Raw genomic sequence first — 132583 nt, forward strand, 5'->3', positions numbered from 1 at the left:
CACCTCCCTGACCAAGGCCCTTCTCCCCCAATTGCTCAGTTTGGCCGGGCGGCCAGCTCTAGAAAGAGTGTTGGTGGTTCCAAACATCTTCCATTTAAGAATGATGGAGGCCACTGTGTTCTTGGGGACCTTCAATGCTACAGAAATGTTTTTGGTTACCCTTCCCCAGATCTGTGCCTCGACACAATCCTGTCTTGGAGCTCTATGGACAATTCCTTCGACCTCATGGCTTTGTTTCTGCTCTGACATGCACTGTCAGCTGTGGGACCTTATATAGATGGGTGTGTGCCTTTTCAAATCATGTCCAATTAATTGAATTTACCACAGGTGGACTCCAATCAAGTTGTAGAAATATCTCAAGGATGATCAATGGAAACAGGATGCATCTGACCTCAATTTTCGTGTCTCATAGCAAAAGGTCTTAATACTTATACGTAAATAAGGTATTTCTATTTTTTATTTCTAAAACATTTGCAAAAATGTCTAAACCTGTTTTTGCTTTGTCATTATGAGGTATTATGTGTAGATTTATTTATTACATTTTAGAATAATGGCTGTAATGTAACAAAATGTGAATACTTTCCGAAGGCACTGTGTGTGTGTGTGTGTGTGTGTGTGTGTGTATTGATATTAAAATAAAAAAGTGGGATGCTAAAACATTTTCAGTGTAAACTTTACTAAATCCAGACAATTTTTTTTTCTTCAATAACATAATAACACAACATAAGCCATGGGAATTGCAGGAAATTAGCTCTGAAACGGCAATTTTTCTCTCAGCCCCATGACAAAATGTGTAGAATTGCAGGAAATTTGCTTTAAAACAGCAAAATATCTCTGCAGCCAAGAGAGCCTCCAAAACTGTGCCATTGGCCACGTCTACTACCATCCTAGGCAAAACACTGTTCTGGGTATCTTGGTTAGCTATTTTAATCTCATTTTCAATGACCTATTTTGCCCCATTAATTTAATCTAGCCTATAGGCCTACTCATGGAATTGAAGGCCTACTTCCAAGAACCTATGCCAGTCCCAAGACGGACGAAAAGGAGATGGCCACGGGTCAACAACAAGAAACGTAGCTACTGTATGATTTTCAGACATTCATAACAAATGGAATGTACTGTACGTACCTACAGTAGAAGTCAGAAGTTTACATACACTTAGGTTAGAGTCATTAAAACTTGTTTTTCAACCACTTCACAAATTTCTTGTTAACAAACTATAGTTTTGGCAAGTCGGTTAGAACATCTACTTTGTGCATGACACAAGTAAATTTTCCAACAATTGTTTAGAGACAGATTATTTCACTTATAATTCACTGTATCACAATTCCAGTGGGTCAGAAGTTTACATACGGTAAATTGACTGTGCCTTTATTAAACAGCTTGGGCTTTAGAAGCTTCTGATAGGCTAATTAACATCATTTGAGTCAATTGGATGTGTACCTGTGGATGTATTTCAAGGCCTACCTTCAAACTCAGTGCCTCTTTGCTTGACATCATGGGAAAATCAAAAGAAATCAGCCAAGACCTCAGAAAAAAATTGTAGACCTCCACAAGTCTGGTTCATCCTTGGGAGCAATTTCCAAATGCCTGAAGGTACCATGTTCATCTGTACAAACAATAGTACACAAGTATAAACACCATGGGACCACGCAGCCATCATACCGCTCAGGAGGGAGACGGGTTCTGTCTCCTAGAGATTGACGTACTTTCGTGTGAAAAGTGCAAATCAATCCCAGAACAACAGCAAAGGACCTTCTGAATATTCTGGAGGAAACGGGTACAAAAGTAAAACGAGTCCTATATTGACATAACCTGAAAGGCCGCTCAGCAAGGAAGAAGCCAGTGCTCCGAAACTGCCATAGAAAAGCTAGACTACAGTTTGCAACTGCACATGGGGACAAAGATCGTTAGTTTTGGAGAAATGTCCTCTGGTCTGACAAAACAATAATAGAACTGTTTGGCCATAATGACCATCGTTATGTTTGGAGGAAAAAGGGGGATGCTTGCAAGCTGAAGAACACCATCCCAACCGTGAAGCAGGGGGGTGGCAGCATCATGTTGTGGGGCTGCTTTGCTGCAGGAGGGACTGGTGCAATTCACAAAATAGATGGCATCATGAGGATGGAAAATTATGTGGATATATTGAAGCAACATCTGAAGACATCATTCAGGAAGTTAAAGCTTGGTCGTAAATGGGTCTTCCAAATGGACAATGACCCTAAGCATACTTCCAAAGTTGTAGCAAAATGGCTTAAGGACAACAAAGTCAAGGTATTGGAGTGGCTGTCACAAAGCCCTGACCTCAATCCTATAGAACATTTGTGGGCAGAACTGTAGAAGCGTGTGTGAGCAAGGAGGCCTACAAACCTAACTCAGTTACACCAGCTCTGTCAGGAGGAATGGGCAAAAATTCACCCAACTTATTGTGGGAAGCTTGTGGAAGGCTACCTGACATGTTTGACCCAAGTTAAACAATTTAAAGGCAATGCTACCAAATACTAATTGAGTGTATGTAAACTTCTGACCCAGTGGGAATGTGATGAAAGAAATAAAAGCTGAAATAAATCATTCTCTCTACTATTATTCTGGAATTTCACATTCTTAAAATAAAGTGGTGATCCCAACTGACCTAAGACAGGGCATTTTTTACCAGGATTAAATGTCAGGAATTGTGAATCTGAGTTTAAATGTATTTGGCTAAGGTGTATGTAAACTTCCGACTTCAACTGTATATGGACTTAAAACAGTCTATACCAAAACTGTCTACCGATAATGACGATTGGTTGTATTTTGTCTATACTGTATACATAATCATCTCATCAACATCTACCCTCTTTAGATTGGAAGAGGAAGACGGCCTTGTAAGCCGTATAGCTACAGATAAGTATTCCACTCAGGTAAAACAGCATAGCATTGCTACACACTCACTCCTTTCTAAAACGTTAATGACAGTTGTTACAGTTACCTACCATGCATGGCTCTTCCTCATAGGACCGCTCGTCCAAGAGCGACGTTGATCGCCCTGTGACAAAGACCGCCAGCGCCTGTCCATTCAGGTAAAACAACATATCGATTGAAATTGCATGAACTTAGAAGGTAGACTGACACCATAAAACAGTGGGGAATTGGTAACAGAAAGGACTTGATCTCTCAACCTTTGTGGCAAAAGGTAACTGCAACGATCACTTAGCCATCCTAGAAATTGGCAGGTTTTTAGGTTAAATGGGAATGTAGTTCCTCAACAGGTTAGATATCTGGGGTTGGGGGGTGTTTAAAGTATCCACCGTACAATATATTTATTTCTGGGTGCCTATTTCTGGGTGCCTAATATGGTCACATTTTCAAAAAATGTGGTATGGCTTGGCCAAGATCGAACATCCAACCTTCTGACTTCAAAACAGAAACTCTTACCACAAAACTACAGGGTAGGCTCAATATATGGGAACAATACCAAAGTACAGGTTGGCTGTCTTCTCTGTTTCATTATTCACCTCCTGCATTTGTCTACTTTCTGTTCCACTGTCTGTTTCTTAGTGATCTGCTTGCCTTCATGTTAACACTAGGGCTATAAGCCTCCTTCTGATCTGGATATCTGTTGTGATCTGCCTTCATGTTAACACTACGGCTATAAGACTCATTCTGACCTGGGCATCTGTTGTGCTTACTGGGAGACAACGCAGCTGGAGACAACACAGATGGACAAGGCAGGGACATCAGAAATCAAGTCAGGGGACAAGGAGGGGGGGAGAAAAAAAGCTACATTTATCCAAATGCAAAAAAAAATGACTGAAGATGAGTCTCTGCTCTCAGTGCTCTGCTATGCTCTAAGACACACAGCCAATCTAGCTCTAAGTGATTTATTGGGCATTATACATCTCCATTGTCCAGAGGGGACAAAAGATGTTCCCAACAATCTTTTGACTGTAATGATATTTTTGAAATGCAGTACTTTTGTCCAACATGCCAGTATTTCTTTGGCAGTGAAGTGCCAGATCATTGCACATCATGTGGTTGCCTCCCTGGGGACATGCCATCTCTTGTCAAGAGTGGATCAGTGTTCATTAAATTATCAGTCAAAACTAAAGGAAAAGTTATCAGTCCCCAAATTCTGTGACGCATTAGAACATAAGTGCTCTAGGTCCAAGAGCAGCCCAGGTAGTACAAGGAACATTTATGATGGTGAACTATACAAGTCAATACATGGCCTTAATGGTACTGATTTAATGAACCTTTAACTCTCATGGAATGTTCAAGTTCCAATATTCAAGTCCTCTCCCTTACAAGTCACAGATAATGAACTTCCCCCGAACCTAAGAGTAAAGCACATCATTCCTGTGGGGCCAAAGAGCCCAGAAATTAATTATTTCCTTTGTGGATGATTGTGTTACACTTGAGGGTGAGGGCTTGACATGCCAGTTGAGAGGGACACCCACAAATGTACATGTTGTACAGTTTACTATGTATTTGGGATTCCCCTGCTCGCTGGAAAAGTACAGAATATCTGTCACGTTGGTATGAATGATTCGGGAGCCAGGCGCAGGAATGCATAATATTTTTTTTTATTACACCCAAATTACGGCGTGCCATGTAAAGGCACGGGGACGAAGACCAAACAAACACGTACACAAAACACAGGGTTGAAACACAAACAAAAGCGCGAGGAGTACCTTGAATAAGTACACACGTGCATAATGATTAACACATTGGACGAGACCCGTAATCATCTGCACAATCCACAAGGGAACGAAAGCCCAAACCACACAGCACAGGTACTCACACGCACCAACGGACATTGTAACAATAATCGACTGCCCAATGGAAACCAAAGGGCACACTTATACAAGTACTGATCAGTGGGAATAGGGGACAGGTGTGCGTAATGAAAGTTCCGGAATCCGTGACAATATCAAACAATGCAATGGTGAACAACTGGTGCTATCACAAAGGAGAAGTGGTAGAAAAGGGAAATATACACTCATTAGAGTGTATATGCTTGAGAGTGAGCCAGAGCCATGCACAAACACTGAACAGCGCAGACAGGTTGACCACGTGGTAGAGTGCACCCATCTCCATTAAATGTTCATTACTGTTTTCAACATGATTGCAGGGTTTGCTTTTGATTACATGCATGGTATCTTACTTGGCAAATGACTACACTGTGGTTTGAGTCCAAATATCACCCCGAGTCGTTCTACCTTGGAAGAGAAATCGAGTGCATAAACAAAAGGATGCTTGCTATAAAAACCATGATTAATGTGACAAGACCGCCATACTGAATTCATTTACAAAAATATTTGAAATATCTGACACTTCCTGCTGTTCTATAGCCTCCCCTGTTTAAATAGGATTTTACACAGGCAGTACTTCCACCATTTACTGCTACTGGTGCCTCGCCTGGTTCACCAACTACTTCTCAGATAGAGTTCTGTGTGTCAAATCGGAGGGCCTGTTGTCCGGCCTTCTGGCAGTCTCTATGGGGGTACCACAGGGTTCAATTCTCGGGCAGAGTCTTTTCTCTGTATATATCAACGATGTCGCTGTTTTTGCGGGTGATTCTTTGATCCACCTCTAGGCAGACAACACCATTCGGTATACATCTGGCCCTTCTTTGGACACTGTGTTAACAAACCTCCAAACGAGCTTCAATGCCATACAACACTCCTTCCGTGGCCTCCAACTGCTCTTTAGTAAAACTAAATGCATGCTCTTCAACCAATCGCTGCCTGCACCCGCCCGCCTGACTAGCATCACTACTGTGGACAGTTCTGACTTAGAATATGTGGACAATTACAAATACCTAGGTGTCTGGTTATAGACTGTAAACTCTCCTTTCAGACTCATATTAAGCATCTCCAATCCAAAATTAAATCTAGAATCGTCTTCATATTTTGCAACAAAGCCTCCTTCACTCACGCTGCCAAACATATCCTCGTAAAACTGACTATCCTACCGATCCTCGACTTCGGCGATGTAATTTACAAAATAGCCTCCAACACTACTCAGCAAACTGGATGCAGTCTATCACAGTGCCCTCCATTTTGTCACCAAAGCCCCATATACCACCCACCACTGCGACCTGTATGCTCTCATCGGCTGGCCCTCGCTACATATTCGTCGCCAGACCCACTGGCTCCAGGTCATCTATAAGTCTTTGCTTGGTAAAGCTCCGCCTTATCTCAGCTCACTGGTCCCCATAACAACACCCACCCGTAGCACGCGCTCCAGCAGGTATATCTCACTGGTCATCCACAAAGCCAACACCTCATTTGGCCGCCTTTCCTTCCAGTTCTCTGCTGCCAATGACTGGAACAAATTGCAAAAATGTAGTTGGAGACTTATATCTCCCTCACTAACTTTAAGCACCAGTGGTCAGAGCAGCTTACCGATCGCTGCAACTGTACACAGCCCATCTGTAAATAGCCCATCCAACTACCTACCTCATCCCCATATTGTTTTTATTTACTTTTTTGCTCTTTTCCACACCAGTATTTCTACTTTTACATCATCATCTGCACATCTATCACTCCAGTGTTAATTTGCTAAATAGTAATTACTTCGCTACTATGGCCTATTTATTGCCTTACCTCCTTACTCCATTTGCACACACTGTAAAAATCCCACTTGTGCTTTCTCCTCATCACTTTCCTTGTATTCCCACGGCTAGGATGGTCAAGTGGTTTAAGCGTTGGAATTGAAATCCAATGTAGTCTTCTCGTACAGTTTTTAACCCTGCATACAGCGCAATGATAAAATAGTCCTTTAAATATTTGAACTATGTCCTCTGAATTGAAATTGTCTTTATTTTATGGGCTCGTCCAATGATTGAAGTGCTTAGAAAAAGGTTTATTTTAGTTCGCTTGAAAATTATTTCAATTATGCTATTGAATTTGGATACTTTCGTTTTTGTGTGAGCTAATTCAGCAAGCTGTGATGGCTGAGTGATTAAGTCCAGTGGTGTCTCCCCGCGCCAATTCGAACCCTGTTTGCATCTTCCTTTACAAACAGTTCAAATAGGCTATGCAGTACAGATACTCTTGATTTTGTAGTAGTAAGATGGTCATGCTGAGATAGCCAACTGGTTAATAATACCTTAGACTTGAAATCCAATTAGGTCCCCCTGTGCATATTTGAATCTTACTCTCAGGACATAGCCCACTTTTACTTTCTCTGCACATTGTTTTTTGACTTGAACATTAAACTGGCCAACCTTCACAGCTTTGGAAAGGATCGAAATGATTTGGCACACTTGTCCCAATTGCAATGTCTCACCTGAGCCTCACCACAACTCTTATTATGTCTTGTCCATTTGTCAACATGAGAAGCTTTGGAACGGATCTCTCTCCATGCTCACTCCACGTGGACTTCTTTTGTACTCCTGAGAGAAAAGGCATGAGAGAATAGGCAGTTGATAGCTTCAACTAGATGCTCTACACCTGTTGCTGGCTTAGACTCAGGTCTCTCGATAGAAGTGATGCAGGCCATGTGAGTAATGTGTAAAAACAACACTGCAAATCTCATTTGAATTACTACCCTTAACTCCATAAAAATTGGACCCATAAGTTGATTCAAGAAATTAAAAAAAATAGACTAGAGACATTTCTATCCTTCTCGTGGTCCTATTAATTATACACTTCTCCGTAGTAGTATTACAAATTACCTTCAAATCATCATCCAACCATCTCCCGGCTTTCCAGTGAGGGCTATCAAACCACACTACAAATTCAGGCCAGAGGTCATTCAAACCTTTCAAAGAAATGTTTCTTTTTCTAAATGTATTTATTTGACCTTTATTTAACTAGGCAAGTCAGTTAAGAACAAATTCTTATTTACAATGACAACCTACCAAAAGGCAAAAGGCCTCCTGCGGGGACGGGGGCCTGGGATTAAAATAAATAAATAAAGACAATATAAATATAGGACAAAACACACAACACAACACTACATAAAGAGAGACCTAAGACAACAACATAGCAAGGCAGCAACACATGACCACACAGCATGGTAGCAACACAACATGGTACAAACATTATTGGGCACAGACAACAGCACAAAGGGCAAGAAAGTAGAGACAACAATACATCACACAAAGCAGCCACAACTGTCCGTAAGAGTGTCCATGATTGAGTCTTGGAATGAAAAGATTGAGATAAAACTGTCCAGTTTGAGTGTTTGTTGCAGCTCGTTCAAGTCGCTAGCTGCAGCGAACTGAAAAGAGGAGCGACCCAGGGATGTGTGTGCTTTGGGGACCTTTAACAGAATGTGACTGGCAGAAAGGATGTTGTATGTAGAGGATGAGGGCTTCAGTAGATATCTCAGATAGGGGGGAGTGAGGCCTAAGAACATTTTATAAATAAGCATCAACCAGTGGGTATAGAGTGCAGTGATGTGTCCTATAAGGAACATTGGTGGCAAATCTGATGACCGAATGGTAAAGAGCATCTAGCCGCTCGAGAGCACCCTTACCTACCGATCTATAATGTATGTCTCCGTAATCTAGCATGGGTCGGATGGTCATCTGAATCAGGGTTAGTTTGGCAGCTGGGGTGAAATAGGAGCGATTACGATAGAGGAAAGCAAGTCTAGATTTAACTTTATCCTGCAGCTTTGATATGTGCTGAGAGAAAGACAGCGCACCGTCTAGCCGTACTCCCAAGTACTTGTATGAGGTGACTACCTCAAGCTCTAAAACCTCAGAGGTAGTAATAACACCTTTGGGAGGAGGTGCATTCTTCTTACCAAATCACATGATCTTTGTTTTGGAGGTGTTCAGAACAAGGTTAAGGGTAGAGAAAGCTTGTTGGACACTAAGAAAGCTTTGTTGTAGAGCATTTAACACAAAATCCGGGGAAGGCCAGCTGAGTATAAGACTGTATCATCTGCATATAAATGGATGAGAGAGCTTCCTACTTCTGAGCTACGTTGTTGATGTAAATTGAGAAGAGTGTAGGGCCTAGGATCGAGCCTTGGGGTACTCCCTTGGTGAAAGGCAGTGGCTGAGACAGCAGATTTTCTGGCTTTATACACCGCGCTTTTTGAGAGAAGTAGTTAGCAAACCAGCCCAAAGACCCCTCAGAGACACCAATACTTCTTAGAAGAATGGAATGGTCTACCATATTAAAAGCTTTGGCCAAATCAATAAAAATAGCAGCGCAATATTGCTTAGAATCAAGGACAATGGTAACATTATTGAGGACCTTAAACTTCTTAGGGATCGGTGTCCCTTCCACTGGACGGTTGAGCTAACGTAGGCTAATGTGATTTGCATGAGGTTGTAAGTAACAAGAACATTTCCCAGGACATAGACATATCTGATATTGGCAGAAAGGTTAAATTATTTTTAATCTAAATGCACTGTCCAATTTACATTAGCTATTAAAGAGAAAGAATACCATGCTATTGTTTGAGGAGAGTGCACAATTTTGAACATGAAAAGTTATTAATAAACAAATTAGGCACATTTGGGCCGCCTTGATACAACATTTTGAACAGAAATGAAATGGTTCATTGGATCACTCTAAAACATTGCAAATACACTGCTGCCATCTACTGGCCAAAATCTAAATTGCACCTGGGCTGGAATAATACATTATGGCCTTTCTCTTGCATTTCAAAGATGATGGTACAAAAAAATACAAAACAACGGTTGGTTAAGGTTGCAGTTCTTTCTCTATTAGACAAATTATTTTAAAACAGTCCAAACATTTCATACATTAATACACTTACATTAAGTTTCTTCAGTACATTTCTTATCAAAATAATGAACGTGTTTAATTAAAACTCAGAAAATAAAAACTTCTGAAAATTCCATGCGTGTGCCCCTTTAAGATGCCTCACTAGTCTACATCTCTGTTTCCTTAAACTCAGAAATCCCTCAACAATCTCTACTATACTCTACCTCTATCTTTCCGCTACCTCTGTCTTTCCGTCTAACATTACTATACCAGATGATTTTTTTTTCTCTTCATTATAGTCAAAACAAACATAACTTCTGTTCACAGGAAGGCCACTTTAATTAGTATGTTCTCTCTTGTTTCGCTGGTTGTACTTTCCCATATTTAATTTGTTATTTATTTTTTATTTCACTTTTATTTAACCAGGTGGTCAAGTTGAGAACAAGTTCTCATTTACAATTGCAACCTGGCCAAGATTAAGCAAAGCAGTTTGACACATACAACAACACAGAGTTACACATGGAGTAAAACAAACATACAGTCAATAATACAGTAGAAAAATAAGTCTATATACAATGTGAGCAAATGAGGTGAGATAAGGGAGGTAAAGGCAAAAAAGGCCATGGTGGCAAAGTAAATACAATATAGCAAGTAAAACACTGGAATGCTAGATTTGTAGTGGAAGAAAGTGCAAAGTAGAAATAGAAATAATGGGGTGTAAAGGAGCAAAATAAAGAAATGAATGAATACAGTAGGGGAAGAGGTAGTTGTTTGGGCTAAATTATAGATGGGCTATGTACAGGTGCAGTGATCTGTGAGCTGCTCTGACAGCTGGTGCTTGAAGCTAGTGAGGGAGATGAGTGTTTCCAATTTCAGAGATTTTTGTAGTTCGTTCCAGTCATTGGCAGCAGAGAACTGGAAGGAGAGAAGGCCAAAGGAGGAAAGGTATGTATATGATGCCTTGTGACCCTGCTCTACCAAATAGTTTACTAATGTGGTGATGTTTGCCATATGAGTGAATGTGTCTCACTACATCATGTATCAACACAGAACCCTCAAATGTACGCCTTTAGCGATTGTTTAAATGTGGCGTGATACAAAGTTTGACTATTTGTAAACATAATTCCTGCTCTTGCCCATATATACTGCCAATTTTAATATTTTACCTAATATCCACTGTCCTTGATTCTGACAAAGATTATTCAACCCCAAAATCTGCCAAGGGGCAGGGTTGATCCAAGCTTTCTGATTCATAACGCATAATACTTTTCTTGCCTAACAAAGGCAGTCAAGCATTCAAGCTAACTGGCTAACGTTGGCTAGCTGACTGGCTAACGCTACTTCCAGACAAAAGAGACAGCAAAGCCATATCTTTACTCTCCATTCTACTCATCCAGCAGAGCTGGTTAGAATTTTTATCATGTTATTCAAAGTGTTGGTGACTAACTGTGCTGCTGGCAATAATTTATATTACATTATTTTCCCTAACGTTTACTGACACCGGCCATATTCAATGGGTGTTGAGCGTTGTTAAATTCATCAGTTATTCTGTACTCTGTTACATTCAGACGAGTACTCTGAAATTCGAACAAATAGCCAGAGCGAATTTACAAAGCACCCCATTTAACAATGTCGCACAACGACTATACCATTTAGCTAAGCTAAGAATGACGTGAATAGTCAAGTCGATATGAACGTTGGATAGCATATAGTTAATATATTATCAAGTTCGATGCAATGATATGCTATGCGGTTCATAAGGATAACGCAACCAAAAATATGTCATAATTAGTTAAAAAAGAATTTGTATCTACTGTACATACACAAATTACTTAACAAATAGTTAGTTAGTGAGATTTTATTTCACTTTATTTAACCAGGTAGGCAAGTTGAGAACAAGTTCTCATTTACAATTGCGACCTGGCCAAGATAAAGCAAAGCAGTTCGACAACATAGAACAACACAGACTTACACATGGAGTAAAACAAACATACAGTCAATAATACAGTAGAAAAATAAGTCTATATACAATGTGAGCAAATTAGGTGACATAAGGGAGGTAAAGGCAAAAAAAGCCATGGTGGAAAGTAAATGCAATATAGCAAGTAAAACACTGGAATGGTAGATTTGTAGTAGAAGAAAGTGCAAAGTAGAAAAAAATAATGGGGTTAGATAGATTACGCTGAGTACATCTACTAATCTTTATTTTATCGGTTTTATCTTTTATGTCATTGTGCAAAGTCACAATTACATCCCTGAATTCTCTATTAGATTGGAATTTTCCTATCAGCAAGGAGATGCTGCTGAAGTATATCCATGATTAGATTTGCTTTTCCCATATTCGAGCCAAATTGGTAGAATGCGCATGCGCTTCTTTTAGTATGCGCTTCTTTTAGTATGCGCTTCTATGGCTTTGCTGTAGTTTACCTCTTCTTGTAACATCTGCTTCCAACTCACACCCTCAAACACCTAGATCCCCTGAACGCAGCTCACTCTCCAAAATCCCAATCACCTGAATTCTAATCACCTGTTCACACACCTGTATTTCATTATCACACACTACTTAGTTCAGTTCTTTGCACCCCATCACTGTGAGGTATTGTTTGTTTTGTGACACATGTCTTTCGGAGTGCTGCGTTTCCCGTGATGTACTCCTGTGTATGATTGGTTTTTCCTGCCTCACTAATGATGCCTATTACCTGCCTGTACTTTAGGCTATCGGATTTCCTGTTATCTACCTATTGCTTGATCTCCCTGACTACGTTGCTAGCCTTTTCCCTGCCTGTACTGTTGCCCTTTTGGACCCCCTTGTTTATGACCTTCTGCCTGCCCCTGTGGTCCTTTGCAATAAACACCTGCAGCGCCCTGCGTTTTGAAACCAGCTCTCTGTCTCCCCTCGTGGTCATTATACTACTGTGATGGTTATTTATGTTCCTCTCTGCTTGTGGTTTTAATATATGCCAATCTTTTTTCTGAGACTATAACTCAGTCATATAATGCTTAACCTTAAGAAAATATCCATAAAGAGAGCATTCTGAACCATTCTGAATACTTTGTACACCCGTTTTGTACGCATGGGTGCGCAAGTTTATATATACTGCTCCAAAAAATGAAGGGAACACTTAAACAACACATCCTAGATCTGAATGAAATAAAAAAAAATATTAAATACTTTTTTCTTTACATAGTTGAATGTGCTGACAACAAAATCACACAAAAATAATCAATGGAAATATAATTTATCAACCCATGGAGCTCTGGATTTGGAGTCACACTCAAAATTAAAGTGGAAAACCACACTACAGGCTGATCCAACTTTGATGTAATGTCCTTAAAACAAGTCAAAATGAGGCTCAGTAGTGTGTGTGGCCTCCACGTGCCTGTATGACCTCCCTACAACGCCTGGGCATGCTCCTGATGAGGTGGCGGATGGTCTCCTGAGGGATCTCCTCCCAGACCTGGACTAAAGCATCCGCCAACTCCTGGACAGTCTGTGGTGCAACGTGGCATTGGTGGATGGAGCGAGACATGATGTCCCAGATGTGCTCAATTGGATTCAGGTCTGGGGAACGGGCGGGCCAGTCCATAGCATCAATGCCTTCCTCTTGCAGGAAATGCTGACACACTCCAGCCACATGAGGTCTAGCATTGTCTTGCATTAGGAGGAACCCAGGGCCAACCGCACCAGCATATGGTCTCACAAGAGGTCTGAGGATCTCATCTCGGTACCTAATGGCAGTCAGGCTACCTCTGGCGAGCACATGGAGGGCTGTGCGGCCCCCCAAAGAAATGCCACCCCACACCATGACTGACCCACCGCCAAACCGGTCATGCTGGAGGATGTTGCAGGCAGCAGAACGTTCTCCACGGCATCTCCAGACTCTGTCACGTCTGTCACATGTGCTCAGTGTGAACCTGCTTTCATCTGTGAAGAGCACAGGGCGCCAATGGCGAATTTGCCAATCTTGGTGTTCTCTGGCAAATGCCAAACGTCCTGCACGGTGTTGGGCTGTAAGCACAACCCCCACCTGTGGATGTCGGGCCCTCATACCACCCTCATGGAGTCTGTTTCTGACCGTTTGAGCAGACACATGCACATTTGTGGCCTGCTGGAGGTCATTTTGCAGGGCTCTGGCAGTGCTTCTTCTGCTCCTCCTTGCACAAAGGCAGAGGTAGCGGTCCTGCTGCTGGGTTGTTGCCCTCCTACGGCCTCCTCCACATCTCCTGATGTACTGGCCTGTCTCCTGGTAGCGCCTCCATGCTCTGGACACTACGCTGACAGACACAGCAAACCTTCTTGCCACAGCTCGCATTGATGTGCCATCCTGGATGAGCTGCACTAGCTGAGCCACTTGTGTGGGTTGTAGACTCCGTCTCATGCTACCACTAGAGTGAAAGCACCGCCATCATTCAAAAGTGACCAAAACATCAGCCAGGAAGCATTGGAACTGAGAAGTGGTCTGTGGTCCCCACCTGCAGAACCACTCCTATATTCGGGGTGTCTTGCTTATTGCCTATAATTTCCACCTGTTGTCTATTCCATTTGCACAACAGCATGTGAAATTTATTGTCAATCAGTGTTGCTTCCTAAGTGGACAGTTTGATTTCACAGAAGTGTGATTGACTTGGAGTTACATTGTGTTGTTTAAGTGTTCCCTTTATTTTTTTGAGCAGTGTATTATCACTATCAAATTTCTAATAAACGATTATACACATACCATTTATAAAAAAAAAAATGAATATCTTCACAGAATCCATGTATAACGTAGGAAATGTTAGGTACTCACATTAATGAATCACTCCATGTGCGTTTCCAACGACTCTCCGCCGCTACAAAGTGTCAGCTGTGCATCCATGCGCCAAACAGACACGCTGCCCCGCGGGTCATAGGAATAATGCTCCACATGTATCATCAATGCTTCTTTAGACTTCCAAAAATTATAGATTTGCCGCTACTTTCTAAAACAACATCCCGCTCTCAATACCACCCCCGTGATATTCTGATGGGCAGTGATGGACGGATAATGCGACATATCAAAACCTATTATCTGAATTTTAAATAATCTTATTGTACACATTTCTATATCTCATTATCCAAAAGTTCAGTTTAACCCTTATTTCCACACTCACACAACTCTCATTCACATTCACACAGTACTGTTCCCAAAACATATATGTTCCCAAAACAAAAAATTAATTGTTTTCTACATTTTTATAACCTGCAGGAATATTTTCTCATTTCTATCTCAAAGTTAGTTCCTGGCATAACACAACTCATACATTTACATCTTACAATACTAACCCATGGTACAGGATCTCCTAACCTTAAAACGGTAGTAACTTCACAATTTATTTCTAACATGGGGTTTGGTTTAAAACAATTACATGTGCACCTTACTATCTTATACTATATCATTATAATGCATTGTCTCCTATTTCTATAGCGCTTTTCTCAAACCACACAGGGCTTTTGCTTTAAGGTCTTAAAGTAGCTCACACAGATTTTAGTTTTAATCCAGTTCACAATGATTCTGGATGCTAATGTTAATTGATCTTAACCAGTTCACACAGATTTTAGTTTTAATCCAGATCACACAGATTTTAGCTTTAATCCAGTTCACACATATTCTGGATGTTAACGTCAGATGGCAGCTCCCTCGGAACTCCGTTTTCTCAACAACAAAAAAAGGAAAAAAAAGAATAATTGTTTCCAAGAAATGTCAGTCTCACTTATCTGTCTCTGTTCGGAACACCGTAACCACCCACATGACACCCTCCTTCAGATGTTAGGCAGGTCCCTGGCTTCTCCTTCAGTGGAGAGCGGGTTTCCCTTGAGCCAGTTGGTGTGGCCCCCGTGCACAGTTAAACCAAGGTCCTCAGGAGCAGTCAGTATATGGAGATTGGTGTCCAAATCTGGGTCGCCAAATATTGTTGTGGAATATTCTAATCAAGTGAGAGAGACTTTGTCATTTCTTCAAATAATCATTTTTACTCAATATGAAATTGTATTAGTCACATGCGCCGAATACAACAGGTGTAGACCTTACAGTGAAGTGCTTACTTACGAGCCCTTAACCAACAATGCAGTTTAAAAAATATGTATAAGAATAAGAAATAAAGTAACAAGTAATTAAAGAGCAGCAGTAAATTAACAATAGCGAGACTATATACGGGGGGGTACCGACACAGAGTCAATGTGAGGGGGCATTGCAAATAGTCTGGGTAGCCATTTGATTAGGTGTTCAGGAGTCTTATGGCTTGGGGGTAGAAGCTGTTTAGAAGCCTCTTGGACCTAGACTTGGTGCTCTGGTACTGCTTGCCGTGCAGTAGCAGAGAGAACAATCTATGAGTAGGGTGGCTGGTGTCTTTGACAATTTTTAGGGCCTTCCTCTAACACCGCCTTGTATAGAGGTCCTGGATGGCAGGCAGCTTGGCCCCAGTGATGTACTAGCCTCTGTTCACACTACCCTCTGTGGTGCCTTGCAGTCGGAGGCCGAGCAGTTGCCATACCAGGCAGTGATGCAACCAGTCAGGAGGCTCTCGATTGTGCAGCTGTAGATCCTTTTTGAGGATCTGAGGACCCATGCCAAATCTTTTCAGTCTCCTGAGCGGGAATAGGTTTTGTCGTACCCTCTTCACGACTGTCTTGGTGTGCTTGGTCCATGTTAGTTTGTTGGTGATGTGGACACCAAGGTTCTAGAAGCTCTCAACCTGGTCCACTGCAGCCCCGTCAATGAGAATGGGGGCGTAGTCCAACGCCTTAACCCCTCGGCCATCACAGCTTGCTCTATTATCTTCCACGCCCTAACCAGTCCGCTATATCGTTCTGACCATTTTAACTCTAACACGTCCAGATCATCGCTACTGAAGTACCGACTTGAAATGTTTGTCATGGAAGATACATTCTGAGCACTTGAATCAAAGGACAAGTGCACACATTATCCATATCAAGTCACCAAGTATATGTTAAAAAGAAAGAATCGTTTGCCATTGCGCTGCGAGCAGAGTTCGAAACTGCACAGGGAGACCCCATTGGATTTCAAGTCCAACACCTTAACCACTCGGCCATCGCAGCTCGCTATGTTAACTACCAGGCCTTAACCAGTCGGCTATCTCATTCTGTCCATTTTACTTCTGTAAAGACTAGACTATCTACTGAAGAGCCTATTTGAACTGTTTGTCAAGGAATATATATTCTGAGCACTTGAATCAATGGACAAGTCCATGCATTCAGCACATTATCCATATCAAGTCACATGTTACGAATATAGACTGGTTTGTCAATGCGCTGCGAGCAGCTTTAAAAACTGTACGGGGAGAAAACAATGCATTTCATTTCCAATGTTTAAAACACTTGGCCATTGCGGCTGTATGAATCAAAGGAAAGTGATGAGGAGAAAGCACAAGTGGGCTATATACGCCTCGAGCAAGGTTAAAACATGTGTGGGGAGACCCCATTGAAATTCAGGTCCAACGTCTGAAAAACTCGGCCGTTGCAGCTGTTGGAATTCAAGTAAAGTAATTGGGATTTGGAAACAGACATCATTGGTGCAAAATGGTAAACTTGATTGCACGACATATTGAACTTATTGTGCCAAATCACGCCTTAACCACTCGGCCATCACAGCTTTCTGAATAAGCTCACACAGAAGATTTCTGAGCACTTGAATCACTGGACAAGTCCATGCATTAAAGAGCCTATCCATATCAAGTCACCAAGTATATGTTAAAAAGAAAGAATCATTTGCCATTGCTCTGCGAGCAGGGTTCAAACATCCGCGGGGAGACCCCATTGGATTTCGAGTCCAACGCCTTAACCTCTCGGCTATCACAGCTTGCTCTATTACCTTCTACGCCCTAACCAGTCCGCTATCTCGTTCTGTCCATATTAACTCTAAAACGTCCAGATCATCGCTACTGAAGTACCGACTTGAAATGTTTGTCATGGAAGATACATTCTGAGCTCTTGAATCAAAGGACAAGTGCACACATTATCCATATCAAGTCACCAAGTATATGTTAAAAAGAAAGAATGGTTTGCCATTGCGCTGCGAGCAGGGTTCGAACCTGCGCAGGGAGACCCCATTGGATTTCAAGTCCAACGCCTTAACCACTCGGCCATCGCAGCTCGCTATATTAACCATCAGGCCTTAGCCAACTGGTTATCTCATTCTGTCCATTTTACTTCTGTAAAGACTAGACTATCTACTGAAGAGCCTATTTGAACTGTTTGTCAAGGAATATATATTCTGAGCACTTGAATCAATGGACAAGTCCATGCATTCAGCACATTATCCATATCAAGTCACATGTTACAAATATAGACTGGTTTGTCAATGCGCTTCGAGCAGCTTTAAAAACTGTACGGGGAGAAAAAAATTATTTTCATTTCCAACGCTTAAAACACTTTGCCATTGCGGCTGTGTGAATCAAAGGAAAGTGATGAGGAGAAAGCACAAGTGGGCTATATACGCTTCGAGCAAGGTTAAAACATGTGTGGGGAGACCCCATTGAAATTCAGGTCCAACGTCTGAAAAACTCGGCCGTTGCAGCTGTTGGAATTCAAGTAAAGTAATTGGGATTTGGAAACAGACATCATTGGTGCAAAATGGTAAACTTGATTGCACGACATATTGAACTTATTGTGCCAAATCACGCCTTAACCACTCGGCCATTACAGCTTTCTGAATAAGCTCAGGCAAAAGATTTCTGAGCACTTGAATCACTGTACAAGTCCATGCATTAAAGAGACTATCCATATCAAGTCACCAAGGATATGTTCAGAATGAGGACTGGTTTGTCATAACGCTGCGAGCAGAGTTCAAACCTGCACGGGGAGACCCGATTTGATTTCGAGTCCAACGCCTTAACCTCTCGGCCATCAAAGCTTGCACTATTACCTTCCACGCCCTAACCAGTCCGCTATCTCGTTCTGTCCATTTTAACTCTAAAACGTCCAGATCATCGCTACTGAAGTACCGACTTGAAATGTTTGTCATGGAAGATACATTCTGAGCACTTGAATCAAAGGACAAGTGCACACATTATCCATATCAAGTCACCAAGTATATGTTAAAAAGAAAGAATGGCTTGCCATTGCGCTGCGAGCAGGGTTCGAACCTGCGCAGGGAGACCCCATTGGATTTCAAATCCAACGCCTTAACCACTCGGCCATCGCAGCTCGCTATATTAACCACCAGGCCTTAACCAGTCGGCTATCTCATTCTGTCCATTTTACTTCTGTAAAGACTAGACTATCTACTGAAGAGCCTATTTGAACTGTTTGTCAAGGAATATATATTCTGAGCACTTGAATCAATGGACAAGTCCATGCATTCAGCACATTATCCATATCAAGTCACATGTTACGAATATAGACTGGTTTGTCAATGCGCTGCGAGCAGCTTTAAAAACTGTACGGGGAGAAAACAATGCATTTCATTTCCAATGTTTAAAACACTTGGCCATTGCGGCTGTATGAATCAAAGGAAAGTGATGAGGAGAAAGCACAAGTGGGCTATATACGCTTCGAGCAAGGTTAAAACATGTGTGGGGAGACCCCATTGAAATTCAGGTCCAACGTCTGAAAAACTCGGCCGTTGCAGCTGTTGGAATTCAAGTAAAGTAATTGGGATTTGGAAACAGACATCATTGGTGCAAAATGGTAAACTTGATTGCACGACATATTGAACTTATTGTGCCAAATCACGCCTTAACCACTCGGCCATCACAGCTTTCTGAATAAGCTCACACAGAAGATTTCTGAGCACTTGAATCACTGGACAAGTCCATGCATTAAAGAGACTATCCATATCAAGTCACCAAGGATATGTTCAGAATGAGGACTGGTTTGTCATAACGCTGCGAGCAGGGTTCGAACCTGCGCGGGGAGACCCCATTGGATTTCGAGTCCAACGCCTTAACCTCTCGGCCATCACAGCTTGCTCTATTACCTTCCACGCCCTAACCAGTCCGCTATCTCGTTCTGTCCATTTTAACTCTAAAACGTCCAGATCATCGCTACTGAAGTACCGACTTGAAATGTTTGTCATGGAAGATACATTCTGAGCACTTGAATCAAAGGACAAGTGCACACATTATCCATATCAAGTCACCAAGTATATGTTAAAAAGAAAGAATGGTTTGCCATTGCGCTGCGAGCAGGGTTCGAACCTGCGCAGGGAAACCGCATTGGATTTCAAGTCCAACGCCTTAACCACTCGGCCATCGCAGCTCGCTATATAAACCACCAGGCCTTAACCAGTCGGCTATCTCATTCTGTCCATTTTACTTCTGTAAAGACTAGACTATCTACTGAAGAGCCTATTTGAACTGTTTGTCAAGGAATATATATTCTGAGCACTTGAATCAATGGACAAGTCCATGTATTCAGCACATTATCCATATCAAGTCACATGTTACAAATATAGACTGGTTTGTCAATGCGCTTCGAGCAGCTTTAAAAACTGTACGGGGAGAAAAAAATGATTTTCATTTCCAACGCTTAAAACACTTTGCCATTGCGGCTGTGTGAATCAAAGGAAAGTGATGAGGAGAAAGCACAAGTGGGCTATATACGCTTCGAGCAAGGTTAAAACATGTGTGGGGAGACCCCATTGAAATTCAGGTCCAACGTCTGAAAAACTCGGCCGTTGCAGCTGTTGGAATTCAAGTAAAGTAATTGGGATTTGGAAACAGACATCATTGGTGCAAAATGGTAAACTTGATTGCACGACATATTGAACTTATTGTGCCAAATCACGCCTTAACCACTCGGCCATCACAGCTTTCTGAATAAGCTCACACAGAAGATCTTCTGAGCACTTGAATCACTGGACAAGTCCATGCATTAAAGAGACTATCCATATCAAGTCACCAAGGATATGTTCAGAATGAGGACTGGTTTGTCATAACGCTGCGAGCAGGGTTCGAACCTGCGCGAGGAGACCCCATAGGATTTCGAGTCCAACGCCTTAACCTCTCGGCCATCACAGCTTGCTCTATCACCTTCTACGCCCTAACCAGTCCGCTATCTCGTTCTGTCCATATTAACTCTAAAACGTCCAGATCATCGCTACTGAAGTACCGACTTGAAATGTTTGTCATGGAAGATACATTCTGAGCTCTTGAATCAAAGGACAAATGCACACATTATCCATATCAAGTCACCAAGTATATGTTAAAAAGAAAGAATGGTTTGCCATTGCGCTGCGAGCAGGGTTCGAACCTGCGCAGGGAGACCCCATTGGATTTCAAGTCCAACGCCTTAACCACTCGGCCATCGCAGCTCGCTATATTAACTACCAGGCCTTAACCAGTCGGCTATCTCATTCTGTCCATTTTACTTCTGTAAAGACTAGACTATCTACTGAAGAGCCTATTTGAACTGTTTGTCAAGGAATATATATTCTGAGCACTTGAATCAATGGACAAGTCCATGCATTCAGCACATTATCCATATCAAGTCACATGTTACAAATATAGACTGGTTTGTCAATGCGCTGCGAGCAGCTTTAAAAACTGTACGGGGAGAAAAAAAATGATTTTCATTTCCAACGCTTAAAACACTTGGCCATTGCGGCTGTGTGAATCAAAGGAAAGTGATGAGGAGAAAGCACAAGTGGGCTATATACGCTTCGAGCAAGGTTAAAACATGTGTGGGGAGACCCCATTGAAATTCAGGTCCAACGTCTGAAAAACTCGGCCGTTGCAGCTGTTGGAATTCAACTAAAGTAATTGGGATTTGGAAACAGACATCATTGGTGCAAAATGGTAAACTTGATTGCACGACATATTGAACTTATTGTGCCAAATCACGCCTTAACCACTCGGCCATCACAGCTTTCTGAATAAGATCACACAAATGTTTTCTGAGCACTTGAAACACTGGACAAGTCCATGCATTAAAGAGACTATCCATATCAAGTCACCAAGGATATGTTCAGAATGAGGACTGGTTTGTCATAACGCTGCGAGCAGGGTTCGAACCTGCGCGGGGAGACCCCATTGGATTTTCGAGTCCAACGCCTTAACCTCTCGGCCATCACAGCTTGCTCTATTACCTTCCACGCCCTAACCAGTCCGCTATCTCGTTCTGTCCATTTTGACTCTAAAACGTCCAGATCATCGCTACTGAAGTACCGACTTGAAATGTTTGTCATGGAAGATACATTCTGAGCTCTTGAGTCAAAGGACAAGTGCACACATTATCCATATCAAGTCACCAAGTATATGTTAAAAAGAAAGAATGGTTTGCCATTGCGCTGCGAGCAGGGTTCGAACCTGCGCAGGGAGACCCCATTGGATTTCAAGTCCAACGCCTTAACCACTCGGCCATCGCAGCTCGCTATATTAACCATCAGGCCTTAACCAGTCGGCTATCTCATTCTGTCCATTTTACTTCTGTAAAGACTAGACTATATACTGAAGAGCCTATTTGAACTGTTTGTCAAGGGATATATATTCTAAGCACTTGAATCAATGGACAAGTCCATGCATTCAGCACATTATCCATATCAAGTCACATGTTACAAATATAGACTGGTTTGTCAATGCGCTGCGAGCAGCTTTAAAAACTGTACGGGGAGAAAAAAATGATTTTCATTTCCAACGCTTAAAACACTTGGCCATTGCGGCTGTGTGAATCAAAGGAAAGTGATGAGGAGAAAGCACAAGTGGGCTATATACGCTTCGAGCAAGGTTAAAACATGTGTGGGGAGACCCCATTGAAATTCAGGTCCAACGTCTGAAAAACTCGGCCGTTGCAGCTGTTGGAATTCAACTAAAGTAATTGGGATTTGGAAACAGACATCATTGGTGCAAAATGGTAAACTTGATTGCACGACATATTGAACTTATTGTGCCAAATCACGCCATAACCACTCGGCCATTACAGCTTTCTGAATAAGCTCACGCAAAAGACTTCTGAGCACTTGAAACACTGGACAAGTCCATGCATTAAAGAGACTATCCATATCAAGTCACCAAGGATATGTTCAGAATGAGGACTGGTTTGTTATAATGCTGTGAGCAGGGTTCGAACCTGCGCAGGGAGACCCCATTGGATTTCGAGTCCAACGCCTTAATCTCTCGGCCATCACAGCTTGCTCTATTACCTTCCACGCCCTAACCAGTCCGCTATCTCGTTCTGTCCATTTTAACTCTAAAACGTCCAGATCATCGCTACTGAAGTACCGACTTGAAATGTTTGTCATGGAAGATACATTCTGAGCACTTGAATCAAAGGACAAGTGCACACATTATCCATATCAAGTCACCAAGTATATGTTAAAAAGAAAGAATGGCTTGCCATTGCGCTGCGAGCAGGGTTCGAACCTGCGCAGGGAGACCCCATTGGATTTCAAGTCCAACGCCTTAACCACTCGGCCATCGCAGCTCGCTATATTAACCATCAGGCCTTAACCAGTCGGCTATCTCATTCTGTCCATTTTACTTCTGTAAAGACTAGACTATATACTGAAGAGCCTATTTGAACTGTTTGTCAAGGAATATATATTCTGAGCACTTGAATCAATGGACAAGTCCATGCATTCAGCACATTATCCATATCAAGTCACATGTTACAAATATAGACTGGTTTGTCAATGCGCTGCGAGCAGCTTTAAAAACTGTACGGGGAGAAAAAAATGATTTTCATTTCCAACGCTTAAAACACTTGGCCATTGCGGCTGTGTGAATCAAAGGAAAGTGATGAGGAGAAAGCACAAGTGGGCTATATACGCTTCGAGCAAGGTTAAAACGTGTGGGGAGACCCCATTGAAATTCAGGTCCAACGTCTGAAAAACTCGGCCGTTGCAGCTGTTGGAATTCAAGTAAAGTAATTGGGATTTGGAAACAGACATCATTGGTGCAAAATGGTAAACTTGATTGCACGACATATTGAACTTATTGTGCCAAATCACGCCTTAACCACTCGGCCATTACAGCTTTCTGAATAAGCTCACACAAAAGATTTCTGAGCACTTGAATCACTGGACAAGTCCATGCATTAAAGAGACTATCCATATCAAGTCACCAAGGATATGTTCAGAATGAGGACTGGTTTGTCATAACGCTGCGAGCAGGGTTCGAACCTGCGCGGGGAGACCCCATTGGATTTCGAGTCCAACGCCTTAATCTCTCGGCCATCACAGCTTGCTCTATTACCTTCCACGCCCTAACCAGTCCGCTATCTCGTTCTGTCCATTTTAACTCTAAAACGTCCAGATCATCGCTACTGAAGTACCGACTTGAAATGTTTGTCATGGAAGATACATTCTGAGCACTTGAATCAAAGGACAAGTGCACACATTATCCATATCAAGTCACCAAGTATATGTTAAAAAGAAAGAATGGCTTGCCATTGCGCTGCGAGCAGGGTTCGAACCTGCGCAGGGAGACCCCATTGGATTTCAAATCCAACGCCTTAACCACTCGGCCATCGCAGCTCGCTCTATTAACCACCAGGCCTTAACCAGTCGGCTATCTCATTCTGTCCATTTTACTTCTGTAAAGACTAGACTATCTACTGAAGAGCCTATTTGAACTGTTTGTCAAGGAATATATATTCTGAGCACTTGAATCAATGGACAAGTCCATGCATTCAGCACATTATCCATATCAAGTCACATGTTACAAATATAGACTGGTTTGTCAATGCGCTGCGAGCAGCTTTAAAAACTGTACGGGGAGAAAACAATGGATTTCATTTCCAACGCTTAAAACACTTGGCCATTGCGGCTGTGTGAATCAAAGGAAAGTGATGAGGAGAAAGCACAAGTGGGCTATATACGCTTCGAGCAAGGTTAAAACATGTGTGGGGAGACCCCATTGAAATTCAGGTCCAACGTCTGAAAAACTCGGCCGTTGCAGCTGTTGGAATTCAACTAAAGTAATTGGGATTTGGAAACAGACATCATTGGTGCAAAATGGTAAACTTGATTGCACGACATATTGAACTTATTGTGCCAAATCACGCCTTAACCACTCGGCCATCACAGCTTTCTGAATAAGCTCACACAAATGTTTTCTGAGCACTTGAAACACTGGACAAGTCCATGCATTACAGAGACTATCCATATCAAGTCACCAAGGATATGTTCAGAATGAGGACTGGTTTGTCATAACGCTGTGAGCAGGGTTCGAACCTGCGCAGGGAGACCCCATTGGATTTCGAGTCCAACGCCTTAACCTCTCGGCCATCACAGCTTGCTCTATTACCTTCCACGCCCTAACCAGTCCGCTATCTCGTTCTGTCCATTTTGACTCTAAAACGTCCAGATCATCGCTACTGAAGTACCGACTTGAAATGTTTGTCATGGAAGATACATTCTGAGCACTTGAATCAAAGGACAAGTGCACACATTATCCATATCAAGTCACCAAGTATATGTTAAAAAGAAAGAATGGTTTGCCATTGCGCTGCGAGCAGGGTTCGAACCTGCGCAGGGAGACCCCATTGGATTTCAAGTCCAACGCCTTAACCACTCGGCCATCGCAGCTCGCTATATTAACCATCAGGCCTTAACCAGTCGGCTATCTCATTCTGTCCATTTTACTTCTGTAAAGACCAGACTATCTACTGAAGAGCCTATTTGAACTGTTTGTCAAGGAATATATATTCTGAGCACTTGAATCAATGGACAAGTCCATGCATTCAGCACATTATCCATATCAAGTCACATGTTACAAATATAGACTGGTTTGTCAATGCGCTGCGAGCAGCTTTAAAAACTGTACGGGGAGAAAACAATGATTTTCATTTCCAACGCTTAAAACACTTGGCCATTGCGGCTGTGTGAATCAAAGGAAAGTGATGAGGAGAAAGCACAAGTGGGCTATATACGCTTCGAGCAAGGTTAAAACATGTGTGGGGAGACCCCATTGAAATTCAGGTCCAACGTCTGAAAAACTCGGCCGTTGCAGCTGTTGGAATTCAACTAAAGTAATTGGGATTTGGAAACAGACATCATTGGTGCAAAATGGTAAACTTGATTGCACGACATATTGAACTTATTGTGCCAAATCACGCCTTAACCACTCGGCCATCACAGCTTTCTGAATAAGCTCACACAAAAGTTTTCTGAGCACTTGAAACACTGGACAAGTCCATGCATTAAAGAGACTATCCATATCAAGTCACCAAGGATATGTTCAGAATGAGGACTGGTTTGTCATAACGCTGCGAGCAGGGTTCGAACCTGCGCGGGGAGACCCCATTGGATTTCGAGTCCAACGCCTTAACCTCTCGGCCATCACAGCTTGCTCTATTACCTTCCACGCCCTAACCAGTCCGCTATCTCGTTCTGTCCATTTTGACTCTAAAACGTCCAGATCATCGCTACTGAAGTACCGACTTGAAATGTTTGTCATGGAAGATACATTCTGAGCACTTGAATCAAAGGACAAGTGCACACATTATCCATATCAAGTCACCAAGTATATGTTAAAAAGAAAGAATGGTTTGCCATTGCGCTGCGAGCAGGGTTCGAACCTGCGCAGGGAGACCCCATTGGATTTCAAGTCCAACGCCTTAACCACTCGGCCATCGCAGCTCGCTATATTAACCATCAGGCCTTAACCAGTCGGCTATCTCATTCTGTCCATTTTACTTCTGTAAAGACTAGACTATATACTGAAGAGCCTATTTGAACTGTTTGTCAAGGAATATATATTCTGAGCACTTGAATCAATGGACAAGTCCATGCATTCAGCACATTATCCATATCAAGTCACATGTTACAAATATAGACTGGTTTGTCAATGCGCTGCGAGCAGCTTTAAAAACTGTACGGGGAGAAAAAAATGATTTTCATTTCCAACGCTTAAAACACTTGGCCATTGCGGCTGTGTGAATCAAAGGAAAGTGATGAGGAGAAAGCACAAGTGGGCTATATACGCTTCGAGCAAGGTTAAAACATGTGTGGGGAGACCCCATTGAAATTCAGGTCCAACGTCTGAAAAACTCGGCCGTTGCAGCTGTTGGAATTCAAGTAAAGTAATTGGGATTTGGAAACAGACATCATTGGTGCAAAATGGTAAACTTGATTGCACGACATATTGAACTTATTGTGCCAAATCACGCCTTAACCACTCGGCCATTACAGCTTTCTGAATAAGCTCACACAAAAGATTTCTGAGCACTTGAATCACTGGACAAGTCCATGCATTAAAGAGACTATCTATATCAAGTCACCAAGGATATGTTCAGAATGAGGACTGGTTTGTCATAACGCTGCGAGCAGGGTTCGAACCTGCGCGGGGAGACCCCATTGGATTTTGAGTCCAACGCCTTAATCTCTCGGCCATCACAGCTTGCTCTATCACCTTCCACGCCCTAACCAGTCCGCAATCTCGTTCTGTCCATTTTAACTCTAAAACGTCCAGATCATCGCTACTGAAGTACCGACTTGAAATGTTTGTCATGGAAGATACATTCTGAGCACTTGAATGAAAGGACAAGTGCACACATTATCCATATCAAGTCACCAAGTATATGTTAAAAAGAAAGAATGGTTTGCCATTGCGCTGCGAGCAGGGTTCGAACCTGCGCAGGGAGACCCCATTGGATTTCAAGTCCAACGCCTTAACCACTCGGCCATCGCAGCTCGCTATATTAACCATCAGGCCTTAACCAGTCGGCTATCTCATTCTGTCCATTTTACTTCTGTAAAGACTAGACTATCTACTGAAGAGCCTATTTGAACTGTTTGTCAAGGAATATATATTCTGAGCACTTGAATCAATGGACAAGTCCATGCATTCAGCACATTATCCATATCAAGTCACATGTTACAAATATAGACTGGTTTGTCAATGCGCTGCGAGCAGCTTTAAAAACTGTACGGGGAGAAAAAATTATTTTCATTTCCAACGCTTAAAACACTTGGCCATTGCGGCTGTGTGAATCAAAGGAAAGTGATGAGGAGAAAGCACAAGTGGGCTATATACGCTTCGAGCAAGGTTAAAACATGTGTGGGGAGACCCCATTGAAATTCAGGTCCAACGTCTGAAAAACTCGGCCGTTGCAGCTGTTGGAATTCAAGTAAAGTAATTGGGATTTGGAAACAGACATCATTGGTGCAAAATGGTAAACTTGATTGCACGACATATTGAACTTATTGTGCCAAATCACGCCTTAACCACTCGGCCATTACAGCTTTCTGAATAAGCTCACACAAAAGATTTCTGAGCACTTGAATCACTGGACAAGTCCATGCATTAAAGAGACTATCTATATCAGGTCACCAAGGATATGTTCAGAATGAGGACTGGTTTGTCATAACGCTGCGAGCAGGGTTCGAACCTGCGCGGGGAGACCCCATTGGATTTCGGAGTCCAACGCCTTAACCTCTCGGCCATCACAGCTTGCTCTATTACCTTCTACGCCCTAACCAGTCCGCTATCTCGTTCTGTCCATATTAACTCTAAACCGTCCAGATCATCGCTACTGAAGTACCGACTTGAAATGTTTGTCATGGAAGATACATTCTGAGCACTTGAATCAAAGGACAAGTGCACAGATTATCCATATCAAGTCACCAAGTATATGTTAAAAATAAAGAATGGTTTGCAATTGCGCTGCGAGCAGGGTTCGAACCTGCGCAGGGAGACCCCATTGGATTTCAAATCCAACGCCTTAACCACTCGGCCTTCGCAGCTCGCTATATTAACCACCAGGCCTTAACCAGTCGGCTATCTCATTCTGTCCATTTTACTTCTGTAAAGACTAGACTATCTACTGAAGAGCCTATTTGAACTGTTTGTCAAGGAATATATATTCTGAGCACTTGAATCAATGGACAAGTCCATGCATTCAGCACATTATCCATATCAAGTCACATGTTACAAATATAGACTGGTTTGTCAATGCGCTGCGAGCAGCTTTAAAAACTGTACGGGGAGAAAAAAATTATTTTCATTTCCAACGCTTAAAACACTTGGCCATTGCAGCTGTGTGAATCAAAGGAAAGTGATGAGGAGAAAGCACAAGTGGGCTATATACGCTTCGAGCAAGGTTAAAACATGTGTGGGGAGACCCCATTGAAATTCAGGTCCAACGTCTGAAAAACTCGGCCGTTGCAGCTGTTGGAATTCAAGTAAAGTAATTGGGATTTGGAAACAGACATCATTGGTGCAAAATGGTAAACTTGATTGCACGACATATTGAACTTATTGTGCCAAATCACGCCTTAACCACTCGGCCATTACAGCTTTCTGAATAAGCTCACACAAAAGATTTCTGAGCACTTGAATCACTGGACAAGTCCATGCATTAAAGAGACTATCTATATCAGGTCACCAAGGATATGTTCAGAATGAGGACTGGTTTGTCATAACGCTGCGAGCAGGGTTCGAACCTGCGCGGGGAGACCCCATTGGATTTCCAGTCCAACGCCTTAACCTCTCGGCCATCACAGCTTGCTCTATTACCTTCTACGCCCTAACCAGTCCGCTATCTCGTTCTGTCCATTTTAACTCTAAAACGTCCAGATCATCGCTACTGAAGTACCGACTTGAAATGTTTGTCATGGAAGATACATTCTGAGCTCTTGAATCAAAGGACAAATGCACACATTATCCATATCAAGTCACCAAGTATATGTTAAAAAGAAAGAATGGTTTGCCATTGCGCTGCGAGCAGGGTTCGAACCTGCGCAGGGAGACCCCATTGGATTTCAAGTCCAACGCCTTAACCACTCGGCCATCGCAGCTCGCTCTTTTAACTACCAGGCCTTAACCAGTCGGCTATCTCATTCTGTCCATTTTACTTCTGTAAAGACCAGACTATCTACTGAAGAGCCTATTTGAACTGTTTGTCAAGGGATATATATTCTGAGCACTTGAATCAATGGACAAGTCCATGCATTCAGCACATTATCCATATCAAGTCACATGTTACAAATATAGACTGGTTTGTCAATGCGCTGCGAGCAGCTTTAAAAACTGTACGGGGAGAAAACAATGGATTTCATTTCCAACGCTTAAAACACTTGGCCATTGCGGCTGTGTGAATCAAAGGAAAGTGATGAGGAGAAAGCACAAGTGGGCTATATACGCTTCGAGCAAGGTTAAAACATGTGTGGGGAGACCCCATTGAAATTCAGGTCCAACGTCTGAAAAACTCGGCCGTTGCAGCTGTTGGAATTCAACTAAAGTAATTGGGATTTGGAAACAGACATCATTGGTGCAAAATGGTAAACTTGATTGCACGACATATTGAACTTATTGTGCCAAATCACGCCTTAACCACTCGGCCATTACAGCTTTCTGAATAAGCTCACACAAAAGATTTCTGAGCACTTGAATCACTGGACAAGTCCATGCATTAAAGAGACTATCCATATCAAGTCACCAAGGATATGTTCAGAATGAGGACTGGTTTGTCATAACGCTGCGAGCAGGGTTCGAACCTGCGCGGGGAGACCCCATTGGATTTCGAGTCCAACGCCTTAATCTCTCGGCCATCACAGCTTGCTCTATTACCTTCCATGCCCTAACCAGTCCGCTATCTCGTTCTGTCCATTTCAACTCTAAAACGTCCAGATCATCGCTACTGAAGTACCGACTTGAAATGTTTGTCATGGAAGATACATTCTGAGCACTTGAATGAAAGGACAAGTGCACACATTATCCATATCAAGTCACCAAGTATATGTTAAAAAGAAAGAATGGCTTGCCATTGCGCTGCGAGCAGGGTTCGAACCTGCGCAGGGAGACCCCATTGGATTTCAAATCCAACGCCTTAACCACTCGGCCATCGCAGCTCGCTATATTAACCACCAGGCCTTAACCAGTCGGCTATCTCATTCTGTCCATTTTACTTCTGTAAAGACTAGACTATCTACTGAAGAGCCTATTTGAACTGTTTGTCAAGGAATATATATTCTGAGCACTTGAATCAATGGACAAGTCCATGCATTCAGCACATTATCCATATCAAGTCACATGTTACAAATATAGACTGGTTTGTCAATGCGCTGCGAGCAGCTTTAAAAACTGTACGGGGAGAAAACAATGAATTTCATTTCCAACGCTTAAAACACTTGGCCATTGCGGCTGTGTGAATCAAAGGAAAGTGATGAGGAGAAAGCACAAGTGGGCTATATACGCTTAGAGCAAGGTTGAAACATGTGTGGGGAGACCCCATTGAAATTCAGGTCCAACGTCTGAAAAACTCGGCCGTTGCAGCTGTTGGAATTCAAGTAAAGTAATTGGGATTTGGAAACAGACATCATTGGTGCAAAATGGTAAACTTGATTGCAAGACATATTGAACTTATTGTGCCAAATCACGCCTTAACCACTCGGCCATCACAGCTTTCTGAATAAGCTCACACAAAAGATTTCTGAGCACTTTAATCACTGGACAAGTCCATGCATTAAAGAGACTATCTATATCAAGTCACCAAGGATATGTTCAGAATGAGGACTGGTTTGTCATAACGCTGCGAGCAGGGTTCGAACCTGCGCGGGGAGACCCCGTTGGATTTCGAGTCCAACGCCTTAATCTCTCGGCCATTACAGCTTGCTCTATTACCTTCCACGCCCTAACCAGTCCGCTATCTCGTTCTGTCCATTTTAACTCTAAAACGTCCAGATCATCGCTACTGAAGTACCGACTTGAAATGTTTGTCATGGAAGATACATTCTGAGCACTTGAATGAAAGGACAAGTGCACACATTATCCATATCAAGTCACCAAGTATATGTTAAAAAGAAAGAATGGCTTGCCATTGCGCTGCGAGTTAGGTTCGAACCTGCGCAGGGAGACCCCATTGGATTTCAAATCCAACGCCTTAACCACTCGGCCATCGCAGCTCGCTATATTAACCACCAGGCCTTAACCAGTCGGCTATCTCATTCTGTCCATTTTACTTCTGTAAAGACTAGACTATCTACTGAAGAGCCTATTTGAACTGTTTGTCAAGGAATATATATTCTGAGCACTTGAATCAATGGACAAGTCCATGCATTCAGCACATTATCCATATCAAGTCACATGTTACAAATATAGACTGGTTTGTCAATGCGCTGCGAGCAGCTTAAAAACTGTACGGGGAGAAAAAAATGAATTTCATTTCCAACGCTTAAAACACTTGGCCATTGTGAATCAAAGGAAAGTGATGAGGAGAAAGCACAAGTGGGCTATATACGCTTCGAGCAAGGTTAAAACATGTGTGGGGAGACCCCATTGATATTCAGGTCCAACGTCTGAAAAACTCGGCCGTTGCAGCTGTTGGAATTCAAGGAAAGTAATTGGGATTTGGAAACAGACATCATTGGTGCAAAATGGTAAACTTGATTGCACGACATATTGAACTTATTGTGCCAAATCACGCCTTAACCACTCGGCCATTACAGCTTTCTGAATAAGCTCACACAAAAGATTTCTGAGCACTTGAATCACTGGACAAGTCCATGCATTAAAGAGACTATCCATATCAAGTCACCAAGGATATGTTCAGAATGAGGACCGGTTTGTCATAACGCTGCGAGCAGGGTTCGAACCTGCGCGAGGAGACCCCATAGGATTTCGAGTCCAACGCCTTAACCTCTCGGCCATCACAGCTTGCTCTATTACCTTCTACGCCCTAACCAGTCCGCTATCTCGTTCTGTCCATATTAACTCTAAAACGTCCAGATCATCGCTACTGAAGTACCGACTTGAAATGTTTGTCATGGAAGATACATTCTGAGCTCTTGAATCAAAGGACAAATGCACACATTATCCATATCAAGTCACCAAGTATATGTTAAAAGAAAGAATGGTTTGCCATTGCGCTGCGAGCAGGGATCGAACCTGCGCAGGGAGACCCCATTGGATTTCAAGTCCAACGCCTTAACCACTCGGCCATCGCAGCTCGCTCTTTTAACTACTAGGCCTTAACCAGTCGGCTATCTCATTCTGTCCATTTTACTTCTGTAAAGACCAGACTATCTACTGAAGAGCCTATTTGAACTGTTTGTCAAGGGATATATATTCTAAGCACTTGAATCAATGGACAAGTCCATGCATTCAGCACATTATCCATATCAAGTCACATGTTACAAATATAGACTGGTTTGTCAATGCGCTGCGAGCAGCTTTAAAAACTGTACGGGGAGAAAACAATGGATTTCATTTCCAACGCTTAAAACACTTGGCCATTGCGGCTGTGTGAATCAAAGGAAAGTGATGAGGAGAAAGCACAAGTGGGCTATATACGCTTCGAGCAAGGTTAAAACATGTGTGGGGAGACCCCATTGAAATTCAGGTCCAACGTCTGAAAAACTCGGCCGTTGCAGCTGTTGGAATTCAACTAAAGTAATTGGGATTTGGAAACAGACATCATTGGTGCAAAATGGTAAACTTGATTGCACGACATATTGAACTTATTGTGCCAAATCACGCCTTAACCACTCGGCCATTACAGCTTTCTGAATAAGCTCACACAAAAGATTTCTGAGCACTTGAATCACTGGACAAGTCCATGCATTAAAGAGACTATCCATATCATGTCACCAAGGATATGTTCAGAATGAGGACTGGTTTGTCATAACGCTGCGAGCAGGGTTCGAACCTGCGCGGGGAGACCCCATTGGATTTCGAGTCCAACGCCTTAACCTCTCGGCCATCACAGCTTGCTCTATTACCTTCTACGCCCTAACCAGTCCGCTATCTCGTTCTGTCCATTTTAACTCTAAAACGTCCAGATCATCGCTACTGAAGTACCGACTTGAAATGTTTGTCATGGAAGATACATTCTGAGCACTTGAATGAAAGGACAAGTGCACACATTATCCATATCAAGTCACCAAGTATATGTTAAAAAGAAAGAATGGCTTGCCATTGCGCTGCGAGCAGGGTTCGAACCTGCGCAGGGAGACCCCATTGGATTTCAAATCCAACGCCTTAACCACTCAGCCATCGCAGCTCGCTATATTAACCACCAGGCCTTAACCAGTCGGCTATCTCATTCTGTCCATTTTACTTCTGTAAAGACTAGACTATCTACTGAAGAGCCTATTTGAACTGTTTGTCAAGGAATATATATTCTGAGCACTTGAATCAATGGACAAGTCCATGCATTCAGCACATTATCCATATCAAGTCACATGTTACAAATATAGACTGGTTTGTCAATGCGCTGCGAGCAGCTTAAAAACTGTACGGGGAGAAAACAATGGATTTCATTTCCAACGCTTAAAACACTTGGCCATTGCGGCTGTGTGAATCAAAGGAAAGTGATGAGGAGAAAGCACAAGTGGGCTATATACGCTTAGAGCAAGGTTAAAACATGTGTGGGGAGACCCCATTGAAATTCAGGTCCAACGTCTGAAAAACTCGGCCGTTGCAGCTGTTGGAATTCAAGTAAAGTAATTGGGATTTGGAAACAGACATCATTGGTGCAAAATGGTAAACTTGATTGCAAGACATATTGAACTTATTGTGCCAAATCACGCCTTAACCACTCGGCCATCACAGCTTTCTGAATAAGCTCACACAAAAGATTTCTGAGCACTTTAATCACTGGACAAGTCCATGCATTAAAAAGACTATCCATATCATGTCACCAAGGATATGTTCAGAATGAGGACTGGTTTGTCATAACGCTGCGAGCAGGGTTCGAACCTGCGCGGGGAGACCCCATTGGATTTCGAGTCCAACGCCTTAATCTCTCGGCCATCACAGCTTGCTCTATTACCTTCCACGCCCTAACCAGTCCGCTATCTCGTTCTGTCCATTTTAACTCTAAAACGTCCAGATCATCGCTACTGAAGTACCGACTTGAAATGTTTGACATGGAAGATACATTCTGAGCACTTGAATGAAAGGACAAGTGCACACATTATCCATATCAAGTCACCAAGTATATGTTAAAAAGAAAGAATGGCTTGCCATTGCGCTGCGAGTTAGGTTCGAACCTGCGCAGGGAGACCCCATTGGATTTCAAATCCAACGCCTTAACCACTCGGCCATCGCAGCTCGCTATATTAACCACCAGGCCTTAACCAGTCGGCTATCTCATTCTGTCCATTTTACTTCTGTAAAGACTAGACTATCTACTGAAGAGCCTATTTGAACTGTTTGTCAAGGAATATATATTCTGAGCACTTGAATCAATGGACAAGTCCATGCATTCAGCACATTATCCATATCAAGTCACATTTTACAAATATAGACTGGTTTGTCAATGCGCTGCGAGCAGCTTAAAAACTGTACGGGGAGAAAACAATGGATTTCATTTCCAACGCTTAAAACACTTGGCCATTGTGAATCAAAGGAAAGTGATGAGGAGAAAGCACAAGTGGGCTATATACGCTTCGAGCAAGGTTAAAACATGTGTGGGGAGACCCCATTGAAATTCAGGTCCAACGTCTGAAAAACTCGGCCGTTGCAGCTGTTGGAATTCAAGTAAAGTAATTGGGATTTGGAAACAGACATCATTGGTGCAAAATGGTAAACTTGATTGCACGACATATTGAACTTATTGTGCCAAATCACGCCTTAACCACTCGGCCATTACAGCTTTCTGAATAAGCTCACACAAAAGATTTCTGAGCACTTGAATCACTGGACAAGTCCATGCATTAAAGAGACTATCCATATCATGTCACCAAGGATATGTTCAGAATGAGGACTGGATTGTCATAACGCTGCGAGCAGGGTTCGAACCTGCGCGGGGAGACCCCATTGGATTTCGAGTCCAACGCCTTAACCTCTCGGCCATCACAGCTTGCTCTATTACCTTCTACGCCCTAACCAGTCCGCTATCTCGTTCTGTCCATTTTAACTCTAAAACGTCCAGATCATCGCTACTGAAGTACCGACTTGAAATGTTTGTCATGGAAGATACATTCTGAGCACTTGAATCAAAGGACAAGTGCACACATTATCCATATCAAGTCACCAAGTATATGTTAAAAAGAAAGAATGGCTTGCCATTGCGCTGCGAGCAGGGTTCGAACCTGCGCAGGGAGACCCCATTGGATTTCAAATCCAACGCCTTAACCACTCGGCCATCGCAGCTCGCTATATTAACCACCAGGCCTTAACCAGTCGGCTATCTCATTCTGTCCATTTTACTTCTGTAAAGACTAGACTATCTACTGAAGAGCCTATTTGAACTGTTTGTCAAGGAATATATATTCTGAGCACTTGAATCAATGGACAAGTCCATGCATTCAGCACATTACCCATATCAAGTCACATGTTACAAATATAGACTGGTTTGTCAATGCGCTGCGAGCAGCTTAAAAACTGTACGGGGAGAAAACAATGGATTTCATTTCCAACGCTTAAAACACTTGGCCATTGTGAATCAAAGGAAAGTGATGAGGAGAAAGCACAAGTGGGCTATATACGCTTCGAGCAAGGTTAAAACATGTGTGGGGAGACCCCATTGAAATTCAGGTCCAACGTCTGAAAAACTCGGCCGTTGCAGCTGTTGGAATTCAAGTAAAGTAATTGGGATTTGGAAACAGACATCATTGGTGCAAAATGGTAAACTTGATTGCACGACATATTGAACTTATTGTGCCAAATCACGCCTTAACCACTCGGCCATCACAGCTTTCTGAATAAGCTCACACAAAAGTATTCTGAGCACTTGAATCACTGGACAAGTCCATGCATTAAAGAGACTATCCATATCAAGTCACCAAGGATATGTTCAGAATGAGGACTGGTTTGTCATAACGCTGCGAGCAGGGTTCGAACCTGCGCGAGGAGACCCCATTGGATTTCGAGTCCAACGCCTTAACCTCTCGGCCATCACAGCTTGCTCTATTACCTTCTACGCCCTAACCAGTCCGCTATCTCGTTCTGTCCATTTTAACTCTAAAACGTCCAGATCATCGCTACTGAAGTACCGACTTGAAATGTTTGTCATGGAAGATACATTCTGGGCACTTGAATGAAAGGACAAGTGCACACATTATCCATATCAAGTCACCAAGTATATGTTAAAAAGAAAGAATGGCTTGCCATTGTGCTGCGAGCAGGGTTCGAACCTGCGCAGGGAGACCCCATTGGATTTCAAATCCAACGCCTTAACCACTCGGCCATCGCAGCTCGCTATATTAACCACCAGGCCTTAACCAGTCGGCTATCTCATTCTGTCCATTTTACTTCTGTAAAGACTAGACTATCTACTGAAGAGCCTATTTGAACTGTTTGTCAAGGAATATATATTCTGAGCACTTGAATCAATGGACAAGTCCATGCATTCAGCACATTATCCATATCAAGTCACATGTTACAAATATAGACTGGTTTGTCAATGCGCTGCGAGCAGCTTAAAAACTGTACGGGGAGAAAACAATGGATTTCATTTCCAACGCTTAAAACACCTGGCCATTGCAGCTGTGTGAATCAAAGGAAAGTGATGAGGAGAAAGCACAAGTGGGCTATATACGCTTAGAGCAAGGTTAAAACATGTGTGGGGAGACCCCATTGAAATTCAGGTCCAACGTCTGAAAAACTCGGCCGTTGCAGCTGTTGGAATTCAAGTAAAGTAATTGGGATTTGGAAACAGACATCATTGGTGCAAAATGGTAAACTTGATTGCAAGACATATTGAACTTATTGTGGCAAATCACGCCTTAACCACTCGGCCATCACAGCTTTCTGAATAAGCTCACACAAAAGATTTCTGAGCACTTTAATCACTGGACAAGTCCATGCATTAAAAAGACTATCCATATCATGTCACCAAGGACATGTTCAGAATGAGGACTGGTTTGTCATAACGCTGCGAGCAGGGTTCGAACCTGCGCGGGGAGACCCCGTTGGATTTCGAGTCCAACGCCTTAATCTCTCGGCCATCACAGCTTGCTCTATTACCTTCCACGCCCTAACCAGTCCGCTATCTCGTTCTGTCCATTTTAACTCTAAAACGTCCAGATCATCGCTACTGAAGTACCGACTTGAAATGTTTGTCATGGAAGATACATTCTGAGCACTTGAATCAAAGGACAAGTGCACACATTATCCATATCAAGTCACCAAGTATATGTTAAAAATAAAGAATGGCTTGCCATTGCGCTGCGAGCAGGGTTCGAACCTGCGCAGGGAGACCCCATTGGATTTCAAATCCAACGCCTTAACCACTCGGCCATCGCAGCTCGCTATATTAACCACCAGGCCTTAACCAGTCGGCTATCTCATTCTGTCCATTTTACTTCTGTAAAGACTAGACTATCTACTGAAGAGCCTATTTGAACTGTTTGTCAAGGAATATATATTCAGAGCACTTGAATCAATGGACAAGTCCATGCATTCAGCACATTATCCATATCAAGTCACATGTTACAAATATAGACTGGTTTGTCAATGCGCTGCGAGCAGCTTAAAAACTGTACGGGGAGAAAACAATGGATTTCATTTCCAACGCTTAAAACACTTGGCCATTGCGGCTGTGTGAATCAAAGGAAAGTGATGAGGAGAAAGCACAAGTGGGCTATATACGCTTCGAGCAAGGTTAAAACATGTGTGGGGAGACCCCATTGAAATTCAGGTCCAACGTCTGAAAAACTCGGCCGTTGCAGCTGTTGGAATTCAAGTAAAGTAATTGGGATTTGGAAACAGACATCATTGGTGCAAAATGGTAAACTTGATTGCACGACATATTGAACTTATTGTGCCAAATCACGCCTTAACCACTCGGTCATCACAGCTTTCTGAATAAGCTCACACAAAAGATTTCTGAGCACTTTAATCACTGGACAAGTCCATGCGTTAAAAAGACTATCCATATCATGTCACCAAGGACATGTTCAGAATGAGGACCGGTTTGTCATAACGCTGCGAGCAGGGTTCGAACCTGCGCGGGGAGACCCCATTGGATTTCGAGTCCAACGCCTTAACCTCTCGGCCATCACAGCTTGCTCTATTACCTTCTACGCCCTAACCAGTCCGCTATCTCGTTCTGTCCATTTTAACTCTAAAACGTCCAGATCATCGCTACTGAAGTACCGACTTGAAATGTTTGTCATGGAAGATACATTCTGAGCACTTGAATCAAAGGACAAGTGCACACATTATCCATATCAAGTCACCAAGTATATGTTAAAAATAAAGAATGGCTTGCCATTGCGCTGCGAGCAGGGTTCGAACCTGCGCAGGGAGACCCCATTGGATTTCAAATCCAACGCCTTAACCACTCGGCCATCGCAGCTCGCTATATTAACCACCAGGCCTTAACCAGTCGGCTATCTCATTCTGTCCATTTTACTTCTGTAAAGACTAGACTATCTACTGAAGAGCCTATTTGAACTGTTTGTCAAGGAATATATATTCTGAGCACTTGAATCAATGGACAAGTCCATGCATTCAGCACATTATCCATATCAAGTCACATGTTACAAATATAGACTGGTTTGTCAATGCGCTGCGAGCAGCTTTAAAAACTGTACGGGGAGAAAAAAATGATTTTCATTTCCAACGCTTAAAACACTTGGCCATTGCGGCTGTGTGAATCAAAGGAAAGTGATGAGGAGAAAGCACAAGTGGGCTATATACGCTTCGAGCAAGGTTAAAACATGTGTGGGGAGACCCCATTGAAATTCAGGTCCAACGTCTGAAAAACTCGGCCGTTGCAGCTGTTGGAATTCAAGTAAAGTAATTGGGATTTGGAAACAGACATCATTGGTGCAAAATGGTAAACTTGATTGCACGACATATTGAACTTATTGTGCCAAATCACGCCTTAACCACTCGGCCATTACAGCTTTCTGAATAAGCTCACACAAAAGATTTCTGAGCACTTGAATCACTGGACAAGTCCATGCATTAAAGAGACTATCCATATCAAGTCACCAAGGATATGTTCAGAATGAGGACTGGTTTGTCATAACGCTGCGAGCAGGGTTCGAACCTGCGCGGGGAGACCCCATTGGATTTCGAGTCCAACGCCTTAACCTCTCGGCCATCACAGCTTGCTCTATTACCTTCTACGCCCTAACCAGTCCGCTATCTCGTTCTGTCCATTTTAACTCTAAAACGTCCAGATCATCGCTACTGAAGTACCGACTTGAAATGTTTGTCATGGAAGATACATTCTGAGCACTTGAATCAAAGGACAAGTGCACACATTATCCATATCAAGTCACCAAGTATATGTTAAAAATAAAGAATGGTTTGCCATTGCGCTGCGAGCAGGGTTCGAACCTGCGCAGGGAGACCCCATTGGATTTCAAGTCCAACGCCTTAACCACTCGGCCATCGCAGCTCGCTATATTAACTACTAGGCCTTAACCAGTCGGCTATCTCATTCTGTCCATTTTACTTCTGTAAAGACTAGACTATCTACTGAAGAGCCTATTTGAACTGTTTGTCAAGGAATATATATTCTGAGCACTTGAATCAATGGACAAGTCCATGCATTCAGCACATTATCCATATCAAGTCACATGTTACAAATATAGACTGGTTTGTCAATGCGCTGCGAGCAGCTTTAAAAACTGTACGGGGAGAAAAGAATGATTTTCATTTCCAACGCTTAAAACACTTGGCCATTGCGGCTGTGTGAATCAAAGGAAAGTGATGAGGAGAAAGCACAAGTGGGCTATATACGCTTCGAGCAAGGTTAAAACATGTGTGGGGAGACCCCATTGAAATTCAGGTCCAACGTCTGAAAAACTCGGCCGTTGCAGCTGTTGGAATTCAAGTAAAGTAATTGGGATTTGGAAACAGACATCATTGGTGCAAAATGGTAAACTTGATTGCAAGACATATTGAACTTATTGTGCCAAATCACGCCTTAACCACTCGGCCATTACAGCTTTCTGAATAAGCTCACACAAAAGATTTCTGAGCACTTTAATCACTGGACAAGTCCATGCATTAAAAAGACTATCCATATCATGTCACCAAGGATATGTTCAGAATGAGGACTGGTTTGTCATAACGCTGCGAGCAGGGTTCGAACCTGCGCGGGGAGACCCCATTGGATTTCGAGTCCAACGCCTTAATCTCTCGGCCATCACAGCTTGCTCTATTACCTTCCACGCCCTAACCAGTCCGCTATCTCGTTCTGTCCATTTTAACTCTAAAACGTCCAGATCATCGCTACTGAAGTACCGACTTGAAATGTTTGTCATGGAAGATACATTCTGAGCACTTGAATCAAAGGACAAGTGCACACATTATCCATATCAAGTCACCAAGTATATGTTAAAAAGAAAGAATGGCTTGCCATTGCGCTGCGAGCAGGGTTCGAACCTGCGCAGGGAGACCCCATTGGATTTCAAATCCAACGCCTTAACCACTCGGCCATCGCAGCTCGCTATATTAACCACCAGGCCTTAACCAGTCGGCTATCTCATTCTGTCCATTTTACTTCTGTAAAGACTAGACTATCTACTGAAGAGCCTATTTGAACTGTTTGTCAAGGAATATATATTCTGAGCACTTGAATCAATGGACAAGTCCATGCATTCAGCACATTATCCATATCAAGTCACATGTTACAAATATAGACTGGTTTGTCAATGCGCTGCGAGCAGCTTTAAAAACTGTACGGGGAGAAAACAATGATTTACATTTCCAACGCTTAAAACACTTGGCCATTGCGGCTGTGTGAATCAAAGGAAAGTGATGAGGAGAAAGCACAAGTGGGCTATATACGCTTCGAGCAAGGTTAAAACATGTGTGGGGAGACCCCATTGAAATTCAGGTCCAACGTCTGAAAAACTCGGCCGTTGCAGCTGTTGGAATTCAAGTAAAGTAATTGGGATTTGGAAACAGACATCATTGGTGCAAAATGGTAAACTTGATTGCACGACATATTGAACTTATTGTGCCAAATCACGCCTTAACCACTCGGTCATTACAGCTTTCTGAATAAGCTCACACAAAAGATTTCTGAGCACTTGAATCACTGGACAAGTCCATGCATTAAAGAGACTATCCATATCAAGTCACCAAGGATATGTTCAGAATGAGGACTGGTTTGTCATAACGCTGCGAGCAGGGTTCGAACCTGCGCGGGGAGACCCCATTGGATTTCGAGTCCAACGCCTTAACCTCTCGGCCATCACAGCTTGCTCTATTACCTTCTACGCCCTAACCAGTCCGCTATCTCGTTCTGTCCATTTTAACTCTAAAACGTCCAGATCATCGCTACTGAAGTACCGACTTGAAATGTTTGTCATGGAAGATACATTCTGAGCACTTGAATCAAAGGACAAGTGCACACATTATCCATATCAAGTCACCAAGTATATGTTAAAAAGAAAGAATGGCTTGCCATTGCGCTGCGAGCAGGGATCGAACCTGCGCAGGGAGACACCATTGGATTTCAACTCCAACGCCTTAACCACTCGGCCATCGCAGCTCGCTATATTAACCACTAGGCCTTAACCAGTCGGCTATCTCATTCTGTCCATTTTACTTCTGTAAAGACTAGACTATCTACTGAAGAGCCTATTTGAACTGTTTGTCAAGGAATATATATTCTGAGCACTTGAATCAATGGACAAGTCCATGCATTCAGCACATTATCCATATCAAGTCACATGTTACAAATATAGACTGGTTTGTCAATGCGCTGCGAGCAGCTTTAAAAACTGTACGGGGAGAAAAAATGATTTTCATTTCCAACGCTTAAAACACTTGGCCATTGCGGCTTTGAATCAAAGGAAAGTGATGAGGAGAAAGCACAAGTGGGCTATATACACTTCGAGCAAGGTTAAAACATGTGTGGGGAGACCCCATTGAAATTCAGGTCCAACGTCTGAAAAACTCGGCCGTTGCAGCTGTTGGAATTCAAGTAAAGTAATTGGGATTTGGAAACAGACATCATTGGTGCAAAATGGTAAACTTGATTGCACTTATTGTGCCTAATCACGCCTTAACCACTCGGTCATTACAGCTTTCTGAATAAGCTCACACAAACGATTTCTGAGCACTTGAATCACTGGACAAGTCCATGCATTAAAGAGACTATCCATATCAAGTCACCAAGGATATGTTCAGAATGAGGACTGGTTTGTCATAACGCTGCGAGCAGGGTTCGAACCTGCGCGGGGAGACCCCATTGGATTTCGAGTCCAACGCCTTAACCTCTCGGCCATCACAGCTTGCTCTATTACCTTCTACGCCCTAACCAGTCCGCTATCTCGTTCTGTCCATTTTAACTCTAAAACGTCCAGATCATCGCTACTGAAGTACCGACTTGAAATGTTTGTCATGGAAGATACATTCTGAGCACTTGAATCAAAGGACAAGTGCACACATTATCCATATCAAGTCACCAAGTATATGTTAAAAATAAAGAATGGTTTGCCATTGCGCTGCGAGCAGGGTTCGAACCTGCGCAGGGAGACCCCATTGGATTTCAAGTCCAACGCCTTAACCACTCGGCCATCGCAGCTCGCTATATTAACTACTAGGCCTTAACCAGTCGGCTATCTCATTCTGTCCATTTTACTTCTGTAAAGACTAGACTATCTACTGAAGAGCCTATTTGAACTGTTTGTCAAGGAATATATATTCTGAGCACTTGAATCAATGGACAAGTCCATGCATTCAGCACATTATCCATATCAAGTCACATGTTACAAATATAGACTGGTTTGTCAATGCGCTGCGAGCAGCTTTAAAAACTGTACGGGGAGAAAAAAATGATTTTCATTTCCAACGCTTAAAACACTTGGCCATTGCGGCTGTGTGAATCAAAGGAAAGTGATGAGGAGAAAGCACAAGTGGGCTATATACGCTTCGAGCAAGGTTAAAACATGTGTGGGGAGACCCCATTGAAATTCAGGTCCAACGTCTGAAAAACTCGGCCGTTGCAGCTGTTGGAATTCAAGTAAAGTAATTGGGATTTGAAAACAGACATCATTGGTGCAAAATGGTAAACTTGATTGCAAGACATATTGAACTTATTGTGCCAAATCACGCCTTAACCACTCGGCCATTACAGCTTTCTGAATAAGCTCACACAAAAGATTTCTGAGCACTTTAATCACTGGACAAGTCCATGCATTAAAAAGACTATCCATATCATGTCACCAAGGATATGTTCAGAATGAGGACTGGTTTGTCATAACGCTGCGAGCAGGGTTCGAACCTGCGCGGGGAGACCCCATTGGATTTCGAGTCCAACGCCTTAACCTCTCGGCCATCACAGCTTGCTCTATTACCTTCTACGCCCTAACCAGTCCGCTATCTCGTTCTGTCCATTTTAACTCTAAAACGTCCAGATCATCGCTACTGAAGTACCGACTTGAAATGTTTGTCATGGAAGATACATTCTGAGCACTTGAATCAAAGGACAAGTGCACACATTATCCATATCAAGTCACCAAGTATATGTTAAAAATAAAGAATGGCTTGCCATTGCGCTGCGAGCAGGGTTCGAACCTGCGCAGGGGAGACCCCATTGGATTTCAAGTCCAACGCCTTAACCACTCGGCCATCGCAGCTCGCTATATTAACCACTAGGCCTTAACCAGTCGGCTATCTCATTCTGTCCATTTTACTTCTGTAAAGACTAGACTATCTACTGAAGAGCCTATTTGAACTGTTTGTCAAGGAATATATATTCTGAGCACTTGAATCAATGGACAAGTCCATGCATTCAGCACATTATCCATATCAAGTCACATGTTACAAATATAGACTGGTTTGTCAATGCGCTGCGAGCAGCTTTAAAAACTGTACGGGGAGAAAAAATGATTTTCATTTCCAACGCTTAAAACACTTGGCCATTGTGAATCAAAGGAAAGTGATGAGGAGAAAGCACAAGTGGGCTATATACGCTTCGAGCAAGGTTAAAACATGTGTGGGGAGACCCCATTGAAATTCAGGTCCAACGTCTGAAAAACTCGGCCGTTGCAGCTGTTGGAATTCAAGTAAAGTAATTGGGATTTGGAAACAGACATCATTGGTGCAAAATGGTAAACTTGATTGCACGACATATTGAACTTATTGTGCCAAATCACGCCTTAACCACTCGGTCATTACAGCTTTCTGAATAAGCTCACACAAAAGATTTCTGAGCACTTGAATCACTGGACAAGTCCATGCATTAAAGAGACTATCCATATCAAGTCACCAAGGATATGTTCAGAATGAGGACTGGTTTGTCATAACGCTGCGAGCAGGGTTCGAACCTGCGCGGGGAGACCCCATTGGATTTCGAGTCCAACGCCTTAACCTCTCGGCCATCACAGCTTGCTCTATTACCTTCTACGCCCTAACCAGTCCGCTATCTCGTTCTGTCCATTTTAACTCTAAAACGTCCAGATCATCGCTACTGAAGTACCGACTTGAAATGTTTGTCATGGAAGATACATTCTGAGCACTTGAATCAAAGGACAAGTGCACACATTATCCATATCAAGTCACCAAGTATATGTTAAAAATAAAGAATGGCTTGCCATTGCGCTGCGAGCAGGGTTCGAACCTGCGCAGGGAGACCCCATTGGATTTCAAATCCAACGCCTTAACCACTCGGCCATCGCAGCTCGCTATATTAACCACCAGGCCTTAACCAGTCGGCTATCTCATTCTGTCCATTTTACTTCTGTAAAGACTAGACTATCTACTGAAGAGCCTATTTGAACTGTTTGTCAAGGAATATATATTCTGAGCACTTGAATCAATGGACAAGTCCATGCATTCAGCACATTATCCATATCAAGTCACATGTTACAAATATAGACTGGTTTGTCAATGCGCTGCGAGCAGCTTTAAAAACTGTATGGGGAGAAAACAATGGATTTCATTTCCAACGCTTAAAACACTTGGCCATTGTGAATAAAAGGAAAGTGATGAGGAGAAAGCACAAGTGGGCTATATACGCTTCGAGCAAGGTTAAAACATGTGTGGGGAGACCCCATTGAAATTCAGGTCCAACGTCTGAAAAACTCGGCCGTTGCAGCTGTTGGAATTCAAGTAAAGTAATTGGGATTTGGAAACAGACATCATTGGTGCAAAATGGTAAACTTGATTGCACGACATATTGAACTTATTGTGCCAAATCACGCCTTAACCACTCGGTCATTACAGCTTTCTGAATAAGCTCACACAAAAGATTTCTGAGCACTTGAATCACTGGACAAGTCCATGCATTAAAGAGACTATCCATATCAAGTCACCAAGGATATGTTCAGAATGAGGACTGGTTTGTCATAACGCTGCGAGCAGGGTTCGAACCTGCGCGGGGAGACCCCATTGGATTTCGAGTCCAACGCCTTAACCTCTCGGCCATCACAGCTTGCTCTATTACCTTCTACGCCCTAACCAGTCCGCTATCTCGTTCTGTCCATTTTAACTCTAAAACGTCCAGATCATCGCTACTGAAGTACCGACTTGAAATGTTTGTCATGGAAGATACATTCTGAGCACTTGAATCAAAGGACAAGTGCACACATTATCCATATCAAGTCACCAAGTATATGTTAAAAATAAAGAATGGTTTGCCATTGCGCTGCGAGCAGGGTTCGAACCTGCGCAGGGAGACCCCATTGGATTTCAAGACCAACGCCTTAACCACTCGGCCATCGCAGCTCGCTATATTAACTACTAGGCCTTAACCAGTCGGCTATCTCATTCTGTCCATTTTACTTCTGTAAAGACTAGACTATCTACTGAAGAGCCTATTTGAACTGTTTGTCAAGGAATATATATTCTGAGCACTTGAATCAATGGACAAGTCCATGCATTCAGCACATTATCCACATCAAGTCACATGTTACAAATATAGACTGGTTTGTCAATGCGCTGCGAGCAGCTTTAAAAACTGTACGGGGAGAAAAAAATGATTTTCATTTCCAACGCTTAAAACACTTGGCCATTGCGGCTGTGTGAATCAAAGGAAAGTGATGAGGAGAAAGCACAAGTGGGCTATATACGCTTCGAGCAAGGTTAAAACATGTGTGGGGAGACCCCATTGAAATTCAGGTCCAACGTCTGAAAAACTCGGCCGTTGCAGCTGTTGGAATTCAAGTAAAGTAATTGGGATTTGGAAACAGACATCATTGGTGCAAAATGGTAAACTTGATTGCACGACATATTGAACTTATTGTGCCAAATCACGCCTTAACCACTCGGTCATTACAGCTTTCTGAATAAGCTCACACAAAAGATTTCTGAGCACTTGAATCACTGGACAAGTCCATGCATTAAAGAGACTATCCATATCAAGTCACCAAGGATATGTTCAGAATGAGGACTGGTTTGTCATAACGCTGCGAGCAGGGTTCGAACCTGCGCGGGGAGACCCCATTGGATTTCGAGTCCAACGCCTTAACCTCTCGGCCATCACAGCTTGCTCTATTACCTTCTACGCCCCTAACCAGTCCGCTATCTCGTTCTGTCCATTTTAACTCTAAAACGTCCAGATCATCGCTACTGAAGTACCGACTTGAAATGTTTGTCATGGAAGATACATTCTGAGCACTTGAATCAAAGGACAAGTGCACACATTATCCATATCAAGTCACCAAGTATATGTTAAAAATAAAGAATGGTTTGCCATTGCGCTGCGAGCAGGGTTCGAACCTGCGCAGGGAGACCCCATTGGATTTCAAGTCCAACGCCTTAACCACTCGGCCATCGCAGCTCGCTATATTAACTACTAGGCCTTAACCAGTCGGCTATCTCATTCTGTCCATTTTACTTCTGTAAAGACTAGACTATCTACTGAAGAGCCTATTTGAACTGTTTGTCAAGGAATATATATTCTGAGCACTTGAATCAATGGACAAGTCCATGCATTCAGCACATTATCCATATCAAGTCACATGTTACAAATATAGACTGGTTTGTCAATGCGCTGCGAGCAGCTTTAAAAACTGTACGGGGAGAAAAAAATGATTTTCATTTCCAACGCTTAAAACACTTGGCCATTGCGGCTGTGTGAATCAAAGGAAAGTGATGAGGAGAAAGCACAAGTGGGCTATATACGCTTCGAGCAAGGTTAAAACATGTGTGGGGAGACCCCATTGAAATTCAGGTCCAACGTCTGAAAAACTCGGCCGTTGCAGCTGTTGGAATTCAAGTAAAGTAATTGGGATTTGGAAACAGACATCATTGGTGCAAAATGGTAAACTTGATTGCACGACATATTGAACTTATTGTGCCAAATCACGCCTTAACCACTCGGTCATTACAGCTTTCTGAATAAGCTCACACAAAAGATTTCTGAGCACTTGAATCACTGGACAAGTCCATGCATTAAAGAGACTATCCATATCAAGTCACCAAGGATATGTTCAGAATGAGGACTGGTTTGTCATAACGCTGCGAGCAGGGTTCGAACCTGCGCGGGGAGACCCCATTGGATTTCGAGTCCAACGCCTTAACCTCTCGGCCATCACAGCTTGCTCTATTACCTTCTACGCCCTAACCAGTCCGCTATCTCGTTCTGTCCATTTTAACTCTAAAACGTCCAGATCATCGCTACTGAAGTACCGACTTGAAATGTTTGTCATGGAAGATACATTCTGAGCACTTGAATCAAAGGACAAGTGCACACATTATCCATATCAAGTCACCAAGTATATGTTAAAAATAAAGAATGGCTTGCCATTGCGCTGCGAGCAGGGTTCGAACCTGCGCAGGGAGACCCCATTGGATTTCAAGTCCAACGCCTTAACCACTCGGCCATCGCAGCTCGCTATATTAACTACTAGGCCTTAACCAGTCGGCTATCTCATTCTGTCCATTTTACTTCTGTAAAGACTAGACTATCTACTGAAGAGCCTATTTGAACTGTTTGTCAAGGAATATATATTCTGAGCACTTGAATCAATGGACAAGTCCATGCATTCAGCACATTATCCATATCAAGTCACATGTTACAAATATAGACTGGTTTGTCAATGCGCTGCGAGCAGCTTTAAAAACTGTACGGGGAGAAAAAAATGATTTTCATTTCCAACGCTTAAAACACTTGGCCATTGCGGCTGTGTGAATCAAAGGAAAGTGATGAGGAGAAAGCACAAGTGGGCTATATACGCTTCGAGCAAGGTTAAAACATGTGTGGGGAGACCCCATTGAAATTCAGGTCCAACGTCTGAAAAACTCGGCCGTTGCAGCTGTTGGAATTCAAGTAAAGTAATTGGGATTTGGAAACAGACATCATTGGTGCAAAATGGTAAACTTGATTGCACGACATATTGAACTTATTGTGCCAAATCACGCCTTAACCACTCGGTCATTACAGCTTTCTGAATAAGCTCACACAAAAGATTTCTGAGCACTTGAATCACTGGACAAGTCCATGCATTAAAGAGACTATCCATATCAAGTCACCAAGGATATGTTCAGAATGAGGACTGGTTTGTCATAACGCTGCGAGCAGGGTTCGAACCTGCGCGGGGAGACCCCATTGGATTTCGAGTCCAACGCCTTAACCTCTCGGCCATCACAGCTTGCTCTATTACCTTCTACGCCCTAACCAGTCCGCTATCTCGTTCTGTCCATTTTAACTCTAAAACGTCCAGATCATCGCTACTGAAGTACCGACTTGAAATGTTTGTCATGGAAGATACATTCTGAGCACTTGAATCAAAGGACAAGTGCACACATTATCCATATCAAGTCACCAAGTATATGTTAAAAATAAAGAATGGCTTGCCATTGCGCTGCGAGCAGGGTTCGAACCTGCGCAGGGAGACCCCATTGGATTTCAAGTCCAACGCCTTAACCACTCGGCCATCGCAGCTCGCTATATTAACTACCAGGCCTTAACCAGTCGGCTATCTCATTCTGTCCATTTTACTTCTGTAAAGACTAGACTATCTACTGAAGAGCCTATTTGAACTGTTTGTCAAGGAATATATATTCTGAGCACTTGAATCAATGGACAAGTCCATGCATTCAGCACATTATCCATATCAAGTCACATGTTACAAATATAGACTGGTTTGTCAATGCGCTGCGAGCAGCTTTAAAAACTGTACGGGGAGAAAAAAATGATTTTCATTTCCAACGCTTAAAACACTTGGCCATTGCGGCTGTGTGAATCAAAGGAAAGTGATGAGGAGAAAGCACAAGTGGGCTATATACGCTTCGAGCAAGGTTAAAACATGTGTGGGGAGACCCCATTGAAATTCAGGTCCAACGTCTGAAAAACTCGGCCGTTGCAGCTGTTGGAATTCAAGTAAAGTAATTGGGATTTGGAAACAGACATCATTGGTGCAAAATGGTAAACTTGATTGCACGACATATTGAACTTATTGTGCCAAATCACGCCTTAACCACTCGGTCATTACAGCTTTCTGAATAAGCTCACACAAAAGATTTCTGAGCACTTGAATCACTGGACAAGTCCATGCATTAAAGAGACTATCCATATCAAGTCACCAAGGATATGTTCAGAATGAGGACTGGTTTGTCATAACGCTGCGAGCAGGGTTCGAACCTGCGCGGGGAGACCCCATTGGATTTCGAGTCCAACGCCTTAACCTCTCGGCCATCACAGCTTGCTCTATTACCTTCTACGCCCTAACCAGTCCGCTATCTCGTTCTGTCCATTTTAACTCTAAAACGTCCAGATCATCGCTACTGAAGTACCGACTTGAAATGTTTGTCATGGAAGATACATTCTGAGCACTTGAATCAAAGGACAAGTGCACACATTATCCATATCAAGTCACCAAGTATATGTTAAAAATAAAGAATGGTTTGCCATTGCGCTGCGAGCAGGGTTCGAACCTGCGCAGGGAGACCCCATTGGATTTCAAGTCCAACGCCTTAACCACTCGGCCATCGCAGCTCGCTATATTAACTACTAGGCCTTAACCAGTCGGCTATCTCATTCTGTCCATTTTACTTCTGTAAAGACTAGACTATCTACTGAAGAGCCTATTTGAACTGTTTGTCAAGGAATATATATTCTGAGCACTTGAATCAATGGACAAGTCCATGCATTCAGCACATTATCCATATCAAGTCACATGTTACAAATATAGACTGGTTTGTCAATGCGCTGCGAGCAGCTTTAAAAACTGTACGGGGAGAAAAAAATGATTTTCATTTCCAACGCTTAAAACACTTGGCCATTGCGGCTGTGTGAATCAAAGGAAAGTGATGAGGAGAAAGCACAAGTGGGCTATATACGCTTCGAGCAAGGTTAAAACATGTGTGGGGAGACCCCATTGAAATTCAGGTCCAACGTCTGAAAAACTCGGCCGTTGCAGCTGTTGGAATTCAAGTAAAGTAATTGGGATTTGGAAACAGACATCATTGGTGCAAAATGGTAAACTTGATTGCACGACATATTGAACTTATTGTGCCAAATCACGCCTTAACCACTCGGTCATTACAGCTTTCTGAATAAGCTCACACAAAAGATTTCTGAGCACTTGAATCACTGGACAAGTCCATGCATTAAAGAGACTATCCATATCAAGTCACCAAGGATATGTTCAGAATGAGGACTGGTTTGTCATAACGCTGCGAGCAGGGTTCGAACCTGCGCGGGGAGACCCCATTGGATTTCGAGTCCAACGCCTTAACCTCTCGGCCATCACAGCTTGCTCTATTACCTTCTACGCCCTAACCAGTCCGCTATCTCGTTCTGTCCATTTTAACTCTAAAACGTCCAGATCATCGCTACTGAAGTACCGACTTGAAATGTTTGTCATGGAAGATACATTCTGAGCACTTGAATCAAAGGACAAGTGCACACATTATCCATATCAAGTCACCAAGTATATGTTAAAAATAAAGAATGGTTTGCCATTGCGCTGCGAGCAGGGTTCGAACCTGCGCAGGGAGACCCCATTGGATTTCAAGTCCAACGCCTTAACCACTCGGCCATCGCAGCTCGCTATATTAACTACTAGGCCTTAACCAGTCGGCTATCTCATTCTGTCCATTTTACTTCTGTAAAGACTAGACTATCTACTGAAGAGCCTATTTGAACTGTTTGTCAAGGAATATATATTCTGAGCACTTGAATCAATGGACAAGTCCATGCATTCAGCACATTATCCATATCAAGTCACATGTTACAAATATAGACTGGTTTGTCAATGCGCTGCGAGCAGCTTTAAAAACTGTACGGGGAGAAAAAATGATTTTCATTTCCAACGCTTAAAACACTTGGCCATTGCGGCTGTGTGAATCAAAGGAAAGTGATGAGGAGAAAGCACAAGTGGGCTATATACGCTTCGAGCAAGGTTAAAACATGTGTGGGGAGACCCCATTGAAATTCAGGTCCAACGTCTGAAAAACTCGGCCGTTGCAGCTGTTGGAATTCAAGTAAAGTAATTGGGATTTGGAAACAGACATCATTGGTGCAAAATGGTAAACTTGATTGCACGACATATTGAACTTATTGTGCCAAATCACGCCTTAACCACTCGGTCATTACAGCTTTCTGAATAAGCTCACACAAAAGATTTCTGAGCACTTGAATCACTGGACAAGTCCATGCATTAAAGAGACTATCCATATCAAGTCACCAAGGATATGTTCAGAATGAGGACTGGTTTGTCATAACGCTGCGAGCAGGGTTCGAACCTGCGCGGGGAGACCCCATTGGATTTCGAGTCCAACGCCTTAACCTCTCGGCCATCACAGCTTGCTCTATTACCTTCTACGCCCTAACCAGTCCGCTATCTCGTTCTGTCCATTTTAACTCTAAAACGTCCAGATCATCGCTACTGAAGTACCGACTTGAAATGTTTGTCATGGAAGATACATTCTGAGCACTTGAATCAAAGGACAAGTGCACACATTATCCATATCAAGTCACCAAGTATATGTTAAAAATAAAGAATGGTTTGCCATTGCGCTGCGAGCAGGGTTCGAACCTGCGCAGGGAGACCCCATTGGATTTCAAGTCCAACGCCTTAACCACTCGGCCATCGCAGCTCGCTATATTAACTACTAGGCCTTAACCAGTCGGCTATCTCATTCTGTCCATTTTACTTCTGTAAAGACTAGACTATCTACTGAAGAGCCTATTTGAACTGTTTGTCAAGGAATATATATTCTGAGCACTTGAATCAATGGACAAGTCCATGCATTCAGCACATTATCCATATCAAGTCACATGTTACAAATATAGACTGGTTTGTCAATGCGCTGCGAGCAGCTTTAAAAACTGTACGGGGAGAAAAAAATGATTTTCATTTCCAACGCTTAAAACACTTGGCCATTGCGGCTGTGTGAATCAAAGGAAAGTGATGAGGAGAAAGCACAAGTGGGCTATATACGCTTCGAGCAAGGTTAAAACATGTGTGGGGAGACCCCATTGAAATTCAGGTCCAACGTCTGAAAAACTCGGCCGTTGCAGCTGTTGGAATTCAAGTAAAGTAATTGGGATTTGGAAACAGACATCATTGGTGCAAAATGGTAAACTTGATTGCACGACATATTGAACTTATTGTGCCAAATCACGCCTTAACCACTCGGTCATTACAGCTTTCTGAATAAGCTCACACAAAAGATTTCTGAGCACTTGAATCACTGGACAAGTCCATGCATTAAAGAGACTATCCATATCAAGTCACCAAGGATATGTTCAGAATGAGGACTGGTTTGTCATAACGCTGCGAGCAGGGTTCGAACCTGCGCGGGGAGACCCCATTGGATTTCGAGTCCAACGCCTTAACCTCTCGGCCATCACAGCTTGCTCTATTACCTTCTACGCCCTAACCAGTCCGCTATCTCGTTCTGTCCATTTTAACTCTAAAACGTCCAGATCATCGCTACTGAAGTACCGACTTGAAATGTTTGTCATGGAAGATACATTCTGAGCACTTGAATCAAAGGACAAGTGCACACATTATCCATATCAAGTCACCAAGTATATGTTAAAAATAAAGAATGGTTTGCCATTGCGCTGCGAGCAGGGTTCGAACCTGCGCAGGGAGACCCCATTGGATTTCAAGTCCAACGCCTTAACCACTCGGCCATCGCAGCTCGCTATATTAACTACTAGGCCTTAACCAGTCGGCTATCTCATTCTGTCCATTTTACTTCTGTAAAGACTAGACTATCTACTGAAGAGCCTATTTGAACTGTTTGTCAAGGAATATATATTCTGAGCACTTGAATCAATGGACAAGTCCATGCATTCAGCACATTATCCATATCAAGTCACATGTTACAAATATAGACTGGTTTGTCAATGCGCTGCGAGCAGCTTTAAAAACTGTACGGGGAGAAAAAATGATTTTCATTTCCAACGCTTAAAACACTTGGCCATTGCGGCTGTGTGAATCAAAGGAAAGTGATGAGGAGAAAGCACAAGTGGGCTATATACGCTTCGAGCAAGGTTAAAACATGTGTGGGGAGACCCCATTGAAATTCAGGTCCAACGTCTGAAAAACTCGGCCGTTGCAGCTGTTGGAATTCAAGTAAAGTAATTGGGATTTGGAAACAGACATCATTGGTGCAAAATGGTAAACTTGATTGCACGACATATTGAACTTATTGTGCCAAATCACGCCTTAACCACTCGGTCATTACAGCTTTCTGAATAAGCTCACACAAAAGATTTCTGAGCACTTGAATCACTGGACAAGTCCATGCATTAAAGAGACTATCCATATCAAGTCACCAAGGATATGTTCAGAATGAGGACTGGTTTGTCATAACGCTGCGAGCAGGGTTCGAACCTGCGCGGGGAGACCCCATTGGATTTCGAGTCCAACGCCTTAACCTCTCGGCCATCACAGCTTGCTCTATTACCTTCTACGCCCTAACCAGTCCGCTATCTCGTTCTGTCCATTTTAACTCTAAAACGTCCAGATCATCGCTACTGAAGTACCGACTTGAAATGTTTGTCATGGAAGATACATTCTGAGCACTTGAATCAAAGGACAAGTGCACACATTATCCATATCAAGTCACCAAGTATATGTTAAAAATAAAGAATGGTTTGCCATTGCGCTGCGAGCAGGGTTCGAACCTGCGCAGGGAGACCCCATTGGATTTCAAGTCCAACGCCTTAACCACTCGGCCATCGCAGCTCGCTATATTAACTACTAGGCCTTAACCAGTCGGCTATCTCATTCTGTCCATTTTACTTCTGTAAAGACTAGACTATCTACTGAAGAGCCTATTTGAACTGTTTGTCAAGGAATATATATTCTGAGCACTTGAATCAATGGACAAGTCCATGCATTCAGCACATTATCCATATCAAGTCACATGTTACAAATATAGACTGGTTTGTCAATGCGCTGCGAGCAGCTTTAAAAACTGTACGGGGAGAAAAAAATGATTTTCATTTCCAACGCTTAAAACACTTGGCCATTGCGGCTGTGTGAATCAAAGGAAAGTGATGAGGAGAAAGCACAAGTGGGCTATATACGCTTCGAGCAAGGTTAAAACATGTGTGGGGAGACCCCATTGAAATTCAGGTCCAACGTCTGAAAAACTCGGCCGTTGCAGCTGTTGGAATTCAAGTAAAGTAATTGGGATTTGGAAACAGACATCATTGGTGCAAAATGGTAAACTTGATTGCACGACATATTGAACTTATTGTGCCAAATCACGCCTTAACCACTCGGTCATTACAGCTTTCTGAATAAGCTCACACAAAAGATTTCTGAGCACTTGAATCACTGGACAAGTCCATGCATTAAAGAGACTATCCATATCAAGTCACCAAGGATATGTTCAGAATGAGGACTGGTTTGTCATAACGCTGCGAGCAGGGTTCGAACCTGCGCGGGGAGACCCCATTGGATTTCGAGTCCAACGCCTTAACCTCTCGGCCATCACAGCTTGCTCTATTACCTTCTACGCCCTAACCAGTCCGCTATCTCGTTCTGTCCATTTTAACTCTAAAACGTCCAGATCATCGCTACTGAAGTACCGACTTGAAATGTTTGTCATGGAAGATACATTCTGAGCACTTGAATCAAAGGACAAGTGCACACATTATCCATATCAAGTCACCAAGTATATGTTAAAAATAAAGAATGGTTTGCCATTGCGCTGCGAGCAGGGTTCGAACCTGCGCAGGGAGACCCCATTGGATTTCAAGTCCAACGCCTTAACCACTCGGCCATCGCAGCTCGCTATATTAACTACTAGGCCTTAACCAGTCGGCTATCTCATTCTGTCCATTTTACTTCTGTAAAGACTAGACTATCTACTGAAGAGCCTATTTGAACTGTTTGTCAAGGAATATATATTCTGAGCACTTGAATCAATGGACAAGTCCATGCATTCAGCACATTATCCATATCAAGTCACATGTTACAAATATAGACTGGTTTGTCAATGCGCTGCGAGCAGCTTTAAAAACTGTACGGGGAGAAAAAAATGATTTTCATTTCCAACGCTTAAAACACTTGGCCATTGCGGCTGTGTGAATCAAAGGAAAGTGATGAGGAGAAAGCACAAGTGGGCTATATACGCTTCGAGCAAGGTTAAAACATGTGTGGGGAGACCCCATTGAAATTCAGGTCCAACGTCTGAAAAACTCGGCCGTTGCAGCTGTTGGAATTCAAGTAAAGTAATTGGGATTTGGAAACAGACATCATTGGTGCAAAATGGTAAACTTGATTGCACGACATATTGAACTTATTGTGCCAAATCACGCCTTAACCACTCGGTCATTACAGCTTTCTGAATAAGCTCACACAAAAGATTTCTGAGCACTTGAATCACTGGACAAGTCCATGCATTAAAGAGACTATCCATATCAAGTCACCAAGGATATGTTCAGAATGAGGACTGGTTTGTCATAACGCTGCGAGCAGGGTTCGAACCTGCGCGGGGAGACCCCATTGGATTTCGAGTCCAACGCCTTAACCTCTCGGCCATCACAGCTTGCTCTATTACCTTCTACGCCCTAACCAGTCCGCTATCTCGTTCTGTCCATTTTAACTCTAAAACGTCCAGATCATCGCTACTGAAGTACCGACTTGAAATGTTTGTCATGGAAGATACATTCTGAGCACTTGAATCAAAGGACAAGTGCACACATTATCCATATCAAGTCACCAAGTATATGTTAAAAATAAAGAATGGTTTGCCATTGCGCTGCGAGCAGGGTTCGAACCTGCGCAGGGAGACCCCATTGGATTTCAAGTCCAACGCCTTAACCACTCGGCCATCGCAGCTCGCTATATTAACTACTAGGCCTTAACCAGTCGGCTATCTCATTCTGTCCATTTTACTTCTGTAAAGACTAGACTATCTACTGAAGAGCCTATTTGAACTGTTTGTCAAGGAATATATATTCTGAGCACTTGAATCAATGGACAAGTCCATGCATTCAGCACATTATCCATATCAAGTCACATGTTACAAATATAGACTGGTTTGTCAATGCGCTGCGAGCAGCTTTAAAAACTGTACGGGGAGAAAAAAATGATTTTCATTTCCAACGCTTAAAACACTTGGCCATTGCGGCTGTGTGAATCAAAGGAAAGTGATGAGGAGAAAGCACAAGTGGGCTATATACGCTTCGAGCAAGGTTAAAACATGTGTGGGGAGACCCCATTGAAATTCAGGTCCAACGTCTGAAAAACTCGGCCGTTGCAGCTGTTGGAATTCAAGTAAAGTAATTGGGATTTGGAAACAGACATCATTGGTGCAAAATGGTAAACTTGATTGCACGACATATTGAACTTATTGTGCCAAATCACGCCTTAACCACTCGGTCATTACAGCTTTCTGAATAAGCTCACACAAAAGATTTCTGAGCACTTGAATCACTGGACAAGTCCATGCATTAAAGAGACTATCCATATCAAGTCACCAAGGATATGTTCAGAATGAGGACTGGTTTGTCATAACGCTGCGAGCAGGGTTCGAACCTGCGCGGGGAGACCCCATTGGATTTCGAGTCCAACGCCTTAACCTCTCGGCCATCACAGCTTGCTCTATTACCTTCTACGCCCTAACCAGTCCGCTATCTCGTTCTGTCCATTTTAACTCTAAAACGTCCAGATCATCGCTACTGAAGTACCGACTTGAAATGTTTGTCATGGAAGATACATTCTGAGCACTTGAATCAAAGGACAAGTGCACACATTATCCATATCAAGTCACCAAGTATATGTTAAAAATAAAGAATGGTTTGCCATTGCGCTGCGAGCAGGGTTCGAACCTGCGCAGGGAGACCCCATTGGATTTCAAGTCCAACGCCTTAACCACTCGGCCATCGCAGCTCGCTATATTAACTACTAGGCCTTAACCAGTCGGCTATCTCATTCTGTCCATTTTACTTCTGTAAAGACTAGACTATCTACTGAAGAGCCTATTTGAACTGTTTGTCAAGGAATATATATTCTGAGCACTTGAATCAATGGACAAGTCCATGCATTCAGCACATTATCCATATCAAGTCACATGTTACAAATATAGACTGGTTTGTCAATGCGCTGCGAGCAGCTTTAAAAACTGTACGGGGAGAAAAAAATGATTTTCATTTCCAACGCTTAAAACACTTGGCCATTGCGGCTGTGTGAATCAAAGGAAAGTGATGAGGAGAAAGCACAAGTGGGCTATATACGCTTCGAGCAAGGTTAAAACATGTGTGGGGAGACCCCATTGAAATTCAGGTCCAACGTCTGAAAAACTCGGCCGTTGCAGCTGTTGGAATTCAAGTAAAGTAATTGGGATTTGGAAACAGACATCATTGGTGCAAAATGGTAAACTTGATTGCACGACATATTGAACTTATTGTGCCAAATCACGCCTTAACCACTCGGTCATTACAGCTTTCTGAATAAGCTCACACAAAAGATTTCTGAGCACTTGAATCACTGGACAAGTCCATGCATTAAAGAGACTATCCATATCAAGTCACCAAGGATATGTTCAGAATGAGGACTGGTTTGTCATAACGCTGCGAGCAGGGTTCGAACCTGCGCGGGGAGACCCCATTGGATTTCGAGTCCAACGCCTTAACCTCTCGGCCATCACAGCTTGCTCTATTACCTTCTACGCCCTAACCAGTCCGCTATCTCGTTCTGTCCATTTTAACTCTAAAACGTCCAGATCATCGCTACTGAAGTACCGACTTGAAATGTTTGTCATGGAAGATACATTCTGAGCACTTGAATCAAAGGACAAGTGCACACATTATCCATATCAAGTCACCAAGTATATGTTAAAAATAAAGAATGGTTTGCCATTGCGCTGCGAGCAGGGTTCGAACCTGCGCAGGGAGACCCCATTGGATTTCAAGTCCAACGCCTTAACCACTCGGCCATCGCAGCTCGCTATATTAACTACTAGGCCTTAACCAGTCGGCTATCTCATTCTGTCCATTTTACTTCTGTAAAGACTAGACTATCTACTGAAGAGCCTATTTGAACTGTTTGTCAAGGAATATATATTCTGAGCACTTGAATCAATGGACAAGTCCATGCATTCAGCACATTATCCATATCAAGTCACATGTTACAAATATAGACTGGTTTGTCAATGCGCTGCGAGCAGCTTTAAAAACTGTACGGGGAGAAAAAAATGATTTTCATTTCCAACGCTTAAAACACTTGGCCATTGCGGCTGTGTGAATCAAAGGAAAGTGATGAGGAGAAAGCACAAGTGGGCTATATACGCTTCGAGCAAGGTTAAAACATGTGTGGGGAGACCCCATTGAAATTCAGGTCCAACGTCTGAAAAACTCGGCCGTTGCAGCTGTTGGAATTCAAGTAAAGTAATTGGGATTTGGAAACAGACATCATTGGTGCAAAATGGTAAACTTGATTGCACGACATATTGAACTTATTGTGCCAAATCACGCCTTAACCACTCGGTCATTACAGCTTTCTGAATAAGCTCACACAAAAGATTTCTGAGCACTTGAATCACTGGACAAGTCCATGCATTAAAGAGACTATCCATATCAAGTCACCAAGGATATGTTCAGAATGAGGACTGGTTTGTCATAACGCTGCGAGCAGGGTTCGAACCTGCGCGGGGAGACCCCATTGGATTTCGAGTCCAACGCCTTAACCTCTCGGCCATCACAGCTTGCTCTATTACCTTCTACGCCCTAACCAGTCCGCTATCTCGTTCTGTCCATTTTAACTCTAAAACGTCCAGATCATCGCTACTGAAGTACCGACTTGAAATGTTTGTCATGGAAGATACATTCTGAGCACTTGAATCAAAGGACAAGTGCACACATTATCCATATCAAGTCACCAAGTATATGTTAAAAATAAAGAATGGTTTGCCATTGCGCTGCGAGCAGGGTTCGAACCTGCGCAGGGAGACCCCATTGGATTTCAAGTCCAACGCCTTAACCACTCGGCCATCGCAGCTCGCTATATTAACTACTAGGCCTTAACCAGTCGGCTATCTCATTCTGTCCATTTTACTTCTGTAAAGACTAGACTATCTACTGAAGAGCCTATTTGAACTGTTTGTCAAGGAATATATATTCTGAGCACTTGAATCAATGGACAAGTCCATGCATTCAGCACATTATCCATATCAAGTCACATGTTACAAATATAGACTGGTTTGTCAATGCGCTGCGAGCAGCTTTAAAAACTGTACGGGGAGAAAAAAATGATTTTCATTTCCAACGCTTAAAACACTTGGCCATTGCGGCTGTGTGAATCAAAGGAAAGTGATGAGGAGAAAGCACAAGTGGGCTATATACGCTTCGAGCAAGGTTAAAACATGTGTGGGGAGACCCCATTGAAATTCAGGTCCAACGTCTGAAAAACTCGGCCGTTGCAGCTGTTGGAATTCAAGTAAAGTAATTGGGATTTGGAAACAGACATCATTGGTGCAAAATGGTAAACTTGATTGCACGACATATTGAACTTATTGTGCCAAATCACGCCTTAACCACTCGGTCATTACAGCTTTCTGAATAAGCTCACACAAAAGATTTCTGAGCACTTGAATCACTGGACAAGTCCATGCATTAAAGAGACTATCCATATCAAGTCACCAAGGATATGTTCAGAATGAGGACTGGTTTGTCATAACGCTGCGAGCAGGGTTCGAACCTCGCGCGGGGAGACCCCATTGGATTTCGAGTCCAACGCCTTAACCTCTCGGCCATCACAGCTTGCTCTATTACCTTCTACGCCCTAACCAGTCCGCTATCTCGTTCTGTCCATTTTAACTCTAAAACGTCCAGATCATCGCTACTGAAGTACCGACTTGAAATGTTTGTCATGGAAGATACATTCTGAGCACTTGAATCAAAGGACAAGTGCACACATTATCCATATCAAGTCACCAAGTATATGTTAAAAATAAAGAATGGTTTGCCATTGCGCTGCGAGCAGGGTTCGAACCTGCGCAGGGAGACCCCATTGGATTTCAAGTCCAACGCCTTAACCACTCGGCCATCGCAGCTCGCTATATTAACTACTAGGCCTTAACCAGTCGGCTATCTCATTCTGTCCATTTTACTTCTGTAAAGACTAGACTATCTACTGAAGAGCCTATTTGAACTGTTTGTCAAGGAATATATATTCTGAGCACTTGAATCAATGGACAAGTCCATGCATTCAGCACATTATCCATATCAAGTCACATGTTACAAATATAGACTGGTTTGTCAATGCGCTGCGAGCAGCTTTAAAAACTGTACGGGGAGAAAAAAATGATTTTCATTTCCAACGCTTAAAACACTTGGCCATTGCGGCTGTGTGAATCAAAGGAAAGTGATGAGGAGAAAGCACAAGTGGGCTATATACGCTTCGAGCAAGGTTAAAACATGTGTGGGGAGACCCCATTGAAATTCAGGTCCAACGTCTGAAAAACTCGGCCGTTGCAGCTGTTGGAATTCAAGTAAAGTAATTGGGATTTGGAAACAGACATCATTGGTGCAAAATGGTAAACTTGATTGCACGACATATTGAACTTATTGTGCCAAATCACGCCTTAACCACTCGGTCATTACAGCTTTCTGAATAAGCTCACACAAAAGATTTCTGAGCACTTGAATCACTGGACAAGTCCATGCATTAAAGAGACTATCCATATCAAGTCACCAAGGATATGTTCAGAATGAGGACTGGTTTGTCATAACGCTGCGAGCAGGGTTCGAACCTGCGCGGGGAGACCCCATTGGATTTCGAGTCCAACGCCTTAACCTCTCGGCCATCACAGCTTGCTCTATTACCTTCTACGCCCTAACCAGTCCGCTATCTCGTTCTGTCCATTTTAACTCTAAAACGTCCAGATCATCGCTACTGAAGTACCGACTTGAAATGTTTGTCATGGAAGATACATTCTGAGCACTTGAATCAAAGGACAAGTGCACACATTATCCATATCAAGTCACCAAGTATATGTTAAAAATAAAGAATGGTTTGCCATTGCGCTGCGAGCAGGGTTCGAACCTGCGCAGGGAGACCCCATTGGATTTCAAGTCCAACGCCTTAACCACTCGGCCATCGCAGCTCGCTATATTAACTACTAGGCCTTAACCAGTCGGCTATCTCATTCTGTCCATTTTACTTCTGTAAAGACTAGACTATCTACTGAAGAGCCTATTTGAACTGTTTGTCAAGGAATATATATTCTGAGCACTTGAATCAATGGACAAGTCCATGCATTCAGCACATTATCCATATCAAGTCACATGTTACAAATATAGACTGGTTTGTCAATGCGCTGCGAGCAGCTTTAAAAACTGTACGGGGAGAAAAAAATGATTTTCATTTCCAACGCTTAAAACACTTGGCCATTGCGGCTGTGTGAATCAAAGGAAAGTGATGAGGAGAAAGCACAAGTGGGCTATATACGCTTCGAGCAAGGTTAAAACATGTGTGGGGAGACCCCATTGAAATTCAGGTCCAACGTCTGAAAAACTCGGCCGTTGCAGCTGTTGGAATTCAAGTAAAGTAATTGGGATTTGGAAACAGACATCATTGGTGCAAAATGGTAAACTTGATTGCACGACATATTGAACTTATTGTGCCAAATCACGCCTTAACCACTCGGTCATTACAGCTTTCTGAATAAGCTCACACAAAAGATTTCTGAGCACTTGAATCACTGGACAAGTCCATGCATTAAAGAGACTATCCATATCAAGTCACCAAGGATATGTTCAGAATGAGGACTGGTTTGTCATAACGCTGCGAGCAGGGTTCGAACCTGCGCGGGGAGACCCCATTGGATTTCGAGTCCAACGCCTTAACCTCTCGGCCATCACAGCTTGCTCTATTACCTTCTACGCCCTAACCAGTCCGCTATCTCGTTCTGTCCATTTTAACTCTAAAACGTCCAGATCATCGCTACTGAAGTACCGACTTGAAATGTTTGTCATGGAAGATACATTCTGAGCACTTGAATCAAAGGACAAGTGCACACATTATCCATATCAAGTCACCAAGTATATGTTAAAAATAAAGAATGGTTTGCCATTGCGCTGCGAGCAGGGTTCGAACCTGCGCAGGGAGACCCCATTGGATTTCAAGTCCAACGCCTTAACCACTCGGCCATCGCAGCTCGCTATATTAACTACTAGGCCTTAACCAGTCGGGCTATCTCATTCTGTCCATTTTACTTCTGTAAAGACTAGACTATCTACTGAAGAGCCTATTTGAACTGTTTGTCAAGGAATATATATTCTGAGCACTTGAATCAATGGACAAGTCCATGCATTCAGCACATTATCCATATCAAGTCACATGTTACAAATATAGACTGGTTTGTCAATGCGCTGCGAGCAGCTTTAAAAACTGTACGGGGAGAAAAAAATGATTTTCATTTCCAACGCTTAAAACACTTGGCCATTGCGGCTGTGTGAATCAAAGGAAAGTGATGAGGAGAAAGCACAAGTGGGCTATATACGCTTCGAGCAAGGTTAAAACATGTGTGGGGAGACCCCATTGAAATTCAGGTCCAACGTCTGAAAAACTCGGCCGTTGCAGCTGTTGGAATTCAAGTAAAGTAATTGGGATTTGGAAACAGACATCATTGGTGCAAAATGGTAAACTTGATTGCACGACATATTGAACTTATTGTGCCAAATCACGCCTTAACCACTCGGTCATTACAGCTTTCTGAATAAGCTCACACAAAAGATTTCTGAGCACTTGAATCACTGGACAAGTCCATGCATTAAAGAGACTATCCATATCAAGTCACCAAGGATATGTTCAGAATGAGGACTGGTTTGTCATAACGCTGCGAGCAGGGTTCGAACCTGCGCGGGAGACCCCATTGGATTTCGAGTCCAACGCCTTAACCTCTCGGCCATCACAGCTTGCTCTATTACCTTCTACGCCCTAACCAGTCCGCTATCTCGTTCTGTCCATTTTAACTCTAAAACGTCCAGATCATCGCTACTGAAGTACCGACTTGAAATGTTTGTCATGGAAGATACATTCTGAGCACTTGAATCAAAGGACAAGTGCACACATTATCCATATCAAGTCACCAAGTATATGTTAAAAATAAAGAATGGTTTGCCATTGCGCTGCGAGCAGGGTTCGAACCTGCGCAGGGAGACCCCATTGGATTTCAAGTCCAACGCCTTAACCACTCGGCCATCGCAGCTCGCTATATTAACTACTAGGCCTTAACCAGTCGGCTATCTCATTCTGTCCATTTTACTTCTGTAAAGACTAGACTATCTACTGAAGAGCCTATTTGAACTGTTTGTCAAGGAATATATATTCTGAGCACTTGAATCAATGGACAAGTCCATGCATTCAGCACATTATCCATATCAAGTCACATGTTACAAATATAGACTGGTTTGTCAATGCGCTGCGAGCAGCTTTAAAAACTGTACGGGGAGAAAAAAATGATTTTCATTTCCAACGCTTAAAACACTTGGCCATTGCGGCTGTGTGAATCAAAGGAAAGTGATGAGGAGAAAGCACAAGTGGGCTATATACGCTTCGAGCAAGGTTAAAACATGTGTGGGGGAGACCCCATTGAAATTCAGGTCCAACGTCTGAAAAACTCGGCCGTTGCAGCTGTTGGAATTCAAGTAAAGTAATTGGGATTTGGAAACAGACATCATTGGTGCAAAATGGTAAACTTGATTGCACGACATATTGAACTTATTGTGCCAAATCACGCCTTAACCACTCGGTCATTACAGCTTTCTGAATAAGCTCACACAAAAGATTTCTGAGCACTTGAATCACTGGACAAGTCCATGCATTAAAGAGACTATCCATATCAAGTCACCAAGGATATGTTCAGAATGAGGACTGGTTTGTCATAACGCTGCGAGCAGGGTTCGAACCTGCGCGGGGAGACCCCATTGGATTTCGAGTCCAACGCCTTAACCTCTCGGCCATCACAGCTTGCTCTATTACCTTCTACGCCCTAACCAGTCCGCTATCTCGTTCTGTCCATTTTAACTCTAAAACGTCCAGATCATCGCTACTGAAGTACCGACTTGAAATGTTTGTCATGGAAGATACATTCTGAGCACTTGAATCAAAGGACAAGTGCACACATTATCCATATCAAGTCACCAAGTATATGTTAAAAATAAAGAATGGTTTGCCATTGCGCTGCGAGCAGGGTTCGAACCTGCGCAGGGAGACCCCATTGGATTTCAAGTCCAACGCCTTAACCACTCGGCCATCGCAGCTCGCTATATTAACTACTAGGCCTTAACCAGTCGGCTATCTCATTCTGTCCATTTTACTTCTGTAAAGACTAGACTATCTACTGAAGAGCCTATTTGAACTGTTTGTCAAGGAATATATATTCTGAGCACTTGAATCAATGGACAAGTCCATGCATTCAGCACATTATCCATATCAAGTCACATGTTACAAATATAGACTGGTTTGTCAATGCGCTGCGAGCAGCTTTAAAAACTGTACGGGGAGAAAAAAATGATTTTCATTTCCAACGCTTAAAACACTTGGCCATTGCGGCTGTGTGAATCAAAGGAAAGTGATGAGGAGAAAGCACAAGTGGGCTATATACGCTTCGAGCAAGGTTAAAACATGTGTGGGGAGACCCCATTGAAATTCAGGTCCAACGTCTGAAAAACTCGGCCGTTGCAGCTGTTGGAATTCAAGTAAAGTAATTGGGATTTGGAAACAGACATCATTGGTGCAAAATGGTAAACTTGATTGCACGACATATTGAACTTATTGTGCCAAATCACGCCTTAACCACTCGGTCATTACAGCTTTCTGAATAAGCTCACACAAAAGATTTCTGAGCACTTGAATCACTGGACAAGTCCATGCATTAAAGAGACTATCCATATCAAGTCACCAAGGATATGTTCAGAATGAGGACTGGTTTGTCATAACGCTGCGAGCAGGGTTCGAACCTGCGCGGGGAGACCCCATTGGATTTCGAGTCCAACGCCTTAACCTCTCGGCCATCACAGCTTGCTCTATTACCTTCTACGCCCTAACCAGTCCGCTATCTCGTTCTGTCCATTTTAACTCTAAAACGTCCAGATCATCGCTACTGAAGTACCGACTTGAAATGTTTGTCATGGAAGATACATTCTGAGCACTTGAATCAAAGGACAAGTGCACACATTATCCATATCAAGTCACCAAGTATATGTTAAAAATAAAGAATGGTTTGCCATTGCGCTGCGAGCAGGGTTCGAACCTGCGCAGGGAGACCCCATTGGATTTCAAGTCCAACGCCTTAACCACTCGGCCATCGCAGCTCGCTATATTAACTACTAGGCCTTAACCAGTCGGCTATCTCATTCTGTCCATTTTACTTCTGTAAAGACTAGACTATCTACTGAAGAGCCTATTTGAACTGTTTGTCAAGGAATATATATTCTGAGCACTTGAATCAATGGACAAGTCCATGCATTCAGCACATTATCCATATCAAGTCACATGTTACAAATATAGACTGGTTTGTCAATGCGCTGCGAGCAGCTTTAAAAACTGTACGGGGAGAAAAAAATGATTTTCATTTCCAACGCTTAAAACACTTGGCCATTGCGGCTGTGTGAATCAAAGGAAAGTGATGAGGAGAAAGCACAAGTGGGCTATATACGCTTCGAGCAAGGTTAAAACATGTGTGGGGAGACCCCATTGAAATTCAGGTCCAACGTCTGAAAAACTCGGCCGTTGCAGCTGTTGGAATTCAAGTAAAGTAATTGGGATTTGGAAACAGACATCATTGGTGCAAAATGGTAAACTTGATTGCACGACATATTGAACTTATTGTGCCAAATCACGCCTTAACCACTCGGTCATTACAGCTTTCTGAATAAGCTCACACAAAAGATTTCTGAGCACTTGAATCACTGGACAAGTCCATGCATTAAAGAGACTATCCATATCAAGTCACCAAGGATATGTTCAGAATGAGGACTGGTTTGTCATAACGCTGCGAGCAGGGTTCGAACCTGCGCGGGGAGACCCCATTGGATTTCGAGTCCAACGCCTTAACCTCTCGGCCATCACAGCTTGCTCTATTACCTTCTACGCCCTAACCAGTCCGCTATCTCGTTCTGTCCATTTTAACTCTAAAACGTCCAGATCATCGCTACTGAAGTACCGACTTGAAATGTTTGTCATGGAAGATACATTCTGAGCACTTGAATCAAAGGACAAGTGCACACATTATCCATATCAAGTCACCAAGTATATGTTAAAAATAAAGAATGGTTTGCCATTGCGCTGCGAGCAGGGTTCGAACCTGCGCAGGGAGACCCCATTGGATTTCAAGTCCAACGCCTTAACCACTCGGCCATCGCAGCTCGCTATATTAACTACTAGGCCTTAACCAGTCGGCTATCTCATTCTGTCCATTTTACTTCTGTAAAGACTAGACTATCTACTGAAGAGCCTATTTGAACTGTTTGTCAAGGAATATATATTCTGAGCACTTGAATCAATGGACAAGTCCATGCATTCAGCACATTATCCATATCAAGTCACATGTTACAAATATAGACTGGTTTGTCAATGCGCTGCGAGCAGCTTTAAAAACTGTACGGGGAGAAAAAAATGATTTTCATTTCCAACGCTTAAAACACTTGGCCATTGCGGCTGTGTGAATCAAAGGAAAGTGATGAGGAGAAAGCACAAGTGGGCTATATACGCTTCGAGCAAGGTTAAAACATGTGTGGGGAGACCCCATTGAAATTCAGGTCCAACGTCTGAAAAACTCGGCCGTTGCAGCTGTTGGAATTCAAGTAAAGTAATTGGGATTTGGAAACAGACATCATTGGTGCAAAATGGTAAACTTGATTGCACGACATATTGAACTTATTGTGCCAAATCACGCCTTAACCACTCGGTCATTACAGCTTTCTGAATAAGCTCACACAAAAGATTTCTGAGCACTTGAATCACTGGACAAGTCCATGCATTAAAGAGACTATCCATATCAAGTCACCAAGGATATGTTCAGAATGAGGACTGGTTTGTCATAACGCTGCGAGCAGGGTTCGAACCTGCGCGGGGAGACCCCATTGGATTTCGAGTCCAACGCCTTAACCTCTCGGCCATCACAGCTTGCTCTATTACCTTCTACGCCCTAACCAGTCCGCTATCTCGTTCTGTCCATTTTAACTCTAAAACGTCCAGATCATCGCTACTGAAGTACCGACTTGAAATGTTTGTCATGGAAGATACATTCTGAGCACTTGAATCAAAGGACAAGTGCACACATTATCCATATCAAGTCACCAAGTATATGTTAAAAATAAAGAATGGCTTGCCATTGCGCTGCGAGCAGGGTTCGAACCTGCGCAGGGAGACCCCATTGGATTTCAAGTCCAACGCCTTAACCACTCGGCCATCGCAGCTCGCTATATTAACTACTAGGCCTTAACCAGTCGGCTATCTCATTCTGTCCATTTTACTTCTGTAAAGACTAGACTATCTACTGAAGAGCCTATTTGAACTGTTTGTCAAGGAATATATATTCTGAGCACTTGAATCAATGGACAAGTCCATGCATTCAGCACATTATCCATATCAAGTCACATGTTACAAATATAGACTGGTTTGTCAATGCGCTGCGAGCAGCTTTAAAAACTGTACGGGGAGAAAAAAATGATTTTCATTTCCAACGCTTAAAACACTTGGCCATTGCGGCTGTGTGAATCAAAGGAAAGTGATGAGGAGAAAGCACAAGTGGGCTATATACGCTTCGAGCAAGGTTAAAACATGTGTGGGGAGACCCCATTGAAATTCAGGTCCAACGTCTGAAAAACTCGGCCGTTGCAGCTGTTGGAATTCAAGTAAAGTAATTGGGATTTGGAAACAGACATCATTGGTGCAAAATGGTAAACTTGATTGCACGACATATTGAACTTATTGTGCCAAATCACGCCTTAACCACTCGGTCATTACAGCTTTCTGAATAAGCTCACACAAAAGATTTCTGAGCACTTGAATCACTGGACAAGTCCATGCATTAAAGAGACTATCCATATCAAGTCACCAAGGATATGTTCAGAATGAGGACTGGTTTGTCATAACGCTGCGAGCAGGGTTCGAACCTGCGCGGGGAGACCCCATTGGATTTCGAGTCCAACGCCTTAACCTCTCGGCCATCACAGCTTGCTCTATTACCTTCTACGCCCTAACCAGTCCGCTATCTCGTTCTGTCCATTTTAACTCTAAAACGTCCAGATCATCGCTACTGAAGTACCGACTTGAAATGTTTGTCATGGAAGATACATTCTGAGCACTTGAATCAAAGGACAAGTGCACACATTATCCATATCAAGTCACCAAGTATATGTTAAAAATAAAGAATGGTTTGCCATTGCGCTGCGAGCAGGGTTCGAACCTGCGCAGGGAGACCCCATTGGATTTCAAGTCCAACGCCTTAACCACTCGGCCATCGCAGCTCGCTATATTAACTACTAGGCCTTAACCAGTCGGCTATCTCATTCTGTCCATTTTACTTCTGTAAAGACTAGACTATCTACTGAAGAGCCTATTTGAACTGTTTGTCAAGGAATATATATTCTGAGCACTTGAATCAATGGACAAGTCCATGCATTCAGCACATTATCCATATCAAGTCACATGTTACAAATATAGACTGGTTTGTCAATGCGCTGCGAGCAGCTTTAAAAACTGTACGGGGAGAAAAAAATGATTTTCATTTCCAACGCTTAAAACACTTGGCCATTGCGGCTGTGTGAATCAAAGGAAAGTGATGAGGAGAAAGCACAAGTGGGCTATATACGCTTCGAGCAAGGTTAAAACATGTGTGGGGAGACCCCATTGAAATTCAGGTCCAACGTCTGAAAAACTCGGCCGTTGCAGCTGTTGGAATTCAAGTAAAGTAATTGGGATTTGGAAACAGACATCATTGGTGCAAAATGGTAAACTTGATTGCACGACATATTGAACTTATTGTGCCAAATCACGCCTTAACCACTCGGTCATTACAGCTTTCTGAATAAGCTCACACAAAAGATTTCTGAGCACTTGAATCACTGGACAAGTCCATGCATTAAAGAGACTATCCATATCAAGTCACCAAGGATATGTTCAGAATGAGGACTGGTTTGTCATAACGCTGCGAGCAGGGTTCGAACCTGCGCGGGGAGACCCCATTGGATTTCGAGTCCAACGCCTTAACCTCTCGGCCATCACAGCTTGCTCTATTACCTTCTACGCCCTAACCAGTCCGCTATCTCGTTCTGTCCATTTTAACTCTAAAACGTCCAGATCATCGCTACTGAAGTACCGACTTGAAATGTTTGTCATGGAAGATACATTCTGAGCACTTGAATCAAAGGACAAGTGCACACATTATCCATATCAAGTCACCAAGTATATGTTAAAAATAAAGAATGGCTTGCCATTGCGCTGCGAGCAGGGTTCGAACCTGCGCAGGGAGACCCCATTGGATTTCAAGTCCAACGCCTTAACCACTCGGCCATCGCAGCTCGCTATATTAACTACTAGGCCTTAACCAGTCGGCTATCTCATTCTGTCCATTTTACTTCTGTAAAGACTAGACTATCTACTGAAGAGCCTATTTGAACTGTTTGTCAAGGAATATATATTCTGAGCACTTGAATCAATGGACAAGTCCATGCATTCAGCACATTATCCATATCAAGTCACATGTTACAAATATAGACTGGTTTGTCAATGCGCTGCGAGCAGCTTTAAAAACTGTACGGGGAGAAAAAAATGATTTTCATTTCCAACGCTTAAAACACTTGGCCATTGCGGCTGTGTGAATCAAAGGAAAGTGATGAGGAGAAAGCACAAGTGGGCTATATACGCTTCGAGCAAGGTTAAAACATGTGTGGGGAGACCCCATTGAAATTCAGGTCCAACGTCTGAAAAACTCGGCCGTTGCAGCTGTTGGAATTCAAGTAAAGTAATTGGGATTTGGAAACAGACATCATTGGTGCAAAATGGTAAACTTGATTGCACGACATATTGAACTTATTGTGCCAAATCACGCCTTAACCACTCGGTCATTACAGCTTTCTGAATAAGCTCACACAAAAGATTTCTGAGCACTTGAATCACTGGACAAGTCCATGCATTAAAGAGACTATCCATATCAAGTCACCAAGGATATGTTCAGAATGAGGACTGGTTTGTCATAACGCTGCGAGCAGGGTTCGAACCTGCGCGGGGAGACCCCATTGGATTTCGAGTCCAACGCCTTAACCTCTCGGCCATCACAGCTTGCTCTATTACCTTCTACGCCCTAACCAGTCCGCTATCTCGTTCTGTCCATTTTAACTCTAAAACGTCCAGATCATCGCTACTGAAGTACCGACTTGAAATGTTTGTCATGGAAGATACATTCTGAGCACTTGAATCAAAGGACAAGTGCACACATTATCCATATCAAGTCACCAAGTATATGTTAAAAATAAAGAATGGTTTGCCATTGCGCTGCGAGCAGGGTTCGAACCTGCGCAGGGAGACCCCATTGGATTTCAAGTCCAACGCCTTAACCACTCGGCCATCGCAGCTCGCTATATTAACTACTAGGCCTTAACCAGTCGGCTATCTCATTCTGTCCATTTTACTTCTGTAAAGACTAGACTATCTACTGAAGAGCCTATTTGAACTGTTTGTCAAGGAATATATATTCTGAGCACTTGAATCAATGGACAAGTCCATGCATTCAGCACATTATCCATATCAAGTCACATGTTACAAATATAGACTGGTTTGTCAATGCGCTGCGAGCAGCTTTAAAAACTGTACGGGGAGAAAAAAATGATTTTCATTTCCAACGCTTAAAACACTTGGCCATTGCGGCTGTGTGAATCAAAGGAAAGTGATGAGGAGAAAGCACAAGTGGGCTATATACGCTTCGAGCAAGGTTAAAACATGTGTGGGGAGACCCCATTGAAATTCAGGTCCAACGTCTGAAAAACTCGGCCGTTGCAGCTGTTGGAATTCAAGTAAAGTAATTGGGATTTGGAAACAGACATCATTGGTGCAAAATGGTAAACTTGATTGCACGACATATTGAACTTATTGTGCCAAATCACGCCTTAACCACTCGGTCATTACAGCTTTCTGAATAAGCTCACACAAAAGATTTCTGAGCACTTGAATCACTGGACAAGTCCATGCATTAAAGAGACTATCCATATCAAGTCACCAAGGATATGTTCAGAATGAGGACTGGTTTGTCATAACGCTGCGAGCAGGGTTCGAACCTGCGCGGGGAGACCCCATTGGATTTCGAGTCCAACGCCTTAACCTCTCGGCCATCACAGCTTGCTCTATTACCTTCTACGCCCTAACCAGTCCGCTATCTCGTTCTGTCCATTTTAACTCTAAAACGTCCAGATCATCGCTACTGAAGTACCGACTTGAAATGTTTGTCATGGAAGATACATTCTGAGCACTTGAATCAAAGGACAAGTGCACACATTATCCATATCAAGTCACCAAGTATATGTTAAAAATAAAGAATGGCTTGCCATTGCGCTGCGAGCAGGGTTCGAACCTGCGCAGGGAGACCCCATTGGATTTCAAGTCCAACGCCTTAACCACTCGGCCATCGCAGCTCGCTATATTAACTACTAGGCCTTAACCAGTCGGCTATCTCATTCTGTCCATTTTACTTCTGTAAAGACTAGACTATCTACTGAAGAGCCTATTTGAACTGTTTGTCAAGGAATATATATTCTGAGCACTTGAATCAATGGACAAGTCCATGCATTCAGCACATTATCCATATCAAGTCACATGTTACAAATATAGACTGGTTTGTCAATGCGCTGCGAGCAGCTTTAAAAACTGTACGGGGAGAAAAAAATGATTTTCATTTCCAACGCTTAAAACACTTGGCCATTGCGGCTGTGTGAATCAAAGGAAAGTGATGAGGAGAAAGCACAAGTGGGCTATATACGCTTCGAGCAAGGTTAAAACATGTGTGGGGAGACCCCATTGAAATTCAGGTCCAACGTCTGAAAAACTCGGCCGTTGCAGCTGTTGGAATTCAAGTAAAGTAATTGGGATTTGGAAACAGACATCATTGGTGCAAAATGGTAAACTTGATTGCACGACATATTGAACTTATTGTGCCAAATCACGCCTTAACCACTCGGTCATTACAGCTTTCTGAATAAGCTCACACAAAAGATTTCTGAGCACTTGAATCACTGGACAAGTCCATGCATTAAAGAGACTATCCATATCAAGTCACCAAGGATATGTTCAGAATGAGGACTGGTTTGTCATAACGCTGCGAGCAGGGTTCGAACCTGCGCGGGGAGACCCCATTGGATTTCGAGTCCAACGCCTTAACCTCTCGGCCATCACAGCTTGCTCTATTACCTTCTACGCCCTAACCAGTCCGCTATCTCGTTCTGTCCATTTTAACTCTAAAACGTCCAGATCATCGCTACTGAAGTACCGACTTGAAATGTTTGTCATGGAAGATACATTCTGAGCACTTGAATCAAAGGACAAGTGCACACATTATCCATATCAAGTCACCAAGTATATGTTAAAAATAAAGAATGGCTTGCCATTGCGCTGCGAGCAGGGTTCGAACCTGCGCAGGGAGACCCCATTGGATTTCAAGTCCAACGCCTTAACCACTCGGCCATCGCAGCTCGCTATATTAACTACTAGGCCTTAACCAGTCGGCTATCTCATTCTGTCCATTTTACTTCTGTAAAGACTAGACTATCTACTGAAGAGCCTATTTGAACTGTTTGTCAAGGAATATATATTCTGAGCACTTGAATCAATGGACAAGTCCATGCATTCAGCACATTATCCATATCAAGTCACATGTTACAAATATAGACTGGTTTGTCAATGCGCTGCGAGCAGCTTTAAAAACTGTACGGGGAGAAAAAATGATTTTCATTTCCAACGCTTAAAACACTTGGCCATTGCGGCTGTGTGAATCAAAGGAAAGTGATGAGGAGAAAGCACAAGTGGGCTATATACGCTTCGAGCAAGGTTAAAACATGTGTGGGGAGACCCCATTGAAATTCAGGTCCAACGTCTGAAAAACTCGGCCGTTGCAGCTGTTGGAATTCAAGTAAAGTAATTGGGATTTGGAAACAGACATCATTGGTGCAAAATGGTAAACTTGATTGCACGACATATTGAACTTATTGTGCCAAATCACGCCTTAACCACTCGGTCATTACAGCTTTCTGAATAAGCTCACACAAAAGATTTCTGAGCACTTGAATCACTGGACAAGTCCATGCATTAAAGAGACTATCCATATCAAGTCACCAAGGATATGTTCAGAATGAGGACTGGTTTGTCATAACGCTGCGAGCAGGGTTCGAACCTGCGCGGGGAGACCCCATTGGATTTCGAGTCCAACGCCTTAACCTCTCGGCCATCACAGCTTGCTCTATTACCTTCTACGCCCTAACCAGTCCGCTATCTCGTTCTGTCCATTTTAACTCTAAAACGTCCAGATCATCGCTACTGAAGTACCGACTTGAAATGTTTGTCATGGAAGATACATTCTGAGCACTTGAATCAAAGGACAAGTGCACACATTATCCATATCAAGTCACCAAGTATATGTTAAAAATAAAGAATGGCTTGCCATTGCGCTGCGAGCAGGGTTCGAACCTGCGCAGGGAGACCCCATTGGATTTCAAGTCCAACGCCTTAACCACTCGGCCATCGCAGCTCGCTATATTAACTACTAGGCCTTAACCAGTCGGCTATCTCATTCTGTCCATTTTACTTCTGTAAAGACTAGACTATCTACTGAAGAGCCTATTTGAACTGTTTGTCAAGGAATATATATTCTGAGCACTTGAATCAATGGACAAGTCCATGCATTCAGCACATTATCCATATCAAGTCACATGTTACAAATATAGACTGGTTTGTCAATGCGCTGCGAGCAGCTTTAAAAACTGTACGGGGAGAAAAAAATGATTTTCATTTCCAACGCTTAAAACACTTGGCCATTGCGGCTGTGTGAATCAAAGGAAAGTGATGAGGAGAAAGCACAAGTGGGCTATATACGCTTCGAGCAAGGTTAAAACATGTGTGGGGAGACCCCATTGAAATTCAGGTCCAACGTCTGAAAAACTCGGCCGTTGCAGCTGTTGGAATTCAAGTAAAGTAATTGGGATTTGGAAACAGACATCATTGGTGCAAAATGGTAAACTTGATTGCACGACATATTGAACTTATTGTGCCAAATCACGCCTTAACCACTCGGTCATTACAGCTTTCTGAATAAGCTCACACAAAAGATTTCTGAGCACTTGAATCACTGGACAAGTCCATGCATTAAAGAGACTATCCATATCAAGTCACCAAGGATATGTTCAGAATGAGGACTGGTTTGTCATAACGCTGCGAGCAGGGTTCGAACCTGCGCGGGGAGACCCCATTGGATTTCGAGTCCAACGCCTTAACCTCTCGGCCATCACAGCTTGCTCTATTACCTTCTACGCCCTAACCAGTCCGCTATCTCGTTCTGTCCATTTTAACTCTAAAACGTCCAGATCATCGCTACTGAAGTACCGACTTGAAATGTTTGTCATGGAAGATACATTCTGAGCACTTGAATCAAAGGACAAGTGCACACATTATCCATATCAAGTCACCAAGTATATGTTAAAAATAAAGAATGGTTTGCCATTGCGCTGCGAGCAGGGTTCGAACCTGCGCAGGGAGACCCCATTGGATTTCAAGTCCAACGCCTTAACCACTCGGCCATCGCAGCTCGCTATATTAACTACTAGGCCTTAACCAGTCGGCTATCTCATTCTGTCCATTTTACTTCTGTAAAGACTAGACTATCTACTGAAGAGCCTATTTGAACTGTTTGTCAAGGAATATATATTCTGAGCACTTGAATCAATGGACAAGTCCATGCATTCAGCACATTATCCATATCAAGTCACATGTTACAAATATAGACTGGTTTGTCAATGCGCTGCGAGCAGCTTTAAAAACTGTACGGGGAGAAAAAAATGATTTTCATTTCCAACGCTTAAAACACTTGGCCATTGCGGCTGTGTGAATCAAAGGAAAGTGATGAGGAGAAAGCACAAGTGGGCTATATACGCTTCGAGCAAGGTTAAAACATGTGTGGGGAGACCCCATTGAAATTCAGGTCCAACGTCTGAAAAACTCGGCCGTTGCAGCTGTTGGAATTCAAGTAAAGTAATTGGGATTTGGAAACAGACATCATTGGTGCAAAATGGTAAACTTGATTGCACGACATATTGAACTTATTGTGCCAAATCACGCCTTAACCACTCGGTCATTACAGCTTTCTGAATAAGCTCACACAAAAGATTTCTGAGCACTTGAATCACTGGACAAGTCCATGCATTAAAGAGACTATCCATATCAAGTCACCAAGGATATGTTCAGAATGAGGACTGGTTTGTCATAACGCTGCGAGCAGGGTTCGAACCCGCGCGGGGAGACCCCATTGGATTTCGAGTCCAACGCCTTAACCTCTCGGCCATCACAGCTTGCTCTATTACCTTCTACGCCCTAACCAGTCCGCTATCTCGTTCTGTCCATTTTAACTCTAAAACGTCCAGATCATCGCTACTGAAGTACCGACTTGAAATGTTTGTCATGGAAGATACATTCTGAGCACTTGAATCAAAGGACAAGTGCACACATTATCCATATCAAGTCACCAAGTATATGTTAAAAATAAAGAATGGCTTGCCATTGCGCTGCGAGCAGGGTTCGAACCTGCGCAGGGAGACCCCATTGGATTTCAAGTCCAACGCCTTAACCACTCGGCCATCGCAGCTCGCTATATTAACTACTAGGCCTTAACCAGTCGGCTATCTCATTCTGTCCATTTTACTTCTGTAAAGACTAGACTATCTACTGAAGAGCCTATTTGAACTGTTTGTCAAGGAATATATATTCTGAGCACTTGAATCAATGGACAAGTCCATGCATTCAGCACATTATCCATATCAAGTCACATGTTACAAATATAGACTGGTTTGTCAATGCGCTGCGAGCAGCTTTAAAAACTGTACGGGGAGAAAAAAATGATTTTCATTTCCAACGCTTAAAACACTTGGCCATTGCGGCTGTGTGAATCAAAGGAAAGTGATGAGGAGAAAGCACAAGTGGGCTATATACGCTTCGAGCAAGGTTAAAACATGTGTGGGGAGACCCCATTGAAATTCAGGTCCAACGTCTGAAAAACTCGGCCGTTGCAGCTGTTGGAATTCAAGTAAAGTAATTGGGATTTGGAAACAGACATCATTGGTGCAAAATGGTAAACTTGATTGCACGACATATTGAACTTATTGTGCCAAATCACGCCTTAACCACTCGGTCATTACAGCTTTCTGAATAAGCTCACACAAAAGATTTCTGAGCACTTGAATCACTGGACAAGTCCATGCATTAAAGAGACTATCCATATCAAGTCACCAAGGATATGTTCAGAATGAGGACTGGTTTGTCATAACGCTGCGAGCAGGGTTCGAACCTGCGCGGGGAGACCCCATTGGATTTCGAGTCCAACGCCTTAACCTCTCGGCCATCACAGCTTGCTCTATTACCTTCTACGCCCTAACCAGTCCGCTATCTCGTTCTGTCCATTTTAACTCTAAAACGTCCAGATCATCGCTACTGAAGTACCGACTTGAAATGTTTGTCATGGAAGATACATTCTGAGCACTTGAATCAAAGGACAAGTGCACACATTATCCATATCAAGTCACCAAGTATATGTTAAAAATAAAGAATGGCTTGCCATTGCGCTGCGAGCAGGGTTCGAACCTGCGCAGGGAGACCCCATTGGATTTCAAGTCCAACGCCTTAACCACTCGGCCATCGCAGCTCGCTATATTAACTACTAGGCCTTAACCAGTCGGCTATCTCATTCTGTCCATTTTACTTCTGTAAAGACTAGACTATCTACTGAAGAGCCTATTTGAACTGTTTGTCAAGGAATATATATTCTGAGCACTTGAATCAATGGACAAGTCCATGCATTCAGCACATTATCCATATCAAGTCACATGTTACAAATATAGACTGGTTTGTCAATGCGCTGCGAGCAGCTTTAAAAACTGTACGGGGAGAAAAAAATGATTTTCATTTCCAACGCTTAAAACACTTGGCCATTGCGGCTGTGTGAATCAAAGGAAAGTGATGAGGAGAAAGCACAAGTGGGCTATATACGCTTCGAGCAAGGTTAAAACATGTGTGGGGAGACCCCATTGAAATTCAGGTCCAACGTCTGAAAAACTCGGCCGTTGCAGCTGTTGGAATTCAAGTAAAGTAATTGGGATTTGGAAACAGACATCATTGGTGCAAAATGGTAAACTTGATTGCACGACATATTGAACTTATTGTGCCAAATCACGCCTTAACCACTCGGTCATTACAGCTTTCTGAATAAGCTCACACAAAAGATTTCTGAGCACTTGAATCACTGGACAAGTCCATGCATTAAAGAGACTATCCATATCAAGTCACCAAGGATATGTTCAGAATGAGGACTGGTTTGTCATAACGCTGCGAGCAGGGTTCGAACCTGCGCGGGGAGACCCCATTGGATTTCGAGTCCAACGCCTTAACCTCTCGGCCATCACAGCTTGCTCTATTACCTTCTACGCCCTAACCAGTCCGCTATCTCGTTCTGTCCATTTTAACTCTAAAACGTCCAGATCATCGCTACTGAAGTACCGACTTGAAATGTTTGTCATGGAAGATACATTCTGAGCACTTGAATCAAAGGACAAGTGCACACATTATCCATATCAAGTCACCAAGTATATGTTAAAAATAAAGAATGGTTTGCCATTGCGCTGCGAGCAGGGTTCGAACCTGCGCAGGGAGACCCCATTGGATTTCAAGTCCAACGCCTTAACCACTCGGCCATCGCAGCTCGCTATATTAACTACCAGGCCTTAACCAGTCGGCTATCTCATTCTGTCCATTTTACTTCTGTAAAGACTAGACTATCTACTGAAGAGCCTATTTGAACTGTTTGTCAAGGAATATATATTCTGAGCACTTGAATCAATGGACAAGTCCATGCATTCAGCACATTATCCATATCAAGTCACATGTTACAAATATAGACTGGTTTGTCAATGCGCTGCGAGCAGCTTTAAAAACTGTACGGGGAGAAAAAAATGATTTTCATTTCCAACGCTTAAAACACTTGGCCATTGCGGCTGTGTGAATCAAAGGAAAGTGATGAGGAGAAAGCACAAGTGGGCTATATACGCTTCGAGCAAGGTTAAAACATGTGTGGGGAGACCCCATTGAAATTCAGGTCCAACGTCTGAAAAACTCGGCCGTTGCAGCTGTTGGAATTCAAGTAAAGTAATTGGGATTTGGAAACAGACATCATTGGTGCAAAATGGTAAACTTGATTGCACGACATATTGAACTTATTGTGCCAAATCACGCCTTAACCACTCGGCCATTACAGCTTTCTGAATAAGCTCACACAAAAGATTTCTGAGCACTTGAATCACTGGACAAGTCCATGCATTAAAGAGACTATCCATATCAAGTCACCAAGGATATGTTCAGAATGAGGACTGGTTTGTCATAACGCTGCGAGCAGGGTTCGAACCTGCGCGGGGAGACCCCATTGGATTTCGAGTCCAACGCCTTAACCTCTCGGCCATCACAGCTTGCTCTATTACCTTCTACGCCCTAACCAGTCCGCTATCTCGTTCTGTCCATTTTAACTCTAAAACGTCCAGATCATCGCTACTGAAGTACCGACTTGAAATGTTTGTCATGGAAGATACATTCTGAGCACTTGAATCAAAGGACAAGTGCACACATTATCCATATCAAGTCACCAAGTATATGTTAAAAATAAAGAATGGTTTGCCATTGCGCTGCGAGCAGGGTTCGAACCTGCGCAGGGAGACCCCATTGGATTTCAAGTCCAACGCCTTAACCACTCGGCCATCGCAGCTCGCTATATTAACTACCAGGCCTTAACCAGTCGGCTATCTCATTCTGTCCATTTTACTTCTGTAAAGACTAGACTATCTACTGAAGAGCCTATTTGAACTGTTTGTCAAGGAATATATATTCTGAGCACTTGAATCAATGGACAAGTCCATGCATTCAGCACATTATCCATATCAAGTCACATGTTACAAATATAGACTGGTTTGTCAATGCGCTGCGAGCAGCTTTAAAAACTGTACGGGGAGAAAAAAATGATTTTCATTTCCAACGCTTAAAACACTTGGCCATTGCGGCTGTGTGAATCAAAGGAAAGTGATGAGGAGAAAGCACAAGTGGGCTATATACGCTTCGAGCAAGGTTAAAACATGTGTGGGGAGACCCCATTGAAATTCAGGTCCAACGTCTGAAAAACTCGGCCGTTGCAGCTGTTGGAATTCAAGTAAAGTAATTGGGATTTGGAAACAGACATCATTGGTGCAAAATGGTAAACTTGATTGCACGACATATTGAACTTATTGTGCCAAATCACGCCTTAACCACTCGGTCATTACAGCTTTCTGAATAAGCTCACACAAAAGATTTCTGAGCACTTGAATCACTGGACAAGTCCATGCATTAAAGAGACTATCCATATCAAGTCACCAAGGATATGTTCAGAATGAGGACTGGTTTGTCATAACGCTGCGAGCAGGGTTCGAACCTGCGCGGGGAGACCCCATTGGATTTCGAGTCCAACGCCTTAACCTCTCGGCCATCACAGCTTGCTCTATTACCTTCTACGCCCTAACCAGTCCGCTATCTCGTTCTGTCCATTTTAACTCTAAAACGTCCAGATCATCGCTACTGAAGTACCGACTTGAAATGTTTGTCATGGAAGATACATTCTGAGCACTTGAATCAAAGGACAAGTGCACACATTATCCATATCAAGTCACCAAGTATATGTTAAAAAGAAAGAATGGTTTGCCATTGCGCTGCGAGCAGGGTTCGAACCTGCGCAGGGAGACCCCATTGGATTTCAAGTCCAACGCCTTAACCACTCGGCCATCGCAGCTCGCTATATTAACTACTAGGCCTTAACCAGTCGGCTATCTCATTCTGTCCATTTTACTTCTGTAAAGACTAGACTATCTACTGAAGAGCCTATTTGAACTGTTTGTCAAGGAATATATATTCTGAGCACTTGAATCAATGGACAAGTCCATGCATTCAGCACATTATCCATATCAAGTCACATGTTACAAATATAGACTGGTTTGTCAATGCGCTGCGAGCAGCTTTAAAAACTGTACGGGGAGAAAAAAATGATTTTCATTTCCAACGCTTAAAACACTTGGCCATTGCGGCTGTGTGAATCAAAGGAAAGTGATGAGGAGAAAGCACAAGTGGGCTATATACGCTTCGAGCAAGGTTAAAACATGTGTGGGGAGACCCCATTGAAATTCAGGTCCAACGTCTGAAAAACTCGGCCGTTGCAGCTGTTGGAATTCAAGTAAAGTAATTGGGATTTGGAAACAGACATCATTGGTGCAAAATGGTAAACTTGATTGCACGACATATTGAACTTATTGTGCCAAATCACGCCTTAACCACTCGGCCATTACAGCTTTCTGAATAAGCTCACACAAAAGATTTCTGAGCACTTGAATCACTGGACAAGTCCATGCATTAAAGAGACTATCCATATCAAGTCACCAAGGATATGTTCAGAATGAGGACTGGTTTGTCATAACGCTGCGAGCAGGGTTCGAACCTGCGCGGGGAGACCCCATTGGATTTCGAGTCCAACGCCTTAACCTCTCGGCCATCACAGCTTGCTCTATTACCTTCTACGCCCTAACCAGTCCGCTATCTCGTTCTGTCCATTTTAACTCTAAAACGTCCAGATCATCGCTACTGAAGTACCGACTTGAAATGTTTGTCATGGAAGATACATTCTGAGCACTTGAATCAAAGGACAAGTGCACACATTATCCATATCAAGTCACCAAGTATATGTTAAAAATAAAGAATGGTTTGCCATTGCGCTGCGAGCAGGGTTCGAACCTGCGCAGGGAGACCCCATTGGATTTCAAGTCCAACGCCTTAACCACTCGGCCATCGCAGCTCGCTATATTAACTACCAGGCCTTAACCAGTCGGCTATCTCATTCTGTCCATTTTACTTCTGTAAAGACTAGACTATCTACTGAAGAGCCTATTTGAACTGTTTGTCAAGGAATATATATTCTGAGCACTTGAATCAATGGACAAGTCCATGCATTCAGCACATTATCCATATCAAGTCACATGTTACAAATATAGACTGGTTTGTCAATGCGCTGCGAGCAGCTTTAAAAACTGTACGGGGAGAAAAAAATGATTTTCATTTCCAACGCTTAAAACACTTGGCCATTGCGGCTGTGTGAATCAAAGGAAAGTGATGAGGAGAAAGCACAAGTGGGCTATATACGCTTCGAGCAAGGTTAAAACATGTGTGGGGAGACCCCATTGAAATTCAGGTCCAACGTCTGAAAAACTCGGCCGTTGCAGCTGTTGGAATTCAAGTAAAGTAATTGGGATTTGGAAACAGACATCATTGGTGCAAAATGGTAAACTTGATTGCACGACATATTGAACTTATTGTGCCAAATCACGCCTTAACCACTCGGCCATTACAGCTTTCTGAATAAGCTCACACAAAAGATTTCTGAGCACTTGAATCACTGGACAAGTCCATGCATTAAAGAGACTATCCATATCAAGTCACCAAGGATATGTTCAGAATGAGGACTGGTTTGTCATAACGCTGCGAGCAGGGTTCGAACCTGCGCGGGGAGACCCCATTGGATTTCGAGTCCAACGCCTTAACCTCTCGGCCATCACAGCTTGCTCTATTACCTTCTACGCCCTAACCAGTCCGCTATCTCGTTCTGTCCATTTTAACTCTAAAACGTCCAGATCATCGCTACTGAAGTACCGACTTGAAATGTTTGTCATGGAAGATACATTCTGAGCACTTGAATCAAAGGACAAGTGCACACATTATCCATATCAAGTCACCAAGTATATGTTAAAAATAAAGAATGGTTTGCCATTGCGCTGCGAGCAGGGTTCGAACCTGCGCAGGGAGACCCCATTGGATTTCAAGTCCAACGCCTTAACCACTCGGCCATCGCAGCTCGCTATATTAACTACCAGGCCTTAACCAGTCGGCTATCTCATTCTGTCCATTTTACTTCTGTAAAGACTAGACTATCTACTGAAGAGCCTATTTGAACTGTTTGTCAAGGAATATATATTCTGAGCACTTGAATCAATGGACAAGTCCATGCATTCAGCACATTATCCATATCAAGTCACATGTTACAAATATAGACTGGTTTGTCAATGCGCTGCGAGCAGCTTTAAAAACTGTACGGGGAGAAAAAAATGGTTTTCATTTCCAACGCTTAAAACACTTGGCCATTGCGGCTGTGTGAATCAAAGGAAAGTGATGAGGAGAAAGCACAAGTGGGCTATATACGCTTCGAGCAAGGTTAAAACATGTGTGGGGAGACCCCATTGAAATTCAGGTCCAACGTCTGAAAAACTCGGCCGTTGCAGCTGTTGGAATTCAAGTAAAGTAATTGGGATTTGGAAACAGACATCATTGGTGCAAAATGGTAAACTTGATTGCACGACATATTGAACTTATTGTGCCAAATCACGCCTTAACCACTCGGCCATTACAGCTTTCTGAATAAGCTCACACAAAAGATTTCTGAGCACTTGAATCACTGGACAAGTCCATGCATTAAAGAGACTATCCATATCAAGTCACCAAGGATATGTTCAGAATGAGGACTGGTTTGTCATAACGCTGCGAGCAGGGTTCGAACCTGCGCGGGGAGACCCCATTGGATTTCGAGTCCAACGCCTTAACCTCTCGGCCATCACAGCTTGCTCTATTACCTTCTACGCCCTAACCAGTCCGCTATCTCGTTCTGTCCATTTTAACTCTAAAACGTCCAGATCATCGCTACTGAAGTACCGACTTGAAATGTTTGTCATGGAAGATACATTCTGAGCACTTGAATCAAAGGACAAGTGCACACATTATCCATATCAAGTCACCAAGTATATGTTAAAAATAAAGAATGGTTTGCCATTGCGCTGCGAGCAGGGTTCGAACCTGCGCAGGGAGACCCCATTGGATTTCAAGTCCAACGCCTTAACCACTCGGCCATCGCAGCTCGCTATATTAACTACCAGGCCTTAACCAGTCGGCTATCTCATTCTGTCCATTTTACTTCTGTAAAGACTAGACTATCTACTGAAGAGCCTATTTGAACTGTTTGTCAAGGAATATATATTCTGAGCACTTGAATCAATGGACAAGTCCATGCATTCAGCACATTATCCATATCAAGTCACATGTTACAAATATAGACTGGTTTGTCAATGCGCTGCGAGCAGCTTTAAAAACTGTACGGGGAGAAAAAAATGATTTTCATTTCCAACGCTTAAAACACTTGGCCATTGCGGCTGTGTGAATCAAAGGAAAGTGATGAGGAGAAAGCACAAGTGGGCTATATACGCTTCGAGCAAGGTTAAAACATGTGTGGGGAGACCCCATTGAAATTCAGGTCCAACGTCTGAAAAACTCGGCCGTTGCAGCTGTTGGAATTCAAGTAAAGTAATTGGGATTTGGAAACAGACATCATTGGTGCAAAATGGTAAACTTGATTGCACGACATATTGAACTTATTGTGCCAAATCACGCCTTAACGACTCGGCCATCACAGCTTTCTGAATAAGCTCACACAAAAGTTTTCTGAGCACTTGAATCACTGGACAAGTCCATCATTAGCTATCCATATCAAGTCACCAAGGATATGTTCAGAATGAGGACTGGTTTGTCATAACGCTGCGAGCAGGGTTCGAACCTGCGCGGGGAGACCCCATTGGATTTCGAGTCCAACGCCTTAACCTCTCGGCCATCACAGCTTGCTCTATTACCTTCTACGCCCTAACCAGTCCGCTATCTCGTTCTGTCCATTTTAACTCTAAAACGTCCAGATCATCGCTACTGAAGTACCGACTTGAAATGTTTGTCATGGAAGATACATTCTGAGCACTTGAATCAAAGGACAAGTGCACACATTATCCATATCAAGTCACCAAGTATATGTTAAAAAGAAAGAATGGTTTGCCATTGCGCTGCGAGCAGGGTTCGAACCTGCGCAGGGAGAGCCCATTGGATTTCAAGTCCAACGACTTAACCACTCGGCCATCGCAGCTCGCTATATTAACTACCAGGCCTTAACCAGTCGGCTATCTCATTCTGTCCATTTTACTTCTGTAAAGACTAGACTATCTACTGAAGAGCCTATTTGAACTGCTAGTCAAGGAATATATATTCTGAGCACTTGAATCAATGGACAAGTCCATGCATTCAGCACATTATCAATATCAAGTCACATGTTACAAATATAGACTGGTTTGTCAATGCGCTGCGAGCAGCTTTAAAAACTGTACGGGGAGAAAACAATGGATTTCATTTCCAACGCTTAAAACACTTGGCCATTGCGGCTGTGTGAATCAAAGGAAAGTGATGAGGAGAAAGCACAAGTGGGCTATATACGCTTCGAGCAAGGGTAAAACATGTGTGGGGAGACCCCATTGAAATTCAGGTCCAACGTCTGAAAAACTCGGCCGTTGCAGCTGTTGGAATTCAAGTAAAGTAATTGGGATTTGGAAACAGACATCATTGGTGCAAAATGGTAAACTTGATTGCACGACATATTGAACTTATTGTGCCAAATCACGCCTTAACCACTCGGCCATTACAGCTTTCTGAATAAGCTCACACAAAAGTTTCTGAGCACTTGAATCACTGGACAAGTCCATATCAAGTCACCAAGGATATTTTCAGAATGAGGACTGGTTTGTCATAACGCTGCGAGCAGGGTTCGAACCTGCGCGGGGAGACCCCATTGGATTTCGAGTCCAACGCCTTAACCTCTCGGCCATCACAGCTTGCTCTATTACCTACCACGCCCTAACCAGTCCGCTATCTCGTTCTGTCCATTTTAACTCTAAAATGTCCAGATCATCGCTACTGAAGTACCGACTTGAAATGTTTGTCATGGAAGATACATTCTGAGCACTTGAATCAAAGGACAAGTGCACACATTATCCATATCAAGTCACCAAGTATATGTTAAAAAGAAAGAATGGTTTGCCATTGCGCTGCGAGCAGGGTTCGAACCTGCGCAGGGAGAGCCCATTGGATTTCAAGCCCAAAGACTTAACCACTCGGCCATCGCAGCTCGCTATATTAACTACCAGGCCTTAACCAGTCGGCTATCTCATTCTGTCCATTTTACTTCTGTAAAGACTAGACTATCTACTGAAGAGCCTATTTGAACTGCTTGTCAAGGAATATATATTCTGAGCACTTGAATCAATGGACAAGTCCATGCATTCAGCACATTATCCATATCAAGTCACATGTTACAAATATAGACTGGTTTGTCAATGCGCTGCGAGCAGCTTTAAAAACTGTACGGGGAGAAAACAATGGATTTCATTTCCAACGCTTAAAACACTTGGCCATTGCGGCTGTGTGAATCAAAGGAAAGTGATGAGGAGAAAGCACAAGTGGGCTATATACGCTTCGAGCAAGGTTAAAACATGTGTGGGGAGACCCCATTGAAATTCAGGTCCAACGTCAGAAAAACTCGGCCGTTGCAGCTGTTGGAATTCAAGTAAAGTAATTGGGATTTGGAAACAGACATCATTGGTGCAAAATGGTAAACTTGATTGCACGACATATTGAACTTATTGTGCCAAATCACGCCGTAACCACTCGGCCATCACAGCTTTCTGAATAAGCTCAAACAAAAGTTTTCTGAGCACTTGAATCACTGGACAAGTCCATATCAAGTCACCAAGGATATGTTCAGAATGAGGACAGGTTTGTCATAACGCTGCGAGCAGGGTTCGAACCTGCGCGGGGAGACCCCATTGGATTTCGAGTCCAACGCCTTAACCTCTCGGCCATCACAGCTTGCTCTATTACCTTCCACGCCCTAACCAGTCCGCTATCTCGTTCTGTCCATTTTAACTCTAAAACGTCCAGATCATCGCTACTGAAGTACCGACTTGAAATGTTTGTCATGGAAGATACATTCTGAGCACTTGAATCAAAGGACAAGTGCACACATTATCCATATCAAGTCAGCAAGTATATGTTAAAAAGAAAGAATGGTTTGCCATTGCGCTGCGAGCAGTGTTCGAACCTGCGCAGGGAGACCCCATTGGATTTCAAGTCCAACGCCTTAACCACTCGGCCATCACAGCTTGCTCTATTACCTTCCACGCCCTAACCAGTCTGCTATCTCGTTCTGTCCATTTTACCTCTAAAGACTCCAGACCATCGCTACTGAGGAAGCCGACTTGAAATGTTTGTCATGGAATATACATTCTGAGCACTTGAATCAATGGACAAGTCCATGCATTCAGCACATTATCCATATCAAGTCACATGTTACAAATATAGACTGGTTTGTCAATGCGCTGCGAGCAGCTTAAAAACTGTGCAGGGAGACCCCATTGGATTTCAAGTCCAACGCCTTAACCACTCGGCCATCACAGCTTGCTCTATTACCTTCCACGCCCTAACCAGTCTGCTATCTCGTTCTGTCCATTTTAACTCTAAAACGTCCAGATCATCGCTACTGAGGTAACGACTTGAAATGTTTGTCATGGAAGATACATTCTGAGCACTTGAATCAAAGGACAAGTGCACACATTATCCATATCAAGTCAGCAAGTATATGTTAAAAAGAAAGAATGGTTTGCCATTGCGCTGCTAGCAGTGTTCGAACCTGCGCAGGGAGACCCCATTGGATTTCAAGTCCAACGCCTTAACCACTCGGCCATCACAGCTTGCTCTATTACCTTCCACGCCCTAACCAGTCCGCTATCTCGTTCTGTCCATTTTAACTCTAAAACGTCCAGATCATCGCTACTGAGGTAACGACTTGAAATGTTTGTCATGGAAGATACATTCTGAGCACTTGAATCAAAGGACAAGTGCACACATTATCCATATCAAGTCACCAAGTATATGTTAAAAAGAAAGAATGGTTTGCCATTGCGCTGCGAGCAGTGTTCGAACCTGCGCAGGGAGACCCCATTGGATTTCAAGTCCAATGACTTAACCACCAATCCAATGGGGTCTCCCTGCGCAGGTTCGAACCCTGCTCCCAGTGCAATGGCAAACCATTCTTTATTTTTAACATATACTTGGTGACTTGATATGGATAATGTGTGCACTTGTCCTTTGATTCAAGTGCTCAGAATGTATCTTCCATGACAAACATTTCAAGTCGTTACCTCAGTAGCGATGATCTGGACGTTTTAGAGTTAAAATGGACAGAACGAGATAGCAGACTGGTTAGGGCGTAGAAGGTAATAGAGCAAGATGTGATGGCCGATAGGTTAAGGCGTTGGACTCGAAATCCAATGGGGTCTCCCCGCGCAGGTTTGAACCCTGCTCGCAGCGTTATGACAAACCAGTCCTCATTCTGAACATATCCTTGGTGACTTGATATGGACTTGTTCAGTGATTCAAGTGCTCAGAAAACGTTTGTGTGAGCTTATTCAGAAAGCTGTGATGGCCGAGTGGTTAAGGCGTGATTTGGCACAATAAGTTCAATATGTCGCGCAATCAAGTTTACCATTTTGCACCAATGATGTCTGTTTCCAAATCCCAATTACTTTACTTGAATTCCAACAGCTGCAACGGCCGAGTTTTTCAGACGTTGGACCTGAATTTCAATGGGGTCTCCCCACACATGTTTTAACCTTGCTCGAAGCGTATATAGCCCACTTGTGCTTTCTCCTCATCACTTTCCTTTGATTCACACAGCCGCAATGGCCAAGTGTTTTAAGCGTTGGAAATTAAATCCATTGTTTTCTCCCCGTACAGTTTTTAAAGCTGCTCGCAGCGCATTGACAAACCAGTCTATATTTGTAACATGTGACTTGATATGGATAATGTGCTGAATGCATGGACTTGTCCATTGATTCAAGTGCTCAGAATATATATTCCTTGACAAACAGTTCAAATAGGCTCTTCAGTAGATAGTCTAGTCTTTACAGAAGTAAAATGGACAGAATGAGATAGCTGACTGGTTAAGGCCTCGAAGTTATTGTAGGGAGCTGCGATGGCCGAGTGGTTAAGGCGTTGGACTTGAAATCCAATGGGGTCTCCCTGCGCAGGTTCGAACCCTGCTCGCAGCGCAATATCAAACCATTCTTTCTTTTTAACATATACTTGGTGACTTGATATGGATAATGTGTGCACTTGTCCTTTGATTCAAGTGCTCAGAATGTATCTTCCATGACAAACATTTCAAGTCGGTACTTCAGTAGCGATGATCTGGGCGTTTTAGAGTTAAAATGGACAGAACGAGATAGCGGACTGGTTAGGGCGTGGAAAGTAAGAGAGCAAGCTGTGATGGCTGAGCGGTTAAGGCACTGGACTTGAAATACAATGGGGTCTCCCTGCGCAGGTTCAAACCCTGCTCTCAGTTCAATGGCAAACCATTCTTTCTTTTTAACATATACTTGGTGACTTGATATGGATAATGTGTGCCCTTGTCCATTGATTCAAGTGCTCAGAATGTATCTTCCATGATAAACATTTCAAGTCGGTACTTCAGTAGCGATGATCTGGACGTTTTAGAGTTAAAATGGACAGAACGAGATAGCGGACTGGTTAGGGCGTGGAAGGTAATAGAGCAAGCTGTGATGGCCGAGAGGTTAAGGCGTTGGACTCGAAATCCAATGGGGTCTCCCCGCGCAGGTTCGAACCCTGCTCGCAGCGTTATGACAAACCATTCCTCATTCTGAACATATCCTTGGTGACTTGATATGGATAGTGTCTTTAATGCATGGACTTGTCCAGTGATTCAAGTGCTCAGAAAACTTTTGTGTGAGCTTATTCTGAAAGCTGTGATGGCCGAGTGGTTAAGGCGTGATTTGGCACAATAAGTTCAATATGTCGCGCAATCAAGTTTACCATTTTGCACCACTGATGTCTGTTTTCAAATCCCAATAACTTTACTTGAATTCCAACAGCTGCAACGGCCGAGTTTTTCAGACGTTGGACCTGAATTTCAATGGGGTCTCCCCACACATGTTTTAACCTTGCTCGAAACGTATGTAGCCCACTTGTGCTTTCTCCTCATCACTTTCCTTTGATTCCCACAGCCGCAATGGCCAAGTGGTTCAAGCATTGGAAATAAAATCCATTGTTTTCTCCCCGTACAGTTTTTAAAGCTGCTCGCTCAGAATATACTGCTCCAAAAAATAAAGGGAACACTTAAACAACAGAATGTAACTCCAAGTCAATCACACTTCTGTGAAATCAAACTGTCCTCTTAGGAAGCAACACTGATTGACAATACATTTCACATGCTGTTGTGCAAATGGAAACTATAGGCAATTAGCAAGACACCCCCAATAAAGAAGTGGTTATGCAGGTGGTGACTACAGACCACTTCTCAGTTCCTATGCTTCCTGGCTGATGTTTTGGTCACTTTTGAATGCTGGCGGTGCTTTCACTCTAGTGGTAGCATGAGACGGAGTCTACAACCCACACAAGTGGCTCAGGTAGTGCAGCTCATCCAGGATGGCACATCAATGCGAGCTGTGGCAAGAAGGTTTGCTGTGTCTGTCAGCGTAGTGTCCAGAGCATGGAGGCGCTACCAGGAGACAGGCCAGTACATCAGGAGACGTGGAGGAGGCCGTAGGAGGGCAACAACCCAGCAGCAGGACCGCTACCTCCGCCTTTGTGCAAGGAGGAGCAGGAGGAGCACTGCCAGAGCCCTGCAAAATGACCTCCAGCAGGCCACAAATGTGCATGTGTCTGCTCAAACGGTCAGAAACAGACTCCATGAAGGTGGTATGAGGGCCCGACGTCCACAGGTAGGGGTTGTGCTTACAGCCCAACACCGTGCAGGACGTTTGGCATTTGCCAGAGAACACCAAGATTGGCAAATTCGCCACTGGCGCCCTGTGCTCTTCACAGATGAAAGCAGGTTCACACTGAGCACATGTGAAAGACGTGACAGTCTGGAGACGCCGTGGAGAACATTCTGCTGCCTGCAACATCCTCCAGCATGACCGGTTTGGCGGTGGGTCAGTCATGGTGTGGGGTGGCATTTCTTTCTCCATGTGCTCGCCAGAGTTAGCCTTACTGCCATTAGGTACCGAGATGAGATCCTCAGACCCCTTGTGAGACCATATGCTGGTGCGGTTGGCCCTGGGTTCCTCCTATTGCAAGACAATGCTAGACCTCATGTGGCTGGAGTGTGTCAGCAGTTCCTGCAAGAGGAAGGCATTGATGCTATGGACTGGCCCGCCCGTTCCCCAGACCTGAATCCAATTGAGCACATCTGGGACATCATGTCTCGCTCCATCCACCCAGGGGCGGAAATCGCGGGGGGGACGGGGGGGACACGACCCCCCCATCCTGGGAAAAATATGATTTGTCCCCCCCAATATATCACTGAAACATAACTATGTAATTTAAATAATATTAATAATACGCAATGAAAGCAATTGTGCTGATTATAGACACTTAACAGCGCGTTTTTAAGTTTCAAAAGATTGCGACCCCCCCACCCTTTTCCTCACAATGGTTTGATCCACTGGCAAGGTAACAGAGGGGTCGTAGCCACTGTCTGAAAGGCACTCAATGAACGTAACTGACGTGAGGTTAATCCAGTCAATCGCGCACACACACTAGCTGAATATGCACAGCTAGCGCGCAAATATTAACTATTAAGCTAGCTAGTACCTATTCCATTTATGTGGCCTCGTCAAAGATGGAATCTTTGCTATGGTTAATTTATTCCGAGATCAGCATGCAGATGACGTAAGTTAGTGCTTCAAAGTCCCTGTGATAAGGTTAGCGATAAACTGATTTAACCCAGGTAGCAAAGATTATAGCAAACACCACTGAAACTGAATTGGTGCTCGCTAGCTTTGCAAATTCAGCTATTGTTGGAAGCCAGCCAATATGAAACAAACTATTAAAATTACAAAAGGTTGCAGCATATGTTATGTAAATGGTGAACTCATACAGCTGTCAACTCTTGTCATTTTAATCCGTTTCACATTTGCTAGCTACCTTTTAGATCGAAGCCCAAATAGAATGATAAAATATAAGATGATAGAAGCCCATCTCCTACTGTAAATAACCTACACACTGTGTGTGTGTGTAGCCAGCCAGCCAGGTAGAAAAATGGCAGAAAAATAAAAGACGGACATCAGAGTATTTTTCACTACACCAAAACGCAAAGTAAGAATCCTAGTAGCCTAATATCTCAAAGACTAGTTGATAAAATGTTCATAAGAAAGAAATGAAATTCTAATGGAAATGTTTCACAATGATGTCATTAGGCAGAGCAGGCAACAGATTGCACACAGACAGCAGAGTTGGGGACAGATATGCAGGGACAGACTGGCATAGACAGGGAGTCTCAGGTAAGTTTGTTGAGTCTTTGTTTGGCAACATTATGAAAGGTTCTCCATTTTTTTTACTTGTAAAATAGGAACATAATTGGAAAATGCCATGGATACCCCCACTCTCAACTTAAACTGGTGACTGAACTAAGATTTGTTAAAGGCAATGGTATTGCTGTTGTGAATAGTTGTGTAGTTTTGGGTACCGGTAGTTAGGAGTACGGCAAACACCTTATTTCTTTGGTTCCTCAATATACATTTACCATATTACAATGTAGGCTATGTGTTACAGCACTACTTTTGGTGTCCCCCTCAGGAATTGCTCTTGAGAAAATGTCATGTAATTGTCCCCCCCAAAGTTGATATCAGATTTTCGCCCCTGCATCCACCAACGCCACGTTGCACCACAGACTGTCCAGGAGTTGGCGGATGCTTTAGTCCAGGTCTGGGAGGAGATCCCTCAGGAGACCATCCGCCACCTCATCAGGAGCATGCCCAGGCATTGTAAGGAGGTCATACAGAAACGTGGAGGCCACACACACTACTGAGCCTCATTTTGACTTGTTTTAAGGACATTACATCAAAGTTGGATCAGCCTGTAGTGTGGTTTTCCACTTTAATTTTGAGTGTGACTCCAAATCCAGACCTCCATTGGTTGATAAATTGGATTTCCATTGATTCTTTTTGTGTGATTTTGTTGTCAGCACATTAAACTATGTAAAGATAAAAGTATTTAATAAAATTATTTCATTCATTCAGATCTAGGATGTGTTATTTTAGTGTTCCCTTTATTTTTTTGAGCAGTGTATATTCCTTGACAAACAGTTCAAATAGGCTCTTCAGTAGATAGTCTAGTCTTTACAGAGGTAAAATGGACAGAATGAGATAGCCGACTGGTTAAGGCCTGGTAGTTAATATAGCGAGCTGCGATGGCCGAGTGGTTAAGGCGTTGATCAATATGTCGTGCCATCAACTTTACCATTTTGCACCAATGCTGTCTGTTTCCAAATCCCAATCCTTTTACTTGCATTCCAACAGCTGCAATGGCCGAGTTCTTTAGACGTTGGACCTGAATTTAGTTTTTAACATATACTTGGTGACTTGATATGGATAATGTCCTTAACACTACAGCATAAAATGACATTCTTGACATTCAGTTATTGTAGCTTTTTTTATAAATATTTCACACGGCTGTGTTGGCTGAATGGTTAATGTGTTGGACTTGAATCACTACAAAATTGGAAACTTGACGGCATCACATGTTGAGCCTACTATTCCAAAATCTCTAAATTAAGGTCACAGTTGAATCTCAATGCCTTCACAATAGACCCCCTGGAACACACCCAGTGTCTTCCCGCATCCTATGCTTCTTACCCTTTGGCAGGTAGATCTGTACCTTGGAGACTAAAAAACATTGCTTCTGAAATGAAAACCAACTGCTCCTCCAGAATTACAATCTTCCACCACCGAGGGGAGTCTCGCCTCACGCTTCGTGAACTCCTGCGGAGACAAAGTGGCTGCACCTGGACACAAGCACTGCACCTTGGCTTAACTCACCAAACCCCGCAAACTAGACAACTCAAATGTCAGCATGTCCGGCCAAGGATGGAGGTTAGGCCTGTCAGCAACCATTCGCCTCCCACTCAATCCCACCTCCTAAATAGCAATGCCAGTCATACAGTCAAAAACAGAATGGTATTATGTTCAGTTTGAGTAGTAAATACTATTACAGTTATATTATAATGATGCTATTACAAGACTAAATACATTTTGTTCTGTGCGATTTATTATTCTGTTGACCTTTTTATGTATTGTGAATAATCAGTTTAATGGTTTATGGTTTTTGTCATTGTAATTGTCATAACACACCAACATATCCCCAGTTCCTGTTGTATTGAATGCCATAATCCTAACTTTAATTAAATAATTATGACTTAACATATCAGAGGTACAGTATTTCTTTACTTAAGCTCAGCCTCCCCTAACCGGAGAATGTACTGAACTCACACTATGGATGTGCAAAGTACAAGGTAAGCAGCTTTTAAAATATATATATATAATTTCAAAGTGCTAGGGATACAGTTTTGCACAGTTTTATGATGGATGTTTTTAATGTTTCACTGATGATAAGAGGCAAAGGGAAATCATGTCTTAGTCTTCACAGAAACCCAAGCAATTATTTCTGCAATATGATGATAGCCTGTATGATGGGCAGGGTGTGAAATGAAACCATTAGAAGCCATAGTCCCCACTGTGCACTCAAAGACTTGCTGGAGACAGACAATTCACAATTATTCCACTCCAACCTCTGTCGCAACTCTTGTCGAAACATGTTAATACTTGTATTCATTAAATAAAATATTGAAGTAGTGGTTGAACTGGTATTGTGGGATTACTATTCTGCCCTACCAAGCAAAAAGACACTCGTAGCATGGAACTGAGAAAAATTGCTTTTATTTACCTTGGTTTCACAGTAACTTTATGCAGTTACTGCTAACATGACCCACATTTTCTCCAAAACACAATACAATAGAGGCAGGATACTTGTCCACATGATTAAGTATGTATTTAATGTAGCAAAAATGTCATTAACTCATTTTATACCAAATGAGGAGTTACTGCCTTTTTGCTTGGTAGGGCAGTGTTGCTGTGCTAGTTGTGTGATAATACTAGTGATTGTAGTAGTAGTAGTAGGTAAAACTACGTAGCGTGGTAGTAATGATGAAAAATATTGGAAGAGTATCTGTGTAGTAAATTGACCTCATCCACAGGAGAAAATCTGTGAAGTAAAGACAGAGATAATTAACTCTTCCTATGCACATGTTCAACTCAAAGTGCAGCAATCCCCAAAGTAGCTTCACTTTTAAAATCAGTCGGAGCAACAGTCTTGAATTCGTAACTGGGTCATTGTGAGTTTTTGTTTGGTGGGCACTTCATCACTCTGTGGGGAACGTGTCAATGATGACCATAGGGCCTGCGTCACATGATTTACAAGGATGATAGCGGTGCATGTGATAATACTAATAATACCGTTTTATTGGACATATAAGTAGGTCAACCTGAACAGAGTTATTCCGTGTCAGACAAAGGGGGGCCTTCGGAGAGCACAAACAAACACACTCATCCATCAAACCCATTCACCCTGAAGTCAAGCCGCTGTCTTCCGCTGTGGAGATATAATTTAGGTGCGGAAATGGCTATTGACTTGGCATGAATGCATTTTAATCCAATTCAACTTTTCACTGTGAGTTTGAAGGTGCAGATGTCGGATCTTAACTTGAGCACTCTTTTGTTGCGTAGAATTTTCCTGATGCCAAAAATGCCAGTTTTCTTTCTCTCCATTCGGGGGCAATCGAGTCATTGGGATCAGGGCTCGCTATCTTAAAATAGTGGTCTCTCTCGCTCACTCAAACGCTATAGATCAAGGACCTATTACTGCAACATTCAAATACACAAAAATGTATCTGAAATTCATCCATACACATCAACAACCATCGTTATATTATAAAGTTGAAGTCGGAAGTTTACATACTCCTTAGCCAAATACATTTATACTCGTTTTTAAACTACATTTAAACTACTTTTTTTTCACAATTCCTGACATTTAATCCTAGTAAAAAATTCCCTGTCTTAGGTCAGTTAGGATCATCACTTTATTTTAAGAAGGTGAAATGTCAGAATAATAGTAGAGAGAATGATATATTTCAGCTTTTATTTCTTTCATCACATTCCCAGTGGGTCAGAAGTTTACATACACTCAATTAGTATTTGGTGGCATTGCCTTTAAATTGTTTAACTTGGGTCAAACATTTCGGGTAGCCTTCCGCAAGCTTCCCACAATAAGTTGGGTGAGTTTTGGCACATTCCTCCTGACAGAGCTGGTGTAACTGAGTCAGGTTTGTAGGCCTCCTTGCTCGCACACGCTTTTTCAGTTCTGCCCACAAATTTTCTATGGGATTGAGGTCAGAGCTTTGTGATGGCCACTCCAATACCTTGACTTTGTTGTCCTTAAGCCATTTGGAAGTATGCTTGGGGTCATTGTCCATTTGGAAGACCCATTTGCGACCAAGCTTTAACTTCCTGACTGATGTCTTGAGACGTTGCTTCAATATATCCACATAATTTTCCATCCTCATGCAGCCATCTATTTTGTGAAGTGCACCAGTCCCTTCTGCAGCAAAGCACCCCCACAACATGATGCTGCCACCCCTGTGCTTCACGGTTGGGATGGTGTTCTTTTTCCTCCAAACATAACGATGGTCATTATAGCCAAACAGTTCTATTTTTGTTTCATCAGACCAGAGGACATTTCTCCAAAAAGTACAATCTTTGTCCCCATGTGCAGTTGCAAACCGTAGTCTGTCTTTTTTATGGCGGTTTTGGAGCAGTGGCTTCTTCCTTGCTGAGTGGCCATTCAGGTTATGTCGATATAGGACTCGTTTTTACTGTGGATATAGATACCTTTGTACCTGTTTCCTCCAGCATCTTCACAAGATCCTTTGCTGTTGTTTCTGGGATTGATTTGCACTTTTTGCACCAAAGTACGTTCATCTCTAGGAGACAGAACGCGTCTCTTTCCTGAGCGGTATGACGGCTGCGTGTTCCCATGGTGTTTATACTTGCGTACTATTGTTTGTACAGATGAACGTGGTACTTTCAGGCGTTTGGAAATTGCCAGACTTGTGGAGGTCTACAATTTTTTTCTGAGGTCTTGGCTGATTTCTTTTGATTTTCCCATGTCAAGCAAAGAGGCACTGAGTTTGAAGGTAGGCCTTGAAATACATCCTCAGGTACACCTCCAATTGACAAATTTTTTTCAGAATGAACAGGTAAGTGTTCCAACAGTCAAACAATAAAAACCAACATTTCACTATCAATCATGGTACTAGTATGCAAATCCGACACATTTCACCATAGAATGAAATTGACGTCAAAAGTACATTTTTTGTTGTTGAATTTTAACCATTTTCCTAACATAAACCTACTCCTCCTAACTTAATTCTCCTAACCTGCTCCGAAAAGCAGTTTTTGACAAAAGCTGTATCCCTTCTAGACAACCAGATTTACATTCCATCCTCCTTCTCTTCTGAACCTCTCCTTTCCACTTTGAAGGGTGTTTTCTTTTCTTGGCTGCCCATTCTCCTCCCCTTCAGTTGTGTGGCTACAAGCTGTAAATAAAAAGAGACACACACATTTTCTTTGTTGATTTTTAGTATATGGCACAAAATGCTTACTGAAATTATACACTAACTGTATGACAGATGTACTTATAGGCCTTGTCATAAAAACAGAATGACATTTAGACACACACCCAGAATGAGAGAGAGCAATGGAATGGGAGGATGCTGCACTGGACTGACCGGTTGATTTAGCTAACGTTAGCTAGCTATATAGTTGACACTGCAGCTACTTAGATAGCTTAGCCAGCCTATCTAGCGGTAATATAATGTGATAGGTAGTTAGCTATTCCCACACACATCTGATGAATCTATTCACTCTTTATGCCAATGGCAAGGTGGCTAGTTGGCCAACAAACAGAAATCATATGGGGAGCTTAAAACAGGAATATTTCTTTGTCTTGTGCTCAGCCATGGAAACCCATTCCATGAAGATCTGGACAAACAGTTCTTGTGCTGACGTTGCTTCCAGAGGCAGTTTGGAACTCGGTAGTGAGTGTTACAACTGAGGACTTTTTACGGGCTACGCACTTCAGCACTCGGCAGTCCCATTCTGGGAGCTTGTCTGGCCTACCACTTCGCGGCTGAGCCGTTGCTGCTCCTAGACGTTTCCACTTCACAATAACAGCACTTGTATCAACTATAACTATGTATTGCATAAATTAGCATAAAATAACCCACCAACAGTAACTCTTGAACCGTTCAAGCTTGAGACACCAAACCAACTTTCACATGTTCAGGCTATCCTATCTTTTCATATCCAATCAATCAACCTATCAATCAATCTTTACATCTACATAGTATTTAAACTATAACCAGTACCATTACTACTGCAATCACTACCACAACAATAATTTATTTCGCAAACCATAAATACTTTAAAACAAGCTAGCAAGCACACCATATTTTCTTCAGGAAATGTACTTCCCTAGTTTTCAATGACTTTCTTATCTGCCTTAAAGGCAGAGTGTGCCAGCCCAAGACAGAAAGTAGAATTGTTCAGACATAACAACACAATGATAACCCTAAATTACAATGCATGAGATTGTTGTGTGATGTGCCCCCTCACTGTTGGAATGCTAGAGAGGGTCCTCAACATCAAAACGACAACTTATGTGAGAGAGACCTCTTCAGAGGTGTGGTTGAGAATAACTAAATCTCGAGAGTCCCTTGTACTAGTTATGTAGTGCACTACTTTTGACCAGGGACCATAAAGCTCTGGTCATAAATTGTGCCCTATATAGGGAATAGAATGCCATTTGGGTGCCAAAGTCTCTGCAATAGTGTGTGGTTTCATCTTTTTACGTTTGAATCATTTTCATTTAGATTTTTAAGGTTAACCACATTACAATGGTTTTGAGATGCAAAGATGATATTGTAATATTTCTATATATATTTTTTATTTTTTTCAGGATTTTGGAAATTCTCCCATTTTCATATCAGGCGACCCCACATGGGGCCACTTCCCCTAGTTTGGTAACCGCTGGTTTAGGCTGGCATTCTGTAGGTTGTTTGGAAGGTAAGCAAAGATACTGTATAACTTGGCATTGTACATACATTGTATAGGCCTACAGTGACAGAAACGAAGGAGCATGCTCTTAGGAATACTTGTCAGTATTACAAATATCCACTGAGAAACAATTGGAAACCCTTGCTACTCAGCCGACGCACTTTCCACACCGTCAATTATTTATTCATACCATGGGGCAGCCTACATATTTCAGGTTCAGCAAGAATTGTTTCGCAAATCGAAGGAGACATATTCTATTTCCACCCCTGAGTCCCCCACAACACATTAATTTCATTTTGTGGCAAGGCTCCTAGGCTTCTGCAGTGATAAATCTAATTAACAGGTCTCGGAGCCGATGTCCGCAACCATTTTTCCCGCGGTTAAACTTGCACCCTGACAGGACATCCGCCTGAACACGGCGACTCGTGGTTTTGAATTAGTACTCTCCAGCCAGTGAATCAGGGGGTTAGGTGAGAAAGCTAATGAGGTGGAATGGGTGATGTGATTATATGTATAATTCACTCACCGTTATGGGCAGTAACTCGGGGCATTGTGTATGAGTGATGCATGGGCGAGAAACAGGCAGGGGACAGCTCTCTTTATGGAACCAAAATCTAAGTAGTCAAATACATAAGACCAGGTAGCTATGGTAGACATAATGCAGCTGTATCAAATAAGTCTGTTAAATCTATTAGGGCCTGTTTCAGAGACACAGATAAAGCCTAGTCCTGTACTAAAATGTTATTTCATTGGTGAATCTCAACTGAAATAGCTGTTTAGTTCAATACTAATAATTTAGGGGGTGCTTATATTGATCCTGTTACAAACTTGTACAAGAGTGTAATGGAAATGTGTTTCTTGCACAACCCAACTCCGCCTGAGACACCCACAGGGAGTGAGATCACCAATGTCCAGCGCCCCTGGAGCACCTTGCTCAAGGGCACAGCAACAGATTTTTCAATTGTTCAGCTCCAGGATTCAAACCAGTGACCTGTTGGTTACTGGCCCAAAGCTCTAGGCTTAATCTGTGTGCAGGGTAACCTGGAGTTTTAATGATGTATTATTAAAACTAGTTGGAAATAAAGACAGGGGAGGGAAAAACATTTAGCAATGGAATCTTAATTATGAGGGCATTGTTTCATTTACATTACTCTATATGGGACTTAATCAAGATGAGTGGCAGTCACTTGAAGGCCCGAGTTCATATTGAAGTGTTGGGCGGAATTTGTCACCTTTCTTAGAAGTTCATTTTTCTTTCCATTTCATTCCATTGCAGTACTTTCTCCAACATTGATGTCTCTTTGTCCTGCAGCGAAATGTAATCCCGATTTCAGGCGACAGCCATCATGTCAGTTATTACACTCAAGTCTGGAGGTAATTAATTTTATTGGAGCGGGTAATCGATTCCTGATGAAAGGAAAGATTGAACAGATACTGTAGCCCTCCCTCCTGCCTTCTTTTGGACTGGCATTCCTTACTTCCCATTCAGAACGGGCTAACTTTGGCTAAGCCATTAGCTCTAAATGAAATAGTAGCGTGTCCCAGGCCCGAAGCCAGCCCGATAAACCCAAAGAGCCTTTTAGCTTCTGCTCGTTGGCATTGTACCATAACAATACAGTGCTGCTTTCCACTGAATATCCCTTGGTGTCTGAGTGAACACTATCAGAACAAAAAATCATTTTATCAAGACAATATCTATTGTGTAATGGGAATTGTAGCAGACTGCAGATGATTTTTCTTGGAGTGGATTTCTACTAAGATCTGCTTATCAAATGCCTTTGTTGACACTGCCTGTTCTTTATTAGGGCTATCCTACAGCCGGTGTAACTAGTGTAACTTTATTAGGGCTATCCTACAGCCGGTGTAACTAGTGTAACTTTATTAGGGCTATCCTACAGCCGGTGTAACTAGTGTAACTTTATTAGGGCTATCCTACAGCCGGTGTAACTAGTGTAACTTTATTAGGGCTATCCTACAGCCGGTGTAACTAGTGTAACTTTATTAGGGCTATCCTACAGCCGGTGTAACTAGTGTAACTTTATTAGGGCTATCCTACAGCCGGTGTAACTAGTGTAACTTTATTAGGGCTATCCTACAGCCGGTGTAACTAGTGTAACTTTATTAGGGCTATCCTACAGCCGGTGTCTATAGGAAGTAGATTCTTCGTATATTACTTTTTAGTAGAAAAGGTAAATATTTCAAGTAAAGGGCTATGCCACATTTCTATCAGATGCTTTAGTAAAATAAGCTGTAGCTGGAGGTTGTTTTCGTGCTCCTGAGTGGCGCAGCGTTCTAGGGTGCTAGAGGCGACAGACACACTGGTTCAAATCTGGGCTCGATCACAACCGGCTGTGTTTGGGGAGTCTCAAAGGGTGGTGTTTAATTGGCCCACCATCAACCAGGTTTGGCTGGTGTAGGCTGTCATTGTAAATAAGAGATCTTTCTTAACTTAGTTCCGTTGTTAAATAAAAAAAGTTTTAAATGTCAGCAAAGGAATGCCAGGTAGAATTAGACAGTTTTTCTAACTTCCATTGTAAACTGGGTGGTTCGAGGCCTGAATTCTGATTGACTGTCTTATACATTTGTATTGCTCTAATTACGTTGGTAACCAGTTTATAATAGCAATAAGGCACCTCGGGGGTTTGGAGTATATGGCCAATATACCACGGCTAAGGGTTTTGCGTCGTGCCTAAGAACAGCCCTTAGCCATGGTATATTGGCCATATACCACACCCCCTCGGGCCTTATTGCTTAATAACAACACACAAATGAGACTTAACATTTCCAAAGACAGAGGAGGGGAAATATGAATTGGGTTGATATGTGAGAGTGTGAATGAATGCTTGGTTTCAATGATAAGAGACAGCACTGAAAGTGACCTTCGGCAGTCCTGTATAACCTACTAAAAATAAACTGACATTTTGCATTCGAAATCTTCTTCCCCCCCCCAAAAAAAAATAATAATTCCCATCACCTAATGCTTGGCAAATTCAAAAGCATGTTGTGGTCAAAATCAAACACCTTCTGCTGGAGTTATCAATCTGGAAATGTGTTTTTTATGGACTAAATTAGGTCTCTACTTTTGAAAAGATCTATTTGGGGCAGTCCTGAGTTAATAAGGTTGATGTCTACGCCCCCGGGGAAAATCTTATTAGCATAATTTTAAAAATCCCCATAAACATCTGTCAGTTTAAGTTAGAGATATCTGTTTTTCTGCACTAGATAAATCTCAATCCAACGCATCCATCTATGTCGTACTTCCACACCTGTGATGAAAGGTCAGAGCTAGAGAGGTGTTTGTCAGACCATGAGACATCTGTGGTGAAAGGTCAGAGCTAGAGTGGTGTTTGTCAGGCCATGAGACACCTGTGATGAAAGGTCAGAGCTAGAGAGGTGTTTGTCAGACCATGAGACATCTGTGGTGAAAGGTCAGAGCTAGAGTGGTGTTTGTCAGGCCATGAGACACCTGTGATGAAAGGTCAGAGCTAGAGAGGTGTTTGTCAGACCATGAGACATCTGTGGTGAAAGGTCAGAGCTAGAGTGGTGTTTGTCAGGCCATGAGACACATGTGGTGAAAGGTCAGAGCTAGAGAGGTGTTTGTCAGACCATGAGACATCTGTGGTGAAAGGTCAGAGCTAGAGAGGTGTTTGTCAGACCATGAGACACCTGTGGTGAAAGGTCAGAGCTAGAGCGGTGTTTGTCAGACATCTTGAAAATTGGTCTTCTCACGAAAACGTCTGTAGCGTCCAAACGGGGTTGGCCTAAAATAGATGAGACTCTTACGAACATGATGTGATGGTGTTCTCCATTTTACTCTACAACCCCCCACAAGCGTCTTGGACTCGTCTGAAGTCGGTACAGCCCATCTGCCAACTTCTGTCTGTAGCGTCCGAACAGTTTGGGCTACACACTAATATGACCCCTCTTTTGAAAGACTCTCACCGACACGTATAGTGCATTTGGAAAGTATTCAGACCCCTTGACTTTTTCCACATTTTGTTACGTTACAGCATTATTCTAAAATGTATTAAATCGTTTTTTCCCCTGATAAATCTACACACAATACCCCATAATGATGAAGCAAAAAAAGTTTTTTTCTGAATTTTTGAAAAGAAAATAAAAAAATAATAATTTTATATTACATTTACATAAGTATTCAAACACTTTACTCAGTACTTTGTTGAAGCACCTTTGGCAGCAATTACAGCCTCAAATCCTCTTGGGTACAGTATAACGCTACAAGCTTGCCACACCTGTATTTGGGGAGTTTCTCCCATTCTTCTCTGCAGATCCTCTCAAGCTCTGTCAGGTTTGATGGGGAGCGTCGCTGCACAGCTATTTTCAGGTCTCTCCAGAGATGTTCGATCGGGTTCAAGTCTGGGCTCTGGCTGGGCCACACAAGGAAATTCAGAGACTTTTCCAGAAGCCATTCCTGCATTGTCTTGGCTGTGTGCTTAGGGTTGTTGTCCTGTTGGAAGGTGAACCTTCACCCCAGTCTGAGGTCCTGAGCGCTTTGGAGCAGGTTTTCATCAAGGATCTCTCTGTACTTTGCTCTGTTCTTCTTTCCCTCGATCCTGACTAGTCTCGCAGTCCCTGCCACTGAAAAACATCCCCACAGCATGATGCTGCCACCACCATTCTTCACAATAGGGATGGTGGCAGGTTTCTTCCAGATATGACGCTTGGCATTCAGGCCAGAGAATCTTGTTTCTCTTGGTCTGAGAGTCTTTAGGTGAAGTGGACTGTCATGTGCCTTTTACTGAGGAGTGGCTTCCATCTGGCCACTTTACCATAAAGGCTTGATTGGTGGAGTGCATGAGTTTACATGTAAACAAAATAACAATTATTTTCTGATCTTTCTAAGATATAGGAGAGACGCTTCAGAACAAACTTCCTTTTGATATTTTCGGGGGATTATTTGTTGTTCCATGTAGTGAATCTGTTTCTTCAATGTGTTTGACTTGGCTAATAGCAGTAAGAATGATCTGTTGTTCCATGTAGTGAATCTGTTTCTTCAATGTGTTTGTATGGGGTAGGCAAAATGTTAATCAAATAATTTTGTTATATATAGTTTTTATACTTCAAGGGTTTTTCAAATTCAAAATCAAATAGCAAAATGATCCCTGGTATGACTTTCTTAAAACAATTCCATATAGTTTAGTAGAACCCCCAACCACGGCTTAGACAGGGCTTAGACTCTTATGGGTTAACATGTTCTCATAACCTCTCTGTCGCGTCCTGACCAGTATAAGGGGTTATTTGTTATTGTAGTTTGTTCAGGACGTGGCAGGGGTGTGTTTGTTTTGTGTTGTCGGGGTTTTTGGGTTGGGTTCTATGTTTTGTATTTCTATGTTCTATTTTCAATTTTTTCTATTTCTATGTCTAGTTTATTGTTTTGACCTTCAATTGGAGGCAGCTGTTCCTTGTTGCCTCTAATTGAAGATCCTATTTAATAGGGGTGTTTTCTATGGGTTTTGTGGGTAGTTGTTTCCTGTTTAGTGTTTGTTGGACCTGACAAGACTGGTTTCGGTGTTCTTTTTGTTCAGTGTTAATTTTTATTTAATAAAGAGAAAATGAGCATTCACGTACCCGCTGCATGTTGGTCCAATTCATACGACGCCTGTGACACTCTCCTCTGACTCGGTAAACAAATAGCAACAATACAGAGTACATTTTTTCTTAGAGACGATTTGTAAGATACTGGATAATCTTAGGTTAGTTTCATTGATCAGAGGTTGCACATTCAATGAGTTATCTCTCACATTTCCAGTAGAGGAGTTCTCACTTCCTGGAAGTGGGATTTAATACTATGTCAGATACACAACATAACACATTCCAGTAGAGGAGTTCTCACTTCCAAAGCCTAAAACATTTGCATATTTGTTATTTATTTTGTTGTAGTGTAGGTTGACTAAAGTCAGTGGAATAGATATTGAATCCAATCCCCTAAAATACTGTCACGCCCTGACCTGAGGGAGCCTTTTTTATGTCTCTATTTAGGTTTGGTCAGGGTGTGATTTGGGTGGGCATTCTATGTCCGTTTTTCTATGGTTTGTATTTCTTTGTTTTGGCTTGGTATGGCTCTCAATCAGGGACAGCTGTACATCGTTGTCGCTGATTGGCAGTCATACTTAGGCAGCCTGTTTTCCTTTGGGGTTTGTGGGTAGTTAATTTCGGTTTAGTGTTTTGTACCTGACAGAACTGTTTGGCTGTCGGTTTCTTGTTTAAAGTGTTCTATCTTTAATAAATTCATAATGAGCACTAACCACGCTGCGCCTTGGTCTACTCTCTTCAACGACGGCCGTTACAAATACTGAACACAATGCCCTAAGATACTTAACCCAATCCCCTAAAATACTGAACCCAATCCCCTAAAATACTGAATCCCTTAAAATACTGAATCCAATCCCTTAAAATACTGAACACAATGCCCTAAGATAGTGAACACAATGCCCTAAAGTATTTCTGAAAGTTAGTCCTTCTCTGTATGTAGTTCCCAATCGCTATTTTATTAGCATTTTTATTTAACATCTCGATTTTTTTTCTACCATAAGTATATTATTAGTATTATTATTATTATACGACACATTTGTATACTATACGTCAGATGGAGAGCATTAAACAATGAACCATCACAAAAAGTTACAAGATAACATATATACTTGTTAATTATGGCTAAAAATGAATATCCCATTCTGAAATTATACTATATATGTCCAACTTGTAATTTACCCACAAGTGATTCATAATGATAGGAAAGCAGAATTGATAAATGGACCACTTTTGACTTCACAGTGTTGCTTTGCCAAAATGTTGTCAAACTGATATTGATGGCAAAGGTGCCTGTGTGATTTGCAGGGTACAGCCAGTAAATGTGCCTGTGTGATTTGCAGGGTACTGTCATGCGACTTTAACATGCAGGAGGGGTGAAGTCAGGCGTAGGAGACTAAGGTACGTGGGGAAAAACACGTTTTAATAAACACAGTCCAAGAGTGCCGTAAATACAAGGCAGGGTAAAAATCAAGCAACAGGCAAGAACCCTAAACGGAGTCGGGACGCAGCCCAGCAAACCCGTGTGCCTCAAACCGAACGGCAGAGTAAAAACTCAAATCCCCAACCTACAATACAATGACACAAATAATCCCGCACAAACCAAAACAGACAGACTAAATACCCCCAATAATAACTAACTCAAAACAGGTGCTAACATAAAGCAGACATCACCAAATTAAAATGAAAAGGAGATCGGTGGCAGCTAGTAGGCCGGCGACGACGACCGCCGAGCGCCGCCCGAACGGGGAGAGGCACCACCTTCTGTAGGCGTTGTGACAGGTACAGCCATGTCTCTGTACACACTGTATACAGTAAATGTATTCTACTGTCGGTATCAGTTTAAAGTTGTATTGTGCCTATTATAGTTATATATTCTCAAAACCAATACCACATTTATAGTAAGAGTTGTGCTTCTAATGTCATAATTGCTTTGTTAATTAAAGGTAGACTCAGCAATATGACGTAACCATACCAAGCCTGGCAACTTCCAACACACAAAAAAAAAACGGTACGACGCAAATGTGGCTAACAATGTCTGTCACTCCCTATTTCCTACAAAGTGCACTACTTTTGACCAGAGTTTTCATTTTAACATTTGCATTTTAGTAATTTGGCAGACGCTCTTATCCAGAGCGACTAACGGTAGAGTTCATACATTTTCGTACTTTTTTTGTTATTTTTTTTCTGTACAGGTCCCTCCCGTACGGAAACCCATATGGCTCAGTTTAAAAATAGTGTAATATATTGTGAATAGGATGCCGTCGGGGACGCAGCCAAGGTTTTCTACCGACAGCCATTGTTTTCGGGTACTTTTTACCTAATGAGCTTCTAGGACGTATTATGAATAATGGATAATGTACCATGTTCTATTTGTCTTTCTCTCTGAGGAACGCATAGCTAATTTAATTACTTTTTTGAAGAGACCGGACCCAAGAAAATACAATTACATTTCATAAAACACCCTGAATACTAAGACTGTCACGGCATCTGGCGATCTAATCTGTAACACCGTGGTGATATTAAAGGTGATATTAAAGGCCTTGTGGTCTAACAGTGAGTAGAATGGTGGTCCCTTCTCGGCTGTGTGCGAGTGACCTACAGTAGCTGCATGACCCATTTGTGCCAAGGCAAATAGCAACGCGTCACATCCATCTTTGGACCAGCATATATTTTATCAACCGGCTGTCACCTTAAAGTGACCGTTGCTCAGGCTCTCTCTTCATCAATATGTTGTGTGCATACCAAATAGCACCCTATTCCCTATGTAGTGCACTACTTTTGACCAGTGCCTTATGAGCTCTGGTCAAAAATAGTGCACTACATAGGGAATAAGGGTGCTATTTGGGATAGCCAGGAATAGCGCTTTTACTCCCATTGTGAAGTCATTCTGAGAGGCTTGTCAGAAGAGCTATAATTTGTGATAAGTTCAGTTACACAACAGGAATTCTTTATTAAAAGGTTAACAAATTCATGGGGAGACCGGTTAGTAACTGGTTTCAATAACACATAATAACACACAATTTACCATGTGAGCAAATCATTTGAATTAAAAGACTATAAAATACCATTAAATTACCTGTTCTTGTGGACGATGTTTATATTGATGTATCAGTGTCAGTACGACGTCAACATTTTTCAACTGCATACACAGCTACAGCTAAAATAGCTTAATGCTCTGAAGGTGGTAGTTAGATTCAGATCTCCAGGAAGGTGACGTCACTACATCAAAGATTAAGGATGCACTGACAAGATGTCTCTCCGCCCTAACAATAGAAGTTGTTTGTCCACAAAGCGGCACCGCGAGGCTGTCTATCTCCCGCCTATCCTTTCTTTGGATTGGTGGATACATATCATTATTGTAATCATTTTTCCAGAATATTCTATGAGGGTTGTTGACATCAACCGCCTGTATTAAATGGAGAGAGATGCTATGCTACTAGCCTCATGTCATGAATATGCATAGCCGTCTCGACACAACGCCCATATGAAGTGTTATGGCACTTGTCATCTCCCGTCTGGATTACTGCAACTCGCTGTTGGCTGGGCTCCCTGCCTGTGCCATTAAACCCCTACAACTCATCCAGAACGCCGCAGCCCGTCTGGTGTTCAACCTTCCCAAGTTCTCTCACGTCACCCTGCTCCTCCGCTCTCTCCACTGGCTTCCAGTTGAAGCTCGCATCCGCTACAAGACCATGGTGATTGCCTACGGAGCTGTGAAGGGAACGGCACCTCCATACCTTCAGGCTCTGATCAGGCCCTACACCCAAACAAGGGCACTGCGTTCATCCACCACTGGCCTGCTGGCCCCCCTACCTCTGGAAGCACAGTTCCCGCTCAGCCCAGTCAAAACTGTTCGCTGCTCTGGCACCCCAATGGTGGAACAAGCTCCCTCACGACGCCAGGACAGCGGAGTCAATCACCACCTTCCGGAGACACCTGAAACCCCACCTCTTTAAGGAATACCTAGGATAGGATAAAGTAATCCTTCTAACCCCCCTTAAAAGATTTAGATGCACTATTGTAAAGTGGTTGTTCCACTGGATATCATAAGGTGAATGCACCATTTTGTAAGTCGCTCTGGATAAGAGCGTCTGCTAAATGACTTAAATGTAAATGTAAATGTTATTTCTCAAAATTGCCAGGATGTCACATGTCCTATTTATTTTTGATATTCATTTATTTAACTTGTCAAGTTAGTTAAGAACAAAATTTGTATTTGCAATGACGGCCTACCCAGGCCAAACACTAACCCGGACGACGCTGGTCCAATTGTGCACCACCCTATGGGACTCCCAATCACAGCCGGATGTGATACAGCCTGGAATCGAACCACTGAGATGCAGTGCCTTAGACCGCTGCGCCACTCAGGAGCCAGTATACACTCGCAACAATTTAAGCATTACGAAACTTCTGTTAGATCAAATAAACCTCACGTAGCAAATGAAACATACATTTGTTTTGTAGTTGACCAAATTTGACACTCTCTTATTGACTGACCTCTGTACAAAAACTCCTTCCTTGGTGGAAGAAACAACAACAACCAAAAACACCTGCTGGATGGAGTCCTCTCTCTTCCTCTTCCTCTCCGACCACATGATGCTTTGCTATCCTGCCAACGTCTGTCACTACACAACCAATCAAATGTATTTATAAAGCCCTTTTTACATCAGCCGATGTCACAAAGTACAGTACAGAAACCCAGCATAAAAACAGCAAGCAATGCAGATGTAGAAGCACGGTGGCTAGGAAAAACTCCATACAAAGTCAGGAACCTAGGAAGAAACGTAGAGAGGAACCAGGCTCTGAGTCCTCTTCTGGCTGTGACGAGTGGAGATTAGAACAGTACATGGCCAAGATGTTCAAATGTTCACAGATGACCAGCAGGGTCAAATGATAATAATCACAGTGGTTGTCGAGGGTGCAACAGGTCAGCACCTCAGGAGTAAATGTCAGTTGGCTTTTCATAACCGATCATTCAGAGTTAGAGACAGCAGGTGCAGTAGAGAGAGAGATTCGAAAACAGCAGGTCAGAGACAAGGTAGCACGTCCGGTGAACAGGTCAGGGATCCATAGCCACAGGCAGAACAGTTGAAACTAGAGCAGCAGCACGACCAGGTGGACTGGGGACAGCAAGGAGTCATCAGGCCAGGTAGTCCAGAGGCATTGTCCTAGGGCTCAGGTCCTCCGAGAGAAGAGAAAGGTAAAGAGAGAGAGGGAGAATTAGAGGGAGCATACATAAATTCACACAGGACAACGGATAAGACAGGAGAATCACTCCCCCAAGTCAATGCAGTGCAACAGCACTCTGTGTAAACCTTCATGGTTGTAGCTATGCTACTACTACAAGTATTTTGCCTTGTTTTTTAATTTTTTATTCACCGCACATGTAGGCTGCGAGGTGAAGGGAGCTCATTTGAATTTGAACCCAAGCCAGGGGGAATTTGATGGGCAGAGACATCCAAACACACTAATGCAGTGTGATAGGTGAGCTCCCAGCAAGATGGGATATGAAGTGGCGTATAAATAACTCATGAGCTCACAGACGCCCAGAGTCTCTCCTATCTTGACATGCACCGGAGCCAACATCTAATACATATTCCCACATATATTCAGACCACGTATTTGAACAAACAGAAAACCATTACGCTGCGTTAGTAGTGCTAATTCACATTCAGTGAGTTTTTTTTACATAAGTCTGCATTTCTAGATACATTGGTGTCAACTTCTTGTATTGTACGTTCTCTGGCTACATATTGTCTACACGTGATTCTCTGTGGTTGTCTGGCTACTCCTTGTCTCCATGTGATCTCTGTGTGGTTGTCTGGCTACTTGTTGTCTCCATGTGATCTCTGTGTGGGTGTCTGGCTACTCATTGTCTCCATGTGATCTCTGTGTGGTTGTCTGGCTACTCCTTGTCTCCATGTGATCTCTGTGTGGTTGTCTGGCTACTCCTTGTCTCCATGTGATCTCTGTGTGGTTGTCTGGCTACTCCTTGTCTCCACGTGATCCTCTGTGTGGTAGTCTGGCTACTCCTTGTCTCCACGGGATCTCTGTGTGGTTGTCTGGCTACTCATTGTCTCCATGTGATCTCTGTGTGGCTGTCTGGCTACACATTGTCTCCATGTGATCCTCTGTGTGGTAGTCTGGCTACTCCTTGTCTCCACGGGATCTCTGTGTGGTTGTCTGGCTACTCATTGTCTCCATGTGATCTCTGTGTGGCTGTCTGGCTACTCGTTGTCTCCACGTGATCCTCTGTGTGGTAGTCTGGCTACTCCTTGTCTCCACGGGATCTCTGTGTGGTTGTCTGGCTACTCATTGTCTCCATGTGATCTCTGTGTGGCTGTCTGGCTACACATTGTCTCCATGTGATCCTCTGTGTGGTAGTCTGGCTACTCCTTGTCTCCACGGGATCTCTGTGTGGTTGTCTGGCTACTCATTGTCTCCATGTGATCTCTGTGTGGCTGTCTGGCTACTCATCTCTTCCCCTCCTCTCTCTTTCTAGGGCTTCCCCTGCTCTCTCTTTCTAGGGCTTCCCCTGCTCTCTCTTTCTAGGGCTTCCCCTCCTCTCTCTTTCTAGGGCTTCCCCTCCTCTCTCTTTCTAGGGCTTCCCTCCTCTCTCTTTCTAGGGCTTCCCCTCCTCTCTCTTTCTAGGGCTTCCCCTCGTCTCTCTTTCTAGGGCTTCCCCTCCTCTCTCTTTCTAGGACTTCCCCTCCTCTCTCTTTCTAGGGCGTCCCCACTCTCTGGCTAACAGTGGGAATCAAAGACTGAGCTCATAGATGTCAAATAAACCATGTGATTTGAAGAGAATGGGGTGTATAAGGGCATGAAATGGGAAGCCCTAGAAAGAGAGAGGAGGGGAAGAGACGGAAAGAGAGAGGAGAGGAAGAGACGGAAAGTAAAATAAAGAAGGACGAGAGAAGAAGAGGCAGTGATGAGAAAGATATAGAGCAAGGGACGAGGTGAGTGGGGTATGAGAAAACGCACAGGGACACACAGGAAAGAGAAAAATCTGTAAGAGGGAGGGACAGAGAGAATAGAAATAAGAGAAAAAATAAGAGAACAAGTCTGAAGGTGAGAAAGAAGGATGGCGAGAATAAAATAGAGTGTGTGTGTGTGTGAGAGAGAGAGAGACGAAGAGAGAGAGAATGACTCTAAAGGACGTGTCAATTTGTAGACAAACACCCCACTCCGCACTGGACAGACGACCACCCAGAGACCCTTACCAGACCATCACACCACCAAGGAGCCCCAGGCCCCCTCAATGCCACACCAGACCAAGCGCACCCCCAGGCCACCTCAATGCCACACCAGACCCAGCGCACCCCCAGGCCCCCTCAATGCCACACCAGACCCAGCGCACCCCCAGGCCCCCTCAATGCCACACCAGACCCAGCGCACCCCCAGGCCCCCTCAATGCCACACCAGACCCAGCGCACCCCCAGGCCCCACCTACCACCACAGCATCACCACCTCCATCGGCACAGCCAGACTGGACCAGGCCCAGCTTACTACCCCACACCAGACCACCACTTCTACAAGACCAGAGAGGCAGCCCACCCGGCCCAGACCTGGCCTCCCTCCACTCCATGGAGCCCAAAAGCAGGACCAGCGCAGCTACGCAGAGGCCCTCAGAGGACAGGAGAACTCTGTAGGATTTTTTAAAAATACCTATAAAGATTGGGTTAAAACTAATTGAACGTGTCATTGAACCAAATGCACTTCATGGCAGGTGTTGGGTTCACTTGCAAAACAAGATTTCACCCAATGGGACAAACACCCCATTGAAACCCTGCATGCAAAGTTCTGTAAAGATTCCCCTACATACAGAGGAAAACTACAAAGAATGCATAGAGGGACAGAATTAGAGCTATATCCACGAATAATAAAAACTCAAAAAAGCACAATTACGTCTTTCTCTCATATCATTACCAAAAGCTGAGCAAAGAAAAGAGTCCCCTCATCCAGCTGGTCCAGGGGCAGAGTTCACAAACCCGTTCTACTAACACACTGAAGCCTCAGGACCCTCATCCAGCTGGTCCTGGGGCAGAGTTCACAAACCTGTTCTACTAACACACTGAAGCCTAACACACAGAACATTCAATCAATCAGAATAAACCAAATTACAACACAGTTAAACAAAACTATATTACCTATTGGGAAGCACAAGCGCAAAGCAAAATGCAGTGCTAGCTGGCCCTAAATCGACAGTACACCAATGGCAAACTATTTGGCCATGGTTACTGATCAAGACCTTAGAAAAACCTTGACAAAGTACAGGCTCAGTGAGCAGAGCCTTGCTGGGTAGATGTAGGAAAACCTGGCTCCGTGTAGAGGAAAGGCTGTGCAACCACTGCACCAAAGCAGAACCCGAGACAGAGCTGAATTTCCTGACAAAATGTCAAAAATATAAAACAATTAGAGAGTGTAATTTTCCCAAGGTTTCAAAGACCTCTCTGATGAGGATAGACTACCCGTCCTGTTGGGGGAGGACACAGAGAGCTGTGGGTTGGCAGCACACTATATTGCTGCCTGCCATAAGATGAGGGACAGTGTCTGACAGACCAATCAACCTGCACATGTCCTCTGCTGTATGATTATTGTTATTGTTGAACCTGTGGTTATTTTTACCCTTGCTTGTTGTTGTTATTGATTGACCAATTGACAATCTTGATTATTATAATAAGAGAGAGAGTGAGACAGAAAGAAAGAAAGAAAGAAAGAAAGAAAGAAAGAAAGAAAGAAAGAAAGAAAGAAAGAAAGAGAGAGAGAGAGAGAGACAAAGAAACAGAAAGAGAGAGAGGGAGATGGAGAGAGACAGAAAGAGAGAGAGAGGTGGGGGGAGAGTGGAAATAAGTCTGGAGAAGGACGGAAAGAAGGATGAGAAGAATTAAAGAAAGAGAGAGAAAAAGAGGGAGAATGGGATGACGATGGCCACAGGGCCACCAGCAGAGATCAGTAGCTTTTCATGCTTCATTAGATTTCAGACCATTATGAGGAATATTTGTCATACGCTCTCTACTCCTGGTTACTTTACAAGCCACCTGATAAAAATAAGTATCTGACTTCAACATGGAACTAATCCTGGTTGATATTCAGTTGGATAACTTAATAAGTAGGCTTTGATGTTACCAATGGCAACTGGGTGGACCCTCTGGCATTTACTGCATAGTTCAGAGATGGAAGGCTTTGACATGGGTCGTAGTCACACAATGTCAGGAAGGATATTATGGTTTCTCTAATGAAAGACGTCATTTCTTTAATAAATCCATGTCACAAAGGGACTGAGCTTTTCTGGTCATTGTGTGTGTGTGTGTGTGTGTGTGCCTGTGTGTGCGTGTGTGTGTGCCTGTGTGTGTGCGTGTGTGTGTGTGTGCCTGTGTGTGTGTGTGTGTGTGTGTGTGTGTGTGTGTGTGTGTGTGTGTGTGTGTGTGTGTGTGTGTGTGTGTGTGCCTGTGTGTGTGTGTGTGTGTGTGTGCCTGTGTGTGTACATGTGTGTGTGTACATGTGTGTGTGTACATGTGTGCGTGTACATGTGTGTCCCTTATAGAAAATAATAATCTTGTCTTTTCACATGTAAATGAATATGTTCACATGTGAAATGTCAAAAGACAACATTGCCACAAACTGCTACAGAAGTCAATGACCAGGAATCAAAACACAGCTCACGTTTGAATAATCTAACAGCCTATGTTACTGTCTCCCTGGATGTTTAGCAAATTCATCCACCAAATAAAACATCATGACATATCATTTGCTTCTGTCCCCATTGATCTATCTATATGATGTAGTGGGACATACTGTAGATGAAGAGACATCCTTTGTTCATAGACACATGTATGAGCAGCAATATAACATTTATAACAGTCATGACAGTTATTTATAATTGAATTTATTTTTCCCTCTGAGTAGGCTACCACTGCATATTAGAATTGGCATTGTTATAAGTCGCTCTGGATAAGAGCATTTGCTAAATGATTGAAATGTCAATGTAATGAGCATGTATTGTATAAGGGTGTTGTATAAGCTCACTACTAAACATTTCTAAGCAACAATGTTTAGTAGTGAGCTTATACAACACCTAGCTACCCCATGAAGATATTTGAAACTCTTGGTGTAATATTCCTACGAAAGAGATCTTAGGGACTGATGTTCCGTCACGTCTCAGAGGACATCTCAGAGACTGATGTTCCGTCACGTCTCAGCGGACATCTCAGAGACTGATGTTCCGTCACGTCTCAGAGGACATCTCAGAGACTGATGTTCCGTCACGTCTCAGAGGACATCTCAGAGACTGATGTTCCGTCACGTCTCAGGGGACATCTCAGAGACTGATGTTCCGTCACGTCTCAGAGGACATCTCAGAGACTGATGCTCCCACATCAGGAATTGAGTGTTTGACAGCTCGAAAATAAGTAGTAATCAAATCGTACTTTTTCTCAAATATATATGTATATTTTATGAAGATGAGGATTCTAAATGTATTCACACAGGGACAGGCAACCTTGGTGCGGTTTGGAGCCAAACAAAAATGTCACTTGATGGATCTGGAAAATTCTGAGCCATGCACGTGCGCGTCATGTATTCAGGTAAACAAAAGTACCATGTGATATTATCCTATGTAAACATCCTACAGTCCCATTTCCCCCCATAAGGCCCTATAGAGCCACATTTACACCCATAGAACCCCATAGAGCCACATTTCCCACAGTAAAGCCCCATTTCCCCTCCATAGAGCCCCATAGAACCACCTGGAGCTACATTTCCCCCTAAACAGCCCTATAGAGACCCATTTCCCTCCGTATAGCCCCATTTCCCACCATTGAGCCTCATAGAGCCCCAGCAAACCCTGACCTGTTCACTGGACGTGCTTGTTGCACCCTCGACAACTACTATGATTATTATTATTTGACCATGCTGGTCATTTATGAACATTTTAACATCTTGACCATGTTCTGTTATAATATCCACCCTGCACAGCCAGAAGAGGACTGGCCACCCCTCATAGCCTGGTTCCTCTCTAGGTTTCTTCCTAGGTTTTTGGCCTTTCTAGGGAGTTTTTCCTAGGGAGTTTTTCCTAGCCACCGTGCTTCTTTCACATGCTTTGCTTGCTGTTTGGGGTTTTAGGCTGGGTTTCTGTACAGCACTTTGAGATATCAGCTGATGTACGAAGGGCTATATAAAAATAAATTTGATTGATTGATTGATTTGATAGAGTCCCATTTCCCCCCTAGAGTCCCATTCCCCCCCAGAGTCCTATTTTCCCCCATAGAGCCCCATTTCCCCCATAGAGCCCCATAGACTCCCATTTCCCCCCATAGAGTCCCATTTCCACCCATAGAGCCCCATTTCCCCCATAGAATCCCATTTCCGCCCATAGAGTCCCATTCCCCCTAGTGTCCAAATTTTCCCCCCTACAGTCCCATTTCCCCCATATAGTCCCATTTCCCCCATATAGTCCCATTTCCCCCATATAGTCCCATTTCCACCCATAGAGTCCCATTTCCCCCACCCCCATAGAGCCCCATAGAGTCCCATTCCCCCCAGAGTCCAAATTGTCCCCCATAGAGTCTCATTTCCCCCATAGAGTCCCATTTCCCCCATAGAGTCCCACAGAGCCCCATAGAGTCCCATTCCCCCATAGAGTCCCATTTTCCCTCATAGAGCCCCATTTTCCCCATAGAGTCCCATTTTCCCCCATAGAGCCCCATTTTCCCCCCTACAGTCCCATTTCCCCCATATAGTCCCATTTCCCCCATATAGTCCCATTTCCACCCATAGAGTCCCATTTCCCCCCACCCCCATAGAGCCCCATAGAGTCCCATTCCCCCCAGAGTCCAAATTGTCCCCCATAGAGTCCCATTTCTCCCATAGAGTCCCATTTCCCCCCATAGAGTCCCACAGAGCCCCATAGAGTCCCATTCCCCCATAGAGTCCCATTTTCCCCCATAGAGCCCCATTTTCCCCATAGACTCCCATTTCCCCCATAGAGTCCCATTTCCACCCATAGAGCCCCATTTCCCCCATAGAATCCCATTTCCGCCCATAGAGTCCCATTCCCCCTAGTGTCCAAATTTTCCCCCTACAGTCCCATTTCCCCCATATAGTCCCATTTCCCCCCATATAGTCCCATTTCCACCCATAGAGTCCCATTTCCCCCACCCCCCATAGAGCCCCATAGAGTCCCATTCCCCCAGAGTCCAAATTGTCCCCCATAGAGTCTCATTTCCCCCATAGAGTCCCATTTCCCCCCATAGAGTCCCACAGAGCCCCATAGAGTCCCATTCCCCCATAGAGTCCCATTTTCCCTCATAGAGCCCCATTTTCCCCATAGAGTCCCATTTTCCCCCATAGAGCCCCATTTTCCCCCTACAGTCCCATTTCCCCCATGTAGTCCCATTTCCCCCCATATAGTCCCATTTCCACCCATAGAGTCCCATTTCCCCCACCCCCCATAGAGCCCCATAGAGTCCCATTCCCCCCATAGAGTCCCATTTCTCCCATAGAGTCCCATTTCCCCCCATAGAGTCCCATTTCCCCCCATAGAGTCCCACAGAGCCCCATAGAGTCCCATTCCCCCATAGAGTCCCATTTTCCCCCATAGAGCCCCATTTTCCCCATAGAGTCCCATTTTCCCCCATAGAGTCCAATTTCCCCCAGGAGAGCCCCATTGACATCCATGTTCCCCAATAAACCCACATAGAGCCCTACTGTCTCTGAGTTCAAGTGCATGTACAGTTGCACCTCCTCCTTTCCCATAGCTGTTCCCATAGTGACGGAAAAGAATAAGTGACAGAAAGAAAGAGAGAGAGGGTGGGAAAGAGTAACCAATGTTACTCACAACATTTCCTCTTTGAGTCGCTCTTACTTTTATTATGGGGGTCTTATTATGGGGGTTGGATTGAAGTTGGTTTGGGGCAACAGGGGCGAATTGCGTGAGGGTTTCAGGGGTCAGGGTTGTGGTGATTATGGAGCGAGAGGTAATCCATGTTCTGAGGACTAGATTTGGGTGTGGGGAACAGATACAGGGACGGACAGATAGCCCCTTTATCCAATGTGAAAGTGGTAGAGATGAAATGTGCAGACAGAGGCAAGTCACATAGAGGGCAAGTGTCTTCCTAATAACTGTGTGCAGTGTTCCTGAGTAATAGCCAGGAGAGTTCCATGTGTGGAAACCCTTAGATTGAGGTTGCTTTCAATCTCTCCCTTGTTCAGCAGTGTAGTGTGTTGGGTTAGATTGGACTACATTTCCCAGATGGCACCGCTTCTGGTGTAATTAATTCAGCTCATGTTGAGAATGTTTGAATATTTCTTTATTAAACCTTTATTTTACTAGGCAAGTCAGTTAAGAACAAATTCTTATTTACAATGACAGCCTAGGAACAGTGGGTTAACTGCCTTGTTCAGGGGTAGAACGACAACTCGGGGATTCAAACTAGCAACCTTTCGGTTACTGGCCCAACGCTCTAACCACTAGGATACCTGCCGCCCCTAAATATGGTAACAGACAGGGCTAGTAGGTCAATGTTACAGTGTGGTAACAAGCAGGGCTAGTAGGTCAATGTTACAGGTAGGTAACAGACAGGGCTATTAGGTCAATGTTACAGGGTGGTAACAAGCAGGGCTAGTAGGTCAATGTTACAGGGTGGTAGCAGACAGGGGTGGTAGGTCAATGTTACAGGGCTATTAGGTCAATGTTACAGGTTGGTAACAGACATGGGTGGTAGGTCAATGTTACAGGGTGGTAGCAGACAGGGCTATTAGGTCAATGTTACAGGGTGGTAGGTCAATGTTACAGGGCTATTAGGTCAATGTTACAGGTTGGTAAGAGACATGGGTGGGAGGTCAATGTTACAGGGTGGTAGCAGACAGGGCTATTAGGTCAATGTGGTAGCAGTTGTATTGCACCATACTCAAGCAAGTGGTGTCCATTTTTAAATATGAATTATGAAGTATGAAACCAATATGATTCCAGGTCCCAGTATGGCTAAACAGAAATCAGTACCATGGACAGCCTCATCATATTTAGCTTACGTTGATTGGACTAAATCGTTTTTGGTATCTTTTAGTTTTCACTGTATTAGACTAAGAATAGATGATTTGGTGATGTTGAAATGTTGATGTTGAAAATGGTGCTGGAATAGTGGAGGCAGCTCCTGTTTTCTTTGTGACTTGCGGTAACTCTCCGTGGTTCTAAATCAATAGTTGTTTAGTAGTACAAAAAACGTCAGAAACATGAACTTGCTTGACCATGCTGGAGGTAATGTAAATGGAAAAGATGGCGCCAGAGGGGAAAGCTGCTGTCTTATCGGCTCTTAACCAACCATGCTATTTGTTTGTTTTTTCACGTTGTTCGTAACTTGTTTCGTACATAATTTTGCTGCTACCGTCTCTTACGACTGAAAAGAGCTTCTGAACATCAGAACTGCGATAACTCACCTCAGATTAGACAAAGAGTTTTGAGTCGGACGGGAGAGATATACTACAGACACCCTGACCAGGCCCAGATCCCCGTCATTCGCTGGAGAAGATCAGGGTGCCTTGTGAGGATCAGGTGACGGGTGACTAAACTGCCTTTGCCTTCCATCCTGCTAGCTAACGTTCAATCGCTGGAAAATAAATGGGACGAACTGAAAGCACGGGACATTAAAAACTGTAATATCTTATGTTTCACTGAGTCGTGGCTGAACGACGACATTAAGAACATACAGCTGGCGGGTTATACACTATCGGCAGGATAGAACAGCAGCCTATGGTAAGACACGGGGCAGGGGCCTATGCATGTATGTAAACAACAGCTGGTGCACGATATCTAAGGAAGATTCAAAATTTTGCTCGCCTGAAATTGAATATCTCATGATAAGCTGTAGAGTTTTCATCTGTATTTTTTGTAGCTGTCTACATACCACCACAGACCGATGTTGTCACTAAAACCGCACTCAATGAGCTGTATACCGCCATAAGCAAACAGGAAAACGCTCCTCCAGAGGCGGCGCTCCTAGTGGCTGGGGACTTTAATGCAGGGAAACTTAAATCAGTTTTACCTCATTTCTATCAGCATGTTAAATGTGCAACCAGAGGGAAAACAATTCTAGACCACCTTTACTCCACACACAGAGCAAAGCTCTCCCTCGCCCTCCATTTGGAAAATCAGACCATAATTCTATCCTCCTAATTCCTGCTTTAAAGCAAAAATTACAGCAGGAAGCACCAGTGACTCAGTCTATTAAAAAGCGGTCAGATGAAGCAGATGCAAAACTACAGGACTGTTTTGCTAGCACAGACTGGAATATGTTCCGGGATTCTTCCGATGGCATTGAGGAGTACACCACATCAGTCACTGGCTTTATCAATAAGTGCATCGAGGACGTCGTCCCCACAGTGACCATATGTACATACCCCAACCAGAAGCCATGGATTACAGGCAACACCGAGCTAAAGGGTAGAGATGCCGCTTTCAAGGAGCGGGACTCTTAGCCGGAAGCTTATAAGAAACCCCGCTATGCCCTCCGACGAACCATCAAACAGGCGACGCGTCAATACAGGACTAAGATCAAATCGTACCACACCGGCTCTGATGTTCATCGGATGTGGCAGGGCTTGCAAACTATTTCAGACGAAACGCAGCCAAGAGCTATCCAGTGTCACTAGCCTACCAGATGAGCTAAATAACTTCTATGCTCGCTTCGAGGCAAGTAACACTGAAACATGCATGAGAGCATCAGCTGTTCCCGACGACTGCGTGATCACGCTCTCCGCAGCAGATGTGGGTAAGACCTTTAACAGGTCAACATTCACAAGACCGCAGGGTCAGACGGATTAACAGGACATGTACTCTGAGCATGCGCTGACCAACTGGCAAGTGTCTTCACTGACATTTTCAACCGCTCCCTGTCTGAGTCTCTAATATCAACATGTTTTAAGCAGACCACCATAGTCCCTGTGCCCAAGAACACTAAGGTAACCTGCCTAAATGACTACCGACCCGTAGCACTCATGCCTGTAGCCATGAAATGCTTTGAAAGGCTGGTCATGGTTCACATCAACACCATTATCCCAGAAACCCTAGACCCACTCCAATTTGCATACTGCACCAACAGATCCACCCCTGGACAAAAGGAACACCTATGTGAGAATGCTATTCATTGACTACAGGTCAGCGTTCAACACCATAGTTCCCTCAAAGCTCATCACTAAGCTAAGGACCCTGGGACTAAACACCTCCCTCTGCAACTGAAACCTGGACTTCCTGATGGGCCGCACCCAGGTGGTAAGGGTAGGTAACAACACATAAGCATTTCACTGTACGGTCTGCACCTGTTGAATTCGGCACATGTGACAAATAACATTTGATTTGATTTGATGTAACTGTTTGTTACATGCAATGTGCTTTGTGGACTTCTCCTGTTTTGTGATGAAACAAAGGTGTGGTTGAATGTATTCTGCCACTGTCTTCTTAACGTCTCGGCCTTAGGCTTATATATCACAGTGTCAAGGCATATGAACTAACAGGTTATAGAGCAAACAACACAATTATCACAACACATAGATTGTAATATGGCTTTTATTTCTGGATTGGCTTCCCGGTGATTTTACCAACTGGAAATTTGTCAATTTTTGTGGGAAGCCTGGCTTCACTTGTCATCCATCCACTGCGAGGGATTGATTCTGTAAAATGGAGTATGGCTCTGTGTTTATCCACTGTTGTTTGTGTGAGGCATACTCTCACTTCTGATGGATCTACAGTGCTCTCAAGGCCCACAGTGGGAACGTGATGGACACAACATTATTTTAGTTTAGTTCAGGGAGGGGAGGGGGGATAACCATAATGTGGTCTGAGACTCTTACACTCTTAGAATTGTATTTCATACCTTGAACCTAAAAGGGTTCTTCGGCTGTCTCAATAGAGCCAAGTAGAACCCCTTTGGGTTCCAGGTAAAACCCTTTCCACAGAGGGTTCTACATGGAGCGCAAAAGGGTTCTACCTGGAACCCAAAATGGTTATACCCTTTTTTTTCTAAGAGTGTAGTAACTTGTCCCAGTAAATGATCAAATCAGTTTTATGGAATTTTAAATTGAATCCATGTCTGATGTGAATACATTATAAACTCCAACTGTTCTATTCCAGTCTAAGTCTTACATTGAGATATACAGTGCCTTCGGAAAGTATTCAGACCCCTTGACCTTTTTCAAAAAAAAATTACGTTACAGCCTTATTCTAAAATTGATTTAAAATAAACAAATCTCAACAATCTACACACAATGCCCCATCATGACAAAGTGAAAACTGGTTCTTAGAAATGTTTGCTAGTTTATTAAAAATAACAAACTGAAATATCACATTTACATAATTATTCAGACCCTTTACTCAGTACTTTGTTGAAGCACCTTTTGCAGCGATTACAGCATTGAGTCTTCTTGGGCATGTTGCTACAAGCTTGGCACACCTGTATTTGGGGAGTTTCTCCCATTCCTCTCTGCAAATCCACTCAAGCTCTGTCAGGTTGGATGGGGAGAGTTGCTGCACAGCTATTTTCAGGTCTCTCCAGAGATGTTAGATCTGTCTGTCTTCAAGTCTGGGCTTTGGCTGGGCCACTCAAGGACATTCGGAGACTTGTCCCGAAGCCACTCCTGCGTTGTCTTGGCTGTGTGCTTAGGGTCATTCTCCTGTTGGAAGGTGAACCTTCGCACCTGTCTGAGGTCCTGTGCGCTCTGGAGTAGGTTTTCATCAAGGATCTCTCTGTACTTTGCTCCGTTCCAAGTAGAAACCTTTTGGGTTCCATGCAAAACCCTTTCCACAGAGGGTTCTACATGGAATGTGGTAGCATATTCAATACCACTGTATTGAATATACTACCACTGTATTGAATATACTACCACTGTATTGAATATACTACCACTGTATTGAATATACTACCACTGTATTGAATATAATACCACTGTATTGAATATAATACCACTGTATTGAATATAATACCACTGTATTGAATATAATACCACTGTATTGAATATACTACCACTGTATTGAATATACTACCACTGTATTGAATATACTACCACTGTATTGAATATAATACCACTGTATTGAATATAATACCACTGTATTGAATATAATACCACTGTATTGAATATACTACCACTGTATTGAATATAATACCACTGTATTGAATATACTACCACTGTATTGAATATACTACCACTGTATTGAATATACTACCACTGTATTGAATATAATACCACTGTATTGAATATAATACCACTGTATTGAATATACTACCACTGTATTGAATATACTACCACTGTATTGAATATACTACCACTGTATTGAATATAATACCACTGTATTGAATATACTACCACTGTATTGAATATACTACCACTGTATTGAATATACTACCACTGTATTGAATATACTACCACTGTATTGAATATAATACCACTGTATTGAATATAATACCACTGTATTGAATATACTACCACTGTATTGAATATACTACCACTGTATTGAATATACTACCACTGTATTGAATATACTACCACTGTATTGAATATAATACCACTGTATTGAATATACTACCACTGTATTGAATATACTACCACTGTATTGAATATACTACCACTGTATTGAATATAATACCACTGTATTGAATATAATACCACTGTATTGAATATACTACCACTGTATTGAATATACTACCACTGTATTGAATATACTACCACTGTATTGAATATACTACCACTGTATTGAATATACTACCACTGTATTGAATATAATACCACTGTATTGAATATACTACCACTGTATTGAATATACTACCACTGTATTGAATATACTACCACTGTATTGAATATAATACCACTGTATTGAATATACTACCACTGTATTGAATATACTACCACTGTATTGAATATACTACCACTGTATTGAATATACTACCACTGTATTGAATATACTACCACTGTATTGAATATACTACCACTGTATTGAATATACTACCACTGTATTGAATATACTACCACTGTATTGAATATACTACCACTGTATTGAATATACTACCACTGTATTGAATATACTACCACTGTATTGAATATACTACCACTGTATTGAATATAATACCACTGTATTGAATATACTACCACTGTATTGAATATACTACCACTGTATTGAATATACTACCACTGTATTGAATATACTACCACTGTATTGAATATAATACCACTGTATTGAATATACTACCACTGTATTGAATATACTACCACTGTATTGAATATAATACCACTGTATTGAATATACTACCACTGTATTGAATATACTACCACTGTATTGAATATACTACCACTGTATTGAATATACTACCACTGTATTGAATATATACCACTGTATTGAATATACTACCACTGTATTGAATATACTACCACTGTATTGAATATACTACCACTGTATTGAATATACTACCACTGTATTGAATATACTACCACTGTATTGAATATACTACCACTGTATTGAATATACTACCACTGTATTGAATATACTACCACTGTATTGAATATAATACCACTGTATTGAATATACTACCACTGTATTGAATATACTACCACTGTATTGAATATACTACCACTGTATTGAATATAATACCACTGTATTGAATATAATACCACTGTATTGAATATACTACCACTGTATTGAATATACTACCACTGTATTGAATATACTACCACTGTATTGAATATACTACCACTGTATTGAATATACTACCACTGTATTGAATATAATACCACTGTATTGAATATACTACCACTGTATTGAATATACTACCACTGTATTGAATATACTACCACTGTATTGAATATACTACCACTGTATTGAATATACTACCACTGTATTGAATATACTACCACTGTATTGAATATAATACCACTGTATTGAATATACTACCACTGTATTGAATATAATACCACTGTATTGAATATAATACCACTGTATTGAATATACTACCACTGTATTGAATATACTACCACTGTATTGAATATACTACCACTGTATTGAATATACTACCACTGTATTGAATATAATACCACTGTATTGAATATACTACCACTGTATTGAATATACTACCACTGTATTGAATATACTACCACTGTATTGAATATAATACCACTGTATTGAATATACTACCACTGTATTGAATATACTACCACTGTATTGAATATAATACCACTGTATTGAATATACTACCACTGTATTGAATATACTACCACTGTATTGAATATACTACCACTGTATTGAATATACTACCACTGTATTGAATATAATACCACTGTATTGAATATACTACCACTGTATTGAATATACTACCACTGTATTGAATATAATACCACTGTATTGAATATAATACCACTGTATTGAATATAATACCACTGTATTGAATATACTACCACTGTATTGAATATACTACCACTGTATTGAATATACTACCACTGTATTGAATATACTACCACTGTATTGAATATACTACCACTGTATTGAATATAATACCACTGTATTGAATATACTACCACTGTATTGAATATACTACCACTGTATTGAATATACTACCACTGTATTGAATATACTACCACTGTATTGAATATACTACCACTGTATTGAATATGCTACCACTGTATTGAATATACTACCACTGTATTGAATATACTTCCACTGTATTGAATATACTACCACTGTATTGAATATACTACCACTGTATTGAATATACTACCACTGTATTGAATATACTACCACTGTATTGAATATACTACCACTGTATTGAATATACTACCACTGTATTGAATATACTACCACTGTATTGAATATACTACCACTGTATTGAATATACTACCACTGTATTGAATATACTACCACTGTATTGAATATACTACCACTGTATTGAATATAATACCACTGTATTGAATATACTACCACTGTATTGAATATAATACCACTGTATTGAATATACTACCACTGTATTGAATATAATACCACTGTATTGAATATACTACCACTGTATTGAATATACTACCACTGTATTGAATATACTACCACTGTATTGAATATAATACCACTGTATTGAATATACTACCACTGTATTGAATATACTACCACTGTATTGAATATAATACCACTGTATTGAATATACTACCACTGTATTGAATATACTACCACTGTATTGAATATAATACCACTGTATTGAATATAATACCACTGTATTGAATATACTACCACTGTATTGAATATACTACCACTGTATTGAATATACTACCACTGTATTGAATATACTACCACTGTATTGAATATACTACCACTGTATTGAATATAATACCACTGTATTGAATATACTACCACTGTATTGAATATACTACCACTGTATTGAATATACTACCACTGTATTGAATATACTACCACTGTATTGAATATACTACCACTGTATTGAATATAATACCACTGTATTGAATATACTACCACTGTATTGAATATACTACCACTGTATTGAATATACTACCACTGTATTGAATATACTACCACTGTATTGAATATACTACCACTGTATTGAATATACTACCACTGTATTGAATATACTACCACTGTATTGAATATACTACCACTGTATTGAATATAATACCACTGTATTGAATATACTACCACTGTATTGAATATAATACCACTGTATTGAATATACTACCACTGTATTGAATATAATACCACTGTATTGAATATACTACCACTGTATTGAATATACTACCACTGTATTGAATATACTACCACTGTATTGAATATACTACCACTGTATTGAATATACTACCACTGTATTGAATATACTACCACTGTATTGAATATAATACCACTGTATTGAATATACTACCACTGTATTGAATATACTACCACTGTATTGAATATACTACCACTGTATTGAATATACTACCACTGTATTGAATATACTACCACTGTATTGAATATACTACCACTGTATTGAATATACTACCACTGTATTGAATATACTACCACTGTATTGAATATACTACCACTGTATTGAATATACTACCACTGTATTGAATATACTACCACTGTATTGAATATACTACCACTGTATTGAATATACTACCACTGTATTGAATATACTACCACTGTATTGAATATACTACCACTGTATTGAATATACTACCACTGTATTGAATATACTACCACTGTATTGAATATACTACCACTGTATTGAATATACTACCACTGTATTGAATATACTACCACTGTATTGAATATACTACCACTGTATTGAATATACTACCACTGTATTGAATATAATACCACTGTATTGAATATACTACCACTGTATTGAATATACTACCACTGTATTGAATATACTACCACTGTATTGAATATACTACCACTGTATTGAATATACTACCACTGTATTGAATATACTACCACTGTATTGAATATACTACCACTGTATTGAATATACTACCACTGTATTGAATATACTACCACTGTATTGAATATACTACCACTGTATTGAATATACTACCACTGTATTGAATATACTACCACTGTATTGAATATACTACCACTGTATTGAATATACTACCACTGTATTGAATATACTACCACTGTATTGAATATACTACCACTGTATTGAATATAATACCACTGTATTGAATATACTACCACTGTATTGAATATAATACCACTGTATTGAATATACTACCACTGTATTGAATATACTACCACTGTATTGAATATACTACCACTGTATTGAATATACTACCACTGTATTGAATATACTACCACTGTATTGAATATACTACCACTGTATTGAATATACTACCACTGTATTGAATATACTACCACTGTATTGAATATAATACCACTGTATTGAATATACTACCACTGTATTGAATATACTACCACTGTATTGAATATACTACCACTGTATTGAATATAATACCACTGTATTGAATATACTACCACTGTATTGAATATACTACCACTGTATTGAATATACTACCACTGTATTGAATATACTACCACTGTATTGAATATACTACCACTGTATTGAATATAATACCACTGTATTGAATATACTACCACTGTATTGAATATACTACCACTGTATTGAATATACTACCACTGTATTGAATATACTACCACTGTATTGAATATACTACCACTGTATTGAATATACTACCACTGTATTGAATATACTACCACTGTATTGAATATACTACCACTGTATTGAATATACTACCACTGTATTGAATATACTACCACTGTATTGAATATACTACCACTGTATTGAATATACTACCACTGTATTGAATATAATACCACTGTATTGAATATACTACCACTGTATTGAATATACTACCACTGTATTGAATATACTACCACTGTATTGAATATACTACCACTGTATTGAATATACTACCACTGTATTGAATATACTACCACTGTATTGAATATACTACCACTGTATTGAATATACTACCACTGTATTGAATATACTACCACTGTATTGAATATAATACCACTGTATTGAATATACTACCACTGTATTGAATATACTACCACTGTATTGAATATACTACCACTGTATTGAATATACTACCACTGTATTGAATATACTACCACTGTATTGAATATACTACCACTGTATTGAATATACTACCACTGTATTGAATATAATACCACTGTATTGAATATACTACCACTGTATTGAATATAATACCACTGTATTGAATATAATACCACTGTATTGAATATACTACCACTGTATTGAATATACTACCACTGTATTGAATATACTACCACTGTATTGAATATACTACCACTGTATTGAATATACTACCACTGTATTGAATATACTACCACTGTATTGAATATACTACCACTGTATTGAATATACTACCACTGTATTGAATATACTACCACTGTATTGAATATACTACCACTGTATTGAATATAATACCACTGTATTGAATATACTACCACTGTATTGAATATACTACCACTGTATTGAATATAATACCACTGTATTGAATATACTACCACTGTATTGAATATACTACCACTGTATTGAATATACTACCACTGTATTGAATATACTACCACTGTATTGAATATACTACCACTGTATTGAATATACTACCACTGTATTGAATATACTACCACTGTATTGAATATACTACCACTGTATTGAATATACTACCACTGTATTGAATATACTACCACTGTATTGAATATAATACCACTGTATTGAATATACTACCACTGTATTGAATATACTACCACTGTATTGAATATAATACCACTGTATTGAATATACTACCACTGTATTGAATATACTACCACTGTATTGAATATACTACCACTGTATTGAATATACTACCACTTTATTGAATATACTACCACTGTATTGAATATACTACCACTGTATTGAATATACTACCACTGTATTGAATATAATACCACTGTATTGAATATACTACCACTGTATTGAATATACTACCACTGTATTGAATATACTACCACTGTATTGAATAAGCCACTTGATTCAATAGAGCAACATGTTTCTGTCTGTGCTCAGCCACACAGGGCTAGACATTCGAAAACAAGGGGAATTGCACACAGTTCGGTGGGTAGTAGGTAAACTTCATTCATCAAAGTCAGTGGCGTAGGTAAATTAATCAAAGGTAAGTTATACTTTGCATGAATGCGAAAACCACAGCATAGTGGACATTGGACACTGCAAATGCAACACCCGAGAATACATCATGGGGAAATGGCTTCAGTTGAAACTGCTATTTCACATTTTTGAATTACATTTTTAGCAGACGCTCTTATCCAGAGAAGTAGTTACTATTTAGAGAGACGGTGTTACCATTTTCTAGAGAAGTAGTTATCATTTCTAGAGAAGTAGTTTTCCATTTCATTTATCCTTTTGGATTTATAGTTATTTTCACTGGTCTAAATTAGTGATTGGGTCAAACTTGTCGGAAATGTTTCTAGAGTATAATAGTTAAAAAGGCAGCACTGAAATTACTATGACTATTATTTTTCAGAGTAATTTCCAATAAAAGATAATAAAAAGGCACAAAGACAATGTATTGATGTACTGATGTGTGTTGATATTAGTTTTTGCTTCATCTGTGTGTTCTCTTGTGTTGTGTCGCCATCTATTGGTACATGGAAACAACTGTACATTCAAAGCAGAAGCAGTAACGTTATGGTGTACAGTATGTATGTATGTACAGTGCATTCAGAAAGTATTCAGACCCCTTCCTTTTTTCCACATTTTGTTACGTTACAGCTTTGTTCGAAAATGTATTTAATGTTTTCCTCATCAATCTACACAAAATGCCCCATAATGACAAAGCTAGAACAGGTTTTGAGAATTTTTTGCAAATTTATATAAATAAAAAATAATACCTTATTGACATAAGTATTCAGACCATTTGCTATGAGACTCGAATTTGAGCTCAGGTACATCCTGTTTCCCATTGATCATCCTTGATTGGAGTCCACCTATTGTAAATTCAATTGATTGGACATGATTTGGAAAGGCACACACACCTGCACAGTTGACAGTGCATGTCAGAGCAAAAACAAAGCCATGAGGTTGAAGGAATTATCCGTAGAGCTCCGAGACAGGATTCTGTCGAGGAACAGATCTGGGGAAGGGTACCAAAACATTTCTGTAGCATTGAAGGTCCCCAAAAACATAGTAGCCTCCATCATTCTTAAATGGAAGAAGTTTGGAACCACCAAGACCCTTCCTAGAGCTGGCCGCCCGACCAAACTGAGCAATTGGGGAGAAGGGCCTTGGTCAGGGAGGTGACCAATAACCTGATGGTCACTCTGACAAAGCTCCAGAGTTCCTCTGTGGAGATAGGAGAACCTTCCAGAAGGACAACCATCTCTGCAGCACTCCACCAATGAGACTTTTATGGTAGAGTGGCCAGACAGAAGCCACTCCTCAGTAAAAGGCACATGACGGCCCGCTTGGAGTTTTCCAAAAGGCACCTAAAGGACTCAGACCATGAGAAACAAGATTCTCTGGTCTGATGAAACCAAGATTGAACTCTTTGGCCTGAACGCCAAGCGTCATGTCTGGAGGAAACCTGGCACCATCCCTACTCTGAAGCATGGTGATGGAAGCATCATGCTCTGGGGATGTTTTTTAGAGTCAGGGACTGGGAGACTAGTCAGGATTGAGGGAAAGATGAACGGAGCAAAATACAGAGAGATCCTTGATGAACACACCCAAGAAGACTCAATGCTGTAATCGCTGCCAAAGGTGCTTCAACAAAGTACTGAGTAAAGGGTCTGAATACTTATGTAAATGTAAAATGTCCTTGTTTTTTAAAAATATATATATATATATACATTTGCAAAATATGCCATTATGGGGTATTTTGTGTAGAACGATGAGGGGGAAAAATGATTTATTCCATTTTAGAATAAGGCTGTAACCTAACAAAATGTGGAAAAGGTCAAGGGGTCTGAATACTTTCTGAATGCATTGTATGTATATGTATGTATGTATGTATGTATGTATGTATGTATGTATGTATGTATGTATGTATGTATGTATGTATGTATAGCGTGTATGTATAGCGTGTATGTATAGCGTGTATGTATAGCGTATATGTATAGCATGTATGTATAGCGTGTATGTATAGCGTGTATGTATAGCGTATATGTATAGCGTGTATGTATAGCGTGTATGTATAGCGTGTATGTATAGCGTATATGTATAGCGTATATGTATAGCGTGTATGTATAGCATGTATGTATGTATAGCATGTATGTATGTATAGCATGTATGTATGTATAGCATGTATGTATAGCATGTATGTATAGCATGTATGTTTGTGTAAAACCGTTATGATTGTTGGGTAGAATAGGGAATTGTGTTTGATTAGGTAAGTACAACTCAACTTAAATTATCATAAATAAATAACAAAGAAATAAAAAAACAAGGAAATACAATACTGCAATGTTTGTGAATAAGCATTTATAAATTGATAATAATATTTAAAGCATATTCGGGAGATTTGCTAAACTTGGTGCATTCAAGAGACTTTGTTAACAAATGCTGTTTTAGTTTTTTTTAAAGAATTGTTGCTCTCATGGTATGTCATTACAAATATAGAAGTGTTATTAAGAAATTTTGCTCTCGTGGTGTCAATACAAATATAGGAGTGTTATTAAGAAATTTTGCTCTCGTGGTGTCAATACAAATATAGGAGTGTTATTAAGAAATGTTGCTCTCGTGGTGTCAATACAAATATAGAAGTGCTATTAAGAAATGTTGCTCTCGTGGTGTCATTACAAATATAGAAGTGTTATTAAGAAATTTTGCTCTCGTGGTGTCAATACAAATATAGGAGTGTTATTAAGAAATGTTGCTCTCGTGGTGTCAATACAAATATAGAACTGTTATTAAGAAATGTTGCTCTCGTGGTGTCAATACAAATATAGAACTGTTATTAAGAAATGTTGCTCTCGTGGTGTCAATACAAATATAGAACTGTTATTAAGAAATGTTGCTCTCGTGGTGTCAATACAAATATAGAACTGTTATTAAGAAATGAATTTGCTCTATAGTTTCCATTGTATTGGGGGCTCATTCACTGATGATATCATTTATTGCATCCTTCAGCAACATTTACAAAACAATTGAGCCTTTCAAGCAGGTGGCATGTACAGTAGACCAGCGGTTAAGAGTGTTGGGCTAGTAATCAAGAGTGGCTGGTTTTAATCCCCAAGCCGACTTGGTGGAAAATCTGTCAATGTGCCCTTGAGCAAGGTCCTTAAACCTACTTGGCCTGTAAGTTTTGCTCTGGAGAAGAATGACTGAAACATGTTTTTATTTAAATGTGACACATGGAGCTTTGTACAAATAGCAATTCATAATGTGTACACTAGATGGACATATTGCTCTTT

General features: G+C 42.2%; 1 protein-coding gene and 138 non-coding genes across 139 annotated transcripts in view; 4 read left to right on the forward strand and 135 right to left on the reverse strand.

The window, feature by feature from the left end:
- Positions 1-16667: 16667 nt before the first annotated feature.
- Positions 16668-16749, reverse strand: trnas-uga (transfer RNA serine (anticodon UGA)). Its single transcript has one exon. It is a non-coding gene; the product is annotated as a tRNA-Ser (tRNA).
- A 971-nt stretch (positions 16750-17720) lies between these two features.
- trnas-uga (transfer RNA serine (anticodon UGA)) lies at positions 17721-17802 on the reverse strand. The gene has a single exon. It is a non-coding gene; the product is annotated as a tRNA-Ser (tRNA).
- A 971-nt stretch (positions 17803-18773) lies between these two features.
- Positions 18774-18855, reverse strand: trnas-uga (transfer RNA serine (anticodon UGA)). The gene has a single exon. It is a non-coding gene; the product is annotated as a tRNA-Ser (tRNA).
- Positions 18856-19533: 678 nt separating this feature from the next.
- trnas-cga (transfer RNA serine (anticodon CGA)) lies at positions 19534-19615 on the reverse strand. Its single transcript has one exon. It is a non-coding gene; the product is annotated as a tRNA-Ser (tRNA).
- Positions 19616-19826: 211 nt separating this feature from the next.
- Positions 19827-19908, reverse strand: trnas-uga (transfer RNA serine (anticodon UGA)). The gene has a single exon. It is a non-coding gene; the product is annotated as a tRNA-Ser (tRNA).
- Positions 19909-20587: 679 nt separating this feature from the next.
- trnas-cga (transfer RNA serine (anticodon CGA)) lies at positions 20588-20669 on the reverse strand. Its single transcript has one exon. It is a non-coding gene; the product is annotated as a tRNA-Ser (tRNA).
- A 211-nt stretch (positions 20670-20880) lies between these two features.
- On the reverse strand, positions 20881-20962 carry trnas-uga (transfer RNA serine (anticodon UGA)). Its single transcript has one exon. It is a non-coding gene; the product is annotated as a tRNA-Ser (tRNA).
- A 679-nt stretch (positions 20963-21641) lies between these two features.
- On the reverse strand, positions 21642-21724 carry trnas-cga (transfer RNA serine (anticodon CGA)). Its single transcript has one exon. It is a non-coding gene; the product is annotated as a tRNA-Ser (tRNA).
- Positions 21725-21935: 211 nt separating this feature from the next.
- trnas-uga (transfer RNA serine (anticodon UGA)) lies at positions 21936-22017 on the reverse strand. Its single transcript has one exon. It is a non-coding gene; the product is annotated as a tRNA-Ser (tRNA).
- A 678-nt stretch (positions 22018-22695) lies between these two features.
- On the reverse strand, positions 22696-22777 carry trnas-cga (transfer RNA serine (anticodon CGA)). The gene has a single exon. It is a non-coding gene; the product is annotated as a tRNA-Ser (tRNA).
- Positions 22778-22988: 211 nt separating this feature from the next.
- On the reverse strand, positions 22989-23070 carry trnas-uga (transfer RNA serine (anticodon UGA)). The gene has a single exon. It is a non-coding gene; the product is annotated as a tRNA-Ser (tRNA).
- A 676-nt stretch (positions 23071-23746) lies between these two features.
- trnas-cga (transfer RNA serine (anticodon CGA)) lies at positions 23747-23828 on the reverse strand. Its single transcript has one exon. It is a non-coding gene; the product is annotated as a tRNA-Ser (tRNA).
- A 211-nt stretch (positions 23829-24039) lies between these two features.
- On the reverse strand, positions 24040-24121 carry trnas-uga (transfer RNA serine (anticodon UGA)). The gene has a single exon. It is a non-coding gene; the product is annotated as a tRNA-Ser (tRNA).
- A 678-nt stretch (positions 24122-24799) lies between these two features.
- On the reverse strand, positions 24800-24881 carry trnas-cga (transfer RNA serine (anticodon CGA)). Its single transcript has one exon. It is a non-coding gene; the product is annotated as a tRNA-Ser (tRNA).
- Positions 24882-25092: 211 nt separating this feature from the next.
- Positions 25093-25174, reverse strand: trnas-uga (transfer RNA serine (anticodon UGA)). The gene has a single exon. It is a non-coding gene; the product is annotated as a tRNA-Ser (tRNA).
- A 678-nt stretch (positions 25175-25852) lies between these two features.
- Positions 25853-25934, reverse strand: trnas-cga (transfer RNA serine (anticodon CGA)). The gene has a single exon. It is a non-coding gene; the product is annotated as a tRNA-Ser (tRNA).
- Positions 25935-26145: 211 nt separating this feature from the next.
- Positions 26146-26227, reverse strand: trnas-uga (transfer RNA serine (anticodon UGA)). The gene has a single exon. It is a non-coding gene; the product is annotated as a tRNA-Ser (tRNA).
- A 678-nt stretch (positions 26228-26905) lies between these two features.
- On the reverse strand, positions 26906-26987 carry trnal-caa (transfer RNA leucine (anticodon CAA)). The gene has a single exon. It is a non-coding gene; the product is annotated as a tRNA-Leu (tRNA).
- Positions 26988-27198: 211 nt separating this feature from the next.
- trnas-uga (transfer RNA serine (anticodon UGA)) lies at positions 27199-27280 on the reverse strand. The gene has a single exon. It is a non-coding gene; the product is annotated as a tRNA-Ser (tRNA).
- A 677-nt stretch (positions 27281-27957) lies between these two features.
- trnar-ccg (transfer RNA arginine (anticodon CCG)) lies at positions 27958-28040 on the reverse strand. The gene has a single exon. It is a non-coding gene; the product is annotated as a tRNA-Arg (tRNA).
- A 211-nt stretch (positions 28041-28251) lies between these two features.
- trnas-uga (transfer RNA serine (anticodon UGA)) lies at positions 28252-28333 on the reverse strand. Its single transcript has one exon. It is a non-coding gene; the product is annotated as a tRNA-Ser (tRNA).
- Positions 28334-29011: 678 nt separating this feature from the next.
- Positions 29012-29093, reverse strand: trnas-gga (transfer RNA serine (anticodon GGA)). Its single transcript has one exon. It is a non-coding gene; the product is annotated as a tRNA-Ser (tRNA).
- Positions 29094-29304: 211 nt separating this feature from the next.
- trnas-uga (transfer RNA serine (anticodon UGA)) lies at positions 29305-29386 on the reverse strand. Its single transcript has one exon. It is a non-coding gene; the product is annotated as a tRNA-Ser (tRNA).
- Positions 29387-30064: 678 nt separating this feature from the next.
- On the reverse strand, positions 30065-30146 carry trnas-cga (transfer RNA serine (anticodon CGA)). The gene has a single exon. It is a non-coding gene; the product is annotated as a tRNA-Ser (tRNA).
- A 211-nt stretch (positions 30147-30357) lies between these two features.
- On the reverse strand, positions 30358-30439 carry trnas-uga (transfer RNA serine (anticodon UGA)). The gene has a single exon. It is a non-coding gene; the product is annotated as a tRNA-Ser (tRNA).
- A 678-nt stretch (positions 30440-31117) lies between these two features.
- Positions 31118-31199, reverse strand: trnas-cga (transfer RNA serine (anticodon CGA)). The gene has a single exon. It is a non-coding gene; the product is annotated as a tRNA-Ser (tRNA).
- Positions 31200-31410: 211 nt separating this feature from the next.
- trnas-uga (transfer RNA serine (anticodon UGA)) lies at positions 31411-31492 on the reverse strand. Its single transcript has one exon. It is a non-coding gene; the product is annotated as a tRNA-Ser (tRNA).
- A 669-nt stretch (positions 31493-32161) lies between these two features.
- On the reverse strand, positions 32162-32243 carry trnas-cga (transfer RNA serine (anticodon CGA)). Its single transcript has one exon. It is a non-coding gene; the product is annotated as a tRNA-Ser (tRNA).
- Positions 32244-32453: 210 nt separating this feature from the next.
- Positions 32454-32535, reverse strand: trnas-uga (transfer RNA serine (anticodon UGA)). Its single transcript has one exon. It is a non-coding gene; the product is annotated as a tRNA-Ser (tRNA).
- Positions 32536-33213: 678 nt separating this feature from the next.
- On the reverse strand, positions 33214-33295 carry trnas-cga (transfer RNA serine (anticodon CGA)). Its single transcript has one exon. It is a non-coding gene; the product is annotated as a tRNA-Ser (tRNA).
- Positions 33296-33506: 211 nt separating this feature from the next.
- On the reverse strand, positions 33507-33588 carry trnas-uga (transfer RNA serine (anticodon UGA)). Its single transcript has one exon. It is a non-coding gene; the product is annotated as a tRNA-Ser (tRNA).
- A 677-nt stretch (positions 33589-34265) lies between these two features.
- Positions 34266-34347, reverse strand: trnas-cga (transfer RNA serine (anticodon CGA)). Its single transcript has one exon. It is a non-coding gene; the product is annotated as a tRNA-Ser (tRNA).
- A 211-nt stretch (positions 34348-34558) lies between these two features.
- trnas-uga (transfer RNA serine (anticodon UGA)) lies at positions 34559-34640 on the reverse strand. Its single transcript has one exon. It is a non-coding gene; the product is annotated as a tRNA-Ser (tRNA).
- A 669-nt stretch (positions 34641-35309) lies between these two features.
- Positions 35310-35391, reverse strand: trnas-cga (transfer RNA serine (anticodon CGA)). The gene has a single exon. It is a non-coding gene; the product is annotated as a tRNA-Ser (tRNA).
- A 211-nt stretch (positions 35392-35602) lies between these two features.
- On the reverse strand, positions 35603-35684 carry trnas-uga (transfer RNA serine (anticodon UGA)). Its single transcript has one exon. It is a non-coding gene; the product is annotated as a tRNA-Ser (tRNA).
- Positions 35685-36353: 669 nt separating this feature from the next.
- Positions 36354-36435, reverse strand: trnas-cga (transfer RNA serine (anticodon CGA)). The gene has a single exon. It is a non-coding gene; the product is annotated as a tRNA-Ser (tRNA).
- A 211-nt stretch (positions 36436-36646) lies between these two features.
- On the reverse strand, positions 36647-36728 carry trnas-uga (transfer RNA serine (anticodon UGA)). Its single transcript has one exon. It is a non-coding gene; the product is annotated as a tRNA-Ser (tRNA).
- Positions 36729-37405: 677 nt separating this feature from the next.
- trnas-cga (transfer RNA serine (anticodon CGA)) lies at positions 37406-37487 on the reverse strand. Its single transcript has one exon. It is a non-coding gene; the product is annotated as a tRNA-Ser (tRNA).
- Positions 37488-37698: 211 nt separating this feature from the next.
- On the reverse strand, positions 37699-37780 carry trnas-uga (transfer RNA serine (anticodon UGA)). Its single transcript has one exon. It is a non-coding gene; the product is annotated as a tRNA-Ser (tRNA).
- Positions 37781-38457: 677 nt separating this feature from the next.
- Positions 38458-38539, reverse strand: trnas-cga (transfer RNA serine (anticodon CGA)). Its single transcript has one exon. It is a non-coding gene; the product is annotated as a tRNA-Ser (tRNA).
- A 211-nt stretch (positions 38540-38750) lies between these two features.
- trnas-uga (transfer RNA serine (anticodon UGA)) lies at positions 38751-38832 on the reverse strand. Its single transcript has one exon. It is a non-coding gene; the product is annotated as a tRNA-Ser (tRNA).
- Positions 38833-39510: 678 nt separating this feature from the next.
- On the reverse strand, positions 39511-39592 carry trnas-cga (transfer RNA serine (anticodon CGA)). The gene has a single exon. It is a non-coding gene; the product is annotated as a tRNA-Ser (tRNA).
- A 211-nt stretch (positions 39593-39803) lies between these two features.
- On the reverse strand, positions 39804-39885 carry trnas-uga (transfer RNA serine (anticodon UGA)). Its single transcript has one exon. It is a non-coding gene; the product is annotated as a tRNA-Ser (tRNA).
- A 678-nt stretch (positions 39886-40563) lies between these two features.
- trnas-cga (transfer RNA serine (anticodon CGA)) lies at positions 40564-40645 on the reverse strand. Its single transcript has one exon. It is a non-coding gene; the product is annotated as a tRNA-Ser (tRNA).
- A 211-nt stretch (positions 40646-40856) lies between these two features.
- trnas-uga (transfer RNA serine (anticodon UGA)) lies at positions 40857-40938 on the reverse strand. The gene has a single exon. It is a non-coding gene; the product is annotated as a tRNA-Ser (tRNA).
- Positions 40939-41616: 678 nt separating this feature from the next.
- trnas-cga (transfer RNA serine (anticodon CGA)) lies at positions 41617-41698 on the reverse strand. The gene has a single exon. It is a non-coding gene; the product is annotated as a tRNA-Ser (tRNA).
- Positions 41699-41909: 211 nt separating this feature from the next.
- On the reverse strand, positions 41910-41991 carry trnas-uga (transfer RNA serine (anticodon UGA)). Its single transcript has one exon. It is a non-coding gene; the product is annotated as a tRNA-Ser (tRNA).
- Positions 41992-42654: 663 nt separating this feature from the next.
- On the reverse strand, positions 42655-42736 carry trnas-cga (transfer RNA serine (anticodon CGA)). The gene has a single exon. It is a non-coding gene; the product is annotated as a tRNA-Ser (tRNA).
- A 211-nt stretch (positions 42737-42947) lies between these two features.
- Positions 42948-43029, reverse strand: trnas-uga (transfer RNA serine (anticodon UGA)). The gene has a single exon. It is a non-coding gene; the product is annotated as a tRNA-Ser (tRNA).
- Positions 43030-43707: 678 nt separating this feature from the next.
- Positions 43708-43789, reverse strand: trnas-cga (transfer RNA serine (anticodon CGA)). The gene has a single exon. It is a non-coding gene; the product is annotated as a tRNA-Ser (tRNA).
- Positions 43790-44000: 211 nt separating this feature from the next.
- Positions 44001-44083, reverse strand: trnas-uga (transfer RNA serine (anticodon UGA)). The gene has a single exon. It is a non-coding gene; the product is annotated as a tRNA-Ser (tRNA).
- A 669-nt stretch (positions 44084-44752) lies between these two features.
- trnas-cga (transfer RNA serine (anticodon CGA)) lies at positions 44753-44834 on the reverse strand. Its single transcript has one exon. It is a non-coding gene; the product is annotated as a tRNA-Ser (tRNA).
- A 211-nt stretch (positions 44835-45045) lies between these two features.
- trnas-uga (transfer RNA serine (anticodon UGA)) lies at positions 45046-45127 on the reverse strand. The gene has a single exon. It is a non-coding gene; the product is annotated as a tRNA-Ser (tRNA).
- A 670-nt stretch (positions 45128-45797) lies between these two features.
- On the reverse strand, positions 45798-45879 carry trnas-cga (transfer RNA serine (anticodon CGA)). The gene has a single exon. It is a non-coding gene; the product is annotated as a tRNA-Ser (tRNA).
- Positions 45880-46090: 211 nt separating this feature from the next.
- trnas-uga (transfer RNA serine (anticodon UGA)) lies at positions 46091-46172 on the reverse strand. The gene has a single exon. It is a non-coding gene; the product is annotated as a tRNA-Ser (tRNA).
- Positions 46173-46850: 678 nt separating this feature from the next.
- trnas-cga (transfer RNA serine (anticodon CGA)) lies at positions 46851-46932 on the reverse strand. The gene has a single exon. It is a non-coding gene; the product is annotated as a tRNA-Ser (tRNA).
- A 212-nt stretch (positions 46933-47144) lies between these two features.
- trnas-uga (transfer RNA serine (anticodon UGA)) lies at positions 47145-47226 on the reverse strand. Its single transcript has one exon. It is a non-coding gene; the product is annotated as a tRNA-Ser (tRNA).
- Positions 47227-47904: 678 nt separating this feature from the next.
- On the reverse strand, positions 47905-47986 carry trnas-cga (transfer RNA serine (anticodon CGA)). The gene has a single exon. It is a non-coding gene; the product is annotated as a tRNA-Ser (tRNA).
- A 211-nt stretch (positions 47987-48197) lies between these two features.
- Positions 48198-48279, reverse strand: trnas-uga (transfer RNA serine (anticodon UGA)). Its single transcript has one exon. It is a non-coding gene; the product is annotated as a tRNA-Ser (tRNA).
- Positions 48280-48957: 678 nt separating this feature from the next.
- On the reverse strand, positions 48958-49039 carry trnas-cga (transfer RNA serine (anticodon CGA)). The gene has a single exon. It is a non-coding gene; the product is annotated as a tRNA-Ser (tRNA).
- A 211-nt stretch (positions 49040-49250) lies between these two features.
- On the reverse strand, positions 49251-49332 carry trnas-uga (transfer RNA serine (anticodon UGA)). The gene has a single exon. It is a non-coding gene; the product is annotated as a tRNA-Ser (tRNA).
- Positions 49333-50010: 678 nt separating this feature from the next.
- trnas-cga (transfer RNA serine (anticodon CGA)) lies at positions 50011-50092 on the reverse strand. Its single transcript has one exon. It is a non-coding gene; the product is annotated as a tRNA-Ser (tRNA).
- A 211-nt stretch (positions 50093-50303) lies between these two features.
- Positions 50304-50385, reverse strand: trnas-uga (transfer RNA serine (anticodon UGA)). Its single transcript has one exon. It is a non-coding gene; the product is annotated as a tRNA-Ser (tRNA).
- Positions 50386-51063: 678 nt separating this feature from the next.
- On the reverse strand, positions 51064-51145 carry trnas-cga (transfer RNA serine (anticodon CGA)). Its single transcript has one exon. It is a non-coding gene; the product is annotated as a tRNA-Ser (tRNA).
- A 211-nt stretch (positions 51146-51356) lies between these two features.
- On the reverse strand, positions 51357-51438 carry trnas-uga (transfer RNA serine (anticodon UGA)). Its single transcript has one exon. It is a non-coding gene; the product is annotated as a tRNA-Ser (tRNA).
- Positions 51439-52115: 677 nt separating this feature from the next.
- trnas-cga (transfer RNA serine (anticodon CGA)) lies at positions 52116-52197 on the reverse strand. The gene has a single exon. It is a non-coding gene; the product is annotated as a tRNA-Ser (tRNA).
- Positions 52198-52408: 211 nt separating this feature from the next.
- On the reverse strand, positions 52409-52490 carry trnas-uga (transfer RNA serine (anticodon UGA)). Its single transcript has one exon. It is a non-coding gene; the product is annotated as a tRNA-Ser (tRNA).
- Positions 52491-53168: 678 nt separating this feature from the next.
- trnas-cga (transfer RNA serine (anticodon CGA)) lies at positions 53169-53250 on the reverse strand. Its single transcript has one exon. It is a non-coding gene; the product is annotated as a tRNA-Ser (tRNA).
- A 211-nt stretch (positions 53251-53461) lies between these two features.
- trnas-uga (transfer RNA serine (anticodon UGA)) lies at positions 53462-53543 on the reverse strand. The gene has a single exon. It is a non-coding gene; the product is annotated as a tRNA-Ser (tRNA).
- A 677-nt stretch (positions 53544-54220) lies between these two features.
- trnas-cga (transfer RNA serine (anticodon CGA)) lies at positions 54221-54302 on the reverse strand. The gene has a single exon. It is a non-coding gene; the product is annotated as a tRNA-Ser (tRNA).
- Positions 54303-54513: 211 nt separating this feature from the next.
- On the reverse strand, positions 54514-54595 carry trnas-uga (transfer RNA serine (anticodon UGA)). The gene has a single exon. It is a non-coding gene; the product is annotated as a tRNA-Ser (tRNA).
- A 678-nt stretch (positions 54596-55273) lies between these two features.
- trnas-cga (transfer RNA serine (anticodon CGA)) lies at positions 55274-55355 on the reverse strand. Its single transcript has one exon. It is a non-coding gene; the product is annotated as a tRNA-Ser (tRNA).
- Positions 55356-55566: 211 nt separating this feature from the next.
- On the reverse strand, positions 55567-55648 carry trnas-uga (transfer RNA serine (anticodon UGA)). The gene has a single exon. It is a non-coding gene; the product is annotated as a tRNA-Ser (tRNA).
- Positions 55649-56326: 678 nt separating this feature from the next.
- On the reverse strand, positions 56327-56408 carry trnas-cga (transfer RNA serine (anticodon CGA)). The gene has a single exon. It is a non-coding gene; the product is annotated as a tRNA-Ser (tRNA).
- Positions 56409-56619: 211 nt separating this feature from the next.
- On the reverse strand, positions 56620-56701 carry trnas-uga (transfer RNA serine (anticodon UGA)). The gene has a single exon. It is a non-coding gene; the product is annotated as a tRNA-Ser (tRNA).
- Positions 56702-57379: 678 nt separating this feature from the next.
- trnas-cga (transfer RNA serine (anticodon CGA)) lies at positions 57380-57461 on the reverse strand. The gene has a single exon. It is a non-coding gene; the product is annotated as a tRNA-Ser (tRNA).
- Positions 57462-57672: 211 nt separating this feature from the next.
- On the reverse strand, positions 57673-57754 carry trnas-uga (transfer RNA serine (anticodon UGA)). Its single transcript has one exon. It is a non-coding gene; the product is annotated as a tRNA-Ser (tRNA).
- A 678-nt stretch (positions 57755-58432) lies between these two features.
- trnas-cga (transfer RNA serine (anticodon CGA)) lies at positions 58433-58514 on the reverse strand. The gene has a single exon. It is a non-coding gene; the product is annotated as a tRNA-Ser (tRNA).
- A 211-nt stretch (positions 58515-58725) lies between these two features.
- On the reverse strand, positions 58726-58807 carry trnas-uga (transfer RNA serine (anticodon UGA)). The gene has a single exon. It is a non-coding gene; the product is annotated as a tRNA-Ser (tRNA).
- Positions 58808-59485: 678 nt separating this feature from the next.
- trnas-cga (transfer RNA serine (anticodon CGA)) lies at positions 59486-59567 on the reverse strand. The gene has a single exon. It is a non-coding gene; the product is annotated as a tRNA-Ser (tRNA).
- Positions 59568-59778: 211 nt separating this feature from the next.
- trnas-uga (transfer RNA serine (anticodon UGA)) lies at positions 59779-59860 on the reverse strand. The gene has a single exon. It is a non-coding gene; the product is annotated as a tRNA-Ser (tRNA).
- A 678-nt stretch (positions 59861-60538) lies between these two features.
- On the reverse strand, positions 60539-60621 carry trnas-cga (transfer RNA serine (anticodon CGA)). The gene has a single exon. It is a non-coding gene; the product is annotated as a tRNA-Ser (tRNA).
- Positions 60622-60832: 211 nt separating this feature from the next.
- On the reverse strand, positions 60833-60914 carry trnas-uga (transfer RNA serine (anticodon UGA)). The gene has a single exon. It is a non-coding gene; the product is annotated as a tRNA-Ser (tRNA).
- Positions 60915-61592: 678 nt separating this feature from the next.
- trnas-cga (transfer RNA serine (anticodon CGA)) lies at positions 61593-61674 on the reverse strand. Its single transcript has one exon. It is a non-coding gene; the product is annotated as a tRNA-Ser (tRNA).
- A 211-nt stretch (positions 61675-61885) lies between these two features.
- On the reverse strand, positions 61886-61967 carry trnas-uga (transfer RNA serine (anticodon UGA)). The gene has a single exon. It is a non-coding gene; the product is annotated as a tRNA-Ser (tRNA).
- Positions 61968-62645: 678 nt separating this feature from the next.
- Positions 62646-62727, reverse strand: trnas-cga (transfer RNA serine (anticodon CGA)). The gene has a single exon. It is a non-coding gene; the product is annotated as a tRNA-Ser (tRNA).
- A 211-nt stretch (positions 62728-62938) lies between these two features.
- trnas-uga (transfer RNA serine (anticodon UGA)) lies at positions 62939-63020 on the reverse strand. Its single transcript has one exon. It is a non-coding gene; the product is annotated as a tRNA-Ser (tRNA).
- A 679-nt stretch (positions 63021-63699) lies between these two features.
- Positions 63700-63780, reverse strand: trnas-cga (transfer RNA serine (anticodon CGA)). Its single transcript has one exon. It is a non-coding gene; the product is annotated as a tRNA-Ser (tRNA).
- Positions 63781-63991: 211 nt separating this feature from the next.
- Positions 63992-64073, reverse strand: trnas-uga (transfer RNA serine (anticodon UGA)). The gene has a single exon. It is a non-coding gene; the product is annotated as a tRNA-Ser (tRNA).
- Positions 64074-64752: 679 nt separating this feature from the next.
- trnas-cga (transfer RNA serine (anticodon CGA)) lies at positions 64753-64834 on the reverse strand. The gene has a single exon. It is a non-coding gene; the product is annotated as a tRNA-Ser (tRNA).
- A 211-nt stretch (positions 64835-65045) lies between these two features.
- trnas-uga (transfer RNA serine (anticodon UGA)) lies at positions 65046-65127 on the reverse strand. The gene has a single exon. It is a non-coding gene; the product is annotated as a tRNA-Ser (tRNA).
- Positions 65128-65805: 678 nt separating this feature from the next.
- Positions 65806-65887, reverse strand: trnas-cga (transfer RNA serine (anticodon CGA)). The gene has a single exon. It is a non-coding gene; the product is annotated as a tRNA-Ser (tRNA).
- Positions 65888-66098: 211 nt separating this feature from the next.
- On the reverse strand, positions 66099-66180 carry trnas-uga (transfer RNA serine (anticodon UGA)). Its single transcript has one exon. It is a non-coding gene; the product is annotated as a tRNA-Ser (tRNA).
- A 678-nt stretch (positions 66181-66858) lies between these two features.
- Positions 66859-66940, reverse strand: trnas-cga (transfer RNA serine (anticodon CGA)). The gene has a single exon. It is a non-coding gene; the product is annotated as a tRNA-Ser (tRNA).
- A 211-nt stretch (positions 66941-67151) lies between these two features.
- Positions 67152-67233, reverse strand: trnas-uga (transfer RNA serine (anticodon UGA)). Its single transcript has one exon. It is a non-coding gene; the product is annotated as a tRNA-Ser (tRNA).
- Positions 67234-67911: 678 nt separating this feature from the next.
- On the reverse strand, positions 67912-67993 carry trnas-cga (transfer RNA serine (anticodon CGA)). Its single transcript has one exon. It is a non-coding gene; the product is annotated as a tRNA-Ser (tRNA).
- Positions 67994-68204: 211 nt separating this feature from the next.
- trnas-uga (transfer RNA serine (anticodon UGA)) lies at positions 68205-68286 on the reverse strand. Its single transcript has one exon. It is a non-coding gene; the product is annotated as a tRNA-Ser (tRNA).
- Positions 68287-68964: 678 nt separating this feature from the next.
- Positions 68965-69046, reverse strand: trnas-cga (transfer RNA serine (anticodon CGA)). Its single transcript has one exon. It is a non-coding gene; the product is annotated as a tRNA-Ser (tRNA).
- A 211-nt stretch (positions 69047-69257) lies between these two features.
- Positions 69258-69339, reverse strand: trnas-uga (transfer RNA serine (anticodon UGA)). The gene has a single exon. It is a non-coding gene; the product is annotated as a tRNA-Ser (tRNA).
- Positions 69340-70017: 678 nt separating this feature from the next.
- Positions 70018-70099, reverse strand: trnas-cga (transfer RNA serine (anticodon CGA)). Its single transcript has one exon. It is a non-coding gene; the product is annotated as a tRNA-Ser (tRNA).
- A 211-nt stretch (positions 70100-70310) lies between these two features.
- trnas-uga (transfer RNA serine (anticodon UGA)) lies at positions 70311-70392 on the reverse strand. The gene has a single exon. It is a non-coding gene; the product is annotated as a tRNA-Ser (tRNA).
- Positions 70393-71070: 678 nt separating this feature from the next.
- trnas-cga (transfer RNA serine (anticodon CGA)) lies at positions 71071-71152 on the reverse strand. Its single transcript has one exon. It is a non-coding gene; the product is annotated as a tRNA-Ser (tRNA).
- A 211-nt stretch (positions 71153-71363) lies between these two features.
- On the reverse strand, positions 71364-71445 carry trnas-uga (transfer RNA serine (anticodon UGA)). Its single transcript has one exon. It is a non-coding gene; the product is annotated as a tRNA-Ser (tRNA).
- A 678-nt stretch (positions 71446-72123) lies between these two features.
- On the reverse strand, positions 72124-72205 carry trnas-cga (transfer RNA serine (anticodon CGA)). Its single transcript has one exon. It is a non-coding gene; the product is annotated as a tRNA-Ser (tRNA).
- Positions 72206-72416: 211 nt separating this feature from the next.
- On the reverse strand, positions 72417-72498 carry trnas-uga (transfer RNA serine (anticodon UGA)). Its single transcript has one exon. It is a non-coding gene; the product is annotated as a tRNA-Ser (tRNA).
- A 678-nt stretch (positions 72499-73176) lies between these two features.
- Positions 73177-73258, reverse strand: trnas-cga (transfer RNA serine (anticodon CGA)). The gene has a single exon. It is a non-coding gene; the product is annotated as a tRNA-Ser (tRNA).
- A 211-nt stretch (positions 73259-73469) lies between these two features.
- trnas-uga (transfer RNA serine (anticodon UGA)) lies at positions 73470-73551 on the reverse strand. The gene has a single exon. It is a non-coding gene; the product is annotated as a tRNA-Ser (tRNA).
- A 677-nt stretch (positions 73552-74228) lies between these two features.
- trnas-cga (transfer RNA serine (anticodon CGA)) lies at positions 74229-74310 on the reverse strand. Its single transcript has one exon. It is a non-coding gene; the product is annotated as a tRNA-Ser (tRNA).
- Positions 74311-74521: 211 nt separating this feature from the next.
- On the reverse strand, positions 74522-74603 carry trnas-uga (transfer RNA serine (anticodon UGA)). The gene has a single exon. It is a non-coding gene; the product is annotated as a tRNA-Ser (tRNA).
- A 678-nt stretch (positions 74604-75281) lies between these two features.
- Positions 75282-75363, reverse strand: trnas-cga (transfer RNA serine (anticodon CGA)). The gene has a single exon. It is a non-coding gene; the product is annotated as a tRNA-Ser (tRNA).
- Positions 75364-75574: 211 nt separating this feature from the next.
- trnas-uga (transfer RNA serine (anticodon UGA)) lies at positions 75575-75656 on the reverse strand. Its single transcript has one exon. It is a non-coding gene; the product is annotated as a tRNA-Ser (tRNA).
- Positions 75657-76334: 678 nt separating this feature from the next.
- Positions 76335-76416, reverse strand: trnas-cga (transfer RNA serine (anticodon CGA)). Its single transcript has one exon. It is a non-coding gene; the product is annotated as a tRNA-Ser (tRNA).
- A 211-nt stretch (positions 76417-76627) lies between these two features.
- On the reverse strand, positions 76628-76709 carry trnas-uga (transfer RNA serine (anticodon UGA)). Its single transcript has one exon. It is a non-coding gene; the product is annotated as a tRNA-Ser (tRNA).
- Positions 76710-77387: 678 nt separating this feature from the next.
- On the reverse strand, positions 77388-77469 carry trnas-cga (transfer RNA serine (anticodon CGA)). The gene has a single exon. It is a non-coding gene; the product is annotated as a tRNA-Ser (tRNA).
- Positions 77470-77680: 211 nt separating this feature from the next.
- Positions 77681-77762, reverse strand: trnas-uga (transfer RNA serine (anticodon UGA)). The gene has a single exon. It is a non-coding gene; the product is annotated as a tRNA-Ser (tRNA).
- A 678-nt stretch (positions 77763-78440) lies between these two features.
- On the reverse strand, positions 78441-78522 carry trnas-cga (transfer RNA serine (anticodon CGA)). Its single transcript has one exon. It is a non-coding gene; the product is annotated as a tRNA-Ser (tRNA).
- A 211-nt stretch (positions 78523-78733) lies between these two features.
- On the reverse strand, positions 78734-78815 carry trnas-uga (transfer RNA serine (anticodon UGA)). Its single transcript has one exon. It is a non-coding gene; the product is annotated as a tRNA-Ser (tRNA).
- Positions 78816-79493: 678 nt separating this feature from the next.
- On the reverse strand, positions 79494-79575 carry trnas-cga (transfer RNA serine (anticodon CGA)). Its single transcript has one exon. It is a non-coding gene; the product is annotated as a tRNA-Ser (tRNA).
- Positions 79576-79786: 211 nt separating this feature from the next.
- Positions 79787-79868, reverse strand: trnas-uga (transfer RNA serine (anticodon UGA)). Its single transcript has one exon. It is a non-coding gene; the product is annotated as a tRNA-Ser (tRNA).
- Positions 79869-80546: 678 nt separating this feature from the next.
- trnas-cga (transfer RNA serine (anticodon CGA)) lies at positions 80547-80628 on the reverse strand. Its single transcript has one exon. It is a non-coding gene; the product is annotated as a tRNA-Ser (tRNA).
- Positions 80629-80839: 211 nt separating this feature from the next.
- Positions 80840-80921, reverse strand: trnas-uga (transfer RNA serine (anticodon UGA)). The gene has a single exon. It is a non-coding gene; the product is annotated as a tRNA-Ser (tRNA).
- A 678-nt stretch (positions 80922-81599) lies between these two features.
- Positions 81600-81681, reverse strand: trnas-cga (transfer RNA serine (anticodon CGA)). The gene has a single exon. It is a non-coding gene; the product is annotated as a tRNA-Ser (tRNA).
- A 211-nt stretch (positions 81682-81892) lies between these two features.
- Positions 81893-81974, reverse strand: trnas-uga (transfer RNA serine (anticodon UGA)). Its single transcript has one exon. It is a non-coding gene; the product is annotated as a tRNA-Ser (tRNA).
- Positions 81975-82652: 678 nt separating this feature from the next.
- Positions 82653-82734, reverse strand: trnas-cga (transfer RNA serine (anticodon CGA)). The gene has a single exon. It is a non-coding gene; the product is annotated as a tRNA-Ser (tRNA).
- Positions 82735-82945: 211 nt separating this feature from the next.
- trnas-uga (transfer RNA serine (anticodon UGA)) lies at positions 82946-83027 on the reverse strand. Its single transcript has one exon. It is a non-coding gene; the product is annotated as a tRNA-Ser (tRNA).
- Positions 83028-83705: 678 nt separating this feature from the next.
- On the reverse strand, positions 83706-83787 carry trnas-cga (transfer RNA serine (anticodon CGA)). Its single transcript has one exon. It is a non-coding gene; the product is annotated as a tRNA-Ser (tRNA).
- A 211-nt stretch (positions 83788-83998) lies between these two features.
- trnas-uga (transfer RNA serine (anticodon UGA)) lies at positions 83999-84080 on the reverse strand. Its single transcript has one exon. It is a non-coding gene; the product is annotated as a tRNA-Ser (tRNA).
- A 672-nt stretch (positions 84081-84752) lies between these two features.
- Positions 84753-84834, reverse strand: trnas-cga (transfer RNA serine (anticodon CGA)). Its single transcript has one exon. It is a non-coding gene; the product is annotated as a tRNA-Ser (tRNA).
- Positions 84835-85045: 211 nt separating this feature from the next.
- On the reverse strand, positions 85046-85127 carry trnas-uga (transfer RNA serine (anticodon UGA)). The gene has a single exon. It is a non-coding gene; the product is annotated as a tRNA-Ser (tRNA).
- A 657-nt stretch (positions 85128-85784) lies between these two features.
- trnas-cga (transfer RNA serine (anticodon CGA)) lies at positions 85785-85866 on the reverse strand. Its single transcript has one exon. It is a non-coding gene; the product is annotated as a tRNA-Ser (tRNA).
- A 211-nt stretch (positions 85867-86077) lies between these two features.
- On the reverse strand, positions 86078-86159 carry trnas-uga (transfer RNA serine (anticodon UGA)). Its single transcript has one exon. It is a non-coding gene; the product is annotated as a tRNA-Ser (tRNA).
- A 658-nt stretch (positions 86160-86817) lies between these two features.
- On the reverse strand, positions 86818-86899 carry trnas-cga (transfer RNA serine (anticodon CGA)). Its single transcript has one exon. It is a non-coding gene; the product is annotated as a tRNA-Ser (tRNA).
- A 211-nt stretch (positions 86900-87110) lies between these two features.
- On the reverse strand, positions 87111-87192 carry trnas-uga (transfer RNA serine (anticodon UGA)). Its single transcript has one exon. It is a non-coding gene; the product is annotated as a tRNA-Ser (tRNA).
- Positions 87193-87698: 506 nt separating this feature from the next.
- On the reverse strand, positions 87699-87780 carry trnas-uga (transfer RNA serine (anticodon UGA)). Its single transcript has one exon. It is a non-coding gene; the product is annotated as a tRNA-Ser (tRNA).
- Positions 87781-88317: 537 nt separating this feature from the next.
- trnas-cga (transfer RNA serine (anticodon CGA)) lies at positions 88318-88399 on the forward strand. The gene has a single exon. It is a non-coding gene; the product is annotated as a tRNA-Ser (tRNA).
- A 658-nt stretch (positions 88400-89057) lies between these two features.
- On the forward strand, positions 89058-89139 carry trnas-uga (transfer RNA serine (anticodon UGA)). The gene has a single exon. It is a non-coding gene; the product is annotated as a tRNA-Ser (tRNA).
- A 211-nt stretch (positions 89140-89350) lies between these two features.
- Positions 89351-89432, forward strand: trnas-uga (transfer RNA serine (anticodon UGA)). The gene has a single exon. It is a non-coding gene; the product is annotated as a tRNA-Ser (tRNA).
- A 211-nt stretch (positions 89433-89643) lies between these two features.
- Positions 89644-89725, forward strand: trnas-cga (transfer RNA serine (anticodon CGA)). The gene has a single exon. It is a non-coding gene; the product is annotated as a tRNA-Ser (tRNA).
- Positions 89726-132490: 42765 nt separating this feature from the next.
- The window catches only part of LOC106597370 (dermatan-sulfate epimerase-like protein), a 7699-nt gene continuing 7606 nt past the window's right edge, over positions 132491-132583 (reverse strand). The window contains exon 1 of the mRNA XM_014188573.2: positions 132491-132583. This exon is cut by the window's right edge and continues 7606 nt beyond it. The gene's annotated coding sequence lies outside the window, so the exon portion shown is untranslated.

Source organism: Salmo salar, chromosome ssa03 (assembly GCF_905237065.1).
Source record: "Salmo salar chromosome ssa03, Ssal_v3.1, whole genome shotgun sequence".
Taxonomy (NCBI): Eukaryota; Metazoa; Chordata; class Actinopteri; order Salmoniformes; family Salmonidae; genus Salmo; species Salmo salar.